Source organism: Myotis nattereri, assembly GCF_964212035.1.
Source record: "Myotis nattereri genome assembly, chromosome: 16".
NCBI lineage: Eukaryota > Metazoa > Chordata > Mammalia > Chiroptera > Vespertilionidae > Myotis > Myotis nattereri.
The window spans coordinates 9,996,329-10,140,507 of NC_138091.1; the positions used below are offsets into that span (position 1 = coordinate 9,996,329).

General features: G+C 44.8%; 2 protein-coding genes across 4 annotated transcripts; both read left to right on the forward strand.

The window, feature by feature from the left end:
• Positions 1-3,617: 3,617 nt before the first annotated feature.
• FBXW10B (F-box and WD repeat domain containing 10B) lies at positions 3,618-48,594 on the forward strand (the record flags this gene model as incomplete). Its single annotated transcript, XM_081110149.1, has 13 exons — positions 3,618-4,119; positions 5,915-6,091; positions 7,987-8,187; positions 8,276-8,403; positions 9,400-9,522; positions 13,074-13,183; positions 15,585-15,785; positions 19,573-19,694; positions 24,344-24,492; positions 25,394-25,536; positions 40,787-40,945; positions 42,599-42,864; positions 47,378-48,594. 13 exons carry the CDS (start codon positions 3,618-3,620, stop codon positions 48,211-48,213), a joined length of 3,117 nt encoding a protein of 1,038 aa, XP_080966275.1. The 3' UTR covers positions 48,214-48,594.
• Positions 48,595-50,877: 2,283 nt separating this feature from the next.
• On the forward strand, positions 50,878-78,009 carry LOC308532278 (Golgi apparatus membrane protein TVP23 homolog B). Of its 3 annotated transcripts, XM_081109637.1 has the most exons (8): positions 50,878-51,152; positions 54,098-54,180; positions 54,967-55,001; positions 56,393-56,427; positions 59,332-59,421; positions 60,833-60,964; positions 70,142-70,270; positions 71,552-78,009. In XM_081109637.1, exons 4-8 carry the CDS (start codon positions 56,404-56,406, stop codon positions 71,576-71,578), a joined length of 402 nt encoding a protein of 133 aa, XP_080965763.1. In that variant the 5' UTR covers positions 50,878-51,152; positions 54,098-54,180; positions 54,967-55,001; positions 56,393-56,403; the 3' UTR covers positions 71,579-78,009. The 3 variants fall into 3 exon arrangements, with proteins under 3 accessions (XP_080965763.1, XP_080965762.1, XP_080965761.1); XM_081109636.1 differs by lacking the exon at positions 56,393-56,427 and having other exon boundaries at positions 50,994-51,152; XM_081109635.1 differs by lacking the exons at positions 54,967-55,001; positions 56,393-56,427 and adding an exon at positions 55,145-55,289 and having other exon boundaries at positions 50,994-51,152.
• Positions 78,010-144,179: the final 66,170 nt, after the last annotated feature.

The following is a 144,179-nucleotide window of genomic DNA, read 5'->3' on the forward strand; positions in this document are numbered from 1 at the left end:
GAGAGAAACATTAATTGGTTGCCTCCTGCATGCGCCACAATCAGGGCTGGGGATCCAGCCGGCAACCCAGTTAGGTGCCCTTGAACTGAATCGAACCCCAGACCCTTCAGCCCTCAGGCCGACCCTCTAACCACTGAGCCAAATCAGCCAGGGCCATGGTGCTGCTTTTTAAAGTTACCTGGAGTCAGCTATTGTCCAAAAATATTAAATGGAAAATTTCAGAAATGAATAATTCATAATTTATATACTTGGCATCAATTTGAAGAGCGTGATGAAATCTCACACTGTCCTGCCCCTTCCTGCCTGGGATGGAATCGCCCTTTTGTCCCGCGTCTCCACGCTGGATACACCACCTGCCTGTTAGTGACCTAGCAGCCACCTTGGTGATCTGAATTTTGGAGAGAGAGACCACAGACACATACATTTTTTACAGTGTATTATTATAATTGGTCTCTTTTATCATTAGCTGTTGTTAATCTCTCACTGTGTCTAATTTATAAATTAAACTTTATCATAGCTATGTACCTATAAGAAAATACATAGTGGATACATGGTTCAGTACTACCCAAGGTTTTAGGCATCCACTGGGGGTCTTGGAACAAATCTTCCAGAGATGGGGGTGGGGGCGAACTACTAGTATTTTTCTTGTATTGTTCATCTCACGTTATAAAGTGCCTTTTATATATGTCCATTCATTTGACCCTGACACCAGGCTGTGAGCTAGGTTGAACTATAATTTCCATTTTAGAAAAGGGAAGCAGGCAGAGGGCAGAAAGTGAGTTATCCAGGGGTATGTAGTTGCTCAGAAGCACAGCATGGCTTCATTCCACACTCCCCTACTCTGGGGCCTGAGCCCTTTCCTGACTTCCGCTGGCTGACCTGAGGCAGGCAGCTTTGATGAGAACCAGAAGAGACTCAGGTGCAGTGTTAGGCAGGCACAGAGCCAGGCAGGAGGCAGCAGCTGGACCTGCTGGATTCTCTAAACCACGGGCAGGATGGGAGAGAAAGTGTAGATTTGGGGCGGGATGGCAGGAGGGCTTAGTCAGAATCATAAACAATGAATATACCAGTAGAGGGCAGAGAGGAAAGCTAGGGGACTGGTCTTCAGGGTGCTGGTAGCCTGGATATCTGAGAAATACCGATTTCTCAGCCCAAAGCCTTCCTTGGAGAAATGTTTCCTGACCTGGGTTTCACTCTGGCTGAGACCTGTTTGCCTGCTCACCTCTTTGGGTATCACTGAGCCACTTCTCCACCATGAGAAATCATTGAGTTTCCAGGTTGCCTATTAGCCCTTTGGCTTATCCCATCTGGTCATCTTGTCCTGCCCTGCACCAAGGCCACTTTTTAAACCCTACCAGCAGATCCCAAATGACTCCTGAGCCAGGTGAGAAGCTGTGTGTGCGTACCCAGGTGTGCACATGTGTGTGTAGGGTAGTGAGTGGAATGGAGAGGCAGCAGAAGTAGCATGATGGCCTACTTTGATGAATGCAATCCTCACATTACATCCTGCAGGGTAGGGAGGATCGTGTGTCATTCACAGGAAGGAAACTGGCTTCAGTGAGGCTGGAGGTACTTGTTTAAGGCCGCACCTCTGGGATTCCACCTAGTCTCTCTGACTTCCCTCAAAGGGGGCCACCGTGGGCCTCTGAGCATGGAGTAAGGCTGTTGGCTTAGTAAAACTGCTTCCTTCATGTATATCAGCCTCACAGATTAAAATCTTAATTTGGATTTTCAAAAACAAGCTACTTTTAATTTTAGTTTGTAGTCCTTCTGGGAACAATATATACCCAATCCTCTCCTTCGGGGCTCCCGCCTCCTACACCCTCCTTTGTCTGGCCTTTCTGATAGATTAGATACTAATCTGCTCTTGCCTTTCAAATATCTCTTCAGATAGAAGAGGCTGAGCTACTAGCACTGTCCTTCCCAGCTTGATCCTTGTCCCACACCCGACCCTTGTATGGGACTGCCATTGCAAACCTCCGCTGGCAATGATGTCCAATGCCTATCTTTAACTGCCTGGTCTCTACACTGGAAGTGCTTATGTCATTGCAAATCTTCTCTTTAATCTGGAGTAATAACCATGAAAACAACAACAGTAGCAGTGACACTGGTCTCACACATTTGCTTTAATCCCAGAAGGTAGCTATAATTTTTATTACCTGCCTTCCTCTCTGCCATCTTCATCCAGGTAGCTTATTCAAAACCATGTAGTTCCGAAGTCCCAGAACCAGTGTTTGAACCTCGTCTTGTCTGAAGCAGAATGGTCTCAGTGTGGTTTCAAGTCTCTTCTCTGGGCTGCCAACATTTACAAGGGCATTTTGGCTGCAGGGACAAGCTGGGTAGCTATGTTAGGCAATAGTCTAGTACAGTAATTTTTCCCAACTTAGCAGCAATATGTCTTTATTAATTATTTTGAAAAATTTCTAACGGCCATGTGCACCCTTATGTTGTCATTCCTGAATGGATCATAAGCCAGAGTTAAAAATAAAGATCTCATGAAATAAGTAAGTTATTTTCATGTCATTTTTTATTTTAAAAACTACACACACACTCGCATTATTTCTTTACATGTATTTCAATGTATGAACATACACACATATGAACATCCTAATGAACATTGATTGCCCGGCTGCCAGAAGAGTGATCCCAATGATAATAATGATGATGGTGACAACGGTACAACAATTAGCATTTATTGGGGGCTAATTATGTACTAGACAATCTCCTAAGTGCTTTGTGTATGGTAGCTCATTTAATCCTCACAAGGACTTTACTAGTATGAAGTAGGAACTGTTGTCTCAATTTCCTAGTTGAGGAAACTGAAGTGGAGAGGATGAAGCAATGTACCTGTGTTCACAGAACTAGTAAGCAGATGAGCTGGGATCCAAACCCAAGAGTCTGGCCCAGACCCCACACTTTTCCCTCCTAAGCTGCCTCCTAGACACATGGGTGGGTATGTGATTGAGATTGGAAGTCCCCAAGTACACTCTTTGTCCCAGTGAAAATTTTTCCGCTAAGGAGTGCTTCCCTAAAGAGGTTTCTGATTAGCGTTCTCAAGCAGCTAAATAACTTAAATTTATATTAAATGCTTGTAATTTTACTTCGATGATGAGTTAAGAAAATGAGTGTAAATATATTCACGATCATTTGATTATAGCCACCTTATAATCGAACAGCTATAACCATAAGAAGTTACATCTAATTTTATATTCACAAATATTTAAAAGTCACTAAATAACAATACCAATTGAAGCTCAACACCAGGCTACACAATATTTTCTCCCTTTAAAAATGGTCCATATATTATTTAAATTTGACTAACACTATTCTCGTTCTAGAAATGAGATGACCAGCTCTTTCAGAATATACAGCAACTGCCTCCACAAAAGCAGCGCCAGGTTTAGGAGATTTACGGTAAAACCACCTTTCCTAGGACTTCTACTGGCAGTTTCTGGGAGAGCTAAGCTTCCCATCCATCTCAGAGGTTTGCTTTTCCTCTGGGAGATGTTTATAATAGAAAAGCATCATTTGGGATATTTATCAGCTTCTCCTGTCCCTCTGCTGTTTGGTGGGGCTGACCACGGGCAAGGATAAAATGAGCTGGTCATCTCAGGATCATGGACAACATGGAATCAAGGCTCAAGACTGTCCCCTATTTTCGCTGTGAGAAGGGAAATGAATCTGTGCCCGTGTGCCAGAGGTGTGAAACGTGCATCCTGGCTAGGAAGGTCTTCTCCACCAAAGAGTGGTTCCTAAGGGTCAGTGAGATCGCTCAGAGGAGGTTTCTAGTGAGCATTCTGGGACAGCTGGATAGCTTATATTTGTTATACTATTTTCAAAACATCCTTCAGACCACACAGGGGAAGGATTTCATCTATACCAGGTCCCGAATCGACCTCAGCAAGCAGGAGGGGGACATCATGAAATTCATGAACCAGATGCTGGATAGGACAATAGAGCAGAAGATGAGGGAGATATTGTGCTGGTTTGGGAGCAGCACCCACCGGACTAAGGCAAATTACACACTCTTGCTGCTGCAGATGTGCGACCGGAAGTTACTACTCACTGCTGCCAACGTCATCAAAGTCCTGTTTCAGAGGGAGCAGGATACCATTTTAGGTAAATGAGGCTACAGGTAGAGACCAGAGGGCCTAGAGACCAGGGAGCCAGGCTCCTGGAGTTGGTAAAGGAACTACAGTTGTGGACCAACTTAGGTAGATTGGAGTTTTTCTGAAGGCAGAATAGAGTCCTTTGCCCTCACACCCGATCCTTTTTCCCAAAGGAGAACTTGCTGAATGTAACTTCCTTCTAGAAAATCGTCAAATGACAAATGTAGGAGGGTGTACCGAACTTTTAACTGTGAAGCCTTTAAAATGGATTTCTTTTCCCTTTGGCCCAGAAATGGCTAGTCTGTGTGTCTATCACTGAAGGCTGGTGTGATTCCTTCATCAGTGAGCGAGAGATTGGACTGGCCTTGGGAGGCATGTGAGGGGGAAGCTATAGAATTGTTTTGCCCTTTACCCTTCACTGTGCAGAAACCAGGCCAACAGGTCAAAACCTAGAGCTTTATTTTTTCACTCGTTCCACTATGTTCCTTGCTTGCACATAAAATCTGGCCTTGAAGTGGAGTTTATCCAAGGCTGGAGACAGCGAAAGGGCTAAGTAAGGCTAGCACAGTTCTTAAATTTAGCTGTATCAGCATCCCCAGTAGGGCTTATAAAATCACAGATGGCTGGGTTCCTTCAAACCTCCTGACTCAGCAGGTCTGACAAGTTGCACTTCCAACAAGTTCCTAGCTGATGCTGATGTTGCTGGCTGGGACTTCACTTTGAGAGCCATTGACCTAGTGTGTTGGTGAGAAGATCTTGGAAATGTTTGGCCAGCTCAATCAGGGAAGCAAAAAGAACCAAAAAGAAGGCAAGAGGTAGATTTCTCAGGGGTCCAGGAGTGAAAGGTCCAGTGTGGGGAAAGCACAGGTTTAGTGAAGATAAGAGCAGGCTGGGGGCGAGCTATCAGGTGAAGGAGTTTCAGAGTTTGAGGTCTTGAAGGATGAGAATTCCTAATGTCCATGAGACCTTACTTGTGGTTATAATTGTAGACTAATGGAATCCAAAAGGATTTTTAAGCTAGGTGAACTATGGGCAATTAGGTCCCGAGATATGCCACTTGGCTTCTTTGTGCGTTAGGGAAGTGAAAGAATGATAATCTAAAAGGAAGAAGTGATGAAAAAAAAATTAGTCCAGCTCCTGGATTTCATAGATAAGGAAGCCATATTTCAGGGAATCTGAGTGACTTGAACTGGGTCACCCAGCCAAGGGGGTTGAAAACCAGGACTCCCTTCCTGAGCATCTCCCACTGTGCAGTGCTACCCCTCACCACAAGGGAGGGCAAACTACCGCAGGCCTGGCCTTTACATCCACATGCACTGCTCTGTGGTTTACTCTCAAAGGTTTTCATCACCCTCCACAGCAATTAGCTACATATATTAGGGTCGAGCCCAGTTACAGGATGTGCAACCTTCTCCTTGTCCTAGAGGAGCTTCTTTCGTAAAAAGTTAATTTTTTTTTTATTTTGACAAGGATACTTATTCATTCATACCATTGAAGAAAATTAAGCTGGAGCTTCAGAAAAGCAGTCCCTCTTTCAGCTCTTTCCCACAGCCCTCTCATGCTCTCTCCTTGTAAAAGAGCTCTGATAAATTTTGCATTGTAGGTAGGCTGGAAAAATCTAAGTAGGGGCCTTCTGTGACTTTTGCATAGAAACTCAGAGGCCCCAAATGAAAATAGACATAACTGGCTTGGCCCATTTTATGTAGATTTAAAGGAAACAAGTAGAAATTAAATAATTTACTGCCATTATTTTTCCCCACACACCTGCTTAATGAACAACCTTGTCTTGATCTTTTGTTTTTCAGAACTTGGTCAAGACCCCAATCTTATGCTTTTATTTCCTGAGAAATACTACAACCCCCAGCTTGATACTTCAAATGACTACTGGACAGCCAGAACCAAGAGCACATCCTTCCCTTTGTCCAAAGATTCAGGGGGAAAAAGCTTTCTTAAAAATGTTGGGTGGGAAGCATCTAATACTGGTAAGTTGGCTTGTAGTGAGAAAGCCAATAGATATGAGATTGGGCAGCTCCAATGGAGTTGGAGGGGCTGAGAGGGCAATAGCATCTGGGGATGACAGATTTGGGGAATTAACCTTCATTTTTCACTTATGCTGTGTTGGAATCTCTGGGAAGGGGAGAAGCAAGGATAAAATCAAGGATAATATGACCAAAAGTCTCTAGCAAGGTGCCTCTGAGAGATACCTGAGACTAGAGATCAGAAAGGAAACTCCCAAGGGCTTCTTTGGAAGCCTCTCTCTGTCCCAGGCTAAGTCCCTTGTTTAGCCCCTGGCCTGTGGCATGGTTGGCACCCCTAGAATTCAACCCACTCTTTTTTTTTTCTTGTTTAAAGTATTACAAATAGTAGTACATATGTCTCCTCCCCCCCCCCACCCCCCATTAACCTTCCCTTGGTCTCCCCTACCCCACAGCACTCTTTCTGAAAAATGCAATGGCTGTTTTTGCAGCACTGGATTCCTTGAACAGGAAATAGAAGCAGTGGGGGATGTGAACCCTGACCTCAAGGCCTTTCTAAGTTGGACAGCAAAGCAAGACATATATATGAAACAATGACAGGAAATATAACACATAGATTCTAAACCATTTTTATATAGAAAATTTGAAAAGTAGATAGAATCTATACATATATATAAAAAGCCAGTGACCGGAACACCATAACTACCTAAACAACCAGTTGCTATGATGCCCACTGTGGCCAGCGAACCAGCCCAATTGGGGGTAGGGCTGGTGGCCAACCTCCCACAGCCCCTCCCCCTGGCTGCCTTGCCCCTGATCGGCCTCTCCCACCCCGATTGAGGGTGGGTCAGTCAGGCAACCCTCCACGGCCCTTCCCCCACTGCCAGCCCTGTCCCTGATGGGCCCACCCTACCCCAATTGGCCCACATTCTTCCCCCTGTCTGGCCCTGCCCCTGATTGGCCCCCCCACTTCAATAGGGGGCAGGGCTGGCCAGCCAAACTCCTGAAGCCCCTCCTCCTGCCCAGCCCCACACCAGATCGGCCCCTCCACCCCGGTCAGGGGCAGGGCCAGCCGGCCAACCACCCATGGCCCTTCCCTCAAGCCGCTGGCCCCCAATGGGCCCCCTCACCCCATTCATGGGTGGGGCTGGCCGGCCCACTGCCCACACCCCCTCCCCATGGCCAGACCCACCCCAGATTAGCCACCACCACCCCAATTGGCCCAAGGCCCCTCCCCCCAGCCAGCTCTGCCCCCGATTGCCCCCCACACACACACACCAGTCGAGGGTGAGGCTGGACTGCCAACCTCCCATGGCCCCTTCCCCAGCCACTGACCCTTGATCAGCCTCCCCCACCCCATTTGGGGGTGGGGCCCACCAGCCAATCGACTGCGGACCCTCCCCCCAGCCAGCCCAGCCCTGATTGGGCCCTGATCTGGGCTGGCTGGCTGGCCAACTTCCCACCATCTCCTCCTCCCAACAGGCCTGGCCCCAATCCACCAATTGGGACCGAGCTGGCTGGACCCCACCCGTGCATGAATTCATGCACTTAGGCTTCTAGTAGTATAATAACTATTCACATAACTATCACCAAACTTCAACAATGATCAACGTCTTACCAATTTATTTCATCCATTTCCCTCTTTTAAAATTGTTTAAAACACTTCCTTAATTTGAAGGAAATTCCAGATGCCATTCCTGAGCAGGGCAGGCTTTGAAACTACAGACATCTCCTTTAGCTGCGAAGGCTGGAACGTACTTGCATGTTTGGTTAGGGAGCTTCTAATTTCATTTTCACCGAAGAAATGAAAAAACTCCAGTAGCCTAAGGGCAGACTCTGATGAGTTCTGGCCTGGAATTACACAGAGACAAACCATGTTCCTTTCTCTGGCTTGGTTCTAGAGGGACAATGGAGGAGTTCGCTTCAGTGCATTTCCGAGATGAATAGGCTATATTCCGGAAAAGCTCACATGCTCAAGGCAGGGTACACCTCCTCCAATCTGTTGGTTGACATGGATGTTGTCAGAGACTTGTCTTCTGGAGCCAGCAAATACCGGGACTTCATCCGTCAACTGCCCATCCATATCTCCAAGTATATTCTAAGTATGCTGGGATGTATTGGGGATTTCTCAAGAGTCTTCCCTTTGCAATCCAGTTTTATAGGGTCCCAGGTTTATCTATTTCCCCCCAGGTATGCTTGATAAAAGCACCCTGAACAGATGTGCCGCTGTGAGCCAGCACTGGGCTGCACTGGCAAAGAAAGTCAGGAAGGACTTCTCGATGCATTCGTTCATTCACAACCAGATCACCTTACTGCAGGTACTCCTGTCGGGAGGGGTGGTCTGCAGACTGGCCTCACTTCCTCGTGGAAACTGGCTGACAGGAGCCTTTCAGTCCACTCAGTAGACCCTTTGAATGGCCTCCTGTTCCATTTTGCTGCTTCACAGGCTTCAACAGTCACTTCCTTTTTGTGTGAACTCCCCATTAATCTATACCATTGTGAGTGCATTGAGCAGGGAGAACATGTAGAAACCTACCAGGAAGAGAAAGGCAGAGCCTTGGGAAATTATGTGAAGCAGGGAATCACCTCCCCACCCCTGCCCCAACGTGTGACCCCCGGCCCAGAGAGCTGCATTGTGGCTTAGGCCAGTGGTCGGCAAACTCATTAGTCAACAGAGCCAAATATCAACAGTACTTCTTCAAAATAGACTTGCCCAGGCCGAAAACCGACTTCTGCGCATGGGCCATGAAGTTTCAATCGCACTGTACGTGCACCCGCACGTGGTATTTTGTGGAAGAGCCACACTCAAGGGGCCAAAGAGCCGCATGTGGCTCACGAGCTGCAGTTTGCCGACCACGGGCTTAGGCAATCAGGAAGTCATGTGTATGTTTCTAGGTCAGCCTGACACAGTACACAGATGTCCACAAGGCCACAAAGTCTATTTGTGAGTTAAAATGCAATTTTCTCTGGCATTTTTACTTTTTTTCCCCCCCTGAAGCCTAATTCAAATCAAGGATTCTTGGGAGCTACGATTTTTTCCTAGCAGAGACAGATGAGAGAAGAGGAGAAGAAGCAAGCATGGCGAGGCAGATCATCCTCTGGAAAGCTGGGAATGGCTGACCATCTCCTTCTGGCCTCATTCCAGAGTATCATTATCCTCCTTAAGCCAGTCTACACACCCTATTGCCTTACTGGCCAGGCCCAGGCCTCCCTGAGTCAGAGCTTACTCCTCTTTCAGATCTTGCCAAGCACTAGTTTAACCTTCCTCTCGGAGAGAGGAACCAAGAGTAGCCATTTTCTGTTTTTTCCCCCAGGGGTCCTACACAAAGGGAATAGATCCCACCTATGCCTGCAAGCTTTTCGTCCCAGTTCCTAAAATGACAGATGACATAAAGCGCATACGTGCGAAAAATCAGAAATGGAAACTGAGAACGAAGGTGGGTTCTGAGGGCATCGCGGGCAAGTAACTGTGAGAGTCATCTCTTACTGGCCAATGAAGGCTGAAGTCCAGGCTCAGTCCTTAGATATGGTATAGGAAATGGGAAGATATGGAATATAGCATATGGATATAAGATATTGGAAGTGATATTCCCGAAGGAAGACCAGAATTCCGTGCTATGTGTCCTTCAGCTTAAGTTACTTCCTTTCTTTAAGCCTTAAATGCCTCATGTATTAAACAAATGGACTGATTTGGTTGTCCTCTCAGGGTTTGTCCTTACTTCAAATCCCATTGCTATGTCCCCAGAACCAAGCCATCTGGTGCAGAGCTCAGAGCCAGGAGCAATGTCAGTGATAGTTGGGATTTTTTTCCACACCCATCAGTCCATGCATCTAGAGCAGTGATGGCGAACCTTTTGAGCTCGGCGTGTCAGCATTTTGAAAAACCCTAACCTAACTCTGGTGCCATGTCACATATAGAAATTTTTTGAGATTTGCAACCATAGTAAAACAAAGACTTATATTTTTGATATTTATTTTATATATTTAAATGCCATTTAACAAAGAAAAATCAACCAAAAAAATGAGTTTGCGTGTCACCTCTGACACGCGTGTCATAGGTTCGCCATCACTGATCTAGAGGTTACAGGAGTCTGTGGCTCTGGAATGAGAACAGGAGGGCCAGTCCAGAATGTCCAGGGTCCAGAATGAATTAAACTTTCTCACCTTTCACGTCCAGGTTCATTCTGATTCTAGGATGGAAGGGGAGAGTTACTTAACCATACATCTCCCTATCAAATCTTAGGCAATAATGAAGAGCAGATGGAAGACCCTGAACTCTATGTTCTACCTATCCAGGCATGGTTCATTCCTAGAACCATTAGATTACTACTTCCTCCTCTTTGCTCGAAGGCCTTCTATTTTGAAACTATTCAATGGGTCCTAAAAGAATATTTAATGAGGGGTGGTCAGACTGTAACTTCCCATAAGAAAACTGCATTATCAATTATAAATTGAGAAAGAGAAGTGTCCAGAGAGACCATCTAGTTCATATGTCTGTAGAGGCCAGACAGGGCCCATGAATGAGGGAGGTGGTGGTGTAAGTAGTAAAGGACGGTAGAACAGTGATGGGTTAAGCAGCGGTTCTCAACCTGTGGGTCGCGACCCCTGCATATCAGATATTTACATTATGATTCATAACAGTAGCAACATTACAGTTATGAAGTAGCAACGAAAATAATTTTATGGTTGGGTCACAACATGAGGAACTGTATTTAAAGGGCCAGAAGGTTGAGAATCGCTGGGTTAGAGGGTTCACTTCCCATCTAAAGGGGCCAGTTGCTACTCAGCTAGAGCTAATTATTGCCATGGGAGACTGTGAAGCTCAACCTAGGCCACCTGAACTTTTGAGAGAAGTTAGAAGCCTGAATTATCATGTGACATTCTTTGCTTTTTTAAATTCTGGCAACTAATTAAAATCATTTTTTTTTAAATATGGGCCAAGGCAAATACATTTGTTTACCTCATTTGACTTGCAATTTTTTAAAGCTTTGAGTTGGTCCATTCACCCATTCTATAGATAAAGAAACTGAGGCACAGAGAGTTTCAGGATCCTAACCGGCAGAATAACAGGCAAATAGAAGTGAAATGCTGATCTGCTCTTCCCCAGCGTGTTGCTCTGTTGGGCATAATGAAACTAACATGCTTCTTCCTTAGGTGAAAGAGCTATAATTGCCTGACAAAAAAGAACCACCCAGACAGTGTTATATATTTTAGAAATGTATAATTTAGGAAAAGAGAGACGATGTGGAGGCCAGATGAGGACCTGTGAAGCAGTGAGACAAAACAGTTAAGGGGTCTGCTAGGGAAAGGTGGAGGTTGAGTGCTGCTGAGGGGTGCTGATTGCAATGGGTACTGAGCTCAAACAGTGTGCCAGGAATGGTGCCTAGGGCTTTGTACACATTATGTACTTGATATTCACCATAGGCCAGGTATATAGCTTCAGTTTATGGATGTGGAAATGCAGGCCACGTTGCTGGAAAACTTGCCCAAGTTCCCATAGCTGGTCAGTGGCAGAGCTGGAATTTAAACTCAGGTCTCGTTCCTCCCAATGACTCTACCATGTAGATTCTATCTAGGTTCTCAAAACTTAATTGATGAGGAAGAGCCAAGGAATTCCAACCCTACAGTGAGAAGCCAGGGAAGCCTCATTTAATTCAAGGCTGCTTGGACTCTGAAGAAAAGGCAGTTGGACAGATTCTTCAGAGGCTTGTAGGTGAATATCACTAGTTGGTTAAGATTAAAAAGGAGAGTAAGCTGAGGAAAGCAGCCATCCTGAGGAAGAGTCTACAGGCATGACGACACCTAAGGTTTGGAAGGAGACTTAGGAAGAGGTGTCCCTAGGTCTGCCAGATGCAAACATGACAGTTTGGTCTTCTTTGCTTTCGTGACAAACTCACCCTGTGTTTTGGTTGCCTGGTCGTGTATTATTTTCTGCTTTTGGATGGGGGAGAGTATGCCTGAGAAGAAGCATGGAACTTTCATCTGTGCCAGAATTCAGCATGCCTGGCAGGCAATAGCTGCTCAGGAAGTATGTGATTAAGGGAGGGAGAGAAAAAAAAATAGGGAAGAAAGGAGAAGGAGGGAAGAAAAAAAGGAAGGGAGGAAGGGAGAGAGGGAGGGAGGGAGGGAGGGAGGGAGGGAAAGGGAAAGCAAGCACCTCTGCTGAGGTTGGGTATATTGATTTCTCCTCTCTGAGACTCAGATACCTCATCTGTAAAATGCTGAGAACACATGGTAGGGTGAATGATGTACTTTGTGAGGCAGCTGTAAGGAGAAATTAAGGTTGCAGATGGATGAAAACTTTGAAGGGCAAATGAAAATAGAGTGTGTAACAGTAATTTCACACATTGCAGTTTCCATGAATATACTTTGTACTGTTAAGTATATGTAATGTAAATGTGAAACCCTACTTCCATGAAATGGTTGGTCAAAAGGGACCTATGCCTTTATCTGTGAGTATACCCTCTGTGAGCTCATTTTTTTTAAAAGTTGGGCATCAGCAATATTGAAAGTTCATGGAATCAAAATGCATATGAAACACAAAGAAATGGGAGAAGAGTTAGGACCTTGGATTCAATATTTTCTAACGTACAGATTACCTTGCTGCCTGCTCCTTGGCCCTTCCCCATGACCACGTAGCAACAGCCACAGCCTGAAGAGGAAGAATCCATGGGCACTTGTGTCCATGCCAGGGGAGACTCGCAGTGGTTCTCAACCTTCTTAATGCCGCGACCCTTTAATACAATTCCTCATGTTGTGGTGACCCCCAATTTCATTGTTACAAATTGAACATAATTAAAGCATAGTAATTAATCACAAAAACAATATGTAATTATATATATATGTTTTCTGATGGTCTTAGGCGACCCCTGTGAAAGGGTCGTTCGACCCCCAAAGGGGTCGCGACCCACAGGTTGAGAATCGCTGCTCTAGGGGCTACAGGGGTAAAGTTGCCACTGTACTTTGACTCCAAGTGTTCCTTTGTTAGAATGACAACAACTTGTGGACAGCATACCAGAATCAGGAAACCCAGCAGATCCAGATGGAGGAGAGAAATGTCTTCTGTGGGACTTACAACATCCATATTCTCTCTGACACGTAGGTACTAGGGTCTGAATCTAGGTCTTCAGAGATCCTTAAATACTGTCATCTTAGGATTCCCATGACCCTTGTTCACTTGGAAAGGCAATCCTTCCTCATCTCAAGCTCTAAATTAACGTGAGAATAGGTGCCTGATGCTTGCGCCATTATCAGCAGTGAGTGGGGGATATTTTCCCCTTACACATTTTGGGTATACTGACCAACAAATTTATGCACAATTTATGTGCATAAAATCTTTATTTTTTGAAATATTTTTATTGTTTTATTCTAATTTCAGAAGTAATATATGCTTAGTGTGTGGAGGGGGGGGAGGGGAGTCCACCAAATGCCAGAAAATGTATAGATAAAAGCAAAGATCTCCTATAATCTTGTCTTCTAGAGAAAATCACCATTAATACTGGTGTCTATTCTAGAATTTTTTTACAAAGCTGGGGGCTTGGCCAGCCTGCAAACCTCCCCCAAAAGGCCCTTGGCGCCTCGACCAGGCCAGCCACACCCCCCAATGGGGATCCTCACCCCGATGGGGGCATGGCCAGCCTGAAAACAGCCCTCAGCCCCTCACCCAAGCTGGCCATCAGCTCCTTGCCCAGGCTGGCCATGCCCCCCAATGGGGACCCCCACCCCAAAGGGTGTGTGGCCAGCCTGCAAACCACTCCAGCACCTCACCCAGGCCACACCGCCCCTAGTGGGGAACCCCAACCCAATGAGGATGTGGCTGGCCTCCAAACCACCCCAGGCCCCTCGCCCAGGCCTGCCCTGCCCCCCAGGGACCCCTACCCTGATCCAGGACCCCCTTCAGGATAGACCAGCCAGCCCTCACCTGTGCACCAGGTGTCTATCTATACTATCTATACTAATAAAAGGGTAATATGTTAATTAGATTGGAAGGCCTTCCAGACAAAGCCAAAATGGTGAGGCAGAGGCGGTTAGGGGTGCCCAGGCCAGGAGGGGAGGGCAGTTTGGAGTGATCAGGCTGGTGGGGGGGGGGGCATTTGGGAGCAATCAGACCGGCAGGGGCAGGGAGTTAGGGATGAGCAGGCCAGCAGGGGGAGCAGGGGGCAGTTAGGGATGAGAAGGCCAGCCGGGGGGCAGTTGGGGCAAGCAGGCTGGCATGCAGAGTGGTTAGGGGTGATCAGGCAGGCAGACAGGTGAGCAGTTAGGAGCCAGGGGTCCCAGATTGTGAGAGGGATGTCACTATGGAATCGGGCCTAAACCTGCAGTCAGACATCCCCCGAGGGGTCCCAGATTGGAGAGGGTGCAGGCCAGGCTGAGGGACACCCCCCATGCACAAATTTCGTGCACCGGGCCACTAGTGCTATACATATTTCTGTAACACACTCCAGCAAAATACTGTGGCTATCTTTCCATGTTAAATATGAAAATAGTATTTATGATAACTACATAGTGTGACATCATTTGGATTTCTGTAAGAAGACCCTTTAATAATCAACTTTCTGCCATACTTTAGGCCTAGGATTTCACTCTTCATTCATAAGGTTTTGTGAAGGCCATCTCTATTTTATTTTTGGCTGTGAGTCACACTAACAAATTGCATATTGACCAGTCCTTAAGGGAAAGGCAGAGCAGATAGGAGACAGGCAAAGTTGACTTTTTATGAGTGGTATGGCGATAAATACTCTTTAGAAAAGATGGTGCCTGGTTGAGCTCAAGATATGACAAATGCAATGAGAACAAAATTGCTTCTCATATTTCGAGTGACCATACATCCCTTTTTACTGAAACAATCCCACTTTACTCTGATCCTGGGGTAATTGATAATAGTGTCCCCTTTCAAGGTGAAAACTATTTGGATAATAAATTATTTGGTCATCCTGATCATATTTTATCTACTTACTAATAATATTATGACTGGAAAATTAATTCAACTCACCTTTTTTTTTTTAATCAGACTACAAGCTCTTTGAAGTCAAGGTCCATATCTTACTCGTTTTTGTATCCCCCATGGCTCCTATTAGCTCAGAACTTGGAACTTAATATATGTTCATTTGATATTGGTTAAGAAAAATTAAAAAAAAAAAGAAATAGTGGTATATGCAGTGGGTATAGGGCTTCCCAACTGTGTTCCTCTGAGGTTTTCCATGAAAAAAGGTTTCTGTGGTTAAATAAGTTTGGGGAATACTGCATACTCTATTCTCCTATTCTCTCTCTTGGGGATTTATCATACATTAATTAGCAGATTTTTTTTTTGGTAGTTTTTGCCCTTTGTCTTTAGGTTTTAAATTTACCCCAAATGGATTTTTTGTTATGCTATGAGGTACTGTCCTTGTTGGAAGGCCTTGACTTTTCGTATACTTGCAGGTGAAACCACTGTGCTAGTGAGTTCCAGGCAGGACACTAACTATCTTTTCATGGATCAACCTTTTTCCTGGCAACTCAGGTGGGACAGAAATAGAATCATCCACTATTCTGGGGGAGATGTGGTAGCTGTGTCATCCAATCGGAAGATCCAGCTTCTGGACGTCTTACAAGCAAAGGAGATCCCCGTCCAGTTCCGAGGCCACACTGGGAGTATCCGTGCCCTCTTCGTGTGTGAGGAGGAAAACGTTCTCCTGAGCGGGAGCTATGACCTGAGTATCAGGTGAGTAGGCCAAGGAGCTGTGGTTCCTCACAAACCCCGGTTTGTGGAAGAAAGAAGTGCATATACTTTTTCCTTTTTGTAGTTATTGAAAAGTTTTGTAGTTATTGAAAAGTTATCCTAAATAACTGTGGGACCTCTAGAACAGTCCACAGCATTTTGCTTTTTTTGGCAAGGTAAAAACCAAGAATTTGTATATTGTTTAAACTTTGGATGAGATAGGCTTATAACAATGATCAGATCTACTAGTATTTTCTAGTTGAAGACTGTGAATCAGAAAGTATATTTTTAGCATTCCTAGATGAAGGCCAAATTTATATTTCCTTTTATAAATTCCTTCAGGGAAAGTATTTTTTGTGGATTTGAAATATTGTATAGAAGTAAGATAGTGTTTGAAATATATATATATATATATATATATATATATATATATATATATATAATTTTTTTTAAAGAATATAAGAAGGACCATTGTACTCATTACTCAGGCCAAGAAATAAAACATTGTTAATCTCCAAATCCAATTATGTGCCTTTCCCTTATTGCTTCTTTCTTCTTCCCAAACAGAGGTAATGTTATTCTAAATTTTATACTAATTATTCCCTTATATTTTTATAGGTTTTTTATAGGTTTATTTATAGTTTTTCTACCTAGTTATATATCTCCAAATATATTTATTACTTTGGTCCATTATTGAACTTAACATAAATGGAACTGTTTTAAAAATTCATCCATATTTGATTTCTTTTTTTTTTTAAATATATTTTATTGATTTTTTACAGAGAGGAAGGGAGAGAGATAGAGAGTTGGAAACATCGATGAGAGAGAAACATCGATCAGCCGCCTCCTGCACACTCACCACTGGGGATGTGCCCACAACCAAGGTACATGCCCCTGACCGGAATCGAACCCGGGACCCTTCGGTCCGCAGGCCGACGCTCTATCCACTGAGCCAAACCGGTTTCGGCCATATTTGATTTCTTACATTGAACTATGATTTTGAGATTCATCCATACGATGTAGGCAGCAATAATTAATGTATTTTTACTGAGATATAGTGTTTTATTGGATGAATAGATCTTAACTCATTTATTTATTCTGTTGTTAGTGGATATTTGGATTGTTTCTAGGTTTTCTATTCTTTCAAGGAGAGCTGCCATGGGTGTTCTTGGATTTGTCTCCTGGTGCCTGTATATATGAGTTTTTAGAAAAAAAAATTTATTGGGGGTATAATTGGCATATACCATTTCTGTTTTAGGTATAAACAAAACCCATCACCACGAATAGTTACAGTTTTTTTGTTGTTATGATGAGAACTTTTAAGATCTCTCTTAGTAACTTTCGAATATATGGCACAATATTGTTAACTGTAGTGCATGAATTTCTTATCTTTATTTTTGACAGTATTGCAGGTGTACTCCATTTCCCCTTACTTTGCACCCAGCCATGCCTCCTCAGGTATTCCTCACACTATTGTCTGTGTCTATGGGCTATGCATATATGCATATATGTTCTTTGGTTGATCTCTTCCAATGCTCCTCTGATATCTGTCAGTCTGTTCCATGTAGCCATGCCTTTTGTTTGCCAGTTCATTTTGTTCATTAGGTTCCATATATAAGTGAGATCATGTTTGTCTTTTTCTGACTGACTTATTTCACTTGGCATAATCTCTAGGTCCCTCCATGCTGTCACAAAGAATAAGAGTTCCTTTTTTTATAGCTACATAGTATTCCATTGTGTAAATGTACCTACCACAGCTTTTTTATCCATTCATCTACTGATGGACACTTGGGCTGTTTCCAGATCTTAGCTATTGTTAATGCTGCAATGAACCTAGGGGTACATATATTCTTTCTTATTGGTGTTTTAGTTCTTTTGGGATATATCCCCAGAAGTGGGACCTCTAGACCATACAGCAGTTCCACTTTTAATTTTTTAAAATTATTTCTTTCTTTCTTCCTTTCTTTCTTTCCTTCCTTCTTTCTTTCTTTCTTTCTTTTAATATATTTTATTGATTTTTTTGTAGAGAGGAAGGGAGAGGGATAGAAAGCCAGAAACATCGATGAGAGAGAAACATCAATCAGCTGCCTCCTGCACACCTCCTTCTGGGGATGTGCCCGCAACCAAGGTACATGCCCTTGACTGGAATTGAACCCGGGGCCCTTCAGTCCACAGGCTAACGCTCTATCCACTGAGCCAAATCGGCCAGGGCTTATTCTCCTTTTTGAAGGGAGTACATCTATAGCAAGTATATTTAAGTATCATGCTTGCTGTTACAACTTTGATTTATAAATTTATAAAATCAAAAAATTTTCTTCTATTCCTATTCAACAAGTGTTTATCAAACACATTTTCCGTATGTATTTAGAAAAACAGCCTGGACACATGGTCGGCCATGTTGCTAGAGATGGAAATTCAAAACATGGGTTTTTTTTAGACTACTGGGACATGGTCAAACACACTGTATGTGCATAGCAGGCTCTGACAAACAGGTAAGGCCATAAGACACTTGGGAGTATTAGAAGAAAATCTTCACATTCGAAGAATGTATTATTATTAATAATTATATTTTATCATTAATCATATGTTATGCCAAATCTAATAATAACTGTATGAGCCAAGTGCCATTATTATCCCATTTACATATGAGGAAACTGAGGTACAGAGTTGTTTATTAAATTTTCCAAGATCACACAGCTAGTAAGTGATGGACCTGGGCTTGGACCTCAGGCATCCTGGCTCCAGAGTCTACTAACTAAGCATTTCCCTGTGACCTGCCACAGAAATAACCTGGCTGAAGTGGAAATTTGTTATAATGATAGTTAAGAGACCTCAGGCAAGCCTGTTTATTAAACAGCAGTGTGACACATACATGTTTCCATATATCTATTAGATTCGCTTCAGAAATATACATAAAATATTTTGGATCTGCATGGCTGTGGTAATTCTTCTATTTCTATTCTTCTATTTCAGCAAGTGTTTATCAAATATATTTTCTATATGAATTTAGAAACACAACCTAGATACATGGTTGGCCAAGTTGTTAGAAACAGATATTCAAAACATGCTTTTTTTAGACTCCTAGGACGTCGTTAAACACACCGTAGGTGCGTGTTGGCTCCGACAAACAGGTAAGGCCATAGAACAGTTGGAAGATCAGCTCTACCAGTGAATCAGTGACATGAATTTTAGGCCTGGTGGTCATTCCAGGAACCCTTCCACCTATTACCAAGTAACAGTTATCGAGCATTTTCTACACATAGGTTACTATTCTAATGTCACATGCCTTACCGTGGGGTTTCTCAACTTCAGCGCTATTGACATTTAGGGCTGGAGAATTCTTTCTGTGGAGACACTCCTGTGAATTGTAGGAGGTTTAACAGAATCCTTGAACTCTGTACACTAAATACCAGGAGCACCTCCATCCCCGCTTGTGACAACCAAAACTAACTTCAAGCACTGTTAAGTGTTCCCTGGGGTAGAAATCACCCTGGGATAATAATCACTGCATTTGTGAATTTAATTCTTCACAAAAATCCTATGTGGTAGCTATTAATATTATCACTTCCATTTTATCAATCAGGAAATGAAGCCTACACAGAAATTAAGTGGCTTTCCTAAAGTTACACCTAATAGGTACTATAACTGAGATTAAATTCCAGGCCTCTGAGCCTGATCAGGAAACTTTTCTGCCTCACAACTACTTTTTGATCTATAGGAACACTGTACAGTATGAACCCTTGGGTCCTAAGAAAATCTGAAAAACTTTTTTTTGGCCTAATTCCTGCAGATACTGGGATCTGAAAAGTGGGGCTTGCATACGAATCTTCACTGGCCACCAGGGGACAATCACTTGCATCGATTTATATAAGAAAATGCTCGTGTCTGGAGCAAAAGATTGCCAGGTGAAAGGTGAGAGGAAATGCCCTTAACTTTCTAAGAAGTTTCCCCAAATCCATAGGTTGCCAAAATACATATTTTGGTCATTTCTACAGGCATCCACTTTTTTTCCCCCATCCATCCACCCATCTATATACCTATTGATCCATTTCTTTGACAATTGTTGGTTGAATATGTACAATATGATAGACACTGTGTGAGGTATTAAGGAAATAAAATGAGTATGATATGGCTCTTTCAATACAGCTTTTTATTTCCTCCAGAGGTTCATCATTTCCTAATGAAAATAGATATATAAATACATGATGGGGAATATAATAAAATATGTGACCAATAACAACTGCCCCTTATTGAGTACTGACTTTTTGACTGTGTTAGATGCTTTATTATTTAACCCCCATAAGAACACTATGAGGTGGATACAGATGAACGATCCAAACTCAGAGAGAAAAACAATTTCCCCTAAATTAAAGCTGCTGAGTGGTAGAGTGTCTGACTCTAAATCATACACTCCGAACCAACATGCAGAGTTCTATGGGACTGTGGAAGTAACAGCAGGAGGGAAAGCAGCACGGACAGGATGCTATTTAGTTCCAGAGATAGCGAGAGAGAGTGGAGGACATTCCAAGTAGAAGGAACAGCACAGGCAAATCCATAGAAGGTTGAAGAAAATGGTATATTCAGGGGATTTCCCCTGGCTGGTCTGGCTGGGTGTAGTGTGGAAGATAATTTGTTTGTGGCCAGATTATCAAAGACCTTCTGCATCATGGAAGGAAACTGAGCCTTATCCTATAGGGCATGGAAAGCTACTAGTACAAATGCATCTTAAGCTGAGGAGTGACATGATCAAATGTGCTTTTAAGAAAGATAACTCTAGTGATGGTGTGGAAGAAGGATCTGGAGGGCAGTGACCACGTGGAGATAGGGGACAAAGTGAGACACTACTCAGTCTGCAGACTGTGGTGTTTTTTATAGTATTGGAGAGCAGGCAAGCGTGAAGAAACGCAGAAGGTGCGAGTTTACATTAAATGGCATAGACTCCCTGAAGGGAGATGTCTAGAGGGGGGGTTGGCAGGACTTTACCACCAATTGGATATGAAAAGTGAGAAAGATAGAAGCGCAAATGATGAGGCTAGAATTTAAACTCAGGCCACTGGGGATATAGAAGTGTCATTGATGTAAATAGGATGTAAATAGGATGAATAGGGGAATAGTAGTGATACCATTATAATAATCTGGTTATTAATTAACAGAAACGTAGTAAAGGGGAGACTAAATAATATAGGCATGCTATTTATACAGCTTTGCCAGAAAGCTACAGTTTAGCATTCTTCAAGTCTGTTCCCCACAGATCAATGGGTTGAAGGGACTAGACAATAGGTGCATGCCCAGTAAGGTCTGAATGATTTGGGAAGATGCTTACCTGTCAGTCACAACTGGGAGTGAGTCAGTGGACAGAAGGGTGTGAAATCTGAGACACTTAACTCCAGAACAAAGGGAATTCTCTCTCTTGGCTCTTGTGCTCTGGACCTACTGTGGCTGGGGACTCACTCCCTGGAATTCACCCATGTGGCTCCCAGCCATGTGGGACCCACATGATGGACTAATGGACTAACAATAGTTTAATACTATATCAGACCCAGCTCCACCCTGGAACGAAAATTCTGGACACTGACAGTGTTATGGGTTCTGCTGGAGGCTCAGCTACGTATTTTCCAGGGCTGGATTAAGAGACATGGGACTGTGCAACCCAAGAAATATAATTTCATGCCAGTAAAAACCACCCTTTCTCCCATGTGAGTCTTAGAAAATTCCTCTCTAAAGATATTGTAAGAACCCCACCTCCATTAGTGACAGGGAATTGTAACCTACCAAATCTTCTGGCAACAATAGGGAAGAGTGAGGAATGGAGGAGAAGGTAATGGCTTCAATTTTGAACATGTTGAGTGTGTTAGGCAGAATAATGGCTAACCAAAGATATTCATGTCTTAATTCCCAGAAACTATGACTATGTAACTTTGTATGGCCAAAGGGACTTTGCAGATGTAATTAAGTTAAGGACTTTAAAATTAAGAAATTATCCTTGGTTTTCAATGTTGGGCCATCGGTAATCACATGGATCCTTAAAACTTTATTGTCTGTGATCAAAAGGAGATGCAACTATGGAAGAATGGCCAGAGAGATGTATTGTTGCTGGCTTGAAGATATAAGAAGGAAAACATGAGCCAAGGAATGTAGGTGACCCTAGAAAGTGGAAAAGGCAAGGAAGTGGATCCCCTCCCTCATAAAGGAACACTGCCCTGCTGACACCTTGATCTTAGCCTTTTGAGGTCATGTCAGATTTCTGTAAAATAATAAGTATGTGTTGCTTTTAGCATCTAAGCTTGTGGGAATTTGTTACAGCAGCAATAGAAAGCTAATAAATTGAGTATGGGATTCCCAAAGTTACCCAGGTGAGAATTGCAGTAGGAAGATGCATGTGTGACTACACCAGTCTGGAATTCCAAGTATGTTGATTTGGTGGTTATCAATAATAATGAAAGATGGAAGCCTTAGGTATGGATGAGAAGTTCCCTGCAAATCCAGAGGAAAAAGTGACAAGAAGAAAAGCAAGGGACCCAAAAACCACATCATATTAGGGGTAGGTGGAGGAAAAAGATGTGGAAAAGGGAGAAAGAGTGGTGACACATGCACAAACACCCAGACCTGCTTAAGATACTCCCTACCTTTTTGCCCTCCCCGACCTGAACGTGTCTTGTTGCCATGATTGCTTTAAGGAGTAGAGCAGAAAGGATGAAAGGGTGAGGGTCTGAAGATGCAAGGGCAGACAAGGCCTCAAGCTTGAGAGAATTCTGTAAGACCACAGGCAGGACCATAACTAGGGCAAGGGGAGTTAGGCCCTTAACTCATGTATGAAACTTGAGGGAGCACCAATAAAACCACAATAACCAAATTACACATTTTAATGCAGTATGTAAAAGTCAAAATTAATACACAAGATGAAAAAACTATCAAAAGATCTCTCTTATCCTAACCCTGGCCCTGCCAGGAGCCCCTGGGCTCTTTCCATCTGCCTGGGTTACCAAAACCCAGGAGAAAGAGACAATTGGAGACCTGAATGGTAACCCCCCATGTTTTAAATTCTTTAAATCAGAGCCCCTTCCCAAGAATATTTTAATTAACATTTCAAGTTTCACAGATCCTATATAATAAAGAGCTAATATGCAAATTTTTGTCACATTGTCACACCTTAATGGCTCAGACACTCAACACGGGGGAGAGAGGAATGGGTACCAGCCAGGCTGTGGCCCAGGAGAGGGAAAAGCCGCCCACCCCATGGTTCTGGGAGCCTGTGGCTGTGGCCCGGGTGAAGCTGCCCTCCCATGGTTCCCTGCAGCTGCAGCTGGCCCAAGCAAAGCCGGCCCAGTCCTGGGTGCCTGTGGCCAGCCAGAGGAGGGAATCCTGGGTCCCAGGTGTGGGGAGAGGCAGAGGCAGTTAGGGGAGATCAGGCAGGCAGGCAGGCAAGCGGTTAGGAGCCAGCTGTCCCGGATTACGAGAGGCAGTCGGACATTCCCCGAGGGGTTGCGGATTGGAGAGAGTGCAGGCCAGGAAGAGGGACTCCCCCATGCACAAATTTCGTGCACCTGGCCTCTAGTCTAATTTAATAAAAGAGACAGTATGTATGTAAAATAAGAAAAACATACTTACAGTTAATCTGGTAACCACGGTTAAGAGCATAGGCTCTGGATCCAGACTCCCTGGGTTCTAATCCCAGATCAATCTGCTCACCGCCTGTGTGATTCAGGTTACTGAACCTCCCTGTGCCTCAGTTTCCCCATCTGTATAGTGGGAAATAATAATAGTATTTGTCTTGTGAAGATAAGTTAATACATGTCAAGCATTATTTGAATGATGCCTGGCTCATTGTCGGTGCTATATAAATATTAGCTGTGGTCATTTTGTCTTAGGTTATTCATTCTGTTGCTGGGGAGGTACACTGTAACATGAAGCTGACTGTAACATTTTCATCCCTGAATTCATGGTTCACACTTTCAATTTTTACCCTTAAGCTCTGTTCTCCCATTTATTTTCATATCCACCCATCTTACAGTACCCTGAGCTGTTGCTCTAGCACCATCTATGTAGAAGCAGCACTAAACCTGCCCCCAGCTGTAATAACCTCTCAATTAGTACAATCCAAGTCAGACTCAGAAATACTAAAAAATGTAAATGGAAATAGACAACTTTCTTTTCTTTTGGGGATGGAAGGTGTCAGTCAGGAGCATAGCATCTTGAAAGATGGATGCCATGAAACACGTGCCATGATTTTCCCAACATTTCCATGGCAAGCATTTTTCAGGCTTGAGAAGTATCATTGGAGATGAGCTGTCCAACACTTGGACCCCAAGGCTAAGTTCCTCAGTTAGAACTATGATCTAAGCATTGCTGGATCTCCCAAGGGCCCATGATTATGGAGCTCTGTGTTACAGGCATATGGAGCTGTTGGTGAAACTGTGGGGGTGCTGGGCCCAACTAAGGCCTTTTGGGGTCTGACTTGATTGGCTCCACTAGTCTTGGCTTCTGTGATGGGGTGTGGAACAAACCTGTAACCTGCTTTCATCCCTCTCTCTGACCTCACCTTTCTCTCTCCTCCCTTTCAGAGTGGGATGTAAACACAGGGAAGTGTCTGAAGACATTTAAACACAAAGACCCCATCTTGGCCATCAAGATCAATGACACCTACATCGTGAGCAGCTGTGAGCGAGGAATAGTGAAAGTGTGGCACATTGTCATGGCTCAGGTGGTAAAGGTGGGGGCAGTAGGCTGTGGAGGGAATGGGGCACTGGCGGTGATGAATTGGAGGAGACTGATGGTGGCTCCCTAGACAACCTTGGAGCAATTGAGTTCCAGTCACCAGAAGGGCAGTCCTAAAGAACTAAAGGGGAAGCCCCCCCCCCCAACAAAAAAAAATGGGCCATTGACTGTTGGTGGAGGGTCAGGGCCCAAGTGACCCATGCTGTCACGGGGCTGGTATCAGAAGGCTGCATTCTGATTAGACATTATATATAGACTCAGGATATTTTTACAGCAATAGAGAATATTCTACCCTGATTCTGGCATGGGTAAGGGAAGGAACAAAGTCACAGTGGTGTTTCCCCATACTCTCTGATGAGAATGTTGGCTATATTGAAAGTGACTGAATGTTCGAATACATAAAATGTTCTTGCTGGATTTGAAACCCCCTAGCCCTAGTGGGTGGTGGTGAGATATCATTTATGCCAGGAGTACAGGGTCACAGCTTTTTACCACTAATCTTGTTGTCACTGTGGTCTAACCAGCATTTGCAGGCACAAGGATGCCCCAGGTGCCCACTGGGTCCCAGTAAGGAGCTGGGGATGGAACATCTGGCCCTTCTCCTTCTGGCAGAAGAAGATGATGGTCCAGGCCCTCACTGGTACTCCAGAGAGATGGGCCTGCCTCAGCCACAGACCCACCAGCAATTCGCCCTTCACTGGGGAGGGAGCTCTGGAGAGAGGGAGCCTTATAAGAGCAAAAGTAAAGTTGGCTAGCTAAATACCAAGTGAGTAGTGCTCATGGATTGGTGGAGAGTGGCTTTGGAATTTACCTAAAGAAGCTTCCAGCTTTGGCCCTTGGAGGAGTCACACTTTGAGTTGATGATTGGCTGAACACAGGGGCAAATTTTCTTGCAGATTCTCAGCGGCCATCAGGGAGCTGTGAAGTGCCTGTGCTTTGACCAGTGGCATCTCCTCTCTGGAAGTGTTGATGGCCTAGTCATGGCCTGGAGCATGGTGGGAAAGTATGAGCGATGCCTCATGGCCTACAAGCATCCCAAGTATGTGCCAGGAAAGCCCTGTCTTAGGAATGTAGTGCTCCCTCCTTTTCCTGTCAGAGCTGCAACCTTGAGTTTTGGTAGATCAGTCCCTTCTTCTGTCTACTGACCTTTTGTCCCCTTTGATCCTCCCCATTTCCTTTTCTTCCTCCTTTACCTATTACCTACCACCCCCTCTATTTGGCCAGTCCCTCTACCACCCTCACTTATTTCTCTTAAGAAATAACAATACTAGATGTGAATTTAGAGAAATGTTTGAAATGTTATACTTATGACACACGTGATAGAATGATATCTGTTACCTACTAAATGTCTGAGTATTGGCAGAGCTGTCCCAAGTAATGCCAATTCTAGTAAACTTAATATGCTTGCAATTGGCATTTACCCCAGGAAGTTTGTGTTCACAAAAGCTTGAAGTGTTCCAAGTGAAAAGGTTTAAAAATAATGGAGGGCTTTCTCTGTTTGATATGTTTAACTTATATGTGGAATCTAAAGAGCAAAATGAACAAACAAAACAGAAACCGACTCATAGAAACTGATGGTTGCCAGATGTGTGGGGATAGCAAGCTGAGTGAAAAAGGTAAAGGGAATAATAACTGCAATTGGTAGTTACAAAATAGTCATGGGGGGGGGGGGATATAAGTTACAGTATAGGGGATAGAGTCAATAATACTGTAATACTATGTATGATTCCAGGTGGACACTAGACTTATTGGGGGGTCACTTCTTAAATTATATAAATGCCTAATCACTATGCTGTGCACCTAAAACTCATATAACATTGAATGTTAACTGTTATTGAAAATACTAAATGAGGGCTCAGAGAAGGAGCTTATTCCAGGACAATTCTATTCCAGGACAGACATGGATTTCATTTTACAATTCCATTCCCAGTGTAGTGGTGGTGGCTGCTTAGAGCCATTTGAGAAGTAGTCTGAGGTCACATTGGGGCTTATTTGGAAAGGGTATTGTGGTCAGTTAATGGGTCTGCCATGGCCAAAGGTTTTACAGGCTATTCTGTGCCACTCCGGTACTATGTGAATAATTCTTTTTTCCTCTGAGTGCAATATAAACAATCCCAGGGATTGAAATGCTATTCCAATTGATTAAAAGAGTAAATGGATCTTCCAGGGGGATCTATCAGGGGATAGCTATTTAGTAAAACATGTCCCTAAATTTCCTTATACCCTCCAAAGAACTTCTTGGCAGGCACACTGGCTTCATAGGAGGTAGAAGGGGATTTGGGTATATATGTGTACTAGTGACTCGGTGCATAGATTTGTGCACATTGAGAGGAAATTAATTAGAAGGTGGCTGGTGGGGTGGGACTGGGCGAGATGGGCCAGACCTTTCGTGGAGCCAACTTTCCACCATCCCTCCCTGGCTGGCCACACCTGGGGTGGCACTGTAGCTTGAAAGGCATCTGCGGAGTGAGCGGGGTGTTGGGGGGGTCCCCTCCGGCAGGTGGGGTCCCTCAGCCTGGCCTGCAGGGATCGGTCTGAAACTGGCTCTCCAACATCCCCCGAGGAGTCCTGGACTGCAAGAGGGCACTCTGCAAAGTTACTGTTGTACAGGGTGTGGAATGCAAATGCAAATGTGCAGTAAACCAGATTTGGGGCCAACAGTGACCAGCAACAACATAACACACGGTCGAAGGTGGAATCACATGACCCCATGAGGAATCATGCTCCCTCCTCTCTGCTTCAGGGTACTTCACGGGAGAACCACCCCTGCCAAGTCATTGCAGCTCGACAGCTCCTGCATTGAGTGTCTGCCCCCTGGTGGTCAGTGTGTGTCATAGCAACCTGTCAGATGGAGGGAGGGACACTTAGCATATTAGCCTTTTATATAAATAGGTATCCTCTGTCTGTGATGCGTGACTGCATTCTTGATGAGTAGGTGCTGAGAAGGGCCTGTGTTCGGTGATTTATCCAACCCTTAGGTGACCATCAGCAACTCTCTTAGCATGTCAAACCTGGACCCCCAGGAAGGAGTCAAACCTGATTATGTCATCTGAAATTTGTAACTCTATGTTTTTAAAACCTCCCAACCACAATTCAGTAGGATTTAGTTTAAGTATTGGAAAATAATTTGTTCCCAGAAAACCCAGCAGTTTAGTCACTATTCCACCAATCCATGAGTCTCCCACTCCACCTCAGCTATGAGACATTCTTAAACCATTGTCACTCCCACTGAATGGGGACCCCAACATTCCATTCACATTGGTTCTTGATACCTTACATAGTTACAGTGAATCCATAGACAGCTGGAGGACATGGTCAATACCCTTCTTTATGGGGTGCCTCCTCCTACTCGTCTCTTATGTACATATACTGGTAAGTACTCAATAAATATTTTCAGTTGATTTTTAATAAGGACTAATTTGATAGATTGCCTTTCTGGAGAGTTGTCATGATTGGACTGATACCCATCTTTTGAATATGATAGAGGTGTAAAGACAGATATAGTTGCTATCTGTCTTCTTGACCTAACATTTTTTTCCTCCAAAATTAAGATTGTGCATATAGTGTGGGAGACAATGGATAAGAGAAATAAAATTAGAGGATACAAAGTAGAAAGGATAGAAATGATGATTCCTAGAAAAGTTTTGTACTCTGTAGTATTTATTCTTTAATGTTTTATAATAATACATTTTTTAAATTTTTAAATAAAGATATAATTTGCATAATATTAAAGTCATAGTGTGCAATTCAGTGATTTTTAGTATATTCATAATGTTGTAAAACCATCACTACTATCTAATTAGAGAACATTTACATCAGTCATTGGGAATGTCCTCTGTTTCATTTCTGATTTTAATGATTTCAGTTTTCTCTCTCAGTTTCTTGGTCAGTCTAAATAAATAATTGTCAGTTGTCTAGCCAAAGGTTTGCTCATCTTTTCAAGGAACCAACTTTTGGTTTCACTGATTTTTCCCTATTGTTTTTCAATTCTCTAATTCATTGATTTCTGCTTCAAGCTTTATCTTCCTTCTTCGTGGTCCGTGTTTAGTCTGACCTTCTTTTTCTAGTTTGTTTTTCTTTTTTTTTTTTAAGGTGAAAGGTTATTGACTAGAGAAATGTAGGCATCTACTGCTATGTACTTCCCTATGAGCAAATTTTCCATATTTCCTTCTGTTATTCATTTGTAAGTTAATTTATTGTAGTCAAAGCACTTAATATGATTTCAGCTTTCAAAACCTATTGAGATGTGTTACTTGACCTAACATAAGGCCTATCCTAGAGAAAGTTCCATGTGCTCTTGAGGTTAATGTGTACTCTGCTGGTATTTGTTGAAATGTTTTGTATATGTCTGTTAGGTCTAGTTGGTTCCTAATGTTTTTCAGGTCTTTTGTCTAGTTGATCTAGCCATTATTTAAAGTGTGGTATTGAAGTCTTCATCTATGATTGCTGAGTTGCCTATTTCTCTCTTTAGTTATGTGAGTTTTGCCTCATGTATTTTTGAATACTGTAGTTAAGTAAATATGCACTTATAATTGTTATATCTTCTTGATGAATTCACCCTTTTGTCATTATATAATGTCCTTTTTTTTCATCTCTATTAACAATTTTGCTTGCAAGTCTATTTTGCGTGGTATTAATGTAGCCACTCCAGCTCTTGTTTCATATGGATTATCTTTTTCCATTTAACCTCTCTGTGATTTTTATTCTAATGGGAGTTTCTTGTAGACAGCATACAGTTGAATCATGGTGTTTTTAATATTTTCTTCAAATCTCTGCTTTTTACTTGAAGAGCTTAATCTCTTTACATTTAATATAAAAAAAAACTTATTTTACCATTTTGCTATTTGTTTTCTATAGTCTTATGTATTTTTTGTTCCTCAGTTTTTCTTTTATGGTCTTCTTTAGTCTTAAAAGGGTATTTCCTAGTATGTTATTTTAATTCCCTTGTCTTTTTTTTTTTTTTTCCCTTTCCATCTATTTTGAGTTATTTTCTTAGTATTCATCCTGGGGATTATAATTAACATCTTACTTTATAATAATGTAATTCACATTAATATTAACCTAATTTCAATAGTATGCAAAAACTGTGCTCCTCTCCTCTCCTTTATACTCTTATCAGAAATTGTCTTTATGTCCTGCGTATCCATCAGCAGCTGTCTTTAAATGAGATAGAAAAAAGAGTTATAAACAAAAGATACATTTATATTGTTTTCTTATATTTACTGGTATCTAGTTACCTTTACTGATGCTCTTTATTTCTTCATGTGGATTCGAATTGCTACTTAGTGTCCTTTCATTTCAACCCAAAGGACTCTCTGTAGCATTTTATATAAGGTAGGTCTGCTAGTGACAAACTCTCAGTTTTTGTTTATCGATTTTTTAGGATGGTTTTGATGGGTATGTAAATCTTAGTTTATAGTTATTCATTTTTGTTTCAGCACTTTGAATATATTACTTCGTTCTTCTGGCCTCCATTGTTTCTGATGAGAAATAAACTAATGTAATTGAGGGTCGTTTTCATGTGATGAGCTGCTTGTCTCTTGCTGCTTCCCATGCTCTCTTTGTCTTTTTACAGTTGATTATATGTTTAGATCTCTTTGAGTTTATTTTAATTAAAGCTTGCTGAGCTTCTTAGATGTGCAGATTATTTTTTCACCTTAATTGTAAAGTTTTGAGCCATTATTTCTTCAAATATCCTTTCTACCCCTTCTCTCTTTCTGGGGCTCCTGTTTTGCAAATGCTGAGGTTTGATAATGTCACAAAGGCTTCTGAGTCTCTGTTCATTTTTTTTTCTTTTTCTGTTCTTCAGACTGGATAATCTCAATTGACCTCTCTTCAAGTTCTTTGCTTCTTCTGCCTGCTGGATTCTGCTGTTGAACCCCTCTAGTGAATTTTCATTTCAGTTGTTGTCATTTGCAACTCCAAAATTTCAATTTGGCTCCTTCTATAATTTCTAACACTATTGATATTCTCTATTTAGTGAGACACTATTCTAATAATTTTCTTTAGTTTTGTACATGTTTTCCATTAGCTCTTTGAACACATTTAAAATAGTTGATTTACAGTCTTTGTTTAGGAAGTCAAACCATTGGGTTTCCTGGGGACGATTTCTATAGATTACTTTTTTTGCTATATATGGACTATACTTTCTAGTATTTTTATGTTTATACTAGAGGCCTGATGCATGAAATTTGTGCAACAGTAGGCCTTCCTTCCTCAGCTGCCGGCGCCAGCTTCCCTCTGGCACCTAGAACCCAGGCTTCTCTCCAGCCGCCGGCAGGCACCTGGGACCCAGGCTTCCCTCACAGCCCCAGCTTCGTCTGGAAGGTAGTCCAGAAGGACGTCCGGTCTAATTAGCATATTATGCTTTTATTATTATAGACTAGTGGCCCAGTGCACAAAATTTGTGCACATTAAAAGGGGATTCATTAGAGGAAATATTTTAATATTGCTATTTGCCCAATCTCTATAATAGAAGTTTCAGAGATGAAAGAAAATTAGTAAAATGTATATGAAAATCTTCCTCCTGTCAGAGTCTGGGGCACACACGGGACACAGAGTCAAGTCCCCACCCACCCCCACCCTTGTCTAGCTCTGCCAGGTGGGGTTGCAGCCTGAGGTCCCCTGGCCCGGTGCTGGCTGTGGGGGGGGGGTGCAGCATGAGGTCCCCCAGCCCGGCACCAGGGCAGGGGGCACAGCCTGAGGTAACCTGTCAAACCCCGCCAGGTGAGGGTGGTGGCCTTAAGTCCCCTGTCAAGCCCTGCCGAGTGGGGGAATGTGGCCTCAGGTCCCTCATCAAGCCCTGCTCGGTGGGGGAGTGGACTGAGGTCCCCTGTCAAGCCCAATGGGGGCGGTTGGGTGGGGCATGGACTGAGGTCTCCTGGCCTGGCGCCCGGGGCAGTGGGCACAGCCTGAGGTCCTCTGTCAAGCCTCACGGGGGAGAGGGGTTTTGGGTGGGGCACAGCCTCAGATCCTTGCTGGTTGCTCGTTAAGGCTCATTATGGGAACTCAACCTCCGCTGTGGGTGCAGCCATCTTGTGTTACAGAAACCCTGCCCCCCCACTATGGGTGCTGCCATCTTTGTGGCAGAGTGATGGTCAATTTGCATATTCCCTCTTTATTATAAAGGAGATAATTTTTGTTGAAAACTAGACAATTTGAATATTTTATTTTTTATTATTAAATTTATAGGGCTAATATTGGTTAATAACATTGTATAAATATCAGGTGTGCAAATTTATAATACAACATCTGTATACTCAATTATGAGCTCACCACCCGAAGTCTAGTATCCTTCCATCATCTTGTGTTTGACCCCTTTTATCCTCTTTGTCCTCCCCGCACCTTCTTTCTCTTCTGGTAACCACCATTCTCTTGTCCGTATCTATAATATTTTTTATTTGTTCATCTGTTGCTTTTTGTTTTATATCTTACATATGAGTGAAATCATATGGTTTTTGTCCTTTTCTGTTTGACATACTTTATTTAGCATAATACTCTCAAGACTCATCTATACTGTTGCAAATGGCAATATTTCATCTTTTTTATGGCTGAGTAATATTTTATTATATAGTACTAGAGGCCCGGTGCACAAAAATTTGTGCACTCGGGGGGGGGGGGGGAGGGGAGGTCCCTCAGCCCGGCCTGTGCCCTCTCCCAGTCTGAGACCCCTCAGGACATAACGACCTGCTGGCTTAGACCTGCTCCCAGTGTCAGAGGGCAGGCCCAATACCTAGGTGCAGCCCCTGGTCGGGCTCAGAGCAGGGCCAATTGGGGAGTTGGGGCGCTGTCCCCTGTCATGCACAGAGCAGGCGGATCGGGAGGATGCGATGCCACCCCCTGTCATGCACAGAGCAGGGCCAATCAGGGGGTTGGGGTGCTGCCCCCTGTCACACTCAAGGCAGGGTCGATGGGGAGGTTGCGGTGCCACACCCTGTCATGCACAGAGCAGGGCCCATCAGGGGGGTTGGGGCTCCGTACCCTGTCACGAACAGAGCAGGGTCAATCAGGGGTTTGGGGAGCTCCCCCCGTCATGCACAGAGTAGGGCCGATAGGAGAGTTGGGGCCCCACCCCCTGTCACACACAGAGCAGGGCCGATCAGAGGGTTGGGGCGCTGCCACTGTCACACTCAGGGCAGGGCCGATGGGGAGGTTATGGCTCTACACTGTCACACACAGAGCAGGGCCTGTGGGGTGGGGGGGTTGGGGCGCTGCCCTCTATCACCCACAGAGCAGGGCCGATCAGGGGATTGGGACGCCGCCACTCTCACACTCAGGGCAGGGCCGATGGGGAGGTTATGGCTCTACCCCGTCACACACAGAGCAGGGCCCGTGGGGGGGTTGGGGGGCCACACCCTGTCACACACACAGCCGCAGGGCGATCAGGGGGTTGGGGAGCTCCCCCCTATCAGGCACACAGCAGGGCTGATCAGGGGGTTGGGGCGTCTTCCCCTGTCACGAACAGAACAGGGCGGATAGGGAGGTTGTGGCCCTGCCCCCTGTCACACACAGAGCCGCAGGGCGATCAGGGGGTTTGGGCGCTGCCCCCCCAGTCATGCTGATCCTGGTGCCGGGAGGCCTCGCAGCTCCGCTGATCCGGGTGCTAGGAGGCATATTACCCTTTTACTATATAGGATAGAGGCCTGGTGCATGGGTGGGGCTGGCTGGTTTGCCCTGAAGGGTGTCCTGGATCAGGGTGGGGGTCCCCACTGGGGTTCCTGGCCAGCCTGGGTGAGGGGATGATGGTTGTTTGCAGCTGGTCACACACCCTTCAGGGTGGGGATCCTGACTAGGGTGCCTGGCCAGTCTGGGTGAAGGGCTGAGGGCTCTTTTCAGGCTGGCGGGTGACTGAAGCTCCCAACTGCTCCTTTTTTTCTTTTTTTAAAATTCTGGGCCAGCTTTAGCTCTGGCTCCAGCTCTGAGGCCTTTGCTGTTGAAAGCAGGTATCTTGTTTGTTTGGGTTCTATAATTGAAACACTGTATCAACTCCAGCTCTGAGATCCCGGCTGGCTGAAAGCAGGTTTCTGGGGTTTTGTTTAGCTTCTATATTTGTAACAATGTTTCAAACTGCAAGCTCAGAGGCCGGCAAGGCAGGCGGGGAACAATGGAGTCCTCCGTCACTGAAGCAAGCAAGCCTCATGTTAGCTTCAAGCTGCCTGGCTGCCGGCCGCCATCTTGGCTGGCAGTTAATTTGCATATCACCCTGATTAGCCAATGGGAAGGGTAGCAGACGTATGGCTAATTACCATGTTTCTCTTTTATTAGATAGGATATGTATCATGTCTTCTTCATTCAATCAAACAAAAATTGAGTAGTTTCCATATCTTGGCTATTGTAAATAATGCTGCAATGAGAATAGAGAGAGGTACATCTAGCTTTATGAATAAATGTTTCCAATATGCAGAAGAGGCATTTCTGGGTCACATGGTAGCTCTATTCTCAGTTTTTGAGAAATCTCCACACTATTTTCCATAGTGGCTGCATCAATGTACATCCCACCAGCAGTTTATGAGGGTTCCCTTTTCTCCATATCCTCTCCAATATTCGCAATTTCTTGTCTTATTGATAATAGCCATTCTAATGGATGTGAGGTGACACCTCATTGTGGTATTAATTTGAATTTTCATTATAACTAGTGATATTGAGCTTTTTTCCATGTATCCATTGGCCATTTGTATGTCTTTTTTGGAAAACTATCTATTGCAGTCCTCTGCCTATTTATTAAAAATAGAATTGTTTGTTTTTCTCACTGAGTTGTATGAGTTATTTAAACATTTTGGATATTAGCCCATTATTGGATGTGTCATTTGCAAATATCTTTTCCCATTTAGTTGGTTGCACTTTTGTTTTGTTGATGGTTTCTTCAGTTCTGAAGAACCTTTTTTATTTGATGTACTTCCATTCATTTATTTTTGCTCTTACTTTCCTTAGCTTTGGAGAGAAGTTTACAAAGACCCTTCTGAGACCAAGGTTCATAAGTTTAGTGCCTATGTGTTTTTTCTCTATTTATCTTATTGTTTCAGTTGTTATATTCAAGTTTGTAATCCACTTTGAGTTAATTTTTGTGTATGGTGTCAAATAGCAGTCTAGTTTCATTTCTTTGCATGTGATTTTCCAGTTTTCCCAACACCATTTATTGAAGATACTTCCCTTTCTTCATTGTATGTTTTTGGCTCTTTTGTTGAAAATTAGTTGCCCATATATGTGTGAGTTTATCTCTGGGCTCTCAATTCTGTTCTATTGGCCTATGTGTCTGTTTTTCTGCCAATGCCATGCTGTTTTGATTTCTATAGGTTTGTAGTATAGTTTAAAGTCAGGGAGTGTGATACCTCTGGCATTGTTCTCTCCCCACCCCTCCTTTGGGATTACTTTGGCTATTTTGGGTCTTTTGTGGTTCCATACAAATGTGAGGATTTTGTTTTTGTTCTATTTCTGTGAGAAATGCTGTTGGAATTTTTTTTCTTTTTAATTCTCCCTCAAGAATATATATATATGGAGAGAGAGAGAGAGAGAGAGAGAGAGAGAGAGAGAGTCAAAGAGAGAGGGAGAGACAGAAACACTGATGTGAGAGAGACACATTGACTGGTTGCCTCCCACATGCCCCCGACCAGGATGAAGAGCCTGCAACTGAGGTACCTGCCCTTGACCAGAATTAAACCTGGGACCCTTCAGTCCAAGAGCCAATACTCTATCCACTGAGCCAAACCACTTAGGGCACTGTTGGTATTTTGATAGGGTTTGCATTCAACATATATACTGCTTTAGATAATATGACCATTTTAACAATATTAACTCTTCTAATCCACGATCATGGAATATCTTTCCAATTTCCTTATGTTTCTTTCAACAGTGTCTTGTAGTTTTCAATGTACAAGTCCTTCACCTCTTTTTTTAAGTTTATTCCTAGGTAGCATTCTTTTTATTGGGACTGTAAATGGGATTGTTTTCTTCATTTCTCATATTTCATTGCTTTTACATAAAAATGCAACAGATTTTTGTATATCGATTTTGTACCCTGCAACTTTACTGTATTTGTTGTATTTGTTTATTGTTTTGAATAGTTGTTTTTGTGACGTCTTTAGGGTTTTCTATATAAAGAATAATGTCTTCTGCAGACAGTGACAGTTTTACTTCTCTTTTCCCAGTTTGGATGCCTTTGATTGATTTTTCTTGCCTGATTGCTAGGACTTCCAGAACTATGTTGAATAATAACAGCAAGAGTGGACATACTTGTCTTGTTCTTAACCTTAGAGTAAGTTTTCAGTTTGTCACCATTAAGTATATCAGCTGAGGGTTTGTCATATATGGCCTTTATTGAAGTACTTTCCTTCTATATCCATGTTATTGAGTGTTTTAGCCATAAATGAATGTCATTTCTTGTCAAATGCTCTCTTTGCTTCTGTTGCTATGATCATATGATTTTTATCTTTTATTTTGCTACAGTGGTGTATCATCTTGATTGCTTTGTGGCTAATAAACCTTCACTGTATTCCTATTTGATCATGATGTATTATTCTTTTAATGTATTTTTATATTCAACTAGAGGCCCAGTGCATGAAAATTCAACTGAAAATTCATGCACTGGAGGGGGGTTCCTCAGACCGGCCTGCACCTTCTCACAGTCTGGGAGCCCTCAGGGGCAGAAGGTGACCTGGCGATCAGGGGAAGGCGATGCCCCATCACACCTCCGCTGCTGCCACTGCTGGCAACACAAACCTTGGCTGGCCCTGGTTACCTGCACCTCAGGCCGGCCCTGGGCAGCTGGGAGGATAAGAGGACTGGGGGACTCCAGAGACAGGTGCCCAGCAAAGCCTTGCTGAGGTCCTGCCACTCCAGCGGGGATAAGGGGACTGGGCACCGCCATCTTGTGGCTGTGGGCACAAACATCTTTGAAGGTGGGACAGCCAATTAGCATATACCCTCCTTATTGGCTGTGGGTGCCACCATCTTTTGCGACAGTGTGAGGGTAATTAGCATATTCCCTCTTTATTAGACAGAATTTGGTAGTATTTTGTTTAGGATTTTTACATCTATGTTAACACATTTCGTACTGCTCAGGAGTTTTCTCATGTTTCGCGCGCCACCTGTTAAGGACTGCTCACGATTGTTCTCGTTTTTCACGCCCATGGAAAAAGGAGCGAATCTAGATACTTATGTAAATTTTGTTTGGCCCCTCTTCATACAGGAAAATGTTTTAAGCAGTACCATATGTTAAAAAAGTACTAGGAACTTTAATTGTTTAATTGTTTTATAAATAAAAATGTTATAATTATTGAAAAACAACACCTAAAGTGCATTATGATGATTTAAATAACATGCAGTTTGCCCAAAAACGTACGGTCCCTGGCATATGTCTTAGAGATTTCTATGCGGTACGCAATGTGTTAATCAGAGATATTGGCCTGTAATTTCCTTTTTTGTGTTGTCCTTCCTGGTTTTGGTATTAGGGTAAAGTTGGCCTTGTAAAATGAGTTGGGAAGTATTCCTTCTTTTTCCAATTTGAATATATTAATATGAAAACTCTGGAAGTCAAATCTTTCCCATCTCTGAGGTTTGTTTTTATTGTTGCTTGTTGTATTTTTGCTTATTTGTTTCGTGTATCTGTATTCTTTGTCTTGTTTGGCCACTGAAGTCTCTGCTTTACTGTCTTGGTGGTATCCTAGTGACTGGAAAGAGATTTACTTGAACACCTTAGAATAAAATATCTCCAATTCTTTGCCAAAGTACCCTGTGTGCCTACTGATGGAAGCCTTCAACACTCAGCCAGGCAGGTTAAGACTCTACCTTTGCTCTTACTTCCCATTTGTATAGAACATCATGGTCAGCCAAGAGTGAGAGCTGGGCCTTTTTTAGTTCTTTCCCAAGCCTGAGCACAGCCCCAGGAATATGTGTGAACTTTTTAAAGTCCCCATGGACATTTTATTCCCCAGATTTTTCTCCAAAGCTTTTTGGTTAGTCAATTGTTTGCCCCGACAGACATGTATTGCCCATGGGAAGCAGTGATGAAAACTCTAAAACAAGAGTTTTAGAGTTCTTACCTTCTCCATTTTCATTGATATCACTCTTAGTAGTGTATTTTAACAAAGAAGGAGCAAAGAAGAAGACAAATGACTTATTTATAGGACAGAGATAAAACCTGAAAGGAGTCTAATCTATGGTAGGATCATAAAAATAATTATGTCAGGTACTGAGCTGTTTTATAAATACTTTCATTAATTTATTCCTGATAGCAATTCTCTGAGGCAGGAATCACTATCCCTTCTTCATAGAAGTAAACTGAAGACTGAGAGATTGTTACACAGCCAGTAAAGGGTAGAATCAGGTTTTGATCCCAGGTTTTCTGATCCCAAAGCTGTGCTTTTTTATCAGTAGGCTGTACTGGTGTAGACTGAACTACCAAATGTCACAGAAACCTATGTAAAGTGCAGGCCCAGCTCAGCAAGATCAAAAGAGATATAGAAAGAGCTAAACACTTCTACCACCAGGCATCTTTCTTAGTGCTGGACTCCCTGACAGGTGGACTAAGCGCATCAATAAAGTCACTATATTTCCATGTTGAAAAAACCTAGAACTTTGTTGGATTTTCTTATACTTAATTTATTCTATCTATCTATCTATCTATCTATCTATCTATCTATCTATCTATCCATCTATCCATCTATTTATCATCTATCACATAAGGTGGAATTCAAGCCACATTGGCCTCTTTGCTGCTCTTTGAAGATGCTAACATGCTCCTGCCTTCCAAGTTCTTCATTATTTCTATTTTGCTAGTGGTTGGGGCTTTGAAGTCTTAATCAGGCTCTTGGACCTGACCACGGCTCATGTTAGATGGTTTGATGTCATTTTTTAAACACACTGTAGCAACGATCATACTCAAACATAAGCTGACACCCACTTTTTCAACAAATATTTATTGAGGACCTGCTATGGTCTAGGCCAGCCGTGGGCAAACTACGGCCCGCGGGCCGGATCCGGCCCATTTGAAATGAATAAAACTATTGAAAAAAAAGACCGTACCCTTTTATGTAATGATGTTTACTTTGAATTTATATTAGTTCACACAAGTACTCCATCCATGCTTTTGTTCCGGCCCTCCGGTCCAGTTTAAGAGCCCATTGTGGCCCTCGAGTCAAAAAGTTTGCCCACCCCTGGTCTAGGCCCTATGCAGGGCATGCAAAGATGAACAGACATAGGTTGTATCCAAAAGAATCCATCATATACCTAGGTGTGTGTGTGTGTGTGTGTGTGTGTGTGTACACGCACGCGGGGGTGGAGGGTGAGAATAAGAGATAGTGGACTTAGATGGGTAGAGATGGCAGGGATGGGTGGACTTGCTTTGCATATAAAATCAAATCAGAGGCATCAAATTCAAATATTCAGTATCATTAACAGGAATGTGTTAACTACACCTCTCAGAACTGAATACTACACATATCTGGAGTCCCACTTGGACCGCTATTGTAGGGAGGATTTTGTTGGAAGCATCTATCTAAGTCAGTGGTTCTCAACCTTCCTAATGCCGCGACCCCTTAATACAGTTCCTCATGTTGTGGTGACCCCCAACCATAAAATTATTTTCATTGCTACTTCAAAACTGTAATTTTGCTACTGTTATGAATCGTAATGTAAATATCTGATATGCAGGATGTATTTTTATTGTTGGTGACCCACAGGTTGAGAACCACTGAATTCTAAGTCATCTCCTGTTCCTTTCTCTTTCCTTACTAGTCATCACAAAAAGGAACTGATAAACCTCGTACCTGGGTACAGTTTTCCTTCAGGATGTTTAACTGGAAGAATGAAAGCCACCAAATTAAAACCCAAAAGAAACTGCTCAAATGCCAGATTTTTGCTTCAAATAAAGATGAGCATCTTTGCTTGCTTTTTTTCCTTTCTTTATCTAATAACTAGTGGCCAGGTGCATGATTTAGCTAAATTTTTTCCAGCCCAGTGAATCACCCCAACTTCTCTTTCAGGTAATTGTCAGCAACATAGCAGTAAATATCAACCCGAAGCACATTATTACTGTAGATCACGCAGGGAGAACAAAGGATAAAATATTTAACTGCAGCAGTGTTTGACTACATTCTGCACAGTGAGAAAACCTGAAGTCATTTTCAAGGACCACCATTTTTTACTTCTTTTCAGAAGGGTCAGGTTTCTAAGCTTTCTAAATCTTCATTTTCCGGCTAATGAAAAGAAAACAGGATTCTACCAAGTCTCCTATCTACCTACTTCAGGACTTCTGTGAGGATCAAATGAAATGAGGCATGGGAAAATGCTTCACAGACATTTGGTTAAAGTGTGAAATGTTTGCACTTGGCTATAAAGCAAGTTGTGTTTCTGGACTGAAGAAACTCCAAGGAGGCTAATTGCTGGGAGAGGAAGACAGGCATTGCTATGTAACGTTGCAATGTCATTACTCAGCACCCACAGCCACCCACTGTTTTCTGGCTGGCCTGGGCCGTGGGCCGCATTTTGTGACATGGGGTCCTGGCAGCGTTGGCTGCAATTTGCTGGGGTGTCGCTCCAGGGTAATGGCAGTACCTGTGTTCCGTGTGGGGGAAGCTGTTGGTTTGTTGGCGCCAGGTCCATGATGCCAGCCAGTGAGCGCCTCAGCAGCTCCTGTGTTGAGCGTCTGCCCCCTGGTGGTCAGTGCGCATCATAGCGACCAGTCAGATGGTTGGACACAGCATATTAGATAGATAAATATATATATATTTATATATATATTATTTGAAAAGGAATCAAAACATTAAATAATTCAGTCTGGCCAGGTTGCTCAGTTGGTTGGAATGTCATCCAGTGCACCAAAAGATTGTGGGTTTGATCCCTGGCCAGGGCTGTATGGGAGGCAACCAATCAATGATCCATGTTTCCTCTCTCTCTAGCTCAAAATCAATTGAAACATATCCTGCAATGAGGATTAAAAGAAAAAAATTAAATAATTCTCAGCAGGACTTTTGTAGATGTCAATAGCTAGGAATCAAATTATAAAAGTATGATCATCTATAAAACAGACCCCCCACAAAATTTGACATAGGCCTTTGCATTTTGCTATCTTGTGGCACTGTGACTAAACTGCAGGGAAAATCTTCGCAGAATGGGATGAATGAGTAGAGCCATGTCTTGAGAGTTACATCCAGAATTATGAAATGAGGGCAAACATCACTTCAGGGATAGTTAGAACCACTGACTCCTGACCATACACAAAATACCCGGAACTACAAAAGTCCCAAGCAGCTTACCAAATGACACACCCTGCCTATTGCTCTGTCCCCTTCCAGGGAGGTTCTCCACGTGGCTCTGCTCTTCCTCCGAGTCATCAGTGCCTGTGCAGATGGCAAGATCCGCATTTACAACTTCCTCAATGGGAACTGTCTGAAGGTGATGAAAGCCAATGGCAGAGGTGATCCCGTGCTGTCCTTCTTCATTGGCGGCAACAGGTGGGTGGTCCGAGCTATGAACAATTCTGTTTGGATGATTTTTGTCTCCTCTGGGCCACCAGCCCTGGACTTGCTGGCAGTAAAGCTGGGCTTCGGCTGGAGGAGAGTCATGGTCTCATGGGAGACTAAATGGACTTTGCACCAAACTTAGCAATCAGGATTCACATCACTCCTGACTTGTCCTGGACGTCTGGGCTACTCATGCAGTGAGTGCAGCATGGCTTAGCTGCAGGGACCACAGCTCTGAAATGGGCAGCCCCTGCTTGCTCCCTGAGCCCGCACTCACTGCACCAGAGCTCCACCCACTGTCTCTGCAGCCTCACTTCAGATGCCCAAAAGTGCAGGAGGTGGGGAAGGCAGGGGCAAAGGGCCCCATGTCTCCTGGGACAGTGCTGAGCAAATGAATTTACAGAAGCCAGAACTGGGACTAGACTAATTGTATATAATACTGTGCTTGTTATATGCCATGTTCAGGGTGCTATTATGTGAAATATACCCAAGTAGAATTCACTTTTTAAAAATTCTACCACAGGCTAACTTTAGACATCAAGTTAATCTCCATGAATCATAATGCCTTCTCTTTAATGAAACTTTACTATTTCTCATCTTAAAGAGGGAGCACTGGTAATAAGTCTCAATAAATAAACACTTTTCAGTCACGAGGTAATAAATTTTTTTTTAAATCACCCCTGAATTTTTGTCACCCCTGACATCTGAAGAGAGACTATTTCCTTTTTGGCTTGAGTAAAAATAAATCAGAAAGAGATTTTTAATTGGAATGATTCCCCAAATTTTATTCCAGTGTTTTCAACCAAAACAAGTCACTCTCTTACAGAGTTTACACTAACCATTAGGATCTTAAAATTGCAGCCTTTAGAGTAGAAAGGAACCTACACACAGTGTCTCTGTTTCTTGTTTATGGCGAGAGGAGGTCCAGGTAGAGCAGAGAAAGTGGCTTTCTCTGAGAACAACAGAAGCCATGGGCAGGTGGGAGGCAGTTCTTGCGGGGTGTGGGGAGAGGCGGGGGGCTAGATTTGGAACTCCTTTCCCACCAGGTCATTAAAGTGGGGATTAGGGAAGATGGAAACCATCCTGCTTTAAAACATCCTACATGTTCAGTCTAAAGTAGAGCATGCTCGGAGACCTTGGAGTGATGGAGTGAAGGGGAGTGGACTGGAGGATCATCAAGGCGGGAACCTCTCCCATTAAAGAGTTTTCCACACCCCCATCACAGCAATAGAAACATGGCGTTGGGATGCTGAGCTTAAAACAAGGGTGAATTTCAGGACCTAACATTCATGCAAAGTACCCAAGTCTTCTGCCTCAAGCATCCGAGGTGCTTGGCACTCATTCCAAGAATGGAAATGCTTTTAAAAGTATTTTAATTCCAAAAGCAAAGTAATTAGAGCACATGTGCCCTGCTCACATTTCATTAACAACAACAACAAATAGCTACAGAGCCCATGAGCCCTGCTGCATGGTCTGCTATCCTAGACCCTTCAACAACCTACACCCCCTACCGGCACAGCAATCTCCTGGGGAATTTTCCTTGGCCGAGGATTGGACAGGACAGCAGTTGGCCTGCAGATCTGGAGGCCGGGCATGGTGGCCTGCATGCTCCTTTTCTGGGCAATCTTGTTGTTTTTGTTCCAGGATGGTGATCAACACAGAGAGCAATATCCTCCTATTCCAGTTTGAGAATATCAAGTGGCAGTACTTCCTGGAACGGGCCAAACAAAGAAAGATCAGGGATAAAGAGGACAGGGAGGAAAACCTCCCGGAAGTCATGTCTAAGGCTAGCACTCCGATTCACAACCTGGGGAGCTCCATATCTAATAAATACCTGGTGGGCCAGGAGTCCCTGTTAAGTAAATCTCACAAGTCCCGCGTTCTCCTGTTGCCATCCAGGACAACGACAGGTAAGAGAGCTGACTCCCAGGCCATCAGAGTGGTACCCAACGGAGCAGGTCTCAGGCTGCAGGACTAGTTTCTTCATGGGATATTTTGTCCAGTGGTTTCTTGATGATATAAATCCCACCTTTAAAGGAAGGTGGGAGCAATTTTCTTTGATTCACCAATTTGTTAGCCAGCTCAAGGGAATCTCCCGATTTTTAAGGCCTAAGTTTTCAGATTATTAGAATCTTTGTACAATAGCTAACAACATTAGCCCTTAATACTTGCCATTAAAACAAAAGCAAGCAACCAACATCCTCCCTCCACATCCCCTAGCCAAACATATGGTACATAATTATTTTCTTAGGACAAAATCCTATATAGTAAAAGGCTAATATTCAAATCGACTGAATGGCAGAACAACTGGTTGCCATGACATGCACTGACCACCAGGAGGTAGATGCTCAATGCAGGAGTTGCCCCCTGGTGGTCAGTGTGCCAGAAGCCAGGCTCACGGCTGGCGAGCACAGCAGCAGTGGCAGGAGCTTGCCTAAGCCATTAGTTGGACATCCCCTGAGGGCTCCTGGACTGCAAGAGGGTACAGGCCAGGCTGAGGGGACTCCCCCCCCAGTGCACGAATTTCGTGCACTGAGCCTCTAGTGTTGTTATAAGGCAGAAGAAAAATGTTCTATGCAAATGTATTATCTCTACCCCTGATTGAGAACACGATACCTGGAAAATATTAGTTATGAAGCAGATACCTCTGTATGTGTGTGTTTGTGTGTGTGTGTTTAAGTGTGCAGTGGAGTGGCATGGCTCATGCCATTTATAAGACATACAAAGAATAAATTGTGTGGGGACTAGAGTAGGCAAACTCCTTTAACCTACTAGAGGCCCAGTGCATGAAAATTCATGCACTGGAGGGGGGTCCCTCAGTCCGGCCTGCCCCCTCTCACAGCCCAGGAGCCCTCAGGGGCGGGAGGTGACCTGATGATCAGGGGAAGGTGACACCTCCATCACACCTCTGCTGCTGCCACTGCTGGCAGCACAAGCCTCGGCTGGCCCTGTTTACCTGAGCCTCAGACAGCCCTGGGTGGCTGGGAAGCCACCATCTGAGGCATGCCTGTGCCTCGGGCTGGTCTTGGGCGGCTGGGATCTGAGGGGACTGGGGGACTCAGGAGGCAGGCACCTCAGCGGGGTGAGGGGACTGGGCGCCACCATCTTGTGGCTGTGGGTGCTGCCATCTTTGAGGGCATGATGGTCAATTAGCATATTCCCTCCTTATTGGCTGTGGGTGCCGCCATCTTTGAGGGTGGGACAGTCAATTAGCATATTCACTCTTTATTGGCCGTGGGTGCCACCATCTTTGTGATGGTGTGAGGGTCAATTAGCATATTCCCTCTTTATTAGATAGGATATTTGATGTGTGCAGTTGGACCCATAAATTAATAGATCACCTCCCAGAATATAGAGGACAGAGAGTTTCAGATAATGCTTAGAGCTTAATAATCAGTAGGTGGGGTGATCAATCCTTAGGCTCTAGGTGACTACCTAGTTTCATATGACAAACAATAAGATGATGGTTTGGGTGAAAAACAATCAAATTATCAGCTATGCCCCCATTATTCAGGCTTAATTGAATTATGTACTTACTATGGTTTTTTCATCAATCTTAATTTAGCAGGGTCATTAGAGGTGCCTCAAAGTCAAATAAAGGTAAAATCACCCCGAAGAGATGGAGATAGCAAAATGAGAGTGAGTGCTGTTTCTAAGGAAGTCATTAGCTCAGATAGTGAGCAGGAGAGTCAGCAAGCAAAATCCCTTTCAGGAGGTAAGATGGATAGTGATACTTTAGTCTCAGTGGCATACTCCAACTCTCTCTCTCTCTCTCTCTCTCTCTCTCTCTCTCTCTCTTCAGTCTAGTTTTTTAGCAGATCATTAAAGTTGCTTATCTTTGAGAATTCAGAATGGATAAAATACCTGGCTTTTCCTAAGAGTGATTGGTTTTACTTAATTGTTTTCTTAAGAGCTTGAGGCCACAAAACGAGAAACTTTGTAAGAGCTAAATTTCCAGTTTTGGGCTCAAAGCCTGAGTTCCTTCCCTACCATTTAGTCTCCTCAGTTCCTGAACAGTTATGTCATCAGTCTGAGTAATGGGGAACAGAAGAAAGAAGAGCAAGTTATGTCTGATTTCAGAGGGTGTTTTAGGGGATTTCATGAGGAAGAAGATAAATTTGGGGACAGGCGCTATACATATGAGATAAGGAGATAAGAGAGATGGAGAAGGGGCTTTTAAGAAGAATTACTGGACATCCATAAATAGTATGTCCCTTTGTTTTTGAAGAACTTCGATAAAGATTTACAATGCCTTTCAAGTAGTTTGGTTAATACAACAGTGCTTCTTTGAATCAAACTACCTGCAGAGACTAGTTTTAAGGTGAGGGGAAAACAATTAAGTTTTAGAAGGGCTCTACTAACAGTGGGTATCTTTGTATGTACCTATGTCTGTGTACCTATGTAGATATATACCTATAGTATAAAGTGCTAGGAGAGGCTTTGCTGAGCCAAAGGATAGCTGCATTTAAAAACTAGAAAGATATTGTCATGGTTGTCCTTTAAAGATGGTGTATCAATTTACCATCCCAGCAAGAATGCATGAGGACTCCCACTGTACCCATGCCAACAATCTAGCATTTTCTCTCTCTTTTTTTTGTTTGCTAATTCTCATTTGGGGAGATTTTTCCATTGATTATTAGAGAGAGTAGAAGGGAGGGGGAGAGACAGAGAGAGAAACATCAATATGAGAAAGACACATAGATTGGTTGCCACCCAAACATGCCTTGACTGGGGCCAGGGATTGAGCCTGTAACTGAGGTACATGCCCTTGCCCAGAACAGAACTCAGGACCCTTTCATCTGCAGGCCTATCCTCTGCTCACAGAGCCAAACCAGCTAAGGCTATCTATCATTTTGCACTTGCTTGTATCATACGAATAAATGGTCTTTGCATTTCTTCAAGAATGATCACTAACAAACTAAATGTTCATCAGTGGGCAGTGACTAATAATAACAAATATATATTCTGCAGTATTACACAACAGATACAATTATGTCACAAGGATCTATATATATATTGACTTGTAAAGAGATCCACAATATATCATTATATAAAAAAGACAAGCCAATGAACAAAGAGTTGTCATAATTTTTATAAAAAGAGAAAAAATTGTGTGGTTTGTTATACATGTACACACATAGGTGTGGAATGGTTTGTTCTGGGATTGAGAGTGGGGAAGATTTTGACATCTTAATTTTATTTTGTTTGATGTGTTTTCATAAAATATTAATTCACAAAGTGAAAGGGAGAAATATGAAGTTTTATTCCATCCTAGTATGTCCATACACAAACATCTTGGGATAAGGAAGATTATATGCTTAACACATGGTCGCATTTTATTTACTAGTTATAGATGGCTATAGTTAGTGATACAGACTTTCACTTGCTGGGTCTGACTAAACAAATGACTTCCACTTTTCATTACTCAGTTATTCCTTTCATAAAGTGGGAATGCTACTTTCAGTGTACCTGTGAGGTATTGTAGGGGTCAAAAGGCCCAACTGAGATATAATAGCACCAACGTAGTAGATTTGCTCACCTATGAAGACATTCTTAACTCAGATCTTAGGCACCTTGTTCTTGACCATGATATAGAGCAGTCATGGTGAACCTATGACACGCGTGTCAGAGGTGACACGCGAACTCATTTTTTTGGTTGATTTTTCTTTGTTAAATGGCATTTAAATATATAAAATAAATATCAAAAATATAAGTCTTTGTTTTACTATGGTTGCAAATACCAAAAAATTTATATATGTGACACGGCACCAGAGTTAAGTTAAGGTTTTTCAAAATGCTGACACGCCGAGCTCAAAAGGTTCGCCATCACTGATATAGAGTGACAGGATGAATCTCTGGTTCTTGTCAGCAGCTTTTGATGTTGCTGCTGTTGTGCAAAACATTTTAGGAACTCCTATTCAGGAGCTGCCTTTCGGTCATGCTGTGTTATTTAGCATTTCACAGGGGTGATATATCTTTTGAAGGTAGTTTTGACTTTAGAAAATGTCCAAAGATCATTTAGAGTCAAATTTGATTAATAAGATGGGAATCCAATTTTGTCATTCAATTTTTCTTTAAAAACAGGTATGTTACTATGAATTTCTAAGGCCTATTTTGTGTGAATTATAAATGAGGTATGACATTTCAAAATATGTGTGGCACATTGGGACTACATATGTTCCCTCCATAATATGTATCTAGAGGTGATTGCACACTTACACACAAGTAGTAGTATATGTGTTAATGACTTGTTGCATTGAATATGTCATAATTTCTGGTATCATGGAGGATTTTTGCCCACATGATGGATGGCATGTCCATTGGGCAACAGATATGTCAGTTTGCATCCCAATTAGAACAGATTTAATTTCATGCTTAAGTACTTAATGCTTTTCATGGAACACTGATTTTTCTTTTCTTTTCTTTTGGAAAAACTAGATGATATGGAGAGAGTACCCAAAAAAGGACAACTGGAAACTTTTGGACACAGGCCCAAACACTCAAGGAGGAAGTCCTGGAAAATCTCTATGTCGCCTGACCGGTTCCTACTGACAGTTAATGCCCTGCAGCAAGCCCATCATTCAGAGAAGTATGCCTATCCCCATAGGACAAAGTCCCAAGTCATTGATGTTTGGGAACCTTCAATTTCACACCCAAGGAAGGTCCTTAGTTTCAAAGGAAAATCATTACAACATGCAGTTGACATGTTGAGAGTCAGCCACCCTCCCATAGATGTGAAACAAACCAATATTTCCCTTGAAATCCAGAAACTGCAGCCCAACTTGAAGAACTCTTTGCACGATTCCCGAGTCCAGTCTTCCATACCCCAGCCCATGATTATCCGCTCCAGGATCTCTGGCAGCTTAAAGGTTGAAGATCAAGTCACCAGTTCCATTGACGGGGCAGTACGCAGCATCCGACCCTTAACCAGCCTGCACGTCATTAAGGCAAACCGCATGGTGGCTCCACAGGTAGACATGACAACTCAGCCTGTCAAGAAAGAACGGCCTTGCTACTGCCCGGCCCTGGATCCATTTAGAATGAACAGCGAATTCATGCTATTGACTGTGAGGGAGGAGAAAGAGTACGAGGAAGCCAAGCTGAAAGAATATCAGGCCACAAAGCCCACTGAAGTGGTCAACCCAGAAAGGGCCAGAAAAGCTGCATGGATCAGGAAGATCAAAGGCCTGCCCATTGACAATTTCATGAAGCAAGGGAAAACCGCAGCCCCTGAACTTGGTCCAAATGTTTTTATCTGAACCAGCCTTGTGAAATTACAATGTCTTGCAATAAAAAGGAAACCAAGTAGACACTGGTGTTTGGCTTATTTTATTTTATTTTATTTTATTTTATTTTATTTTATTTTAGTGAAGTTGGAATGACATAGGGAGGGTGCTTGCTGTCAGTCAAACCTGGGAACAGAAATAAGTGGGGAGTCTGTGAAAATTTGGGAATACATAATCCCCAGGAACTCGCTCTCTTGTTCCTGTTTCCTTGCATTTCATGTTTCCTCCATAGCCATGTGGCCCTGCGGAGCCCACACGCAGTGAACTGATAGATGCAGACAGGAACACAAGCTATGCTAGCCTGATGCTGGACTGGACACTGCTCCCATATGGAGCGAAAACTCTGGACACTCGCTCTGATTCCAGCTCTGCTGAAGCCACAGCTACACTGCTTCCTCGGCGGGACAAGGGGACATGGGAGCTTGGGAACTCAGGGGTTTAATTCCACAGAAATAAAGCTTTCTACAACAGCTCATCCTCCCGTGCGAGGCTCAGAAAATTCCTTTTCTCGGGAAATCACAAGAAGTGCACTCCCACTAGCAAGAGATGGAGATGTGGAGATCTCCCTACCGCTAACAGTATCAGGGTCCAGGCAGGTGATTTAGAAGAGTGCAGTCCACCACTGGAGAGTTCAAGCCCCATCCAAAGGGGACTGCTCCTACTCCGTGGCCAGCATGGCCACTGGATGCTGTGAGACAATAAGAAATATCTATTGGCCTCTGCCCCGCGTTCCTGGCACAGGTCCCGAAAGCCCTGTAATTTCCCAAGCAATAAGAACACTAGGAATATCTTTTGTTCTAATATTTGTCTTTGACCCCCTCCCTGGCACAGACATCTTGAAAACCTTTTAATTCCTAAGTGATAACAACACTTAGTGTTCTAATGACATGACTGGGTGGGCTCCTGGATGGGCTCTTATCACCAGAAAAAACAAGCCATGAGGTTTGGAAAGAGAGGCTGGAAATGGAGTTAAGGATTAGACATGCCTGCATGAGGAAGCTCCATAAAAACCCCAACAGCAGGGGGTTTGGAGAGCTTCCAGGCTGGTGAACACATCCACATCCTGGGAGGCGACACACCCCAGCTCCACAGAAGCTCCTGAGCTCCGGACCCTTGCAGACCTTGCCCTATGTATCTCCATCTGGCTCTGCGTTTTTTTTGTTTTTTTTTGTTTTTGTATCCTTTTATAAACTGGTAAATGTGTTTCACTGAGTTCTGTTAGCTGCTCTTGCAAGTTAATTGAATCTGAGGAGAGGGGTCCTTGCAACCTCTGATCTATAGCTGGTTGGTCAGAAGCACAGGTGATAACCTGGGCTTGTGACTGGCATCTGAATACGTGTGTGTGTGTGTGTGTGTGTGTGTGTGTGTGTGTGAGAGAGAGAGAGAGAGAGAGAGAGAGAGAGACTGTAGGACTGAGCCCTTAACCTGTGTGATCTGATGATGTCTCCAGGTAGATAGTGTCAACATTTAATTAATTGTAGGACACCCAGCTGGTGCTGCAGAGAATTGCTTGATGTGGAGAAAAACCTCAAGATATTTGGTGACAAGAAATTAAGTGTTTTATATGAGTAGTAAAGAAGACACACAGGAGAGAAACACAGTAGGGAAGAACTAGTTTTTTTCCTACACAGGATATAATGTGAATTGAGATTTTCCTATACAGATGGTAATGAGTTCAAATAGTATGCAAAACAAAAACAACAAAAACCACAAAAACCCCAACCCCACAACCCCTCACAACCTACATGGCATGGGCTGTCTAGATGCACAGGTAACCTGTTCACTGCCTCCACTTTTCACTTTCAAGCACAGGAATACTATTGTTTGCCAAATTGAAAACAATTTCTTTTATGATTAGGTTTAGAGTAGCACTGTCAAATAGCCATGTAACAATATTTTAATAGAATTCTCTCAGTTAAGGAAATGTGCTAATACACATTATTCCACGAGCCTTCAACCGCAGCTGTACCTGTAGGCCACCCGGTAGGATGCAGTTATGATTAATGTCAAAGATGATTTATGACCCCTGAGTTTCACATCCTTCATATGGGCAAGATCCCACCATATGCAATTTGCAGCTGAACTTAAAACAGTAATGCGAATGCCATCTTCTATTTACGAGGTGCTTACCCCGTACGTTACCATTATCATCCCCACTTTACAAAGAAAGATGTACAGAGGTTAGCTAATCAATAAGAAGAGGAGCGGAGGTGGGGAGCTTTGGGGCAGCTCAAACCCCGCAGCTCACACTCCGGGGACCAGCTCTCGGCCTCTCTATTCCTTACTCTTTCCGGGTGTGTTTTCCTCTCATAATTAAACTCTCCACTACTGACTGGAGTCCTGCTTTGTTCTTCTTACTAACTTTTTACCCCTTCGCAGGAGCACATCAATTGTTTTCCATTGCTTCTAAAATTTAAGGTAGAAATATGATACCCTCGCCTTCGGACATTGATGCTGGTAGGAATACTAGTAATAGCTCTCGGGTGGCACTAGCACCGCTAGCCACCCCGCCACTCGCCCCGCACAGCTTGCCGCGTCCCTGGTCGCCCCGCCCCCGAGCCGCCCCGTCCCTGGTCGCTCCGCCCCCGAGCCGCCCCGTCCCTGGTCGCCCCAGCCCGCCCCATCCCTGGTCGCCCCGCCCCAGCCCGCTTCTCGCGACCCTTCGCCACGCACTCTCGGGCCTCCAGCTCGCCCCGCCCCGGGATCGCCCCGCCCCCCACGCTCGCCCCGGCCCCGGTACTTGCTCCTCCCGCGAGGCGCTGAGAAGCGGAAGTGGGGACGGGCTGGGGACTGCACTTCGGCTCCTCTAGGCCTTTGGTGACCCAGTCGCGTCAGTTCCAGCCCCCGCACGGCGGTCGGCGCTGACGTGGCTCCCGGAAGTGAGGCTAACCTGGACCGCCATGTTGCAGCAGGTGAGGGGCTGCGGCGGCGGTGTGGGCGGCTGTGCCCAGCCTGGGCCCGGAGAGGATGGGGCGCGAGCGGAACGTCCCGGGCTTTGGCGTCCGCCCGCCGGTGGCTGCCCGAGCCCGAGGAGGAGCGGCGGGGGCGGGCGCGGGCCGCGGCGGCTTCGGGGGCGCCGCTGCTGTGGACGCGCGCACTGGACGGGCGCGGGCGCTGCGTGCCGGGGCGGCTGCAGGAACGGGGCGGAGCGGGGGAGGCGTAGCCTGACCGCGAGGGGCGCGCTGCCCACTGCCCCTGCATCGGTGGTGGCTGGAGGATTTACTCACAGCCCCCACGTTTCCGGTCAGATGAGTCTGGATAACTCAGAGTCCTTTCTTTAAAGAAGAGTTCTGCAAAGTGCGCTTTCACTTCGCTCCTAGGTGTGTTTTCCCTTGTTGGAGGGGTCACTGCGGCCCAGCGCCGCCCAGGCCCTGCCCTCCGGAAAGGCCGGCGGCGGGCCACTGAGGACCCGCGGGTAACGCAGTGGCCGCTTTCCCTCCGATCTCTCCTTTCATGGTCGCATCACCTTCCCTGGCTCGGACCCTCCTGGGTTCCCCCTACAGGGACCATTGTGATGGCATCACTGGGGCCACCTGGGTGATCTCCCATCTCAGGACCATTCATTCAATCCCTTCTGCCAAATATTCTTCCCAAGTAAATGTACAGATTCACCCTGTGCGGGGATTAGAACCTGGACTTCCCTGGCGGAGTCAGGAGGCATTACTGTCCCACCACGGTTCATGGAGGGGATGGCCTGAGAGGGCTTAGAGGGGAGCGGGGCCCGGTTGTGCTGTGTCAGGAGGAGCCTGTTTTTCAGCCATGTGCTGTGCGTTGTCAGTAGAGGAAGGATATGACCTAACGTGAAAAGGCCACCCTGGCTGCTGGCTGCAGACTGGACTGTTTGGATCAAGAGCTGAAGGCGTCAGGGGTATTTGATTTTCCTATTAGGACGGTAATTCCGTAGCGTCATACTCTTGGCTGCAGTGTTACCATCTAGAGCAGCGGTTCTCGACCGCGACCCCTAAGACCGTCGGAAAACACATATATAATTACATATTGTGTTTGTGATTAATCACTATGCTTTCATTATGTTCAATTTGTAACAATGAAATTGGGGGTCACCACAACATGAGGAACTGTATGAAAGGGTCGCGGCATTAGGAAGGTTGAGAACCGCTGCTCTAGAGCGCTTTCAAAAATCCAGGTGCCCAAACCACACCCCCGGCCCCTGGCCCCTGAACCTCAGGGTGGACCCAGGTGGTTCCAGCCTGTAACCAAGGCTGAGGACCAACTGGTCTCTGACCTGAGTCCGTTTTACCTTTCTAGCCTTGGTTCCCCCTCCACATCTTCCCCTTTCTCTTACTCTGTGGGCTCTGGCCGTTCTCTGTACATACTCTGTGTATTCTCACTCTGTACCTTTGAACATATTCCTAGGTAAGGGACTGGAATGAGCAGGAGCCTACTTGTTCTGTCGCGGCCCCGCTGGTAAACTCTCCTCCCGGAAGCTTCTCCTCATCCTCTGCCCTGTGCTCCCACTTGCGCTTGTCTTTTTCCTGGCACTGATCAGTCCGCCACGCTTTATGGGTGATCGCCTCCTCTGTGGTGCGTTGTATTGCCTGGCCGCCTGCTCTCCTAGACACTAGGACGTACAGCGTAGGGTCAGACCTTGCCCTCCAGTAGCTTACCGCTTGGAGGGAAGGAGAAGTACATAAGAATAATTCTTATTCTTGCTTAAGAATATCTCGAGATAATTGTTCAAATGGAGATTTGTTCAAGTGCTGTGGGAACAGGGGAAATGGTATGTCTGGGGATTCCAGGGAGAGTTCCTCTGTTAAATCAGTATTTGAGCTGAAATTTGAAAGATGATTTGGTTTTGCCTAATGGTGAGCTACGTAGGAGATGGGAAAGGGAAGAGCTTTCTGGGTAAACGGGAAAGGCAGAAGGAGGGGAGAGACCCTGGTGTTTTCAGAACATGTAGTAGCTGTCGTGTCCAGTGGGAGGGAGTGTCAGAAGGTAGGGAGAGGATCAGATCATGAGATCCAAGCTGCGTGGGAGGGAGTTAAGTTTTATTCCCTACGTGTAGGGGTACCATAAACAGTTTGGGCCGGGAGTGACGGTATGATTTTCGTGTTGGGAGGATTACGCAGTAGATAAATGAGAGGCTGGAGCGGAGCTGAGCCTGCCACTATAACTAGAAGCAGGGAGGCCGATGAGTGGCTGGCACTAGGAAAGGTATAAAGAGCAGATTTACTGTGGTTGAGGCTGAAGGTGAACTGCAGTGAGTTGAAATGTGAACCACTCTTAGAAGTCTAAAGTTGTGAAAGGAAGGAACCCTTTGGAAAGTGGGAGATAGAAGGAGAGATTCAGGTCAGGGTTTTTAAATAATATTCTCACTCTATAAAGGACACCTGAAGAAGTTTCTGTGCTGATTGGAAAGAGCTAATAGAAAGCTTTGAAGATACAAGAAAGTAAATAAAGGGAAAATTAATGGAACAAGCCCCCGAGGAGGCAGGAAGAGAAGCGATTCAGAGCACAAATGGTTTTGCTTTGGGTAAAAAGAGAGTTATGAGAAGGGGTCAGGGAAATAATGCGAGTCAGATGGTTCTGTGAAGGAGCCAGAAATATTGAGTTTCTCCCAATGCAGGACCATCGGCTGCACCCTGGTGGTTTTCACAGGCTTATCAGCTTGGGCACGGATGGAGACAGCAGATACTTGGATTACCACGTGGGGTTTTGCCAGTTGGTTGGACGGGGGTGAAGGGGCTGCACATGCCCTTTTCCTAAGTTCTGGCTCCAGATGGCTTTGACCATGCCTTAACCTTGTTTTCCATTTTGACTAGCATGCTTGCCCTGTATGTAGTCAGCATGTACATACTGAATTCGTTTTGCTTCATGGCTATTTTAATTTTCTTATTAGGACAGTAATGATGACAGTGAAGATGTTGCACTATTTGATGCAGAAGAGGAAACAACTAATCGACCCCAAAAATCCAAAATCAGGTATGAGGATAACTTTTACGAGTTGTGTTAGTGTCCAGTACTTTCTGCCTGTGACAGCTGATGGGATTCAAGCAGAGAGGTTGTGATGTCCTTGTGAATATTGTTTCTCACTAGTGTGATCTTTAGTCTTAGACAAAAACGGGGACATTTCAGATTCTCATTGTGCATAACTGACATGGAATTTTACTCAACACTGTTTTCAAATCTGCAAATTCAATTACATGAACACTATTATGTTTTCCTTTAAATACTAGTAGTTTCTGTAGATGCATTATGACATTTTGATTTATTGTGCAAATTTCAGAATTGCATCTTTTATATAAACTAACATGAAAATATTATGCCAAACATTTCTATTCCGAATTTAGTTCTCTCTAAAGAAATTCACTTAATGGAATCAGATTCTACCTGAACTTTGAAAACAAAGTGAGAGATACCAGTCACAAAAGACCACAATTTCATTTATATGAAATGTCCAGAATAGGCAAATCTATACAAAGTTACATTAATGGTTGCCTAAGGCTGGAGAAGGGATGGGGTTGGTATAAATGGGGGTGAGTGCCCATGGGTAAAGGTTTCCTTTGGGGTAATTATGGTGATGGCTGTACAATCTATGAATATATTTAAAAAAATTATGTACTTTCAATAGGTGAATTGTAAGGTATATGGACTATATCTCAATAAAGCTGTTAAACTCTTCCTGATGGTTACTTTGTCTAAATGCCTGAAGTATTCAATGAGCTGTTAAAGTCCTGTTTACATAATGTATTTGCTGTTTTACAACAGGGCTTAGTCAAATAATGGGACTTAAGAAAAAAGAGGTTGGTGATTTGCTTCTTCCTCAAATCATCTTTTATTTTGACCAAACTGCATGGTTATGCTATGGCTGAAGCATTTTTCATCTACATCTGCAGTAACTGTCTAAAATGTAATCACATTTCTTTTGTTATGTTTTGGTTTTCAGACATCCAGTGGCATCATTTTTCCATTTATTCTTTCGAGTCAGTGCAATTGTAGTCTATCTTCTCTGTGAATTGTTCAGCAGCAGCTTTATTGCCTGTATGGTGACGATTATCTTGTTATTGTCATGTGACTTTTGGGCAGTCAAGGTAGGTTTGATTGTTTTTATTTTGAAACCATTTAATACGATGAGATTGAATGGTGTATAAACAGTACAAAAAATGAAACATAGCATTTTTATTAATTTATCTTTTTGTTACCTTTGGCCTCATCTGTGTTAAAGTGCCAGGTGTATCAAATCATGTGTAGATTATTACACTATTTGTCAGCCTACATCAGCTTTAAAATCTAATGTGACTACATACTGCTTCTAATCCATTTCACCTGTTTTGCTTTGGGATCACTTCTGGCTGTCTAGATAAGACCTCAGGATAGTTTGTTCACAAATACTTGAGTACCCACCATCTGTGAAGGCTCTAGCGAAGTAGTTCTCAACCAGGACCTGTTTTTCCCCCCAGGGCACATATGTCTCAATGTCTGATGGCATTTTTGGTTATCACAACAGGTGGGGGAAGAGTGCTCTTTGCATCTAGTGGGTAGGGGCCAGCGATGCTGCTAAACATTTTAAATGCACAGATTGGATAGTTCCCCAAAACAAAGCATTATCTAGCCCAAATTGTCAATAATGCTGAAGTTGTAGGGGATAGAAAGGAATGTAAGAAATGGTTTCAAACTCAAAGGCAGTGATGAGTAGAGAGATGGATGGATAGATAACATAGGTACACATGTGATAAAGTAACTTTTAAAGTATAAACTGTAGACTCTAGGTGGTAGGTATATAGGTGTTAACTGTGAAACTACTCTTCTGTGTGCTTGAAATTTTCATGGTAAAATGGTTTGGGGAGGAGGGGGAAAAAAGCAAAAACTAATTTTGGAATTTCAGAGACATATATTGATTCAAAGACCAGTAAGATGTGACAAGTCTGTTCACCACCACTAACACAGCAGTTTTTAGACCTTTTGATTCTTACAAATACCAGAAGTGTTTGGTTTGGTGATGGCTAGTTTCCATAGGCCACAAAATGCCAAGAATGAGGAGTACAGAAGTCTGTTTTATTTAAGCTTTTCTTTTGTACAGTCTTCTTTGGCTTGCTTTTCTTTGAATTTCTTCTGTTGCTTTATGCTCTAAAGTGTTTGCTGTATCTTGGTCACAATTTTGTTCCCTTTTGTTGTTCATGTAATTTCTGTTTAGCTGGATGGAACATGGCCTTCAGTCACTTCTTCCTGGTAATTTCCCATCTCTTACAATTAAATCCTTCTGGGCTTAGAGGTTTAAAAAATATGCCCCCAAAGTATATTTTTTGATAACTTGGGGTGTTTTTTTTTTGTTTGTTTGTTTTTAATGAGGGATTTAAAAATGTTACCCTTTATCTGGCAAAATTACTTACAGATACCCAAACAATTGCTATAAGAAGCGTAATTAAAAAGTCAAGATGGGGAAATTATTGAATGAACTTGGGAAAGGGGTAGGCAGGGTTCAAAACCTAGTTAAAACAGATGTATCATACTAGTAATTATTATAAATCTCAGTATAGTTGTCAAAAGAAGAGATATAATCATTAAAACAAAAAATTATTTAAAATTTTTAAAAAATTTAAATGTTACAGTCTATATGGGTACTTTTGCTTTATTCCATACTCTGATGGACTAAAAAAGTTTAATGGTTTTAAAATTCTAGTGTTAACTATTAGTAAAATTTAAAGTAAGTGTGTATCTTTCATAGCATTGGAGAAGATAGGAGCAACTTAAACATAGTTTATAAAGCAAGGGAAAGAAAGCACATGCCAAGGAAGCTTAAATGTCATAAGGCATAGTACAAGGTGATGCAGGTAGTAGCAAATTAGTACTAACAGTAAATGTAATTTGATTAAACTCTCTTTTTAAAGATGAGAATTCTAAGATTGTGCCAAAAATCAAAAGTCCAACCAAAAAGTTCTAACTGAAATCATGACATTAGAAAAAAGTATAAAATGCAAAGATAACATCAGACCAATTCAAAAAAAGAAACTTGGTATTATTATTATTATTAGATAAAATAGAAATGGGAGTAAGACAGCATTCAATGGAAGAAACTCATTTTATGAATCACAGTAAGGCTCATTCAGAGAATAACAGTACATCAGACTATGTCTAGTGAAAAACTTAGGAACTCTAGGAGAAAATAGAAGGAACATTATTGTGATAATAGTTGTCTTTGACCAATTAAAGCAACAAAAGCTGAATATAAATAAGGTCGAAAGGATCTGAATGAAATAACGAGATCAGTTTAATAGTGGTATTTGTAACTTTTTACATGCAAAGATAATTTAATAACAAGAATTTAGTTCCTATGCAATATTTATACAATTAATCAAATATCACTATGAAGGAAATCCAAATAAATTGCTCAGGGTAGCTACGTTTTCTAGCCCAGTGCAACAAAACTAGAAATTAATAAAGAATAGTTGTCGAAACTGGAACTTTTAAAAGAGCCAATCTAAAAAATATCTTGGCTTGGAAAGAAAACAGAACTGTCTGCTTTTCTACCTAGAATGTTCTTCTCATCTGCATATTACCTTAACATAGGGATTCCTAATTGTTTTTGTTCCGTGGGTTCCTTTTCCAGTCCCATGAAGCTATGAATAGTGCTTTTAAATACTATTCTGTGGTTTTTATTGTGACAAACCACCAGTACTGTGGATAATTGTCTATATTCATTATTTAAAGGTAAACTAAATTTAGCCAGAAGATAGTGAAAATAAAAGATATAATTTTCCCCCTCTAAGTTCACAGAACCTCTGAATCTATTAGTGGATGCCATTAATTAAAAATCTTCTGTATTATTGATTTATACTTACTCTTTAAATTTCATTCCAAATGTTGATTTCTCAGAGAGTTATTTTCTGATTCCTGACGAGATAATATTTCCCTGTTAGAATCTTAAGGCACCCCACACCTCTCCCTCACAGTACGTAACACATTTGGTAAGGGAACTTACGCCCTTTGGTTGGCTGCCTCTCTTCCCCACAAACACGTGAAGCTCCAGGAGGACAAAAAATGCATCTGTTATCCCCCTTTTATGACATGCTTAATAAATATTTGTTGAATAATAAGCATCAGGAAAGCTATCAAAATAATTAGTTATGCCGAGACCGGTTTGGCTCAGTGGATAGAGCGTCGGCCTGCGGACTGAGGGGTCCCGGGTTCGATTCCGGTCAAGGGCATGTACCTGGGTTGCGGGCATATCCCCAGTGGGGGATGTGCAGGAGGCAGCTGGTCGATGTTTCTCTCTCATCGATGTTTCTAACTCTCTATCTCTCTCCCTTCCTCTCTGTAAAAAATCAATAAAATATATTTAAAATAAATAAATAAATAATTAGTTATGTTCATAAGAGGAAAAGAACTTGGTATATTTGAAGTACTGAGAGAAGTCCAGTACTTGCAACCATTGTCTTAGTTTGAGCAGATATAAAAGAATGCCATATAAGCTATAGGGATTTATTTCCCAAGGTCTGGAGGCTGGAAATCTAAAATCAGGGTGCCAGTATCATTGACTTCGCCTGAGGACCCTCTTCAGGGTTCCAGACTGCTGACCTCTTCTTGTAACCTCACATGGTAGAGGGCAGAGAAGAGGTCAGAAGATCTCTTTTGATTCTTGTAAGAGCACTAATCCCATCTATGAGGGCTGTACCCTAATGACCTAATCTAATCCTAATCACCTTCTAAAATCCATGGTGTGTGTAGAGTGTCAGCATATAAATTTTGGGGGGACATAAACATTCAGTCCATAATAACCAATTTAAGAGATATGTAGTTATAAAATATAAAATATATGTAGCTGCAGTCAGAATATATAGGAAAAATAAGTCACAGTAGCTAAAGAGCAAGGCGTTTTGAAACAAATTACTGAACCGGAGAAAGGACAAGAATTCATGAGGGAAAAGGAGGTGTTTATGTATGCTTACCCTGTCACCTCCACCCTTGCTGGTCCTGCCATTGCCATTTTGTTTAATCTTTTATCCAGGCCTGGTATGTAATGGTCTTTAACTGAATATTATGGAGGTAAAGTTGATGCTATTTTGTTTGTGAAATAATATGGTAGATCTTTAAATAATGCTTTTAAAACATGTTGCATATATTAATCTTTACCAGAATGTCACAGGTAGACTAATGGTTGGCCTGCGTTGGTGGAATCATATTGATGAAGATGGAAAAAGCCATTGGGTGTTTGAGTCCAGGAAGGTAAACTCCTCCCTCCCCCAGTTTTTAGTATCATTCAATGAATTATGTGTAGTTTACATTTGAGTGTCTATGGATGAAGTGTTCAAGATTAAAAGTACTATCCAAATCATTTGTCATGTCAATGCTAAACCAGATGGCCTTCTAAAACTAATTATATTTTTCTTACTAGTTCATACCAGCAACTGTACAGGAAGGAATCCTCAGGGGGTGGACTTTGGGTTAGAGTTTATATAGTGTGCTAAGTTGCCTGTTAGGAGCTGATGACAAAGGGTCTCTCCTTAAGTTGCCTGGCCTGGAATTACTGCTTCTAATAGCTTGTTCTGTCCTTGTTCCAATGGTTCTTTCCCATTTGTGGGCAGTAGAAAGAAGGATTGCAACTGGATAGAAAATCTGAATTGATCAGCGCAGTGCCATCTTTAAGTTGGACCTTCCGGAGTCTTAGGGGACCCTGGTCTGTTTTGGGTTGGCCTGCTTGTCTATAATGAACGTTGTTTGGGAGGCAGAGGACAAAACTTTTGGAGACAGTACCAATGAAATTTCTTGCCTTCTGCTTGGAAGGGCCTTCACAAGTGTTTCTCAGAAAGCAGCATAAGCTTAGTGAGCCCATATTCCTTTGCATTATAAAATCTACCTTATAAACAACTCACCACTCTTATCAATTCCTGGGTTCTGCTGAGATATTGGGGTCATTATCCAGAATCCCTCAATTCCATTTTTTTTCCTCTGGACCCTGACTCGACTTTTTAGGATGACTATTATCTTGATATCCTTGATCCTCACCTAAGACGGTATCATTTAAAGCTTCCTTATATGCATAAACATTATAAATACAAGAAGAATTGAAGTCTATCAGAGATCATTCTTAAACTCTCTACTCTGTCCTGAAAATTCTTGATTTAAAACAAGTACAGTGGGGCCTTGACTTACGAGTGTCCCGACTAACAAGTTTTTCGAGATACGAGCTGTCTCTCGGCCAATTTTTTGCTTTGAGTTGTGAGCTAAAATTCAGGTTACGAGCCAGCTTCAGATACCCCACCGCTAGTTGGTGCAGCAAACGTCACAGTGAACGCCACAACATCAGCCCAGCATCACGTGTCTCACTTGTTCACTTTTTGATTTGACATACAAGTAATTTGAGTTACGAGCTCCATCACGGAACGAATTAAACTTGTAAGTCAAGGCCCCACTGTATATTTAAACCAGTTCCTAAAGTTACAATAATGGTAGACCTAGTAGCTGGGTTTTTTGTTTGTTTGTTTGGGTTTGGTTTTTTTTGGTCGGGGGAGGAGAGTGATGGTTCTAACTTAGGACTTTGGTTGTCTGTATTTATTTGAATTTGAGGATAAAGTGTTTTTCATAAAAAATGTTAAACAGTCTTACTGATGGTTATTAAATTCATGTTCTTGTGTAGGCATCTCCTCAAGAGAATAAAACTATTTCCGAGGCTGAATCAAGAATCTTTTGGTTAGGACTTATTGCCTGTCCAGTGCTTTGGGTGATATTTGCCTTCAGCGCTCTCTTCTCCTTCAGACTGAAGTGGTTGGTGAGTATCAGTGTATAGCTATTGAATAATCCATTAAAATGTCTGATGGATAATCATAGTAAACATCCATCTATGTTAACATTAGGGTCCCATCTTGAGTGGGCAGCTTGATCCTAAATTTCCCATTTGATTTCCCAACTCTCCTTTTTAAGCATTGATGAGCAGAGTCATAGTAAAGACCCAATTTCACCAGTTGTCCGGATGTCTGGCAGAATTTTAATTTAACCCACCTGGTACAGAGATTACTTTATTTATCACATTGTTAACTTGTGGGATGAGGATATTCAGTAAACTCCAGACAAACATGTTTATCTTAGTTTGGAACTAACAGACTAGTCTTTTTTAAAATATTGGTTGCTAACCTGTTCTGGCTATTGCTTATACAGTAAATCTTCCCAAAATTTAGTGGCTTAAAACATCAACAGACATTTCATGATCCCTCTGTTTCTCTGGTTTATGAGCTTGGGAAGTGCTTGTCTGGAAGTTCTGGCTTCTGTAGTTGCAGTCAGTCAGTTGCTGGAGTGGCTGGGAGCTGGAGTGGCATCTCCTCTTCATGAGGCCTACAGCCTCCCACATGGTCTGAACAAGTGGCTTGGGCTTCCTCATTGCCTGGTGTTCCCATGGCAATTAGATTGCTTACTTGGAGGGCCAAGCTCCAATTAAGAGTGTTTGAGCTCACAATCTGAATTACCTTTTACAACTGTACGAGTTTGCTCAGGCTACTGTAACAAAAGACCACAGACTGGGTGGCTTAAATGACAAACATCTATTTCCTTACAACTCTAGAGCCTGGAAGCCTCAGGTCAGTGTGTTGGTTGGGTTGGTTTCTTTTGAGGCCTCATTCCTTGGCTTGTAGATGTTCACCTTCTCCCTGTGTCTTCATATGGACTTCTCTGTACATTCCTGTGTCCTGTTTTCCTCTACTTATAAAGACATCAGTCATTTTGGATTAGGGCCCACCTAGTGACCTCATTTTATTTTAATTACCTCTTTAAAGACCCTGTCTCTAAATATAATCACACTAGAGGCCCGGTGCACAAATTTGTGCATGGGTGGGGTCCCTTGGCTTGGCTGGCAATCCCTCCTGGGGGAGGAACCATGGGAGGTTGGCCTGCCCTGGGAGGTTGGCTGTAGGAGTGCACTGACCAGCAAGGGGCAGCTCCTGCATTGAGTGTCTGCCCCCTGGTGGTCAGTGTGTGTCATAGCCCCAGTCAACCGATCATTCGGCCATTCAGTTGCTTAGGCTTTTCTATATATACTAGAGGCCCGGTGCACAAAAATTTGTGCACTCGGGGGGGGGGGGGTCCCTCAGACTGGCCTGTGCCCTATTGCAGTCTGGGACCCCTTGGGGGATGACCACCTGCTGGTTTAGGCCCGCTCCCTGAGGAATTGGGCCTAAGCTGGCAGTCAGACATTCCTCTGGCAGCCCGGCAGCCCTCGGGGGATGTCCACTTGCCAGCGAGGAGCAGGCCTAAGCTGCAGTCAGACATCCTTAGCACTGCTGAGGAGGCGGGAGAGGCTCCTACAACCACCGCTGTACTGGCAGCCATCAGACTGGCTTGTGGCTGAGCAGAGCTCCCCCCTGTGAGAGCGCACTGACCACCAGAGGGCAGCTCCTGCATTGAGCATCTGCCCTCTGGTGGTCAGTGTGTGTCATAGTGACCAGTCATTCCCAGTCTTTCTGCTGTTAGGGTCAGTTTGCATATTACCCTTTTATTATATAGGATAGAGGCCTGGTGCATGGGTATGGGCCAGCTGGTTTGCCCTGAAGGGTGTCCTGGACCTGGCCAGCCTGGGTGAGGGGCTGGTGGGTGTTTGCAGCTGGCCACACCCCCTTCAGGGTGGGGGTCCCCACTGGGGTTCCTGGCCAGCCTGGGTGAGGGGCTGATGCCTGTTTTCAGCTGGCCACACCCCCTTTAGGTTTGGGGGTTTCCACTGGGGTGCCTGGCCAGTCTGGGTGAGGAGCTGAGGGCCATTTTCAGGCTGGCCAAGCCCCCCGGCGACGGAAGCTCCCAGCCTCTCCTTTTTTTCTTTTCTCTCTTTTTTTTTAATATATTTTATTGGTTTTTTACAGAGAGGAAGGGAGAGAGATAGAGAGTTAGAAACATCAATGAGAGAGAAACATCGATCAGCTGCCTCCTGCACATCTCCTACTGGGGATATGCCCGCAACCCAGGTACATGCCCCTGACCGGAATCGAACCTGGGACCCCTCAGTCCGCAGGCGGACGCTCTATCCACTGAGCCAAACCGGTTTCGGCTCTTTTTTTTTTTTTAATTCTGAGATTTATTTACCTTCTATAATTGAAACTTTGTTGCCTTCAGTGGAGCTCAGAGCCAGCTCCTGCTCACTCCAGCTCCGTGGTGACAGCCAACTGAAAGCAAGTATCTGGGGTTTATTTATCTTCTATAATTGAAACTTTGTTGCCTTCAGTGGAGCTCAGAGCTGGCTGGGAAGCTTGGCTTCCTCCATCACTGGAGCAACCAAGCCTCCTGCTCGCTTCAGCTTCGTGGCTGCTGGCCGCCACCTTGGTTGGGTTAATTTGCATATAGTTGCTCTGATTGGCTGGTGGGCATAGCCGTAAGGCATATCGAAGGTACTGTCAATTGCATGTTTGTCTTTTATTAGATTAGACCAGAGGCCTGGTGCATGAAAATTCATTCACTGGATGGGGGGATTCCCTCAGCCCAGCCTGCCCCCTCGGGGCAAGAGGCGACCCGGCAATCAGGGTAAGGCCATGCCCCATCACACCTCTGCTGCTGCTACTCCCAGCAGCACAAGCCTCGGCCGGCCCTGGTTACCTGAGCCTCGGGCAGCCCTCGGCGGCTGGACAGCTGCCATCCAAGGCTTGCCTGTGCCTCCGGCTGGCCCTAGGGGGCTGAGGGGCTGAGGGGACTGGGTGTCTCTGGAGGTAGGCACATGTAGCAGCCAGGCCCAGTTGGGGGCAGGCCTGGCTTTGCCGTGCGCCTGCCACCCTGGCGGGGCTGAGGTGATTGGGTGCCGCTATCTTTGGGAGCGTGGCCGTCAATTAGCACATTCCCTCCTTATTGGCTGTGGGTGTCGCCACTTTTGAGGGCGGAGCAGTCAATTAGCATATTCCCTCTTTATTAGATAGAACTAGAAGCCCAGTGCATGAAATTTGTGCACGGGGAGGGGGGTTCCCTCAGCCCAGCCTGCACCCTCTTCAATCCGGCACCCCTCGGGGGATGTCCAACTGCCTCTCGCAATCCGGGACCCCCGGCTTCTAACCGCTCGCCTGCCTGCCTGATCGCCTCTAACCATTTCTGCCTGCCTGCCTCCTTGATTGCCCCTAACTGCTCCGCTGCTGGCCTGATCACCCCGAACCGCCTCTGCCTCACCCTCACCCCACACCTGGGACCCTGGATTCCCTCTTCTGAAAGGTCACAGGCACCCGGGACCTGGGCTTCTCCTCCTCTGGCCAGCAGCAGGCACACAGGACCCGGCTGTCTTCGCCTGCACTGGCCGCAGCAAAAGAGGACAGTGGGTGGGCAGCTTCGCCCGGGTCACAGGCGCCCAGGACTGTGGGGCAGGTGGCTTGTCCCTCTCCTGGGCTGCAGGTGCAGACGCAGCTACTGGCGCCTGGGACTGCAGGGACCGTGGGGCGTGTGGATTTTCCCTCTCCTGGCCACAGGCACAGGAGCAGCTGCTGGCACCTCAGACTGCAGGGTGGACACCTTGTCCCTCTCCCGGGCTTCAGTTGTAGACGCTGGTGCCCAGGATCTCAGGGTATGTGGCTTGTCCCTCTCCTGGACTGGGCCGCAGGCGTAGCCACTGACATCCGGGACGTGGGGCGGGCATCTTGTCCCTCTCCTGGGCCACAGACCCAGCCACTGGCTCCCGGGACCGCAGAGCCTGCGATTTGTCCCTCTCCCGGGCCGCAGGCTAAGGCATAGCCGCTGGTGCCCGGGACCCTGGGATGTGCAGCTTGTCCCTCTCTTGGGCCACAGGCCGGCGCAGGCAAAGCTGCTGGTGCCCGGGACCATCGAGCAGGCAGCTTGTCCCTCTCCCAGCCGCAGCCTGGCTGGTCCCCATTCCTCTCTCGTGAGCTCATTTGTGCCTAGCTGGTCCCCAATCCTCTCTCCCCAGTGTTGAGTGTCTGATCCGTTATGGTGTGACAGCATGAGGGCGTGACAACCATTTGTATATTAGCTCTTTACTAGAGGCCAGGTGCACAATATTCGTGCACTGGGGGTTGTCCCTCAGCCCAGCCTGTACCCTCTCCAATCTGGGACCCTCAGGGGATGTCCAATTGCCAGTTTAGGCCAGCCTTATCACCCCCTAACAGCCCCCCTGCCAGCCTGATTGATGCCTAACTGCTCCCCTGCCGGCCCAATCGCCCCAACTGCCCTCCCCTGCAGGCCTGGTCCCCCCCAACTGCCTTCCCCTGCTGGCCTATTCGCCCCCAACTGTCCCCCCAACCCCCCGTTGGCCTGATTGCCCACAACTGCCTTCCCCTGCCAGCCATCTTGTGGTGGCCATCTTGTGATGATATATGGGATGGCCATCCTGTGACGACTTGTGGGGCAGCCATCTTGTGACTACATGGGGGTGGCCATCTTGTGACGGCATGAGGGCATGAGGACCACCTAGGCTTTTATTAGTATAGATTATATAGGACTAGAGGCCTGATGCACGAAATTCGTGCATGGGTAGGGTCCCTAGGCCTGGGTGGCAATCAGGGCCAATCTGTGGGGTGACCGGCAGGGTGATTGGGGAGTCCCTGCTAGCACCCGCCTTTGCTGGCCTGGCTCCGCCCACTTTCCAGCCAGCCAACCCCATCCCCCACTGCAGCCGCTGGTCGCCTCCCTCTGCAGAGCAACTGGCGGGATGATTGGGCTTTTATTATATAGGACTAGAGGCCTGTTGTACGAAATTTGTGCACGGAGGGCATGTCCCTCAGCCCAGCCCACACCCCTTTTAATCCCGTACCCCTCGGGGGTTGTCCGACAGCTGTTTAGGCCTGATACCTGCGGGATCAGCCCTAAACCAGCAGTCAGACATCCCTCTTACAATCTGGGACCACTGGCTCCTAACTGCTCACCTGCCTGCCTGCCTGATTTTGTGTAACCACTCTCCCCTGCTGGCCTGATTGCCCCTAACTGCTCTCCCTGACAACCTGATTGCCCCTAACTTCTCTCCCCTGCCGGTCTGATCGCCCCTAACCGCCTTTGCCTTGGCCCCCGCCACCATGCCTTTGTTTGGAAGGACGTCCGGAAGGATGTCTGGAAGACGTCCGGTCTAATTAGCATATTACCCTTCTATTAATATAGATAGATTCAGGAATACTGGGATTAGGACTTCAGCATATGAACTTTTGGGGGACATGATTCAGCCCGTAATAACAACCTACCCTCAGAAGTCACAGCATCACTTTGCTACCTATCCCTGTTCAAGGGAGTGGGAATTAGGCTTCACACCTTTATGGAGGGGAGGACTCATGTTAAAGGAGGTTCTAGAAGAGCATGTGGAACAGGAGATACTGTTGGCTGCTATCTTTGGAAAATGTAATCTGTTGTTTGACCCAAACTACGAGTCTTGCTCTTTTAATGGTTAAGTTTGTCTCACTTGACTATTGGTATCAGATATATTTGCTTTTTAATTGTTTTTCCCTATTTTTTTATATTTTCTTGTCTTTGTTTTGCTATGTAGGTTCTCGTTTTCTTTGCATGTATACATAAATGCTTTCCCTTTTTCAAGTTGGAAGATTTATTGTCTACTTTTAGTTTTTCTAGTACTTATCTTTATTACATGTTTGTATCATACCTTCTTTCATTAATTAGGAAATGCATTTAATATCTGATTTCCTGCTATGGAGATGGAAGAGTTAACACACATGGTTTCTCCTACTTTTCCTCCCTGCTTCCACCTCTGAATTTTTGTTGAATATACAGTTGACCCATGAATGCAGTAGAAAATATGTGTGTAATGTTGGTCTTCCCAAAAACTTTACTAAACAATCTTTATTTTAAGTAATACACTTAAACCTGTTTATTGACTTTGTTTACAAAAGAAATGGAATACTCCTAAAGTTCCTCCTTTGTTTGTTCCCTTTTCTATCGCCTGTTTTGTTTGTTCCACTATTATTTTTATTGTCAAGGTTCATAATAATTACCTTTTGAATGACATTTCTGACCAGTTGTTCTGTCTTTGATCTACAGTATTTTAAAATACATTGATTCAGTCTTTTTATTGCAGTTTTGCCTCTGATGTCCTGGATGGTTGGCTAAATTTCATTGTTGGGTGATTTAAAAAGCAAGTTTTAGGTGTTGTTTTCCTTTGGCTCTGTCATGTTTAAGGATATGAGCCTACTAACTTTATTCTTGAACTAGAGGTCCGGTACATACAATTCGTGCACTGGGGTGGCGGGTGTCCCTCAGTCCGGCCTGCACCCTCTCCAATCTAGGACCCCTCTGGGGATGTCTGACTGCCAGATCGGGCCTAAACTGGCAGTCGGACATCCCTCTCACAATCTGGGACTGCTGACTCCCTACAGCTCGCCTACCTGCCTAATCACCGCCTAACAGCTCCCATGCCAGCCTGATCAATGCCTAACTGCTCCCCTGCCAGCCCAGTTGCCCCCAACTGCCCTCTTCTGCCAGCCCAGTCACCCCCAACTGCCCTTCCCTGCAGGCCTGGTTGCCCACAACTGCCCTCTCCTGCGGGCCTGGTCCCCCCAACTGCCCTTCCCTGCTGTCCTGGTCACCCACAACTGCCCTCCTCTGCCCCCCATCTTGTGGCCTCATGGGGTGGCCATCTTGTGCAAGGGTGTGATGGTCAATTTGCATATTACCGCTTTATTATATAGGACTAGAGGCCTGGTGCACAAAAATTTGTGCACTTGGAGGGGGGAGGTCCCTCAGCCCGGCCTGTGCACTCTCACAGTCTGGGACCCCTCAGGGGATGACCATCTGCTGGCTGAGGCCTGCTCCCCGGGGATTGGGCCTAAGATGGCAATCAGACATCCCTCTGGCAGCCTGGGAACCCTCGGGGGATGTCCACTTGCCAGTGGGGAGCAGACCTAAGCTGCAGTCAGACATCCTTAGCGCTGCTGAGGGGGCAGGAGAGGCTCCCACCACCACCGCTGTACTGATAGCCATCAGCCTAGCTTGTGGCTGAGCAGAACTCCCCCCTGTGAGAGCGCACTGACCACCAGAGGGCAGCTCCTGCATTGAGCGTCTGCCCCCTGGTGGTCAGTGTGTGTCATAGTGACCAGTCATTCCCAGCCTTTCTGCTGTTAGGGTCAGTTTGCATATTACCCTTTTATTATATAGGATAGAGGCCTGGTGCACGGATGGGGGCTGGCTGGTTTGCCCTGAAGGGTGTCCCGGATCAGGGTGGGGGTCCCGCTTGGGTGCCTGTCCAGCCTGGATGACGGGCTGATGGATGTTTGCAGCTGGTCATACCCCCTTCAGGGTGGGGGTCCCCACTGGGGTTCCTGGCCAACCTGGGTGAGGGGCTGAGGGCCATTTTCAGGCTGGCGGGTGACTGAAGCTCCCAGCCTCTTTTTTTTTTTTTTTTTTTTTTTTTATTCTGGGATGTATTTACCTTCTATAGCAGTCACTGGAGCTGAGAGCCAGCTCCAGCTCTGAGGCCATGGCTGGCTGAAAGCAGGTATCTGGGTTTGTTTAGCTTCTATAATTGAAACTCTGTTGCCATCACTGGCGCTCTAAGCTCTGAGGGCCCAGCTGGCTGAAAGCAGGTACCTGGGGTTTGTTTAGCTTCTATGATTACAACATTGTTGCATCTGGAGCTCAGAGCTGAGCCGGGGCAGGCGGGGAACCTTGGCTTCCTCCACCACTGGAGCAAGCAAGCCTCCTGTTCACTTCAGCTGTGTGGCTGCCGGCCGCCATCTTGGTTGGCAGTTAATTTGCATATCCTGCTGATTAGCCAATGGGAAGCATAGCAGAGGTATGGTTAATTACCATGTTTGTCTATTATTAGATAGGAGGATGCCTATTTGGCTAGGATAATGACCTCAGGTCACAGTTTCTTGCACCATTTAGAAGACATTTCTTACTTATATTGAATTTTGCCGTGGAATCTGAGGCTTACATAATCTCCATGGAAGTGAGTGAATCATTTTTCTCCCTGGACAAAATTAAATTATTTTTGAAGTTTTAAAATATTATAACTGGAATGTCTTTGTGTTTATCTTTTTGTATTGATTTTTCTGGAAACTGTACCCCTCGTATATGTAGGCGTAGGTTTTCCTTCGAATCAGGAAAATTGTCTTCTGTTAAGTCTTTAAATTTATGTTAAGTCTTTAAATTTATGTTCTATTTTTTGATTTCTCTGATTCTGAGGTATTTGTTATCTCTGTTGTATTGTTTTTATCTGTTCTCATCTAGCATCTTTAATTGCTTTGATCTCTCAGTTCTCTTCTGTTTATTCATGTAGCAAATATTTTAAGAGCCTGCTTTATGCCAGACCTGTTCGGGCACTGCGGGTATTGTTAGGGCCAGATAAACAAGGTATCGCTCTGATAGAGCTTATGTTCTGGTGGAGTGTGCTGTGGACCTGTGGACCAGCAGCGCGTCAGAGAGTCAGAGAGCAGGCCGTATTAGAAAGGCAGTGACACCAGTCAGAGTGGAGAGTGCAAGAGAAAGAAGTGGGTTACTTCGGATTGAGCGTCCGCAGAGGCTTCTCTGTATTCCTTAGCTCTGCCAGCTTCATTTTCACCTCCTTCTATTGTGTTGTCTTACCTTCATTCACTTTGAATTTATATATTTAGGTTCTTCTGTTGGGTAAAGCATACCCTGATGACCTTCTGTACCTGGCCCCTCATCCTCGCCCTGCTCATGTCTGTCTAACTGCCTACCACAGTTCCCCACTGGATTCATTCCCAGGGGCGACATGGTGCCCACTGTAGCATGTGTATTTAACACGTTAAGCCCATGTTATTCACCGGTGACTGACACTATACTTTCCATCCAGAAGACAAAACAGGCTGGGCGCTTAACGTGTTTATAAATGTTCGTTAGGCAGGTGATGGGGCGCCTTTTGCAGAGTACATGTTGCATAGATCTATTCTGGTAGGTGAAGGAGTCTTATTGGCACAGCTCCCCTTCATAGAGCTTCCTTTTCCTTCTCCCCAGGACACTGTTGGGTCTCATTCATGGTGTTGGTCAGTAATCATTGCTTATTTTTCTCTCCTAGGCTGTGGTTACCATGGGTGTGGTGCTGCAAGGTGCCAACCTATATGGCTACATCAGGTGCAAAGTGGGTAGCAGAAAGAATTTAACCAGCATGGCTACATCTTATCTTGGAAAGCAGTTTTTAAGACAAGTAAGTTTTTCTGGCTGTGAGGCTAAATTTGATGTGTCAAGTGACTAATGCAGTAATTTCTAACTCTTGTAGAGTTTAATTTTTATGAAATACTTAAAGTTTTTTAAGGCACATATTTATTTAGGTATGAGTTAATGATAGTTATTTTAATTAATTTTTGAAGGCTTTTAAGACATCCCAGAGTATTATCAGTGTCCTAAAATTATTTTAAAACCAGAGAGAGAAACTGTCATTGATAATAGCTTACTAAAAAAAAAAATCAGTTACTTTTCATTAATTCTGGGGGCTCTAACAGTTTTGAAGAATGATATTGTAAGGTTTTAGGTTTTATGTAGAAAGAACGATTAGAAACAAAATAAGACTGTATATTTAAAGATTGTTTTAAAGTACCGAGATTTTTTTTTTTTAGAACATAATGGTTTTACTACAATTCCCCAATATGAATATTTAAATCAGGGTTTTCAATGGGATAAGTAGTAATCGTAGATTGTTAAATTTCTTGGGAAAAATGATTAGGTTTTTGTTTCCAGGCAGTAGGTTATCAAGTAGTATTGTATTAGACAGTGATTCTCAAACTTGAACAAGTATGAGGATCACCTAGAGGGCTGAAACATGGGTGGGGAGTCCCACCTCCAGAGTTCCTTATTCATTTGATCTGGGTGGGGTCTCAATTTGCATGTCTAACAAGTTCCCAGTGGGTCCAACAATTGTATTTAGATAACTGAAGCCCTACTCAAGATTATACAACTTATAAATGGTACAAAACTAGGGTTTATTAAACTCTCCTCTCTGAAATTCATTGTTCTTTTCATTCTGCTGTGGTTTCTCTTGTATAAAGGATGAGAAGTAGAAAAAGTAATATTTTTGGAGAGACATGATTCTCCTCCTGAGGGTTTTTGCAGGGTGCCAAATCATCTTTGCTGTGGTCCACCTATGGTAATGGTCAGGTGTGTGCTTAGGAGGTGTTTTTCCTTAGGATTTTTGGTGTTTCTGAAATGGAGGTGGATGTTGAATACAGTGAAAGTGAGTGTTGGGTAGGATTAGTGGACTTACCTGGCACCTGGCGATACTCTGCTAAAATGACACTGACCTGCTGGACGTTGGGGTGGATCCATTGATTTGCTTCTCCAGCATGTTTGTAATTTTTAACATGATTGGGGCCATTGAATGTAAGTTAATGTAGCTAGCTCTGCTTACAAATACGGAGTATTTCTCTAGTTCTTTGAAGTCTGTATTAAGTAAAATAGCTTTTTTTATTCAGGAGTTCTTACTCTTTTGCAGAACACTGGAGATGATCAGACTTCCTGAAGAGGGAGAGGAGTCCCGTGTGTTCTGTTATATTGGGAACAACTGAAGAGATTCTTCACTCTGAGCCTTTTAGAACTCAGTACATGTAGCAGAGAGGAGTGTTGGGTTTGTTTTTCCATTTGAAAATTTACTTTAAGAAAAAAGGAAAAGTAGTTTTCATTTTCTTGTTAGCATTTGGGGCTGAAAATATGGTGTTGCTAGAAACATTGTCAAAATTTGGATCATGGTGTACATATGTGTGTGCACAGTCATGTAATATCCATGTACTGCAGTTTGACAAAAGTGTTTATGTTCATGTATATATGTAATGAAGACTTTTGCATTTTGATCCATAGAATGTAGAAGGTTGTTCTTAATCTCATTTCAAAATTATGTGTATTTAAATATTTCTGTAGATTATTTTCAGAAGAAAGGTTTGCTTCCATGGGAAGAGTGAGCACTTTGGCTATGTATAAGATAGAAATAATTGTTAATTTTATGGTTTACTATGTACTTCATAATGAAACTCTTATCTTAGGCATTCACAGGCAGATAAAAACCAAATTTGGATCAGTGGCATGAGCTAGTTTCTAAAATTTTGTTTATTTTTATTGTAACAAGTCATGTATTTTCAGTCCGTTAATATAAATGAGTTTTCATGGTGTCTGTGTAAGGGATACTTAGAGATTGCTGTGTTTTATTTATTTTTGGAGAGGACAACCAGCTTTTGCTTTGGAACCTCCTGAAGAGCGTCAGTGGTCCTTGGCCTAACGAAACCTTTTACCATGAAGAGAGCATTCTTCTTATGTCATAATAAGAATAATTATTTAAATACTTGGCATAATAAATGCCTAAAAGACATTTTATTTGATGAATCTTTTTTTTTTTTTTTTTTTTTTGCTTTAGTGGGGATATTAGAAATCATGCATTTGTGTTAATGGTATTTCTTAAAAAGCAATATGTGTCACAGTCTAGGAACTGTTACGGACACATGTAAATTCTCCTATAGGTATACTGTAGGTAACCTTTGTTGGAGTCGTAATCAGCAGACTATTTTGTCAATGTATTTATACATTGTTAAAATTTTTTAAAGATGTTTTGTTTAATTGAATAAGTGTCTATTGGAGTGATAGCTTTGAAAGCGCATAACTTTATATTTGTATAAAACTCTAATGTTTACAAAGCCCTTGACATGTGTAATCTCATTTGATCCTCATGACATACCCGTTTCATGTGATGCCTGGAACGTCAGGTTACCAAGTGACTTGTCCAAGGAAACAGGTTACAGGAAGTCTCTTCAGGATACAGTACTGTGTTTAGAGGAAATACCTGTCTCTAGTGCAGCCGTGGGCAAACTACGGCCCACAGGCCGGATCTGGCCCGTTTGAAATGAATAAAACTATTGAAAAAAAAGACCGTACCCTTTTATGTAATGAAGTTTACTTTGAATTTATATTAGTTCACACAAACACTCCATCCATGCTTTTGTTCCGGCCCTCCGGTCCAGTTTAAGAACCCATTGTGGCCCTCGAATCAAAAAGTTTGCCCACCCCTGCTCTAGTGTCTTTTCCTTTCTTAAGAAACATTAAGTTATTAAGTCATTCATTTATTAAATGCCTGTTTGCCATTTTACTTGTGCTTATCTGGTGAGGAAAGTCAGCGCTGCATACAGACATGTTATTATTTAATTTGAAAGATCTAAATCTTTAAAGTTGAGAGTCTGACAGGGGACACATGGATACAGGTTTTGATATAGCTATGTTGTTACTTGATCCTGCAGTCCCTCAAACCAAATATGAATTGATTTTTGGGATATGCATGTGGCAGAGTTTACCACTTATTCCTAATATCCATTTTCCCTTACATGTTTCTTACTTATTAGCTGGAACATGGCAACAAAGACAGCTTGTTCCAGATTTGCTTGCTGCATCTTATGTGGCCATGTGACTGAGTTCTGGCCACATGCACATTTCCAGGAAGTATTCCTAAAAGAGGGGCATGCCTGTCCCCTCCCCTTTTCTCTTTCCTGCTAGCTGAATTGTGGACCACATAGGTGGAGCTTGTGAATAGCAGGTAAATAAGGTGGGTATTGAGCTCCCTCTAATGGGAATGGCAACCCTGAACTGCCTATTGAATCTTCTATAATAATAAAAGCGTAATATGCTAATTAGACCAGAAGTCCTTCCGAATGAAGATGGGGCTGCGAGGGAAGCCTGGGTCCTGGGTGCCAGAGGGAAGCTGGTGCCGGAAGCCAGGGGAAGGAAGGCCTACTCTTGCACAAATATTGTGCATCAGGCCTCTAGTTTTTAAATAAGAAACAAACTTCTATCTTGTTTGAGTGTTATTGTTTTGGCTTTTCTATTGCTAAAGTCTAACTGAATTCTTCAATAAACTGTAGTTTCAGCATCCCCCCTAATTGTTTGCATTAGCATAGTATTTGGGATAGAATAATTCAGTAGGTACCTGTTCAGCTGTGCCAACTTTTGCCCATAGTGCAGTGATTTTTCATACTAGTACAATTCTTTCTTCCAAGTCTTGTGGCAAAGCTTAATATTTATAATAAATAAAGCAGAGCTGCTCTAGTGGAAACAGAATTGGAGGCTCTGGAGTCACCCTCTCAGCCCTACCTCCCAATTTCCAAGGAGCCCCCTGAGCCGCTGTTTGCAAACCACTACTAGGAAAAGTGAAACCAGTCCGTTCCTGGTTTTGAAGAATATAGTCTCAAATCATATGTTAAATATACTTTTTAATTACAAATAAAATCAGAAGAATACCAAATTCTTACGAAAATCAGAAAACACTCCTTCAAACCTTTATGTTGTTCTAAATAAGAAAGGAAGAAGCCTATCATTTCCTGAAGAAGTTATAATTTAGTGGCAAGGAAAACGTAATCTCACATGTAACTTTTTCCCACTACAACTAATTAAAGAAAGAAAGCACCCATGGTCGGAAAATGAAGTCGTACAGAAGGGCAACAGATAAATGCAAGTCTGAGCCCACTCTCACTTTCGTTCCCCAGGAGCAAACATTGTCAACTGCTTGGTTTTGCTTCGGGATGTTTACCTCTGTAGCTCTAATAATATGCTTAGTGCTCATGTTGTCTCTTGACTTAGTGACTTTATGATTAGCTGTTGACTTCCTTCTGTGAAAAATGGAGATTTAACTCAACCTCTCCTCCCCATGTATAATTTGAGCACTGTCTGTGTCCAGTTGATTGTAATATTATAAGCTTAGCATAAACCTCCATTTTTTAATTTCCTCAATGACCTGTTATAACTATTAATTTCCTCTGTTAGTAATTTGTTCAACTCCAAGTAACAGAAAATCCTACAAATAATGGATTTCAACAAAGGAAGTCTGAAAGTAGGTGATTGCTGGTGTTGTTGTAGTCACTAAACAGTTCCTTAGAAAGCTGGGTTTTGTCTCTGTGCGCGCCGCCTCAGGGTCATGACTGTCACAGCTGAAGAAATCACAGGAGACTTTTGCTGCTACTTACATCTCATTAGCCAGAATGGTGTCACCTAGGAAGGAAGTCTGGGAAAACAGGTTGTGAAGGAAGGCACATTGCTGCCTTGAATAAAAGAAATTTTGTTAGTAGGGAAAAGGGACTTTGGGTAGGCATCTAGCAGTGCCTTTCACATACTTCTCATGTGGGGCTTTCTGTAGGTGACACCAGCCCCTGTGGTGGCCAACGCTCTTGGCATTCTTCCTACAGTAGATATATAGCCTTTGGTCTAGATGGATTTGTAAAGGCAACTTTTTATGCAAAGCCATTAAATCAAGATAGTTCAGTGAGGGTGTAGGCTGGTGTACTCTTAAGTATGTATCCTTACTCTAATATGATTAGGGGATTGGATTTAGAATATTCAGAGCAGTAGTTCTCATGGGAATGGTGCCACCCACAAGGGAGAGTGTTTTGTAGTATGGAGAGAGAAGGGTTGATTAGCACGATGATTGGTTATTTTCGTGGATAGAGCCAAGGATGCCAGGCCAAGAGGAGGACAGGACCAAAAATTGTCATGTATGTCTAATAACTTCCATATCTCATGAATAGTTATGTCCATAAAAACCTGCTTATAAAGGGAAAGAAAAAGCAACCTCTGGAAGCTGACCTGTTCTGACAGCCAGGCTGTGGTGGTCTGTTGAACATAATTGTATACACCATCAACATCTGACAGAGCCATTCTGACCATGAGGGTGCAAGAAAAAATAAGGACTCTGTGATCATGAGGGAGCATAGAAGTGCTGTGCAGACCTCAAAAAAGACCTAACACCCTCTCCCCTGGCTTACATGAGTGCCTGCTGCTCTACTAAAGACAGCTTCAGACCACTGTTCTTCCTACTTTCTAGATGAAAATTATTAGGATACCACTCAGGCTTGCTTTACTTTCTGAAAGCACCCAATCCAACTATGATCCATGGAGCCAGCCCTTCGTGAAGTGACAGAGGCCCACCTATAGGCCCACATCCTGTAATAAGCCCTTCTTAGCACCCTCCATGAGACACCCTTGATGTGGTCTCTCTTGTGCAAAAGGTTTTAATAAGCCCAACTGCTCAACCACAGGTCTGTGCCCCGTGGTCTCTAGCTGGTGAGCACTGACAATTATCTGAGCCTAGACTATCTGTCCCATTGTACATATAAAAACTCCATTTTACAGTTTTAGTTGCAGATTTACAATATTTGACATCAAAAGCAACTGTCAAGTGGAAGAGGTTATACCCTCCCTGTTCAGCACTTTACCAAGAGTTTTCCCTCATTTTTAAAACTCACCAGTGGCAACATTGCTCATGGCATTTGTATTGCAAGTCAGACCTGCTGCAGCTTCCTTGTCCGATTTGTAGGGCCACACTCCTGCTAATGACATGCTCATAAATTAGGCACCTGACTACCTTATTGTGTCTTCAGTAGTTGTGGCCATTTCCTTTCATATTGAACTACATATTTCCATAAGTTGCTTCCTTTTATTTCTCCTTTATATTAGACATTGATTTTAAAAATGCCTGAGATAAGTTATATTGTCTATCCATCTATATGTTTTTTAGAATAATAGAAAGGGTATTTAAAAATATTTGTAATAAAAATTTGCTGTGAGCCCTAACTGGTTTGGCTCAGTGGATAGAGCATCGGCCTGTGGACTGAAGGGTCCCAGGTTCGATTCTGGTCAAGGACATGTACTTTGGTTGCGGGCTCAATACCCAGTAGGGGTATGCAGGAGGCAGCTGATTGATGTTTCTCTCTCATCAATGTTTCTAACTATTCTTCTCCCTTTCTCTCTGTAAAAAAAAAAAAAATCAATAAAATATTTTTTTAAAAAATTTGCTGTGGCTCTGAAGGTGTGAAAAACACTGGTCTTCAGTTACAGCTGGACAGTCTGTCCCTTAGACTTCCTTGCTCAGATGGAGCTGAAAAGCAAATTTGAGCTTGTACTCAGGTGTTCCAATATTCTGAGTTCTTACTGAGGGTGGGTGCCATAGACTTTGGAAACTAGTGCTGACATTCTATGAAATTTGAGAAGTCAGACAATTCTTATTTGGGTGGTATATATCATAGGTGGAATGTCTGGTGTTCTATGTGAATTCAGTATATGCTGCTTGCATTAATTTAAGAGAAATCCATTGTATCCCACTTTCTACTAAGAGAAATTCTGGAGAAACATTTCAAGAATGGTGGAGTAAAGATCTCCAAAGATCTGATCCTCCATGGAAGCAAGGAGAACACTGGCAGAATTTGTCGAAATCAACTTTTTCAAGCTCCAGAAATTAACTAAAGGATTAATTAGGATACATGACAAACATGTATTAAATAAAAATGGTTGAATCTCTATAAAAATATTAAGCTTTGTGGTGTTTTAACTTGTCCTCATCCTACCTCTCCTCAGCTCTGTGGTAGCCTTGAAAACCAGCAACCTTGAACCACCACAGCTGAGAAAACCAACCACTGAAATAGTTTAGAAGTTCCCCAAATAGGTTTGGTGTTGGAGTCTCATCCTCAGAGAATTGTCACTGTTGGATTTGTTTGGCAGCTCCCTAGGAAGTTCCAGTTGTAGGGCTTATCTTTATTTAACAGACTTAATGAGGAAAGCCCTAGCTCCAGGTGGTTTGTTGGAAAAAAAAAAAAAAAAGTAGCAATTGTTTAAATAGCACAACTGCCTGAGTTTCTAATACCTGTTGAGACAAACAAACTGGTAAAAAAAAATTAAAAATTAAAGGGCAATATGGGGAGTGAGATGTTCTTAGGAGGCTTTAACAAGTCCTGACAGCCCTAGCTGATTTGGCTCTGTGGATAGAGTGTTGGCCTGTGGACCAAAGGGTCCTGGGTTTGATTCAGGTCAAGGGAACATACCTTGGTTGCAGGCTCCTCCCCAGCCTGGGCCCTGGTTAGGGCTCGTGCAGGAGGCAACCAATCGATGTGTTTCTCTCACATAGATATTTCTCTCTGTCTTTCCCTCTCTCTTCCACTCTCTAAAAATCAATGGAAAAATATCCTCAGTTAAGGATTCAAAAAACAAAAAAACTACTAGAAAAATAAATAAATATATATATACTAGGGGCCCGGTGCATGAAATTCGTGCACTGGTGTGTGTGTGTGGGGGGGGGGGGGGAGTGTCCCTCAGCCCAGCCTGCTCCCTCTCACATACTGGGAGCCCTCAGGCGTTGACCCCCATCACCCTCCGATCGCTGATCGGCCCCTTGCCCAGGCCTGACGCCTCCGCCAGAGGTGTCAGGCTTGGACAGGGGACCCCCATCTCCCCCCGATCACTGGCTCTGGCCCCCGCCCAGGCCTGAGGCCTCTGGCCCAGGAATCATGCCTGGGCAGGGGACCCCCATCTCCCTCTGATCGCGTGCTCCAACCCCCGCCCAAGCCTGACGCCTCTGACCCAGGCTTCAGGCCTGGGCAAGGGGACCATCATATCCCCCCAATCCCCGGCTCTGCCCCCCACCCAGGCCTGATGCCTCAGCCAGAGGAGTTGACCCTCATCACCCTCCGATCACCAATCACCGGATCGGCCCCTTGACCAGGCCTGAGGCCTCCGGCAGAGGTGTCAGGCCTGGGCAGGGGACCCCCAGCTCCCCACGGTTGCATGCTCCGCCCCTGCCCAGGCCTAACACCTCTGGCCTAGGCGTCCGGCCCAGGCAGCGGGGACCTGCAGTGGCAGCGGGGGGCGCCGCGATCATGGGCTTCGCTTTAGGCCCAGGCAAGGGACCCCTAGCTCCTGGGACTGCCAGCTTCGACCTTGCCCAGCTCCCATCACTGGCTCCACCCCTACTTCCTGCTATCACTGGCCAGGGCGGCAAAGCCACCTGATTCTCCGATCACGGCTGGGGGGCAGGGCAAAGACAGCCCCAGGGCCGCCTTTGCCCTGCCCCCCAGCTCTTAGCTCCCCCCTGGGTTTCAGATCACTGTCAGTGGCAGGGGGCTTCTTCCTGCTTTCCCTTTCGCCTCCCTGCATTGTGCCTACATATGCAAATTAGCCGCCATCTTGTTGGCAGTTAACTGCCAATCTTAGTTGGCAGTTAATTTGCATATAGCCCTGATTAGCCAATGAAAACGGTATCACCGTACGCCAATTACCATTTTTCTCTGTTATTAGTGTAGATTAGATAGATAGATAGATAGATAGATAGATAGATAAGTGAAATAAAAAGCCCTGACATACTCCTGGGCTGGGGTTGGGGGTGGGGGGTGGGGAGAGGGGGATGGGGCGGGGGGCAGAGAGCCACATGCATGTGCAGGGTTTGCATGCCCAGTAAAAGACCTGAACAGGCCCTGTCTCAGCTCTGGATGGTCTTGAGGCTCTGCATAAACGGGAATAAATGCTTAGGCAGAGTTGTAAATGCTGGAGTCTTGAATATGTGCCCCACTATGCTGGAGCCCTTCAGTAAGGGAGACCTACTGTCTTGGGTACTTAAGGAAATCCCTATCTAATTATTAACTGAAGACTAAACTAACTTTAGAAATTTTAGGGACTACACATGACAAAGGATAGCTTTTACACAATTAGTTTAGAAAGTCACTAAAAAAAACCCCACCAAAAAAACAGTAATAACAACAAACCTTAAAAGGAAGGGACCATAAATCTCATTTCCAAAGTTGCTATCTTATATTTTTAAATTGTCCAGTTTTCAACAACAAAAAAATGAGGCATGCCAAGAAATAAAGTATGGTTCATAGAGAGGGAAAATATAAACAAACCATTCCTGATGAAGCCCAGACAATTAAAGCCCAGAGTTTAAATCAACCATTTTAAGGAGCTAAAGGAATCCATGGACAAAGGACTAAAAGAAACTAGGAAAGTGATTTGTTAAAAAAAAAAAAAAAAAATGAGAATCCTATCTAATAAAAGGGTAATATGCAAATTAACCATCACTCTGCTACAAAGATGGTGGCACCCGTAGCCACAAAGATGGCGGTGCCTGCTGGAGCCATGGAGCCAGCGGAGCGGGCAGGAGGCTTGCCTTACAAGCCTCCCATATGCCCAGGCCGGCCACCAAGGGAGACCTTCGGGGAGTGCAGTGGGGAGACATGCGGGGAGTGAGCGAGGTTCCTGGTCTGGGGGTTCCAAATCTGCTGTTGGTTCCTTTCACTGCTGATTTCCCTCCTTGCAGGTATCCTCCATGCAAAAGCCATTCTGTGCAAATATGTCCTAATGGCTGAATCCTAAACCGAATGAGTGTCACACCTGGGCAACCTAACTCCCGTTAGAAAAAGGACCTGGGAGGAGGGATTGAGGAGTCACGAAGCCATCGTGACCTGCTCGGTCTCCGGAACTGCTGTCAAACACAGGCAGTCTGCGACCCTCCCAAACACCACCTGAGCTAAACCTGAAAACCAAGGTATTTTCAAGGCCCAAAGTTGACGGGGGTAAGGGGGGCAAGGGAACAAAGCAAGCAGAACAGCCAACTCAACCAAAGACGCAGGAGCCTAAGATAACGCAGAGGAATGTCCTGGCCAGCAATGGCCTCCTGCAGACGTGGTGCCCAGACCCAGCTGGGGGATGAGGTGTGTACGTGCGGAATTTAAGGCCACCGGCAGGAGGGAAAGTCGAGGCATGCCTAAGGATTTTTTGTACATGTCCCACAGTTGAGAAGCAGAGTCAGAATCAAGAAGCAAAGTCTTACCTCAGCGCTGGGGTGTTTAAAAGTATCTAAAAATAGCAGTTCCATTGCCGAGTCCACCACCATGTTTCCCCCAACGGGAGGCGTGTGGAGGACTTCCTGGGCAGCCCTATAACCTCCAGGCAGTGACAACAGCTCTGGAGAGGGAAAAACTGCAGCACTTCCTGTGTCCGAAGTGCTAGCACCACAAACCTTGGCCTATCTCCAGTGCGGCAGAGAAAGGCTGAGAGAGGAGAGGTGGGTACAGTGGCACCAGTGGTCCAAATCCTCTCGTCGTTTTGTGTTACCTAGCCTCAGCGCCCTCCAGGGCAGCCTCAGTGCCAGTGCAGAGGAGGCTTTGGAAAGGGTGGTGGTGAGGAGACTGCTTCCGACTCTGGATACCCAGTGAAACTGCTGTCAAGAGCCTTTCTAGGGCTGGCAGGAAAACATGGCAATGAGTGAAGAATAATGTCTCAAAATGAAGAGGTTGTTTTTTTTTGTTTTTGTTTTTTTCTCATCAGCAAAATGTAAATATTACCTAACCCACAGACTTTGCAAGAATTAATTGAAATACAATTCCAGAAATTGTATAATGGCCGGGCTGAAGTGGATAGTTTGGTTGAGTGTGAGTGTGGTCCTGTGCATGGAAAGGTTGCAGGTTCGATTCTAGGTCAGGGCACATACCTGGCACATACCTGGATTTCAAGTTGGATCCCTGGTCGGGGCTCCTAAGGAAGGCAACTGAAGGGATGTTTCTTACATTGATGTTTCTCTCTACCCCTCTCCTTTCCACTCTCTCTAAAAATCAATGGAAAAATGAACTAATGCCATATCTACAAACGTGAATAATCTAAAAAAAAAAAAAAAGTTTGGGGGCCCTAACCGGTTTGGCTAGAGCATCAGTGGATAGAGCATTAGCCTGCAGACTGAAGGGTCCCAGGTTCAATTCTGGTCAAGGGCATGCACGTTGGTTGCGGGCACATCCCCAGTTGGGGGTGTGCAGAAGGCAGCTGATCGATGTTTCTCTCTCATTGATGTTCCTAATTCTCTATCCCTCTCCCTTCCTCTTCATTAAAAAAATCAGTAAGATATATTTAGAAAACAAAACAAACAAACAAAAAAGGGTAAAAGAGGTTGGATATGTACTGTATAATTTAAAGCATGTAAAATAATATAACTTTTTAGGGGCATATATGTTATCTATACTAATAAAAGGGTAATATGCTAATTAGACCTTAGACCGGACATCTTTTGGACATCCATCCGGATGTCATTCTGGACAAAGCCACGGTGGTGGGGGCCAAGGCAGAGGCCATTATGGGTGATCAGGATGGCAGGGGAGGGCACTTAGTGGTGGCCAGGCCAGCAGGGGAGGGCAGTTAGGGGTGACCAGGCTGGCAGGGGAGCAGTTAGGGGTGATCAGGCTGGAAGGTGGAGGCAGTTAGGAGTGATCAGACAGGAAGCAGAGTAGTTAGGGGTGATCCAGCTGGCAGGGGAGCAGTTAGGGGTGATCAGGCCAGCAGACAGAGGTGCTTAGAGGTGATCAGGCAGGCAGGCAGGCAGAGAGGAAAGGAGCGATCAGGCAGAGGTGGTTAGGGGTGATCAGGCAGGCAGGGAAGCAGTTAGGGGCATCAGGCAGGCATGCAGAGTGGTTAGGGGCAATCAGGCAGGCAGGCAGGTTATTGGTTAGAAGCCAGCAGTCCCTGATTGCCAGAGGGGTCCCAGATTGGAGATGGTGCAGGCTGGGCTGAGGGCCCCCCTCCCATGCATGAATTTCATGCACCGGGCCTCTAGTAAAATTATAAAAAGAAGCCAAATTAAAATTTTGGAACTGAAAAGTACAATAATTAACAAAAAATTTTAGTAAAAGAGTTCAACAGATTTGAGCCAGTCAAATGAAAGAATCAGAAAACTTGGAAATCAGATAATTGTCATTGTCCAGTTTGGGAGCAGAAAGAAAAAAAAAAGAATTAAGAAGAGTGAACACAACCCAAGGGACCTGTGAGACAAGAATACCAATATACATGTTATGGGAGTCCCAGAAGAATAAGGGAGAAAGGGTCAGAAACAATATTTGAAGAATTAATGGCTGAAAACTTCTCAAATTTAATGAAAGATTTGAAAAAGGATAACATTAATATACACATCTTAGAAGCTTAATAAATTCTAAGTAGGATAAACTCAAAGATTGTCACATCTAAACACATCATAATCAAACTGTCCAAATCCAATGACAAAGAATATTGAAAGCAGCAAGAGAAAACAACACATCATGTATAAAGGATGCTCAATATGATTAGAGGCTTGCTTCTTGTCAGAAACTATGAGGTCAGAAACCTGTAAGGTGGTATATTCAATATAGCCTTTCAGACAAAAATATTGTTAAAGGGGACAAAATATGACATCATCCTATATAATTAAAGGCTAATATGCAAATAGACCGAACAGCAGAACAACTGAAACAACTGAACAATTGAACAACTGGTTGCTATGACGTGCGCTGACCACCAGGGGGCGTGTGCGGAACATGGCGGGAGTTGGTGGCAGTGGGATGGTGGAGCAGGTGAGCGGGGGTGACAGACCAAGGTGGGGCGCCCATTGCTGTCATCGAGGCGAGCCTTTGGTGGTTACTGAAAATTCTTTGCTTCTGCAAGCCATGGTCCCTCCTGGCGCTCGCACCTGCTATAGGCTCCAGCCCTGCTTGCACCTGCTGCCAGTGCCTGGTGCCAGCCCCAATCACTCCGTGCCATCAGCAGGTGTGAATTGGGCCAGTGCTGGCAGCTCTTGGGAGTGGCAGTGGTGGGAGTGGGGCTGCTGGCACAGAGGGGACTAGGGGGCCGTGGTGGGTGGGGCTGGGTGGGGGCATGGAGGATGGGCTGAGACCCACCCCTGTGCCCACCGCAGCCTCATGGCCTACAGTTCCTTTCAAGGTACACGAATTCATGCACTGGGCCCCTAGTATATTGATAAAAGGGTCAATCCATCAGGAAGACATAATAATTATAAGCATATGTATTTGACAACAGAGTCCCAAAATGCATGAAGCAAAAGCTGAGAGGATTGAAGGGAGAAATAGACAAGTCCGTTATTATTAATACAAATGATTCACTCTTATTTTTTAGTGATTGAAATAATCTATGTAAAATATTCAGCATAGTTTCAGGCATGTGGTAATCAGAAAGAAAAACTGTTATTTAGAACAAAAAACTTAGTTTCTGTGCTGTTGAAAGGTGGTGAGATCAGGAAATGTAACCATAGTCGCCAGAGACGTCAATATCTCACTTTTAGTAATGGATAGCCACACTGGACAGAGCAACAAGGAGACAGGATCCCACAGTGCTGTCAATCAACAGAGCTCACAGACATCTACGGAGTACTCTACCCAATAACAGCACAGCACACACTTTACTGAAGTTCACATGGAACATTCTCAAAGATGGGCCATATGTTAGGCCATAGAACAGCCCTCAATAAATCTAAAAAGATTAAAACCATACAAACCACAATGGAATTAAATTAGAAATCAACCACAGAAGGAAATTTGGAAAAATAAAAAATATGTGGAAAGTAATCAACACACTGTGAAATAATCAAGGATCAAAAAAGAAAATCACAAAGAAAATTACAAAATACTTTGAAATGTATGAAAATGAAAACAGCATACCAAAACGTATGAGAGGCAGCCATAACAATGGTTAGAGGGAAATTTATGACAAGAAACCCTTTATTAAACTTTTATTCATTGATCATGAGGATGCAAAATGGTACAGATATGCAGGAAGGCAGTTTGGTGGGTTCTTATAGAACTAAAGGTACTTGTGTTATCGCTGTAACTAGGTAGCTAATAATAATAGGAAAGGAGCAAAGGGGAGGCCGGACATAAGCATGGTCATCTGGACAGCTTCACCAGGAAGCAGCAACTTCATGCTCCACAGGGAGCCACTGGTCCATTCCCTGCCAATCACAGGGGTAAGGGGAAGGTGGGTACATGCACAGTATAGTTGGGGTGATGTAGGGAAGGTGCTTGCTTCTCAGTCTTACATGGGAAAACAATTCATTGGCTAGAGGGGGTGGAGCCACTGCAAGCACACAGAGTCCTGAGGTTTAATTGGTTATGCTCTAGTTAAAATCCCCAGGGACAAAGGAAGTCTAGCTCTCTAGTTTCCCTCCTTTCACTCCTGCTCTTTGCACTGGCTTGCTCTGTGACCTGTGCTAGTCTGACATTTGGCCCTAGAAGCCATGCAGACCCCACACACGATGGACTGCAGCTGGGAACACAAGCTAACCTAGCCAGAGACTGGACTGGGCAGGACCTTAATATGGAGCAGAAACTCTGGCTTTGAGTCCAGGCCTGCTGAAGACAAGGTGGGACTTTTTCAATTTGGGGCAGAGGGAGATGGGACCTTGGAAGGGAACCCCCTTAAGGTTACATCATCAATAAAGCTTTCCATGATTCCTCATCCTCCTGGGGGGGCGTCAGGAAATTCTTGTCGCCACAGCACCCAAGAAGCCCCCTTCCACCAGTATCATGTGGGGATACGAGGACACTCCATCATCGATAACATATAACCTAGCAATTGCACTCCTTGGTATTTATTTAAATGGAATAAAACTTATGTCCACACAAAACCTGCACACAGATGTTTACAGCAGCTTTCTTCATAACTGCCCTAAACTGGAAGCAACCAAGATGTCCTTTAGTAGGTGAATGAATAAACTGTAGTATATCCAGAAAATGGTGAAAGGACAGAACAGGACTGATAGCTGTGTCCCTAACCCCTCTTCCAAGAAAAAGCTGCAGAATGTATCAGTTACTCAGCCTGCCCTTATCTCAGCCAGTGGGAAAGCAAGGGAAACTTGCCCAAGGCCAAAAGTATGCTGATCACCCCCCTGTCTTTGTGTAACCAGACCTTAGCTGCACCCTGCCCTTGCGTCACTAGCCCCCGGCCCTCACTCAACCAACCGGAATCGGCCAAATCAGTGGTCCGAGTGTGCCCCCACCCCCCGACCCCAAGCCCTATAAATTCTTTGTTCTCTTGGGACTCGGCTCTCTCTCTCTCTCTCTCTCTCTCTCTCTCTCTCTCTCTCTCTCTCTCTCTCATCCTGCCACTTCTCCGGCAATGGAGGCAGAGGGACCAAGCCCGGGCTTGAATAAAGGCTCTTTGCTTTTGCATCGGACTCGGCTCCCTAGTGGTCTGTCTTTGGGGATCTTGAAATCCGGGCATAACATGGAATATTTCTCAGCATTAAAAGGAAATGAGCTATCAAGCCATGAAAATATATGGAGGAACCTTAAATGCATATTACTAAGTGAAAGAAGCCAATCTGAAAAGGCTACACATACTATATGATTTCATCTGTATGACATTCTGGAAAAGGCAAAACAATGGAGACAGCAAAACTATCGCTGGTTGCTAAGAATTGGGGTGGGGAGAAGGATGAATAGATGGAGACTAGAGGATTTTTATGGCAGTGTAACTATTCTGAATGGTATTATAATGATGGATACATGTAATTATACATTTGCCCAAACTCATAGAATGTACATACAACACCAAAAGGGAACCCCAAGGTAAACTATGGACTTAACATGATTATGACGTGTTGATGAAGGTTCATTGACTGTGACAAATGGGGGATGTTGATGCTGGGGAAGGCTATGTATATGTAGAGAGTGTATGGGAAATTATTGTGTCACACTCTCAATTTTGTTGTGAATCTAAAACTACTTTAAAAAGTAGTCTTAAAAAAATACCAAAAGAGATTTAAAATCAATAGCCTAATCTTTCACTCTAGGAAACTAGAAAAAGGAAGAGCAAAGTAAACACAAAGGAAAGAGAAGGAAGGAACTCCTTAGGGGGAAAAAGAAAAGGCTAAAGTTACTAAAATAAGGAATGAAAGAGGGGACGTCAGTACTGAGAAAAAGCAATTCTTACTGAATACTTTAGTGAATAGTTGTCCCAATAGACTACAAAGCATTTTATACCTATTTGCAGTGTTAACATTCTGTTATAGAAGCATTCAAACATTGTGCTTCCTCCAAAAAGTGCTTGCATGACTGTTCCATCCTCACAACGTTCTTGGCATGCTGGAGATGTATGCAGGAAAATGTATGTGTTTCCCCCATGTCCTGCATGGTTCAGGGTTCGGGATCTGGAAGAGGGGCCACACACAAGTGAAAGAGACGGGACAAGTAATAATTTGGAAATTGGGGGGCCAGGCGAGAGCCCATCCCAAGAGGATGGACTCCGCTTTTGCTTAGGCCTTGCCATCTTTTTATTCGGTTTGGGATCCACCCATAGCCCTTAGGCAGGCAAGTTCCAGTAACAGGCAGACTATCCCATGAGCAAGGATTTACATGATAATAGATGGGGAAGTTGTTTCAGCTACCATTGTCTCAACTAAACAGTGGTACACAGCCCTGACCATTGCCAGGGCTCAAGGATCACCAGCCTTCCGGGTTCCTTGTCCACACCTCTCTGCTAGAGAAGACAATAGGCTGCTTCCCACAAAAATGTAATCATGAAGGACTTGCGTTTGAGTCAGTCTGACCTGGGTTGTGGACCCAGTTCTACTTCCTGGTTCTGAGTTTGAACAGGCTACTTATCCCATTTTTACAGATGAGGCAGTAAGCTGAGGGTCATAAGTAAGCTTACTTACCCTTGTCTTGGGGGAGAGGAAGGGGTTCATAAGGGTTAAATGAGGTAGATAATTATATAAAATATTCAGCATAGTCCCAAGCACAGGGCAAGCGCTTGATAATAATTTATTAAAAAAGCAAAATAGAATTGCTTAGCTAGTTAAAGATAGAGCTATCATGAAATCCAACAGCTAGTTAAGTGTCTTCTCTTTAATTTAGATTCACATCCAATCTATGGCATGGAGAATTTTAAGGGAGCAAAGCAGTCAGCTGAAGGAAAGGATGCAGATTTTTTATTTTTCCTAGAACTAGTTAGAGATCATAAAATTATGAGTTGGTAACTTTCTACAGTGTTCATTTCTAATTTATTTTATATTTAAAACACATCCTGTTATTTATGTTTTTCAGATTGTTTAAATTCAACTATGCTGGTAAACATTTCTTTTAGGATTTACCTTTCCTTGCATCCCTTTTTCTTCTTTTTGCTTGCAGCTTGCACGTCCTCCACTAGGTGGCAATACACCAACATAAAATGTAAATGAAACAGCCATACTGCCTCACCTTAGTTACTAGGTCTAAGGGGAAATAATGGTTTTTCTGGAAAATCAGCCTGCAAGCCGTGAGTTAGGACTAAATCCATGCTTCCTGTTATGCAGTTAATTAAAACCAGTGCTTGTGAATGAACGAATGATGAATGAGTAAGTACAGTAATAGATTTAGTACTGTAAATGGGGACAGATCTCCCTCATCGGGCAATTGGAAGGGGTCAAAGTGGTTCAGTATAATATATGTAGTACCTGCCTCAATGTCCCAGACACAGGGAGACGCAGGCACTGCACCATTCTCATGGACAAATGAGAACTCTGAGGACTAAAGGTCAGTAGTTTTCCCAGGGCCATACAACTAGAGAGGGGGGAAGCCAGGACTCGTCAATCCATGATGGGGGAAGAAGATGACTTTGAATTTAACATATGCTTTAGGGTTGGGCCAGAGGCACGAGTTTGAGAGCAGCCTGGAATGTGTATGGGGCTGTCTATGGCAAAAGTGGCTATAACAGAATGAACAGCCGAAATGCCATTCCCAAGGAGGAAGGTGAGAAGGCAGACAGCTACAGGTGCCTGCACTGGAAAAGACAGCCCTAAGAGTAACCATGACTCTAGACCAGGAGTGGGCAAACTTTTTGACTCGAGGGCCACAATGGGTTCTTAAACTGGACCGGAGGGCCGGAACAAAAGCATGGATGGAGTGTTTGTGTGAACTAATATAAATTCAAAGTAAACATCATTACATAAAAGGGTACGGTCTTTTTTTTTTTTTTTTTTTTTTTTTTTTAGTTTTATTCATTTCAAACGGGCGGGATCCGGCCTGCGGGCCGTAGTTTGCCCACGGCTGCTCTATACTCTCCAGCTGGGTGTTCTTGGGCAAGATACTGAACCACTTTGACCCCTTCCAATTGCCCTATGAGGGAGATCTGTCCCCATTTACAGATGGGGAAACGGTGGCTTCAAGAATGCGGGAATTAGTCCAAGGTCAAGGTGTATCTAGTACATGATGGATCCAAGATTAAAATCTGAGAGTCTGACTTGGGTTCACACTGCTGGGCACACATATGATGCTTCCAGCGATAGCGCTAGGACACAGCCTAGCAATGCCCTCGGTCTCTGGGTCTCCTGTGTCCGTCGGGATTCTTGAGAGAAACAGGACCAATGGGAGAGAAACACATGTCGTTATATCTATCTATCTACAGCTATGTATCAGTCGATATGTCCCTGGAAGTGAATATCTTTGCATATCTATATGTGTACACGCACATACACAAAGATATTTATTTCAAGGAATTGGCTTATACAATTGTGGGAGCTGGCAAACGTGTTCAGCAGGGCACAGCAGCTGGGACTCGGGCAGGAACTTATACTGCAATCTCCAGGCCAAAGTTCTCTTTCCTCAGGGAACTCTGAGATTTGCTCTTAAGGTCTTCTAACTAATTGGATTACCCCACGCCCTGCTCTAGGGCATCACTTTTATGAGGCAGCAGCTGGAGATGTTAACCATGTCCACAAAATGCTTGCAGCAACACCTAGATAACGATTTGATTAAATAACTGGGCACTACAGCCTAACCACGTCCACACATAAAACTAATTGTCACTCCCCTCCCATTGCCTGGGAGCTCTGGGACTTTCTGGTTTGCCTTTACATTCCCTGTGCAGAGCCCATTGCCCGGCACCGAGTGACCCTCAACAAAGAGGGAACGCGAACATATGCATCCTGTTTTCCACTGCAGACCTTTCACATGACAAAGAATCACACATTGCTTTCTTTGGGGCCCCTGGATGAGCTGCAGGAGACAAAGATGAAGCCACTGATGGTCACCGCCCGCTGGGGCCGTGAGCAGGGCTGCCACCACCCAGAGCTCACGGGGGTCACGGGACACGGTGCTGTGCTGTGCGTATGCTGTCTCTGTGTCTGTTTCTGCAGGCACTGGTTTCTAGCTCCTGACGCTATTTGTAATTTTGTCAATGAAGCGCAAAGGTTTTCAAGCAGCTAAACCTGCTGAGGTTAGGTCAGGGTGGAGAACTGTGGGTCCGTGAGTGCCTGTGGTCACCGAAGGACGGGCCCTGCGAGCTCCTTCCGAGGCCCAGCAGCCTACAAAAAGCGAGGCTGCAGATGCACTCCCTTTGGGGGTTTTCTGAAGCATCTGACTTTATATCTTCCCCACTTTAAAGAGAAAGGTGTCACCTCCTATGATAAGAAGTTAAAAACATCTTGGAATGCTTCTTATCCTTTCTCCTCTCTCCTCTCTTTAGGATTACATCATGTGCCTCCTAGAATCCTGCCCCTCACCTCCTTCCTTAGATTTATCTACATACAGAGTTTTGCAACAACCATTCATCTTGATCTCTAATACCCAGGACAGAGACGACTTGTAGGAGAGACTGAAAGCCCTGTTGAATGAAACAGGACTGGGGAAGGTGGAATATTTGCCAGGACCGACTTGTGTACCCACCCCACCCCCCAATTCACAAGTTGACATCCTAACCACCATTGTGACTGTATTTGGAGATAAGGTTTTTAGGAGATAATTAAGGTTAAATGAAGTCATACGGGCGAGGTCCTAATATGAAAGGATCCGTGGCATTACAAAAACAAAAAGAGAGATCTCTCTTTCCCACTGCACACACCAAGAAAGGGCCATGTGAGGACACAGAGAGAAAGTGGCTGCCGGCATGCCAAGAAGAGAGCTCTCATTGGGAAATGAACTGGCTGGCTCTTGGATCTGGGGCTTCCAGGCTCCAGAATTGTGAGAAATAAGCCAGCCAGTCTATGGTAGGTAATACAATACTAATCAAAATGAATTGTAACATCTTAAAGCTTGTCTAATGGGTGATGTAAAATGTGACAGAGAAGCATAAAGGAAAAAAACTAATTTTCATGAAGTCATTTTCAATTCCAGGAAAAAAATTGGGAGATTTTAAGTCAAAGAATTACTTAAAAAATAGTTTTATGGATTTCAGAGAGGAAGGGAGAGGGAGAGAGAGACAAAACATCAATGTTGAGAGAGAATCATTGATTCGCTGCCTCCTATATGCCCCACACTGGGACCAAGCTCACAACCCGGGCATGTGCCCTGACCAGGAATTCAACCGTGACCACCTGGTTCATAGGTCAACACTCAACCACTGAGCCATGATGGCTGGGCAAGGCAAAGAATTACTTATGCAAAGGTGTGGAGAGTAGCATGCAGGTAGGTCACACACAAATACACACACACACACACACACACACACACACACACACACACACACCACTTTGTGGTACAACCGTGGGAGACATCAGGTTCCCCTCCACATGTGCTGGCTTCCTTCAGCAGTGCCTTGTCATGTGTATAAGACATCGGTTAAATATTCTGGATATTTATCCTTGGTCTGTGACACGTGGTGAAAACATCTTCTTCCAATCTATAACTTCAACTTTGTTTAGGGTGTTTTTGGTTTATACAAGTTTTTTTTTTCTTTAAATGTAGTAAAAAAGCAACCAGTGTTTGGGTCCCTGCCACAGACACCACCCCAGACCGCACAGCAAGTCAAAAACCTGTGGGACCCTAAGCACCTGCAGCTGACACCTGTAGGAGCAGATCTGTGGGGGAAGGGAATACAACTCAGAACAGGGGCCATCAAGGCTTGAGACTCAAGGCAGATCCAGCCTCTGGGCTAAGGAAGCCCCAACCACTGGACTACTACTGGCTTCAACCTCTCAGACCTCCACCAGGCTGTCCAGGGCCAGAAAGGAACAGTGACTCACATTCACCTGCTGCTGGAAGTCAATTCCAGCATGTCATAATTGCAAGTTTCATCAAAAGGTTGATAGAACTTGGGGACTCAACAGTGTTGAGTCACACAGTCACCTGTTGGGAATGACTGAGGGCATTTCCCCAAACCTGAAAAGGGATGACTGTTGGCTGCCAGACAGCTCAGGGCATCTTAATCTACATGTTATTGCCTCCTACTGGCCAAACACCTGAACAGTTGTAGGCTAATTCCCCCATTCTGACAATGCTTGTGTATACCCTTTGAAGTGTATATCTCTGCCCCACCTCAGGACAAGTGTTAATAAAAAGCATGGGGTCCTGGGACAAGGAGACCTTAGACCTTAGAACTTAGTTTCCTTTAAGGTAAACTCCTCTGACCCCCAAATGCCTTTCAAAATTATGTTTTGTCTCTGGACTATTATTTAATCTACGCACAGCCTTCTCCAGATTGTTGAACCCTTCTTGATGCTGGAACAAGAACCTTGCAACCTGCATTAGAGAAGCTCCCAGGAGGCCCAGGATGGACACACCAAGGGACCAGATTCAGTACATCAGAGAAAAACCTACTCAGCCCCACAAATAGCAGACCTAAAGCATCTGTATAACACCTGGCATGGCAACATTGGGGTTGAACCTCTCTGGCAGCAAATTGGAGGGGAGATCCCTCTCATGAACAGAATATCAACAATCAAGTCCCAATTGCAACAGGAGAGCCCAAACAATGCACACAAGGGGAGTTCCCAGAGCATCCAGCTCAGGTGAACAAAGAGACTGCACCACTGGACCCCTCAAGAAACTTTCTACATAAAGCCATCCACAAATGGGAGGCATAGCAGTTCTAATACACAGAAGCAAATACAAAGAGATAGCTAAAATGGGGAGACACAGAAAAAAAAAACCAAATGAGAGAAAAGAAGGACTCTCCGGAAAGATAACTAAACGAAATGGAGGCAAGCAACCTATCAGGCATAGATTTCAAAGCAAAGTTATAAAGATGCTGAAGGAATGGGCATATTCCTAGAAAAATACAATCTTCCAAAACTCAATCAGGAAGAATAAAAAACCCTGAATAAGCTGATAACTACTGATGAAACCAGTATTACCCTAATCCCAAAACCAGATAAAGGCACTACAAAGAAAGAGAATTACAGGCCAATATCTCTGATGAACATTGATGCTAAAATCTCCAACAAAATCCTAGAAAATAGGATCCAGCATTACATTAGAAATATCATACACCATGACCAGGAGGGATTTATTCCTGGGAAGCAAGGATGGTACAATATCCAAAAATCAATAAACATTACATCACATAAACAAATTGAAAGAAAAAAACCACATAGTCATATCAATTGATGCAGAAAAAGCATTTGACAAAATTCAACACCCATTTTTGATAAAAACTCTCAGCAAGGTGGGAATTGAAGGATCATACCTCAACATAATAAAAGCCATATATGACAAACCCACAGCCAACATCATACTCAATGGACAAAAACTAACACCATTTCCCCTAAGAACAGGAACAAGACAGGGATGCCCACTCTCACCACTCCTGTTCAACATAGTACTGGAAGTATTAGCCATTGCAATTAGACAAGAAGAAGAAATAAAAGTCATCCAAATTGGAAAAGAAGAAGTAAAACTGTCCTTATTTGCAGATGACATGATATTATACTTAAAAAACCCTAAAGACTCCATCAATAAACTATTAGACTTAATAAAAGAATTCAGCAATGTAGCAGGATACAAAATTAACGTCAAGAAATCTATGGCATTTCTATACACCAATAGTGAATGTGCAGAAAGAGAGACTAAAAAAGCAATCCCATTTACCATTGCACCAAAAAAATTAAGCTACCTAGGAATAAACTTAACTAAAGAAGTAAAAGACCTCTTCTCAGAAAACTACAGGACGTTGAAAAAAGAGATAGAAGAAGACATAAAGAGATGGAAGAACATACCATGTTCTTGGATTGGTAGAATCAACATCATTAAAATGTCCATACTACCCAAAGCAATCTATAAATTCAATGCACTTCCCATTAAAATACCAATGGCATATTTCACAGACCTAGAACGTACTCTCCAAAAATTCATCTGGAATAAAAAACGACCCCGAATAGCTGCAGCGATCCTGAGAAAGAACAAAGTAGGTGGGATCTCAATACCAGATATCAAGATGTATTACAAAGCCACTGTTCTCAAAACTGCCTGGTACTGGCACAAGAACAGGCATATAGATCAATGGAATAGAATAGAGAGCCCAGAAATCAGCCCCAACCAATACGCTCAATTAATATTAGACAAAGGAGGCAAGAACATACAATGGAGTCAAGATAGTCTCTTCAATAAATGGTGTTGGGAAAATTGGACAGATACATGCAAGAAAATGAAACTGGACCACCAACTTACACCATACACAAAAATAAACTCAAAATGGATAAAGGACTTAAATATATGATGGGAAACCATACAAATACTAGAAGAATCCAAAGGCAACAAAATCTCAGACATATACCGAAGCAATGTCTTCACCGATACAGCTCCTAGGGCATTGGAAACTAAAGAGAAAATAAACAAATGGGACTACATCAAAATAAAAAGCTTCTGCACAGCAAAAGAAACCATCAACAAAACAATGAGAAAACCCACTGTGTGGGAAAACATATTTGCCAATGTCATATCTGATAAGGGCCTAATCTCCAAAATTTATAGGGAACTCATACAACTTAACAAAAGGAAGATAAACAATCCAATCAAAAAATGGGCAAAGGATCTAAATAGACACCTTTCAAAAGAGGACATTCAGAAAACCAAGAGACATATGAAAACATGCTCAAAGTCACTAATCATCCGAGAGATGCAAATCAAAACAACAATGAGGTACCATCTCACACCTGTCAGAATGGCTATCATCAACAAATCAACAAATGCCAAGTGCTGGAGAGGATGTGGAGAAAAAGGAACACTTGTGCACTGCTGGTGGGAATGCAGACTGGTGCAGCCACTATGGAAGACAGTATGGAGTTTCCTCAAAAAACTAAAAATGGAACTCCCATTTGACCCTGTGATCCCACTTCTAGGAATATATCCCAGGAAACCAGAAACACCAATCAGAAAGGATATATGCACCCCTATGTTCATAGCAGCACAATTCACCATAGCTAAGATCTGGAAACAGCCTAAGTGCCCATCTGTAGATGAATGGATTAGAAAACTGTGGTACATCTACACGATGGAATACTATGCTGCTATAAAAAAGAAGGAACTCTTACCATTTGCAACAGCATGGATGGAACTGGAGAGCATTATGCTAAGTGAAATAAGTCAGTCAATGAAGGAAAAATACCACATGATCTCACTCATTCATGGATAATAGAGACCATTATAAACTTATGAACAAAAATAGATACAGAGGCAGAGCTGCCTCGAACAGACTGTCAACTACAGCAGGAAGGCCGGGGAGGGTGGGAGGGTAGGAGGGGGGCGGGTAAGAGATCAACCAAAGGACTTGTATGCATGCATATAAGCATAACCAATGGACATAAGACACTGGGGGGTAGGGGAGGCCAGGGGATTGTCAAGGGTTGGGGGGGAAAAAAAGGAGACATATGTAATACTTTTTGTAATACTTTAAGCAATAAAAAAAAAAATTCAAAAAAATTCAAAATAATAATAATAAAGTTATTATTGAAAGGTAAAAAAAAATCAATAATCATGATACATCACATAAACAAATTGATACACAAAAATCACATAATCATATCAATTGATGCAGAAAAGGCATTATACAAAATCCAACACACTTTCTTGATAAAAACTCTCAGCAAAGTGGGAATAGAGAGATCATACCTCAACATAATAAAAGCCATATGTAACAAACCTACAGCCAACATCATACTCAATGGGCTAAAACTAAAACCATTTCCCCTAAAAACAGGAACAAGACAGGGATGTCCACTTTCACCACTCCTGTTCGGCATAGTGCTGGAAGTGTTAGTCATAGCAATCAGTCTAGAAGAAGAAATAAATGGCAACCAAATTGGAAAAGAAGAGGTAAAACTCATTATTCGCAGATGACATGATATTGTACATAGAAAACCATAAAGACTCCATCAAAAAACTACTAGACTTAATAAATGAATTCGGCAATGTAGCAGGATACAAAATTAACATCCAGAAATCTATGGCATTTTTTAATATACCAATTAGGGGCCCAGTGCATGAATTTGTGCACCTTGAAAGGAACTGTGGGCTGCAAGGCTGCAGTAGGCACAGGGGCAGGTCTTGGCCCATCATCCGTGCCCCTGCCTGGTTCCTCCTGCCATGGCCCCCGGTCCCCTGTCTGCCGGCAGCCCCACTTGCTGCCACAGCTCCCACATGCTGTAGGCGCCGGCCCTGCTCACACCCGCAGATAGTTTCATAGCTTTGTCTTTTACATTTCTGTCTTTAAGGTTAACTTTATGGTGTGAGGTAGGGAGCTGCAGTGAATTTTATTATTTGTTCACAAGTTTTCCTTTGTTTTCTGGTCTTGCCATGGTTCATTATGGCCAGAATATACTCCACTGTCTTTGAACATAGCCATGTGACCTGCTTTGGTGAATGGAATGTGAGCAGATGCCCCACCCAACAAGAGACTTTAAAGGTACTATGTTGTATAGCTTACCCTGTTGGTTCTTACTTGCAACATGACAGGTACATGTCCCAGGTAGCCACTGCTCCTTCAGCCTGGTTCAGAGAATGACTAATACATGGAGCAGACCTGAATCTGAACTGATACATGTTGTAGCTGATTGTAGACCTGTGTGAGAAATAAATGTTTTTTGTTGTAAGCCACTGAAATTTGGGGGATGTTTGTTATGCAGCATCAATGCAGCAACATGCCTGACTAACATTTAATTTATTTTTATTTTTGACTAGAGGCCCAGTGCACAGATTCGTACACATTGAAAGTAAATTAATTAGAAGGTGGCTGGTGGTTTGGGATTGGGCGAGACAGGCCAGACATGTCCTGGAGCCAACTTCCCATGGTCCCTCCCTGGCCAGCTGCACCTAGGTTGATGCTGGGGCTCGAAGGGCATCTGCCGAGTAAGTGGGGTCCCTCTGGCAGGTGAGGTCCCTTGGCTTGGCCTGAGGGGATTGGGCCGAAACTGGCAGTCTGACATCCCCCGAGGGGTCCCAAAGTGCGAGAGGGCACTCTGCAAAGTTGCAGTCGCTTGGCAGATCCTACACTGAGCATCTGACCCCTGGTGGTCAGTGCGTGTCATAGCTACCGGCCAGCTGGTTGGACGGTCGGATGGTCACTTAGGCTTTTATATATATAGATATGGATAACCAACTATTGAAATGTCCATCCTTTTCCACAGTGATCTCCAATACAAACTCTGTCGTCAGTTAAGTTTTTGTATGTACGTAGGTCTGTTTCTGGGCTCTTTTTTCAGTCCCCTTTCTTTATTTGAATATCCCTTATACCAATATTACACTAAATTAATACAGATTTAAATATAGTAGTTACTAATCTTATAAGGAACAGTCCCCCAAATTGGTTCTTATTTTTTAGAAGATTATGGTAGTTGTGTTTGTTTTTGCCTTCTTCCCTAAAACGTTTAGAGTCATCTTGTTAAGTAGAAGAGTCCTGTTGAGATTTTAATGAGAACTTTACTGAAGCTACATATCACTTAGGAGAATTCCCACCTTTGCAGTATTGAGTCTTCTCATCCATAAACGTTATGTATCTCTTTATTTCTTCAATTCTTTCAATAAAGATTTTGTAATTTTCTCCATAAATAACTTTTATGTTTGTTAGCTTTATTGTTAGGTACTTTTAATTTTTTATTGCAATCATCAATGTTATATTTTACAATTACACTTTTTATATGTTTGTTTTAAGTTTACATATTATAAGATTTTTGTTTTGATACTTTGTGATTTTTATGTAGACAATTATGCAAACTGTAAATAAAGACAAATTTGTTTCTTCATTTCCAATTTTTGTGTTATTTATTTACTTATGCCTTGATACACTGGCTGGGAACTCCAGTATAATGTTGCAAAGACATGGTGATAGCAAGTACCCTCGCTTGTTCCCAATATGAAAGGCAATGCTTTGAACATTTTACCATTAAATATGATATTTGCTCTATGATTTTTGTAGATACCATTTATCAAGGTAAGGAAGTTCCTGTCTATCCCTAGCCTGCAGAGAGATTTGTCATGAATGGGCGATTAATATTATCAAATGTTTTTTTTTCTGCATTCATGTGAAGGTCGTTTTGTTTTTCTCTTTTAGTGGTGAATTATATCAAATAATTTTCTAATGTCAAACTAACTTTACATTCATGGAATAAATACAATGTGTTCATGATGCCTTACCATTTTTATGAATAGCTGAATTGCTTTTATATTTTAAAGTACTTTTTTTCATCTATGTTTATGAGTGAGATTACCTGAAAATTTTCTTTTTCAGACTGTCCTGTGAGTTTTGATAGCAAGAGGTATGAGTGCCTTGTAAACTGAGTTGGCAGGCATCCACTCTCTCCCTGATGTCATAGACTTCTCTGTGCAACACTGGAAATGGTGTTTATTTAATGATTGGTATTGGAGCAACCTCTTGAGCCTGCTGTTATATTAGCCTCATAAATCAGCTTGGGAGGGTTTCTTCCTTTCTCTTTCCTCAGGAACAAGTTGTGCAAAATGTGAAATATGTGTTCCTTGACTCTTTGGTAGAACAGGCTTGTCAGACTGCAGGCATGGTGATAGCGTGTGTATGTTCTAAATTCCTGATTTAATCAGATTTATTGTTATTAGTCTGTTCAGGCTTTCTATTATATATATATATATATATATATATATATATATATATATATATATATCTCCTTATATAATAAAACCCTAATATGCAAATTGCCCCCTTGGGCAGTCGTTTGACTGTGAGTTTGACCTGGAGACTGGGAGTTCAATCACTCACTATGACATACACTGACCACCAGGGGCGGCACAAAACATGGCAGACATTGGTGACATGGCACTGGCAGCGGGCACAGTGGAGGCACTGCCGGCCCCGATGGGCCCCAACGAGAGCAGAACTGCAGCGGGATGATGGAGCAGGTGAGCAGGCAGCGCCAGGCCAAGGCACCTGCAAGTGGAGGCCTTATCTCCCTGCCGATGGTGACCAGCAGCAGCGGTGGGGGGTGAGGTTGCTGCCTGGCTCCCAGGTGCTGAGGGCGCCGTGCAGGGGGTCTGGCCCCAATCAATTGCCCTGCAGGTGGGATGGTGGAACAGGTGAGGGGGCTGCACCATGCCAAGGCCTGGTGGCAGGCGGGGCTGTGGGGCTGTGAGGCTGAGGTGTGAGCTGGGGCTGTGAGGCTGGGGGTGTGAGCTGGGGCTGATATCTGCAGGCCACCCTGAGGGACCCCATCCATGCACGAATTCATGCACTGGGTCTCTAGTACATATATCTATACTAATAAAAGGGTAATATGCTAATTAGGGCAGATGTCTTCTGGGCATCCATTCAGACGTCCATCTGGACAAAGCCACAGTGGCTGCGAGGCCTGGTGCTCAGGCCTCTCAACCACTGTGGCCGTCAGTGGCCACCACAGCGGGGTGATGGGGGTGGCACCTTCCCCTGATCAGCCTGGTCACCTCCCGCAGAGGGAAGCCAGATGATGGCTTAGGCCTGCTCCCCATGGGGAGCGGGTCTAAGCCGTCAGTAGGACATCCTCTGAGGGCTCCCAGAATTGAGAGGTGGCAAGCCAGGCTGAGGGACCCCCTCCAGTGCATGAATTTTCATGCACTGGGCCTCTAGTATATACATATATATATCCTATATAATAAAAGCCTAATATGCTAAATGTCTGGTCGTCCATTCAATCAATCAAAGCATAATATGCTAATTATATGCTAAGGCCATTCAACTGCTAGCTATGATGTGCACTGACCACCAGGGGGCAGACACTTTGACAGGTAGGTTAGCTTGCTGCTAGGATCTGGCCAATCGGGACTGAGCGAGACAGGCTGGACACACCCTGGAACCCTCCTGCAGTCCCTCCCCAGCCCTGATCGTGCATCGGTGGGGTCCCTCAGCCTGGCATGTGCCCTCTGGCAATCCAAGGACCCCTCAGGGAATGTTGGAGATCAGGCTGGTTTCGGCCTGATCCCACCCAATGCAGGAGCTGCCCCCTGGTGGTCAGTGCGCTGCCCCAGGAGGAGCACTGCTTAGCCAGAAGCCAGGCTCATGGTTGGTGAGCACAGCAGTGGTGGCGGGAACCTCCTCTGCCTCTGTGGCAGAGCTAAGGATGTCTGACTGCTGGCTTAGGCCCGGGGAGCCTAAGCTATCAGTTGGGCATCCCCTGAGGGCTCCTGGATTACAAGGGGGTGCAGGCCAGGCTGAGGGACCCCTGCTAAGTGCACAAATTTCATGCATCGGGCATATATATATATGGAGAGAAAGAGAGAGAGAGACAGAGAAATACAGAGAGAGTGTTTCCCCTTGCTCAGTTTTAAAACATGGGGGTACATGTGACCAGGCTGGAGTCTTAGGTCATTGGTCACAGTCACCAGAAAGTGCACATTTCCCATTTGAACTTTAATGCTATGTGCATGGTTAGGAGGTTGGGGCTCAGAGGGTGTCTTTGCACCTCACCTGGTCCCATCCTGAGTACTTAGGCCTACCTTGTCAGGTGTGAGGCTTGATTGCTGTTGGAGGTCAAGCTGGTTCAGGGTGGTGTGGCCTCACACACTGGTGGCCGCTGGGGCTTGGTCATGTTTAACCTAGCTAATGTCTTTGAGCCTGGTTTCCTCATCTGAAAAAGTGAGGATAATACCTACTGATAGAACTCTGAGGTTTAATGATAATGTGTGTGAGAGTCCCTGGAAGCATCCAGGTACAGTCAGACATACAGTCTCTGGAGACCTTCTGGACCTCCCCTCCAGCGCATCACTGGGGGGACTCTAAGTTGGAAGGTCTCTAAAAGGCTCAGAAATAACTTTCAAAATTACAGATGTGTAGAAAAAAAAAATATATATATATATATATATATGTTTGTTACTTCCACTTCCAGCCATGATGTTTTAACAAAGACTGGACTCAACCACCCACAGGAAAAAAAAACCCAAAAACTAGAAAGCTGGACAAGATACATAAACTAGCTTTTCCTTAGGCAGCAGGTGGTGTACGATTGTGAATAGGGGAATAAATGAAGTGAGCCTTACAACTACCCTGGCTTTCTGCTTGGAGAAATTTCCAACAATTGGACCAGGAAGGAGGGACAGAGCCTAGCAGCCTGAGTTAGGAGATTCAAAGGTAACCCAAAGAAGCCAGTGAGGGTGAGAGGTGACCTGAAACTGGGTCACCTGGAAACCGTTGGAGGCCTAGGGCTGTTTACCTTGGAGGAGGAGAAACTCAAGAGAAACCTGCAAATTTCCTTCGGAGCTTAGAACTGTCCTGGTGAGAAGTGGTTATTCATGTTCTGTGCAGCCCTGAAGACAGAATTAGGAGGGTTGGATGGAAATTAGAGGAAGCGGCATTTGGCAAAGCCCAAGGAAGCACTGTCTAGCCGTCACGGCTGATTGGTTTGCAGGGCTGCCTTACCTGCTGGGCAGCCCCGGGAGACTAAGGGACTGGACAGGGTGTTGGGCTGTTGCTGAAGATGGAGACATCCCTGCAGTGAACAAGGGATGGATCAAATGCCATCCAGGGCCAAGTAGCAGCACTTTTTATAGTTTGGGTTTCATTGCTTGGCCTCTATAAGAGGCAGGTGACACCACCTAACTATTTTCAAAGCATATTGAGAAAACCAAAAGCTCCATTAAAAAATTAGAGTACATAAGGTTTAAAACAGAGCAATTTTCCCTACACATTATTGGTATTTTTATTTGATTTCTCACCTCGGTGCCTTTTCTTGAAGGCAGGACCATGTCTTTCCATGCCTCCCTGTAATAGACCATGTGGATACAAGGTGCTCCCTCAATACCTGGGTGAACAGTATAGCAGTTCGGCTTGGAGGAGGGTTGGCAAACGTGCATATTGTGTGCTGTTCCCCTCCTGTGCCCTTGACAGACATCACTAGTCAACCATGGAACTCTTTTCCACAGACCTCAGTCTCAGCTATGGTTCTACCTAGACAATCTCTTCTAATTAATTACAACTACTTCTGACAGTGTTCAACTATTTGCCATCCTGGGGCTGGAGGAATGCTTAGGATTCTCTAAAGCACAGTAACAACCTGGTCACGGTCTGTGTTTTCGACCAGCTGCTGGGAGCACAGTTGTCATCTGCTTTCCGGACGGAGGAGCTATGTGGACACGGCCTGTGTGCTGATGGTTTGGCTGATCACCATTTGGGGTACTGAGTGCTAGGGGTGCCTTTTGGATGATGTAAATGGAAAACCTCTTGAGTTTGAATGTGCTGTTGATGCAGTTCACAGGGCTGCAATTACATAGGGTAGAAGTTGAGACATGATCACATCTCTGAACCCCTTAGTTTTGGGTAGAGCCTGATGCTGTACTGGTTCCATTTCTGACTCTCCCTGCCTGTGGGGTCCTATGTGAGTAACTGGGCGTGTTCCTCTTGACTGAAGGTTATCTTCAGCCTAACTGTGCTGCAGCAGCAAGAAAACAGGTATGAGACAGCTCGGAGCTTGCTCACCAGCTGAGGGGCACACTGCTAACCCTCCCCAAACCTGGCTTCCTCCTCTTTAAAGAGGGGATGTCAATGCTCACCTCAAATGGTCTGGAGATTTAATGAGACACACTAGGTAATAGGTCAAGTACATAATGGATATTAAAACCACCAGCACTTATGCAATGTTTATTGTGTGCCATGCATTGCTCTAAGCCCTTTACATACATTAATTCGTTTAATGTTCATAACTTGAAGAAGAAGGCACTCTAAGTATCACCTTAATTTGAGAAGATGGGGAAGCAGACACAGAGTGGTTGCTTCTACCCAGGGTCACACAGCGTTGTAGAGTCAGGATTCCTATCTGGGACGTCTGATCACAGCTGATGGTCTTAGCTGTTCTCCTGTACACCAGGTAGAGGCCAGTCCCTGTCTCACCTGCATGACTATCGCACAGCTTTATTGGTCACCTGCTCCATGCAAGGCACCGTCAGATGACGGGGAGGATGCAATTATTAATGAGATACATTTAGGAATGGATGTAAAATCAAGTAGGATACAGTTTCCAGACTACAGAAACTGGAGTTATGGGACAGGGAACAGAAAGCCAATTCGTCAGCAGGAACAGAGTGTCTCATGGGAATGACTGGCACTGATTGTCCTTCCAGAAATCTCCGTGGGCAAGTTATTAAGTAGGCACTCGCATTTACAGGGGGCCTCTTTTTAGTTTGCTGGGCATGATCTGACTCCTGAGCTTGGTCAGCACTGGGTGAATAGACAACCTGAGTTCCTGGACGTGCACACCTGAGCGAGATGTTGGCACCTGGGTGCTTCCCCAGACAGCACGTTCCCTGAGTGCCTGCTGAGTCAGGCTGCAAGCAGGCCCTTCTAGTCTCGGCAACAAGGGCTTCCTGTCTGAATTCTATGCCCGACCTACAGGGAGGCCTGTTGGATATTCATGCGGAGTTGAGAGGTCTGGCCATCACCTCATACTCAGCCTTCCAGGAACCAAACTCATCGTCCAATTGCTAACTGTCAGGGACTAAGTTGTGTCCTTCCAACACTCATGCTGAAGCGCCGGCACCTCAGAATGTGAGTGCACTTGGAGACAGGCCTCTAAACAGGCCGGTGATGTAAAATGGGGTCATTTGGGAGAGGAGATTGGGAGTCAGACATCGCAGTGGGAAGATCCTGTGAGGACAGCGAGAAGGCAGCCCCTACAAGCCAAGGGGAGAGGCTCCGGGAAAAACCATTGTTGCTCACACTGGATCTCAGGCTCTCCAGAACTGTGAGGAGACAAATTCCTGTTGTTTGAGCCACCAGGCTGTGGCTCTTTGCTATGGCAGCCCGAGCAGATACATATGCTAACTGTCTCCATCTCAGCTCTCACACTGGTCACCAAGCCCCTTAGATTTCCCTCCCGCCCATCACCAGGACCCCTTTCCTGTGCAGCTTCTGGGCGGGCCCTGCTATGGGTGCCCTGGCTTGGTGCAGAGCTCACATCCACAGTTCACTCTGCAGACAGTTGTGAGATGCATGATGAGAGCTGGGCTTCAGGATAATTATGGGCCAAACTCCTGGTGAGGTGTTCAGAGACTTGTCTTCTGTTACTGGCCTTTCTGATTCTGGTTCTTCCCCAACAAAACCAAACAAAAAGTACTCCACCCTTGCTGTTCCCTGAATCGGATGACTCTGTGACATCTTAGCATACAAGTTACATCTCCTGTAGCCCAGGTCTCCTTGCCCATGTCTGAGCCCCCCAAAGGGGCACAGGGCTTCGGGGCGTGGGGGTGCTGTCCTGGGCAGCAGGTTCCTGGGGTGCTGGTGCTGCCCCTTCACCTGGGAGCTTGTCACAGTCAGGTTTCCCAGAGAGACATGGGTGATCCTGGGCTCAGAGGAGACACCCAGCAGAGCGGGGGAGGCAGAGCAGGGGACGGTGAGATTTTAGGCTGCAAGGGGAACTGTGGAGTGCAGGCTAAGCCAGGTATGAGTCTGTTCTGTGGGAGCGAAGGTTGCAGGCACTGGGCTTTCCTCTGCTCTTCGCATCAATCACTGGCTAAGGGCCATCCCATTGTGGGCTGGCAATGCCCACCACTTCTAGCTTATCCCAGGAGACTGCAGCCCCGAGGCCCTGGAACAGAGGGGCAGCCCCGGGCTCTGGGAGGAAAGCCACTGCAGCTGGGAGAGGATGCACCTGAACCTGAGAGGAACCTGGGGGGTCTGGGGGGCACAATAGTGTCCACTGCAGCCCCTGAGCACATCTGTAGTCCCATCCACCCGAGCCAGCTCATGACTGGGATCCACTCCTGCCTTTGTCCTGTAATTGCCTGCACTCCCCTCTCCATGATGTCAGCTCATCTCTTTACCTCCAGCTGGACTTTTGAGCCCTGGTTCTATTTTCTCTTCTTTCCTTCATGCGCTCTGTATTACATATAGTTCAACTTTGTGTATACTATCCTTGAAAGTAATGAATGATAGACAGGGCATACAATTCTCTAAGCAAGTAAGGAAAGCCTTAGACCTGTCCTCAGATCTGACAAACATTCAGTGTCTGGGACTAAGCTGAGAAGAGGTGATGTGTTCATGGTACATGTTACAGAATCTCAAGATTGGTTTTTCAAGAATAAGTAAATCATTGTTTAGAAACACATACAGCTATTTTAAAGTGCCTTTCCTTACTTGTCAGTTACCTTGTCAACGTGTATGTCACAGATGCAGGTCTCTTGTGAACAGAGTTCTGTCTGCTGTGAAAGCCACATGCGGCTGCTCCGTGGAGGAGGCGCCTCTGGCCCCCTGGATAGAGCGCTGGTGGCAGGCGCGGGGTTTGGACTAGGGGTGCCTGGGGTGTACTGGCTCTGTCCATCATCTTGGACAAATCATTCAATGGCTCTAAGCCTCAGTTCGATGATTATCAAATGTGGACAGTGATAGTGTGGCCGTCAGGGTGTCCTAAACACCCCCATCAGCCTGCAGAGACTCTCCCAGACTTTCATGCCCTCAGAGCCAACCATGCTGATGGCTGAGGGTCTCCTGACCTCCATGGTCCTCACCATCAATCACCCCAACAGTCATACTGGTACAGTGAGGATTGGCGTGGGTTCATCTAGTGAGCTGGCCAAGAACAGGCAGCCTGGGTTCAAGTTCACCGCTTCCTGGCTATGTGGCCTTGGGCCAGGCTAAGGGGACACTGCAGGGGAGATGGAGATCCAGCACCAGCTAGGGGAGCTCAAGAAGTCCCAGCCCAGCCAGCACAGATTGTATCTGGTCCATCATGACCTCCAGGAGAAACTAGTGTATGGTTTACTGTGGCCAGTGGCAGCTTCAACGTGTGCCTGTGGCATCGCTTGCCCTGGGCAGAGCTTGCACCCTGGCTTCTGCACACTTCCCACTGCACCAGACACAGGGCCCCGGACACCTCTAGATGCTGGGCACCCTGCCGGCTCTGCCATGTCCTGCACACCATGGGGAAGGGGCTGCTGAGAACCCATGCAGCCTCTGGTTGGTGACCTGCCATCTACCATCCGTAACAAATGCTCAGATGTGTTCCCCAGGTCTCACCTGGGGCATGAGGACCATCTTGTTAGTGTACAGAGCTGACAAGTGAACGGTGGGAATTAAGGATTGGGTGTACTCTTGAGCCAGTCATGCAGCCAGACTTGGGACAATCTGTTCTAACATCCTAAAGTTTACAGATAGCTGTTGCCACTTTGTCAAGATTTTGATCACTGTGCTGGTCCAAGAAGAGTGAGATTGCTAACTGAAATACAATTAAATAAAAAAGGATTAAGCAAGTGCATTGATTATTTGATACTAACAGTGAGGATCTGCTAGAGTGCATGTAGCTACCCCAGGTGCAACGGGCAGTGGTTCTCAACCTTCTGGCCCTTTAAATACAGTTCCTCATGTTGTGACCCAACCATAAAATTATTTTCATTGCTACTTCATAACTGTAATGTTGCTACTGTTATGAATCATAATGTAAATATCTGATATGCAGGATGGTCTTAGGCGACCCCTGTGAGAGGGTCGTTCGACCGCCAAAGGGATCGCGACCCACAGGTTGAGAACCACTGAGTTAAAGAGACCAGGGCGATTCCAGGTGTTTCATTTTGAAGGGATGGTTATATACAGAGTTAACTGAGTAAAGCCAGGTGCAGAGTGATGTATGTGCACAGAATAATTTCATTCTTACTACAAAGTTTAAAAAAAAATAGGAAGATACTTCCATATATGTGCCTATCTCTTTACAGGGCACAGAAAAAGCTGAGCAAAGATACATACCAAATTGGCAACCTTAATTGGATTAAAAGGTGGGACTGTAGGCAGAATGGGGAAGATGAATACTTTTCACAAATAAACCTTTATATTATTTTACATGTTATACTGAACACAATTACGTAATTTATAATTTGGAAAAGCAAAAATAAAAGAGAGCAAGAAGGACTCAGCTTAGATGCTGCCTCTTCCAGGAAGCCTCTCAGGTGTTCCAGGCTCTCTCTGCCTCCCCTGCTCTCCCTGCCTCTATTACTGTAACTTCTGCAATGAATTGCAGGAATTTGCCTGCCTTCCGGCTCCTACTGACTGGGAGCTCCTTAAGGTCAGGATCTATGTCTTATTCGTATCTATATCTCTGACACCCAGCACTTGTCTGGCACATAATAGGTGCCCAATAGATGGATGCTGAATGGATGTGCTGTAGATTGAACTGTTTCTCCTCCTGAAATTCATACGTTGAAGCCCTAAACCCTAACACAAAAGTTTGGAGCTAAAAATAAAAGTTTGGAGCTAAGGCTTTTGGGCATTAACTAAGTTTATATGAGAGCATGTGGGTGGGGCCCTCATGAGGGGATTAGTGCCCTTATAAAGAAGAGATGCCAGAGCTTGCTCCCACCTCTCTCTCTCTCTCTCTCTCTCTCCCTCTCTCTCTCTCTCTCTCTCTCTCTCTCTCTCTCTCTCTCCCTGCCATAGGAGAATGCGGCAAGGAGGTGACCATCTGCCAGCCAGGAAGACAGCCCTCATCAGCAACTGACCATACTGGCACCTGATCTTAGACTTCCAGTCTCCAGAACTATGAGAAAATAATCATTTCTATTGTTTAAGCCACCCAGGCTATGATATTCTAGTGTGGCAGCCTTGCTAGGTAAGATAGGACGGGTGGCAAAGGCCTGATCCCACCTGAGCTAAGACTCTTCAGTTTAACGTTAGATCCAACCTCTGCGCCTCGGCCAGCAGCCTCAGCTGAGGGGCTGCACCCACAGAGAGCGACAGGCCGTTTCTCTCGGCTGTGCAGGTGCCTTCTTGATGCTGCGGTTTTCTGGTTGAGGCAGAGCCTGGGTCTCGGGGCCTCCCTCTGGGACTGCCCTGCATGGAGAAATCCGCAGTAGGCAGGCTCTCCTCCACGACTAGCAGGAGGAAAAGGGAAAGCATTTATCTCTTTGCTTTGAAATGTCAATTGTTTGAGAGATTTAAAGTTATTAACCTTGGTCCTCTGGGCAGAATCTCAGGACTGGGTGGCCCTTCGGTTCATGATGTTCAGGCCCTCCTCCGAGTCTGACCCCCTCGGTACTTCTGTTTCCAGTAGTGAAAGTCTAAATAAAGAAAATGCATACTGTTTTAAAGAAGAAATGTCCAATTGTTTCTACATAGAAAGTGTTTTAAAGCCTAGTTGAGAAATCAGTCCACTCTCGAGATATTTTTAGTCTCCTGAGAATGTTTCAAATCGCTGACTTAGTAAGCCCAGGCTCTTAAAAATGCATGTTTTTTAAACTCCACAATGGGACATTGTGTGAGCTCCCTGCCATTTGAGTCTGGCTGTTCAGTCTGAAGTCTGCCTTGGTTTCCGAGGGGCTGTCCTCAGCCTTTCTGGGCATCCAACACCCCCTAACTCAATTCTGATGAGAGGGCACGTTCCTAGCATAGCACAGGGGCAGGGGACAGCAGTGGCCTGGGAGAGGACAGAGAACTACTGTTCATAGTAGTCGGGGCCCAAAGGCTCCCGGGCTCCTGAGTTAGCAGCCTCACATTGCAGAAGAAATGAGAATCCGGGAAGGGGAGGCGTTGGCCCGAGGCTCACACTGCCCACGTGGTTCCCCCTTCTACAGCCACCCATGCAAGAAGTGGACAGCGTGTCTCCCTCTCGATTCGGTGTGGCTTCTAATCCAGGCACCTTCCTTGGTACAACTAGGTTTGTTCATGATATAGGATTGGTCTGCTTAACACACAATGAATACTTTCGGAGTTGGTAAGCAGGGAGTGTCACCAGTATTTACAAATCTGAAGTGCATACATTAATAAAAATACCTCAATTGTGATCTTCTAGGGCTATTTAAATATATATCTTAATATATATTTACAAATATACTATTTAACCAATAATCGATATGCACAGCAGAGGGAATACTCCCAATAGTGTCAGACGGTAGCAGCACAAATCGCTACCCAAGGGGCTGGGTATCACCAGATGGGACAAGGTAATCTCCTTTTCTTGAACCCCTCAGCATTGCAAGGTTGTGTGGGTACCATCAGGGAACATCCCTGTGGGGTCCCAGGGAGATAGACAAAGCCTGGTTTTAAAAGGACATCAGGCATCATGATTCCTAGCTCTCTGGGGGAGACTGTCAGGGAAGTATATAATCTGACGTAAAGAAATTTCGGCAAAAATGTTACGAATGAGACTCATTCCCTGCCCAATATGCCTTCCCCAGTCTTTCCCTGACCTGGCCCCTTCACCATCATAACAACCCACAAACCAAGAGAACAGAGAAGGCTTGGTGGTTGGTCTTCCCTGCCTCTTCCAACAACCATTGTTAGGTCTGTGGCTTTCACAGTAGGATTCCAAGACCAGCAGCACCTGGAAGTTTCCAGAAATGTGGATTCAATATCCACCTCAGTCCCAGTGAATCAACGGCTCTGAGAAGGGGCCCTGTGGTGCCTGTCTTAGCTATGGGGTGCAGGACGTGGCTTGTCTAAGGTCACGTGGCTTGTGGGTGGCTGCCCCTCTCATTATCCTTCTTAACATAAAAAGAGCCAGTAACACTGACATTTTGTTGTTTAAGGAACTGTGTGAGTATGTGCGAAAGAGCTGGCAATATGGCACTCGCAAATGTTTGTTGTTACTAATTTCTTGTCTTCATTCTATCTGGGGAGCCTCAGAGGGAGCAGTAGCTTAGAGGACATTCGGGCCATCAGAGAGCCAGAGAGCAGGAGAGCTGGCCGAGATGCCAGCCCGCAGCTCAGCTGCCCTCTGAACCGCAGGGAGCAGCCACAGCTGGCCTTGAGGGTGTCATAATTTCTGTTCGTCTTCGCTCCCTCCATTCTCACCTTATCTTCCCAGGCCCCTGCCCACCTCCACTTCTCCTTTCCCCTGGGACTTTATTCTAGAACCTCCAACAAAACACACAAAAATACCCACCTAACACTACTCCTCGCAAAACACGGTTCTGGATACGTCTCTTTAACGGAAGACAAGGAAGAAAGGACTCCAAAACTCACATGTGAAACGTTTCTTTCCCTGTCGAAAATGCACGACTGAAATGCCTCACATGGGAGGCCTCACACCAGCCCAGCCTGGGCCCTGGGCTCTGGGCAGGTTGGGGAGGAGAGCACAGGGCTTGGGATGGTCAGGATCCCTGGCCTGGCCTGCTGCGCTGGGCAGGGACCAGGTGCAGATGACGTACACAGCAGCTCGGGCTGCGCTCTGCTCTCAGGAAGATGGGGCTCTTGAGCCTTTTCCCTGAAAGTTATTACCTAGGTTTCTGAGCTGCTCGTCTCGCCCCAGGCTGTGCCTGACTCCCTGGCACTGGGACTTCATTCATGTGCTCCTTCCCCGCCACAGCCCCCCAACCCCTCCCTATCCCCACTTTCAATGGACTTTGAATCCACTCCTTGCACAGCTGCCATAGTTCACCAATTGAAGCAGTTTCCTTCAGTCTGAGTAGAATGTCAGTGGCCTATGCAGGCTGCCCTGAAAGGCTCCGTGGCGGCGTTTCCCCACAATAACAGGCCCATCTACTTCCACTTGCTTCACTCCCTTTAAATTTCCCTCCTCCTCTGCCTAGTACACTCCGCCAAGCACACTTACTAGTTAGGTTGCACAGTCTCCTCTTAGCTAATGTTGTTTAATGCAAGATTGGATGCAAAACTCCCCACTCTGCAGAGGATTTGACGTTAAAAACAACCCAGCTGGGCTCCAGACTGGAATTTCAAATAAATGAAATAGAACGTAACAAAGGAGCAGAATGAGGCAGGATTGTCCAATAGCTCTGTAAATCTCTAGTCCCCTTTGCTGTTCATTTCCAAGGACCGGGGCGTGCTGATTTATGTCATATTTTGCCCCAGGATTTTTCATCGGATAAACCAAATTCTTCCACAGAGGCCTTGTGAATTGACCGCCCCCACCCCCCCCCCCCTCCAGCCCCACCCTGAAATCCTCCTCCTCTCCCCTGAGCTCTGTGCTGCTTCCAACAGGTGGCGCCAGCCTGCCGGCTTTCCTAGGCCTTTCTGGCAAGGGGTGGGGGAGAGGCCCTGGCAGAACTGCTGAGTCTGGGCCAAGATTTCCTCTGGCATCTGGAATTCGTTAACTGCACTCCACAAATTTGAATCTCATCTCCTTAGAGGAGAGAGGGAGAGGAAGAGAGGGAGAGGGGGAGAGCGGGAGAGCAGGAGAGGGGGAGGAAGGGAAAGAGGGAGGGAGGGAGGGAGAGAGGGAGAGAGAGAGAGGGATAGAGAGATTAGGGAGGGGGAGAGGGCAGAGAAAATGCAGCACAGTATGGCCGGGTTCCTGGGAAGGGTGTGCTTCTGCCCCTGCCAGGCCAATCCAGCCCCCTGCACATCCGCTCTGGGTGACAGGCCCAGCCTGGAGGAAGGAAGCAGGGAGCCAGCAGGGTCCAAACAAAGGATGGCAGGATGGATCCCTGAGCTCTGGGCCTGCCCATCTCTTCTCCCTGCATGCGTCCTTCCCAGGGGGACACAGGGGGAGCAGGGAGACTGCCACCTTCATCCTTCCTATGCAACGTTGTCGATGTACCCTTGCTTCGTCGGGTGACTGACGGGTAAGGCTAGAAGGGTCTAATTCCAGAAAATCTGTATTTCTATCCCCCCCTCCCTAATTTGTTTTTGTCTTTTCTTTTCTCTGGGCCTTCATGATGAAGTTTACTGATTTTCCTACCCAGTTCGTCGTGCTGGCAAACACAGCTAAGAGGTCCAGATAGTGCTCTGGGTGGGGAAGGAGGTCGGGGGGGGGGGGCGGGGAAGGACATGGAAGAAGATGGGGGACATGCCAGCTGGGCACCCCCTCTGGGCTACACCTCAGCAGTGGCGGCTCTCCAGTTTGGAGAGTGAGGTCTGGCTCTCCCTCCTTTTCCTGAGGCCAGAGGTACCTTTGTGGCTAAGGTGGAGAGGAGCTGGGCCAGCCTCTGTATAGCTCTGCCCACTGAGGGTTACCCGTGTTCTCAGGTGAGGGGCAGCCCCTAAATCTGATCATTTTATACCTTAATTGTGTTTCCATCTCAAGTCACTGTGCTGGCTGCCCTAGCGTGGACCAGTTCATCAGTCACTGCACCTGGTGGTTGTGTTTCCTGGGACTGTGCTGAAGAAAGGGCTCAGAGCTCCGAGGCAGAGACACCAGGCCAGGTTAGCTGACTTCTGGATCCTTCCTTGCCTTCCCTTCCCCAGGGAACTCCTTGAGGAAAGGTTATTAGTAGCAAGTCATGAGCTCCTGAATGGAGGCATACTGCAGCTAGTCCCATGTTCCCCATTCCCCAGGGACACATTGCATAAAATAGAAACCATATATATAGCTAATATGCTAAGTGTCCCTCCTACCATCTGACCAGTCACTGTGATGCACACTGACCACCAGGGGGCAGACACTCAATGCAGGAGCTTCCAAGATGCAGTGACTTGGCAGCAGTGGTTCTTGGGTAATGCACCCTGAAACCAGAGAGGAGGGAGACGATTCCTTGTGGGGTCGTGCAATTCCACCTTCGGCTGTGGGTCATGTTGTTGCTGGGGCACTGTTGGCCCTGAATCTGGTTTACTGCACACTTGTGTTTGTGTTCCACACCCTGTACGACAGCAACTTTGCAGAGTGCCCTCTCGCACTCCGGGACCCCTCGGGGGATGTCGGAGAGTAGGTTTTGGCCCGATCCCCACATGCCAGACCAAGGGACCCCGCTCACTCTGCAGACACCGGGGAGGACCTTGGGGGGTTGGCTCCAGGTGATGTCCAGCTCATCTCATCCAGTCTCACCCCACCTGCCACCTTCTAATTAATTTCCTTTCAATGTGCATGAATCCATGCATCGGGTCACTAGCTGTTAATAAGCTGCCAAGTCAGCTCAAGATTAGGGAGGTAGACATTGTGACTATGGAATGAAAATAACCTCCAAGTGGTCAGAATGGACTCCAAGAGGAACAGAGGACAGAAGAAAAGGATCCAGTGGTCATAGTGAATCCCAAGTTGAAATGAGGCAGTAGGATGAGGCAGTGCTGGAAAGGCACAGACACTAGGAATCCCTGCCAGAAGTACTTCAGCTGCATTCTGGACCTTCCCTCTGTTAATAGAAGACGCTAGGGCCTTGGTCTAAGAAACTTAGGGGAAATATGTATTACAAGTTATAAGCTCTTTAAGAGCAGAAATCATGTCTTCTACATCTTTTGCATCTCCCACTGGGCTTAAAAATTAATAATTCCACATACCCTTAAGATACAAGGTTTATAAGATTTTCATACATGATAATTTCTCAATAAATTCTTATTGAAACAATGAATGAATAAATTATAGACTGAAAAGCAATTTGCAAGTCTGAAGAAATCAAATAGTTAAGCGTCTGCCATAATATTAGTCTTACAATGTAGGGGCTATTCTAGACTCTAGAGAGTCAAATCTCTGACTGTGTCTCCTCACTTCTTCTCTTTCTTTTCTTTCTAGGAATACACCTGTCCTTGGCTCATGTTACTTTCTCACTGACGAGGCTGAGTGAGGTGACAATGGCTGAGGTTTGGATAAAAGTGACTCCTAAGTTTGAATCCTCAGCCACAGACTGGCTCTGTGAACTTGACCCAGGGACTCACATGCATCATGCCTGCAGTGGGGCTAGGGAGTGGGCTCTCCTGGCACCGCTGTGGGGGCTAAAGGGACTGTGTGGGGGAAGAGCTTGGGAAAGCGATGGGTAGACTGATGGTTCTGAGTGAACTGCAGGACCTAACCCTCCCTGCCCATTCAGAGCACATCCAAGTCCAACTGGTTAAAACCAATAGTGCACTGCTGGGCTGATAGGCGGACAATTAAAACAATCAAATGGAAACAGAAGCCACAGGCCTCCATGTTTCCTGAAGCTGGGGCTGCGGTCCAGGAGGGTCACTGGACAAGGCCGAGGCTCCTGGTGCAGAGGCTTCTGTCAGCAGCAGAGTGATGCCCCCAGAGCAAGAGGGCTGCTGCCAGGCCAGCGGCCTCTGTGACATTCCTGGTCCCCTGGCATTGCCAGAGACGGGCCTCTCTTCCATGCAGATGACCCAGGATGCCTGGGTCCCTCAGTGAACATTAGGACCACATGTCTTCAGAGGAAGAGCCAGCCACTCACTCTGAATAAAGAGTCTGAGGTGAAGAGACACAGAGCTACTGAGGAATTTCCTTGGGGTTTGAGTCATCACATTTTTAGCCCATGTTACTGTAGGGAAAAGAGGCATAGAGCCACGAAGTGATCGGCCCAAGTCCTACAGTCAGAAGCAACACTCGGCCACACACTCCGACCATCGACCATCTGTTTCTCAGCCATGAACAGGCCCCGGTTGCACTCATGAGGAGCGGGGGCCCAGGCTGGTTGGCGTGCTGGCTCAGAGAGCACAGTGATGACATGATGGGGCCCTTGAGCCACCAGGCGGGCTTCCTCCTGGGAAAGCACCTCTTTAGGGTCAGGGTGAGGCCGGGCCAGGTGGACTCTCAGGGGCAGGTGGAGACCCAGAGCTCACCTCATCCCATTGCCCGAGTCTGGAGGAGCACCCTGCACCCTGGGGGACCATCCCCCGGGGCCCTCTTATTCCCAGTTTTCATGCCAAGATCAACCAAGGAGAGGCACCAACATGACAGGGGACCGTCTGGGTGCTCTGCTCTCTGTGGGGCTCCAGCAGCCCACCTCTGCAGGCCCACCTGCTCTTTATCCTGCTCCCAGGCACCCTGTGCCTGGCTACCTCTGCAGCAGCCCCGTGCTTGGCTGCCCCCACTCAGTGCACACCCATGCCACCCCGCCCAGCCCGGCTCCTCTCAGGCCTTCTCTCTACCCGAAGGGACACCTGCAAAGAGCTGGGAGCTCATCTCCCAGTTTCCGTCTGGCTGACAGCACAGCCTTAGGAGCCAGTGTCTGAGGTTCTGTCTCAATCTGCCTCTTTGTGATGTGGGACAGGTTGCTTCATGTCTCTGAGATTTGGTTTCCTCGTATGGAAAATGGGGATAATAAGTAGCATCAACCTCTTCAGGTTGTTTGTTGAACTACAGGAGTTAATACAGGTAAATTGCTTAGTCAGTGGTTCTCAACCTTCCTAATGCCGCAACCTTTTAATACAGTTCCTCATGTTGTGGTGACCCCCAATTTCATTGTTACAAATTGAACATAATTAAAACATAGTGATTAATCATAAAAACAATATGTAATTATATGTGCGTTTTCCGATGGTTTTAGGCCACCCCTGTGAAAGGGTTGTTTGACTCCCAAAGGGGTCGCGACCCACAGGTTGAGAACCGCTGGCTTTGTTAGTGCTGGACATAGGGGAAGTGCTCAGTAATAGTAGCAATTACTGACATCTTCCTATGTTACCCCAACACTGGCTCTCCTCGGGGAGTCCTGTTCTGCAACAGGATGAGTTTTCCAGACCAATGGTTTCCAAAGGGCAGGATCATGTACCTCTCAGGTGGCTCAGTGACTCTCTGGGGACAGTCACTGAGGGAGGGAGACTCTGTCTCAGAGTGTGCTAGGTGATCACCAAACGCATTGCCTTTTCCTCCCAGGCACAAGTTGGACTGCATTTCCCAGCCTCCCTTGCCGTTAGCTGGGGCCACATGACTGCATTTGGACCAGTGGAATCCGAACAGCCAAGATGCTGTGATGCTGCCTTTCCAGGTGTGTTCTTCACTGCCCACCCCCCACCCCTCTTCTGGGCAGTCATCTAGGTCTCCTCTCCTCTGTCTGCTGGTTGAATGAGGAAGACCCCAGGGCCCAGGAGGAGGGAATATCCATAAGATGGAAGGATCCTGAATCCTCCAACGAATGCAGGGAGCAGAGCCCCATCGATAACCCACGCTAGCTTCTGACGTGAGCAAGAAATAAACCAGTGTATCAAGCCACTGAAATTTGGAGGATTTTTTTGATTTGTTATAGTGATTAGCCTATAGTTGACTGACTAAGTCAACTTCTATTAAAATTTGTTTTTAAAAAATATCTTTTAAAATGTTCTATCTTGGGTGCACATGTTTGTATATATAATACATGGATATAATAGAACATAGCTACAATTTAATGCTCAAACATTTTAGCAATAGGTGATCAACACATTTGGAAACCACAACTCAGGACTATTGAGACCAACTCTCTTTCTTATTCAGGGCCGTTGCCCATCTTGGACTTAGGAGACCCTTGCCCCTTCCCATCTCCCAGGCCACACTATTGTGCTCTATTTCCTTGCTGTGTCCTGCTGTCATCCTGGAGCAAGTCAGCCAGAAAAACAAAACAAAACAAACCAATCCCCCACAAAAACAACTCAGCATTTTTTGGTTTTGCTTTTTAAAAATGTTAGCAACAGATAAAAGCAGTCTGTACTAGGCGTTCGAGGGACAGCGTTCTATTCCCAATTTTATTCCCAATATCTGACGTGGTCACAAAGATCGGGCATGTCGTCTCTGGGTCTCTGGGCTTTCATCTGCACAATGGAGTCGCCAGACTGGATAATTTTGGAAGCACTTCTCAGCCCTAATATTTGATGAGCTTTGTATTCTGCTGTTTTATGTGGGTGTGTGGTTAATTTTGGAGCAAGCTTTAAAGGATGCTTTGAAAGTCATTGTGATGGTGTGCTTACACCCTTTCCCACTCGCCAAGAGAGGAGGGACTCTGCCAGGGGTGCCACTTGACAACCTGCTGCCTTCTGGGGATTGGCATCTGTACGGAAATTCCAAGGCAGCACTTTGAAACTGTTCATTTTCTTCTACTGGGAGAATCCACCGGCTCCTTGAAACTCTAACTTGGTGTAACCATCTCCTCTTTCCAGTTCCTGGCTAGCACCCTGGTTTCTGTAAATAAAATCCTATGATGCTCCCAGTGCCCAAGTATCTGCTCCAAGGAAAAGCCCTATGACAGATCATTTTTCTCAGTCTCTGCGGGGCCAGAGAACTCCTGGCACAGTCACCCAGCATGTGATTGTGTGGTCGTTAGGGGGAAAGCCAAGGCAAGAGCAGCTGTCCCAGCTTTGGGTTTCTAATGGTTGACATTGGTCAGCAAGCATTATTCTAACATTTGTTGATAGAAATTTACAGCTTCCGGAGTGCAGTGGGATGTAGATGTTCAGACTTTGTACTCGGCATTGTAAGAAAGGGGGCTCTGTTTATTATAATCATTGTATTAACTCTAGTAGCATCATTGAATTCTCAATCCTGAGTTCAATTCTACCTGAGAGTAAAAAACAACTTTGCTAATTCAGAATATTCAGAGTGCACTTAGCCCCACGGCAGAAATTTTCTCATGTTTTTTTTTTTTTCTTTTCCTTAAATTCAAATCTAGGGTTCTCTCACCTTTCTTGTCTTCCCAGAAAAGTATCTGAGACCAGTCACCCATTATCTAACACGGACAGGGGGCAGTGGAGAGAGGCACTAGTCTGAGGGGTTTTTAGTCTGCACTGGTACCCACTGATGTACCCTATATCTTTGTCCTCATTGGCTTTCAAGTCTTGCAATGCCTACTGCATGTGCTTTGGTATCCTACCTCAGATCTCATGTCTGCTGGCTCTCGGTCTTTTGCCTGCCCACCTCTAAGCATGCAGCCTCCCCCCTGACCCCAGGAGTGGGCAGGATTCTATGAGGAACTCAGCTGCCTGGGCAACCCTTGCAGGAGGCTCTCCTTTTCTTTCCCATTGAGAATGGAAATATTCTCACCTAAAATGAGATTAGAAGGCTGCATGTCTACCGCCCACAAGGTTAACTTCAAAGCATGGAGTGGTGGGGGATAAAAAAGCCCCCAATGGATTTGGAAATCCAACAACAGAGAGCACCGCCGATGCTCACCACCTGGGACTTTGGCAGGCAGCAAGCTCACTTCTGAAGTCTATTCGCTCTGAGTGGGAATGCAGCTTTTGCCTTGAAAATTCATCTTCAACGTATCAGTGAGATGCACTGTCTTTATAAGCTATTTGAGGTCCTGAGAATGGCCTTTCTCTTAACTTAAATATTCCTTTCAAAACCCCAAGAAAGTGCCCCCCTCCCCCCAAGTGCTGCATTCTTCTGGGGGAAAGGAGAATCTTGAACTTGGGCTCATTTCCTCATGAGATGAGCTTATAAGATGAACTTCCAGTGACCACAAATTGACCATATTCACAGTTTTCACAATTTACTTCAACACTGAATCATGATGGAGGGGATTTGTTGGCCTCATCTATGCTAATCAAGCAGGTGTGTGTGGGATGGCTGCAGGTGTCTGATTGTCCCAGCATGAATTTTCAAGAGAAGACAGGCCAAGTCTTCAAGTTCATTTCCCTCTCTCCCCTCTTTCAGTCTATCCATGCAGATGATCCATATTCTGCACGTTAGTGGTTTAGACCAGAGTTTTCAACTTGAGCTCTACTGACATTTTGGGGCCAGATAACTCTTTGTTGTGAGGACTGTCTTTACTTTGTAGGATGTTAGCAGCATCCTGGCTTTTCTACACATAGATGCTAGTAGCAACCCCCGCTTTACCTCCATCCTCAGCTATAACAACCAAAGTATTTCCAGATATTGCCAATGTCGCCAGCAGGTGGACGGGGGTGGAAAATTGACCCTAGTTGAGAGCCTCTGGTTTAGACAAATCACCAATGAAAATATTTGCTGTCACGCTCAGTAGTAATTTCTCTTACACATTGATTTTATTATCATCTGATAAAGGAACTTATTGCTAAATTAAAATAAAAGCATGTGCTTTTATTCTAAGCTGACATTTATTCTCATTTGAAGTCTTTTATTCCTCAGTATCTTAGAAATAGTGTGAACTGCTTTGCTACCGAAGCATAACTTAAAATGATGCCTCTCTGTTTTGGTCTCTTCTTCACCTTTAGTGACAAAATTAGTTTTTTTTCTTGAAAAACATGACTGCACTTGTATAAAAAATTAATGGAGTTACCTGCAAGTGATTTAATAGAGTCCCTTAACTGACAAGCCATTAAATGTAGGAAAGGATCATTCCAATGAAATTCAATTTTAAGATATAAGTTGCCATAATTCCTATTCATGTTTTTATTTTTGACATTATATTAGAAATTAGTGAATTTGCAGATTTACCAGCCACAGCATTTATAAATTATCAGTTGAAATTCCCATTGAGGCTGTGCTTACAGGTAACTATTGTTGTTATTCTAAGATGTACCCTGTTCCCATTATGTTTTTCTGAGTATATGTCATTGATTTCATTACTACTTTATTTCACAGGGAATTGCTTTGGAACCCTTGATTCATTTGTGTTATGGCACTATACCATGAGTCAAATGTAACAATAACAAAAAAGAAACCTAAACATTGTAAGAAATAACCTCCAAATAATGAGAAATATTAATTGAGATAAACCATATTTTATCAAATGAAAGTTAGCTAAGATGAATAACCTAGTGCAGAATGTGTAATTTGTACCCAGACTTAGGTTTAACAATTTAGGTTGTAATAACTACTAGGAACATACTCCTCTTTAGATACCTACTAAGAAGGGTTCCCGATGGCTAACTGGGCTCAAATTTTAAAAACAGAGCCTAGCAGCCATTTCTATACAGGGGTCTCTCACACAAACTGCACTTCAGTGCAGAGCTGTCTGCCTCTGCACGGAGTTGTCTACCTGAACTGTATTCCTATCATCTGAGACAGCCCTTATAAAGGAGTTCCTGGAATATTATTTCAACCAATAGGACTGAGACTTTCCCTATTCAATCAAAGCTGCATGGCTATATCCCGTCAGCTTCTCCACTGACCAATCAGAATGACTCCATTCTGACCAAGTGTGACAGTGCCTTTTGGACCATTCAAACTGTGAAGATTTGGAGTCCTCATTTGCATGAAGGTAAACCAATCAGAGACCAGGGGCAGGGACTGCTGTCTACATAAGTCAGCTCCCCTCTGGTTCTGGGAGTGCACTCTTCCTTTCCAGGGAAGACTGCAGTTCCCCAGCTGGAAGTGAGACATTCTGCCTGGTGGCTCCAGGAGTATTGAGTTTTCAATGCCTACTTGAAGGAAGGCTGAGCTACTGTCAGTAATGTGTATTTGGATGAGAATGGCAGAGCTCAAGAAAGATAGCACTTCATTTTCATTGGTTCAGATGCTGTGGGTTCTTCTGCAGGCAAGTCAGCTCCCTGTGGGCAGGCGCAGCTGCTTTGATTCCTGTGGATTTGTCACTGTCCCCAGCACAGGGCTCTGGCCCAAATCACACAAAGCTCTTGGCATGAAAGGGTGAGGCTGTGTGTTGTTGCCATTGCTGCTCTGGCTGCCATGTGACTGGAGAATCACCTTCACCAGAGGGTGAAGCCCAGAGTTGAAATGCAGATAGACAGGTCCACAATGCCCAACCCTGTGGGGTTAGAGCTTCCAAATGCATTCTTTTGACAAAGGCTAGTGTTCTCAGGGCCAGGACAACTCAACAGTGGAAGCTGGCTCCAAGCATTGTCCCTGGCAACCACCCAGGGACAGGCTTTGGACCCCATGTCCTGCTCTCTGTGTCCTACCCAATGAGCAGCTCTCCCTCTTCCAGCTTCTAAGTGAGACCCAGACTTGGGTGGGCGTAGTCTACTCCTGTGAAAGGTCTCTGAGAACACACGTGGCTCCGTTTTCCTCAGTCCCTTTTGCTACCTGATCACACCTCCATGCCATTTCTCTTGGAGAGTTTGAGGGTCCATTTGTAGCTGGCTCCACATTGATGTTCCTTTGAATGACCCCTACAGTAAACCCCTTCTCCCACCAGAGAAGGCAGGATCGTGACTGATTGGTTTCCATCTTTACCACCAGTAAGTAGGTCTGGGCAACCAGCGCTGTGAAAAATTAGGTAAGGTTTATTTAAGAACTACTTTATATTACCTCCATTTTTGAAAAATCTTACAGAAGGGTATAGAATGTTTGCTACAAGGATGGTTTAGCTGTGGTTCTGGGGGAAAGACTTGTTGGCAAACCTGGGTATTATTATTAGTAGTATTATTATTCTAACGTTTGTTGCATGCTTACAATTGCCAGGCATAGTAGCATAGTAGGGTATAGTCTCACTTATTCCTCACAATCTTCCTGTCATCCCATTTAACAGTTGAGGAAACTGAGACCCGAGAGGTTGAGTTGTCATGAGTTATGAAGATGAGATACCAGGCACTGCTCCTGGCTTTAGGAACTTGACAAAATGCTGAAGTCATGGTGTCCCTACTTAGAAAATCAAGGGTGGATTATTTGACTTTGAATGACCTTTTTTTTTTGCTCTAAGACTGATTTCCTCTGTCATAATCTCTGAAGGGACCTGGAGGCATTGTGTAATTTACTAGTAGTTTTGCTTCTATTGGAAATCTACTTAGATCTTTCACTTACACTGAGGATAATGCATGTTAACAACTTAAAGTATTTCTTTTCCACCTAATGATGGAATGGCAGGCATCAGCCAGGTGGTAGCAAATCATTTGCAGGAGGCATAAAGGTCCTAATATCACTGCAGTTCTAAAAGTCTGTTTTCCCAAAATTGTTCCCCTTTCCCCTCCCCCGCAATTGTCATATGAGGAAATGAAGGCTCAGAGAGGGGCTTCCACCCTGACTGTCAGTAGTGTGCAGACCTGGGCCAGAATTCAGGTCTCAGGGCCCTCTGCTGGGAAATCACATGGAGGCTGAGTCACACGAAGCCTACCACCCTGGAATGTTCAGATTCCGGCACAGGGTGACACAGGGTGTTGGAACATTCCAAAGGAAACCAATGCAAGATGAGCAGAGAGACTGAGACCTGTTAACAACACACAGTACATGAGTGAGGGTGCCTGGAAACTTCCCAGGAGTGGTGACTGCCCAGGGCAGAGGACGCTGAAAGGAAATTTGGACTCCCAGGGTCCCCTGGCTGGAAGGAAGTGCTGGCATTGCCTCTGGGCTGTGCTGCTTTGAGTTCTCCATGCTTCCAAAAAGAGTTGGCCCAAGGTGACTCAGATTTCCTGAGAATCCTCTTATCTCAGCCAGCACAGACAGTTGTGCCTTCTCCTGTCTGAGATGTCATCCATTCAGGGCCATTTCCTCCCTCAGCTAGATCGATGGGCCCTCATGCTCTGCAGGGCGGGTCCCAGGACCAACCCCATGACGAAAGCTCTGATGACTGTCTCTAGGATTTCTGTTTGCTTCCTCTTCCCTATCCTCCTCCCTGTACTCAGAGGAAGAGTTGACTCATTCTCTCCTTGACTTTCTTGCCTGCAAGAGGAACAACGCTGTTGCTATAGTGACCATTTTTCCAAAATTAAATCAGGTCAAGAGGCCTGGATGGAGAGAGAGTGCTTATGAAAAACAAGGACCATGTGCTTTGCATTGGCCTGTGAATGTGGTCTCTGGATATGGCTTGCCCAAAGGAAGGCAGTGTACGGTGGGTGCATGCAACACTCAGCTCTCTCTGACCTGAGTGTCCAATGTTCTACCCAGACAGACGATGACTGCACACCTGTTGGGGTCCATCCCCAGAAGGTCCAGGGGTTCCCAAAGGTGTGGACGGAGTCGACAAAGAAGGAATGACACAGAGGCAGCGTTCAGTCGATCATCATAGCCAGGTTCTCTCTTTATTGTCCTGTTACATCTGTATTTATACCAGTTGATTTTAATCCTATCCATTCCATTCCAAAGGTTAGGGCGTTTCTTATCTCCATTCCAAGGTTACTCTATTGTTCTATTAAGCTACAAAGAAGTAACTGAAGGAGATTATCCTAAGTAAAGATTTTGTAGCTTAAGCGTGATTGTTCGTAGTTAAAGTGATTAACTACCTGCCTGGCACTTAGTTAAGGGGTTTTACTGATTTATTCCCTTCCTTAGTCCTGTTAATCCCTAACTCCAGGGAAAAATCCCCACCTGGGGAAACAACCTTTCTCGGGGAGGTGGTCCTGTTTAAAACACATAGCACTAAGAAGGGGGCAAACATATTAAGAACAGTATGCCATACACGCCAGGTCCCTTGAAACATATGCTGTGCAGATGTTTCTTCCCTGAAGCGACTGTGTCAAGCAGCAAGGATGGACCGGCTTCCGGCACACAGTCGCCCCAAGACCGCCTGGGAAGGGACTGGCAGGTAGATGAGAATCTCAGTTGATGTTTCTTGCTTGTGGCCACGGAGATCATGAAGCTGTACTGCAGCAGGCAGCACAATATGCCATTAGACTGTATTAACAGAAAGTTTTCTCCAAATATAACCCTGAGGGCTAGTCCTCTAAGTTGATCTTTAGTCTTAGAGTTTCAAGGAATCTCTAAGATCTTTCCATTTTAGAATTGAGGAAATAGTCTAAGAAAAGTTAAGTGATTGACCCCAACCCCTTATAATATTAGTGACGTTGCTAGACTCAAATTAGTGAATTGTTCCCAACTCCCAGTCCAGTACTTTCCCCAGCGGATAAGCCCTCCTTCCACAGAGTGGCGGTTTTTATTTTCTAAATAGCTCCCTTTCCAAATAATGAGCTGGAAGAAGATGTCAGGCTCAATCTGACACAGTCAAGTCAGGCCAGGTCAATTCCAGAGCCCTGACCATCTGATTTAAAAGCAGACATTTTCCGCGAATAGTCAACTGGTACACAAGATATGCCCGACATCAAATCATCAGACAAATGCGAATCAGAGCCAGAAGGAGCTATCACCTCGCACCTGTTAGAATGGTTATTATTCAGAAAACAAAGATAACAAGTGTTAGAAACACTGTGGAGAAAAGGGAACCCTGCGCACTGTTGGTGGGAATGTAAATAGATGCAGACATCATGGAAAGCAGCATGGAGGTTCCTCAAAAAATTAAAAATAGGAACTACTATATGATCCAGCAATTCCACTCCAGGTGTTTCTCCAAAGAAAACAAAAACACTAACTTACAGCCCTGCTGGTGTTGCTCAGTGGTTGAGCATTGACCCATGAACCAGAAGGTAATAATTTGATTCCCTCTCAGAGTACATGCCTGGATTACTGGCTCCATCCATGATGGAGGACATGCAAGAGGCAGCTGATCCAGGATTCTCTCTCATCATTGATGTTTCTCTCTCTGTCTCCCTCTCCCTTCCTCTCTGAAATCAATATATTAAAAAAATACTATCCAGGACACTCTCCCTTATTTGCCAGAGACACTGACAAGGGAGCTGGAAGGAGGCATATGTGGACTTTATCACCACTAGCTTCCTGGACCCAGAGTCCAGTGCCCAGGTGCCCAAGTGCCCAAGTGCCCAAGTGCCCAGGGCTTTACCGTCTGGCTTGGAGGCAGGCACTTAAATAGATTAGGACTCAAGCAACGACTATCATGCAAGCTTTAATCCTACATATGGTTCTGCAGCCACACAGGGGAGACATCAATTTAGAGCAGAAGGAGGAAGGCACACAGGCAGGGCGCTGTTCGCTGGGTTCTGGAGCCAGTCGTCTCAGCAGGCGGAGAAGGCTTGAGGGTCCCAGCAGCAGCATCTTGAGAGCCATGAGGTTTCTGGGATGCCAAGGGCTCAGGTGGGACTCTGGTTCTTGGAGACCAGCCACCAAAAAAGGGTGCCTGGGCCAGTGTGTCAGGAGCAGGAGCGTGGCCTGCTGCACGGCCTTGGACAAGTCTGCTCACATAGAAGGATGTGCAGGGCTCTCAGTGACACAAACAAGGCACCCTGTTCAACGTCTTTGAAGCAAAGGAAACCCTCTTTCTGTTTCAGAAAACATCTACTTTCTTTCTGGCCAAGGGGAGAGAGGGACGTGGAGTTTGGCTTTTACAAAAGCCAGAATCTGCTAAGGAGTTTAGGATTTTATCCCACGGGCTGCGGAGAGCAGTGGCAGGATCATTGTTCCTTATATAACATTTATATAACCCTGACTATGAGTCTAATACATGTTCAGTGTAGAAAACTTGCAGGAAAAATTACTTTAGGAAAAGAACTCTGGAGGTGCTCCGAAGGCAGCACAGAGCTGACCACGTATTCACTGCAGACATATGTGTGGTTTGCCTGCCTTCTGGCCGCCAAGCTCTGTCTAAGTCCTGTGGACTCAGCAGTGAACAAAACCAATGCAAATTCCCACCCGCATGGGAGCTTACCTTCCAGATTCGACACAGGCAGTAAACAAAATGGGTAAGTAGATAGCGGGCTGCATGGTGAGGAGGGGGATGGAGGAAAAGGCAGCAAGAACATGGTGAAGGGATGAAGTGCCACTTAGGCAGGTGTGGTCTGCCAGGGAAGCCTTGTTGGCGAGGTGACAAAGTGGCATTCGAATGTAGAACTGTGGGAGGTGAGGTAGTGAAACATGTAGATTCATGGAGGAAGAAGCAGCAGGTGCAGACGGATGTGTCTGAGGTGTGACTATCAGGAACAGCGAGAGGCCGAGGCCAGGGGGCGTAGGAGGAGGCTGAGCAGCATACAGATCAGAGGTCAGACAGACAGCATGAGCTGGATGGGGGCCTTGAGCAACCAAGCTTGCGTGAGATGGGGATCCACAGCAGGGTTTATACATAGGCACATGGACAGAGATTTTATGGTCCATACAATTCACCCATTTAAGTTGGACCACTCAGTGGTTTTTAGTATATTCAGTGTCACCACCTTGCAATGTTTGCATGCCCTTAACTGTTAGCTATCACTCCTCATTCCTCCCTCCCTCGAGCCCTTGGAAACCATCAACTAGGTTCTGTCTCTATGGATTTGTCTGTTCTGACCATATCATATCAATGTAACATACAATACGGGAATTTTTGAGATTGGCTTTCTTTTACTTAGTGTATTTTGAACGCCATCTATGTTGAAGCACATATCCACACTTCAGCCATTTTTATTGCTGAATAATATTCCGTTCTGTGAATGCACCATGTTTTGCATATCTGTTTGTCTGTTGATGGACACCAGCTCTTTTCCACAGCGGGAATGAACAGAGGAGTGTCAGGACCGAATTTTAATGGGACCTCTCAGGCCTATGTGTGAACGGCTGAAGGTGCACAGGATGGCACCTGGAGCTGGTGGGGCTGCTGAGGTGCAGTTGGTGACGGGCTTGGGTTGGGGGCAGTGGGGGAAGTGGTAAGGAGTGGGGGTGAGAGAACCCAGGTCCCTTCTGTGTTCCCTTCTCCATCTCCACTCACTAGGTGACCTTGCTCAGAGTCATGGTTTACATATCTTCTGTGCCCTAAGACTCCCAACTTCAAATCTCCAGCCAGAATCCTGCTAGCTGCCCACTTGACATCTCTTCACATTAGCTCTTGAGGCCTCTCACACTCGGTTCTCTGAACTTCAAAACCAACCTCTGCCCCAAACCTGCTCTCCCTGCATCCTTTTCTACTTCAATTGATTGTACATTTATCCATCTTTCCAGTTACTCAGGTCGAAAACCTTGAAGTCACCTTTGCTGCCTATCTTTTGCTCCCCCCATAGCCACTCCGTCAGGAAAACCTGTGGAGTCTGCCTTCTGGAGGTATCTAAAATGAGGTCACTATCATCTCTTGCTTGAACTACTGCCATCATTAACATATCTTCTTGCTTCCCTTCTTCTCAACAGACTAGAACAGTGATGGCGAACCTATGAAATGCTTGTCTGAGGTGACAGGAGAACTCATTTTTTTGGTTGATTTTTCTTTGTTAAATGGCATTTAAATATATAAAATAAATATCAAAAATATAAGTCTTTGCTTTACTATGGTTGCAAATATCAAAAAATTTCTATATGTGACATGGCACCAGAGTTAAGTTAGGGTTTTTCAAAATGCTGACAGGCCGAGCTCAAAAGGTTCGCCATCACTGGACTAGAGGGATCCTTTTAAAATACAAGCCAGATTCCGTCACCCCTCCACTTAACACAGGCAACAGTTCCCCACTTCAGTGAAGAAAAGGTCCAAGTCCACACACTGGCCTAGAGGGTCTTATGGGATCTGGCCTCAGGTCCTCTGGCCCTGGCGCTGGGGAGGGGGGTGTGGCCTCAGGAGGGATCCTGTTATCTCTTACCCCTTTCTCTGCTCCAGCCACCTCCTTGCTGTTTCTTGAACTTTATAGGAACTGCCCTACCTGAGGGCCTTTGCACCAGCTGTTTCCTACCCATGCAATGCTTTCCCCTGTTCTCCGTATGGCTATTTCCTCCCCTCCTTAAAACCTTTGTTTAAATGTCCCTTACCATGAAGCGTGCTATGGCCTTCCATTTAACACCTGGGCACTCCCTAACCTTGCTCTACATTTTTCTTTCTCCTGGAACTTGACAATCCCTTTAATGCCCAATATAATTTACTTGTTATGTTTGTATTTTACTTACTATTTCCTCCCAATAGAATATAAGCCCCGGGGGACAGTAGTCTTAGTCTGTTTTGTTCACGCAAATAGAACAGTGCCTGGCACATAATAGTAACTCATGAAATAGATTTTGAATGAATCAATAAATTTATCATGTGGATGTTTATATAAATGCCACCATGCAATATATTAGTTATTTAATTCATTTAATCAACAGATATTGATTAAACACACTTTCAATCCCAGGCACTGGATTAAACCCTGAAATGCCATTTGCTTCAGGCTTGTGACAAGGGATCTGGCTGCGATATTAACTCTATCAGAATTGAAAGGCTTGGCTTCAAAAATGACTGACTCACCAGAATTTCAGGAGTCAACTCTTCAATCAGATAGAGAGCAAACCCCTCACCCAAACTTAAGGTCCCTGAATAGACTGACTAAGTCCTGTTCTCTCTGCTCCTGCCACACTCTCTCATTCGGGTCCCTGGGACTCCCTCCTGCCATCTGCTTGGCATTTCCCTCTTGATTCCACAAAGGTTGCTCATGGGAAAGAAGTTCAAAATCAAACTCACCATCCTTCTCTGCAAGAGACTCTGTTAAAAGAATGAAAAGACAAATCATAAACTGGGTGAGAACATTTGCAAAAGACCTATCGGATAACTGAGTTCTCTCCAAAATACACAAAGAACTCCTAAAATGAACAAGGAGAAAACAAACAAGCCAATAAAAACTGTCCAAAATATCTGAACAGACACTTCACCAAAGACAATATAAAGATGTTCAACATCATATATCACCAGGGAATAGGAAGTTAAATCAACAAGGAGATACCATTACACACCTATTTTAAAGGTTAAACCTAAAACAGGAACAATGGCAAATGCTGGTGGGGACATGAAGAAATAGGAACACCCATTCATTGCTGGTGGAAGGCAAAATGGTGCAGCCACTTTGGAAGGCAGCTTGATGGTTTCTTACACTACAAATCACTCTCTTACCATATGATTTGTGCTCCTTGGTATTTATCCAAATGAGGTTGAAACTTATGTCACACAAAATCCTTCATATTAAATGTTCACAGAAGGTTTATTCATAACTAGAGGCCTGATGCACGAAATTCGTGCAAGGGGCTTGGCCCCCACCACCACAACGGCTGCCTCTTCCTCAGCCCTAGTGGCACTGTGGCTTGGTCCAGAATGTCGCCCGGAAGGTCGTCTGGTCTAATTAGCATATTACGCTTTTATTATTATAGATTGCTAAAACTTGGAAGCAGCCAGTATATCCTTCAGTAGGTGGATGGGGTATATCTAAGCAATGGAATATTATTCATTTAATAAAAACAAGTAAGCTATCAAGCCAAAAAAAGACATGGAGGAATGTTAAGTGCATATTGCTCAGTGGAAAGGCTACAGATTATATGCTTCCAGCTCTATGACATTCTGCAAAAGCGAAAACTAGGGAAGCAGCAATCAGATCAGTGGTTTCCAGGAGTTTTGGTGGAGAGAGGGGATGAATAGATGAAGCACAGGGGGCTTAGGACAGCAAAGCTATCCATTTGGTTCTGCAATGATGGATCCATGACATTAGTCATTTGTCAAAACCCATAGAACTATACAACACAAAGAGTGAATTCCAATGTAAACTATGGACCTCAGTTAATAATAATGTTTTAATACTGATTCCTCAGTTGTGACAAAAGCACCACACTAGTGCAAGGTGTTAACAACAGGAAGCTGAGGGAGAGGGCATGTGGAGACACTGTACTTTCTTCCCAGTTTTCCTATAAACTAAAACTGCTGCAAAAATAGTATATTAATTAAAACAACAACAAAAACTCACCAACTCACTTAAAGCCAGCTCACCTTTCAGTTTGCCCCATCAATGGTTCCAGCCAGCATCCAATTATACAAGCCAGAAATCCAGAAGTTGACCTTGATACCTTCTCACTCTCAATTCTGCATCTAATGAATGAGAATGATCGCCACTTTGACCTCCTGAAAAACTCTGAATTCAATCTCTATTCTTCCTCCTCCTCCACCACCCAGTTCATCAGCCCTCACAAGCACTACCAGGATAGCCTCCTCAGTGCTCCACACCTCCCATCGTGACCCTTTCATTCTTTCCCATGTTGTGTCTACCACGAATTAAAATACAAATGTGAGTAGGTCACTCCCTGCTTAAAACCGTAGGCTCCCAGGATGAAGAGAGCATTTCTTCATGTGGCTTCTCCTCACTGTGTGTCCTTGCCAGCTTTCCTGGGCTCATCCCTGCACACGCCCATGTGTATCTGAGGGACATTCTTTGTTACTACTAACCTTTGTACATTCTGTTCCTTGCCCTGGAATGGTTCCTTCTCCTGTCTCTTCACTGGATGCCTTCTACTCAATCCTTTAAATTTCAGTTGAATTATCACTTCTCTGCAATTATCACATATCTGAAGTCTTCTCTGACCCCCAACAGCCCCCCCCCCCCCCCGCCATTAGGTCCAATCTCCAACTCATGCTCCATGCTACCTGAACTGTATGTTTATTTGGGATTGATTGATACCACTCTGTAGGCTGTACAAACTCTAAGTGAAGATAGGTCATAGCTCCATGAGGGTGGAATTCAGTATGTTTTGCTGAACATTGCTTCTCACGCTTGGACACAATGCTCAAAAAAATACTTGTTGATGAGCGAATAAATAAACAAGCAAAAACATCACTGATGACTTTGAAGGTGGTGAATATCAATCATAAAAGCCTTCACCAGTGGCCAGCATCTTTGCCCTTGGTTTAAAGCAAATGGAAAGAGGTAGTTGCATGAGTGGAAGTTTTTTTTTTCTTTTCTGTAAGCTCACCAACTCAGCCGCAAGTCCTCACTCCATTTGTGATCTCATCTAGGGAGGGAGCATTGGATTTAAGTGCATTTGGCTGTTGAAGAATTCTGATTGCAAAATAGGGTGACTTCATGCTCTTCTTTTCCCCCCCTTAGAATAATCACAGTTCTTTTCACACTAGGGTATCCTGGTGAGGAGTTCCCTGAAGGGACAGAAAAACAGTATTTAAGAGACATCCAGTTTTAGAACCATAAAAGGACCATTGTAATAGGGGTTTTGCATGCCCATTTTTTTTTTATCAGTTTTCTTTGTGTCTGTCACAGAATGTCACATCACCAGGCATTAGGGTCTACAGTATGAGTGAAGTTATTTATTATCACCTTCTGGGGTTCAGAGATTCACCCACCTCTTTCTCTTCTGAAATCTCATTTTACATAGCATTTTGGAATCCTACAATCTTATCTCCATGAGCTTTCAGATGTAGTTGGAACTCAGCTGGCAAATCTACTTGCTCTCATTTCCATTTATTTATTCATCCAACAAGTAGCCAGAGCCCGTAAGATATCAGACAATGAATTTGCCACAGTGATTTCTTTGGCTTTCAGTGACTTACTCTTCCCACCTGGAGTGTTAGCTCCAGGAAGGTATGAATCTCTGCCCATTTTTCTCACTGATGTATCTCAAGTGCTTAGAATCATGCTTTGCACTCAATAAATACTTGTTGACTGAATGCTAAAATGCAGTCTAGACACCTTCCGATGTTTTGCCTGCCTACCATTCAGCATCCATTTCCCCATTTGGGGGGATTAGGACCCTGTTCTTCCATGGAGAAAAAAATCCTTATCTCACTCTCAGACTCCATGGGCTGGGTGGAGGCTAACCCTACCCCAAGATCCAAGCCACTAAGACTTGAATCCAGGTATTTTTTGGAATTCCTGGGAAAGACTCTCTCCCCCAGGAGCCTTGAAACTGAAAGTTTGTAAGTCTGCCACTTCTGGGGTCACCATGAGGGAAAGCCTGGGAGTGGGACCCAGACAGAGGAAAGCAGAGCTTGGAGGAACTGAGAAAAATTGAGTTCTGATGGCATTGCTTTTCCGCTCAGCCGTGTGCACCTGTGTCAGTTTTCTAGAGCTGTTGTAGCCAAGTACACACACTGGGTGGTTTAAAATCCAGTGATTTTGGATTAGGGACCACTCTAGTGACCTAATTTTAACTTGGTCACCTCTGTAAATCAGGTCACATACACAGGTACTGGGGGTTCAGACTTCAACATCATTTTAGGAGACCCAATTCAGCCCATACCCATACCTCTTGTGGCTGAGACCTTACATGCTTAATGTTTCCATTTCATAAAGCAAATCCTATATTTTGTAGAAAGCTTTCCAAATAAAGAGTAGGAATTTTCATTTTTTTCATACAATTTTTCCATGTGATTGGGTGAAAGGAGCCCAGAAATGAAATAAACTACAAACTGGATTCGAAAAGAAGGTAGCACCGCACATTTCTTGTAATATGTATACACATAGATATAGACACACATGTGTGTACAGCAAGCATGTCAAACTCGTGGCCTGTGAGTTTAAATGAGGCATGCGGCCTGCCGGCCGTGAGTTTGACATGCTTGGTGTACAGTATATATATGAATTCTATGTAATTCTATTTACCGATCCATCTGTCTATCTATCTATCTATCTATCTATCTATCTATCTATCTACCTACCTACCATCTATCATCTATCATCTCCACATGTATGGCACAGATGTTTCACAGTCCTATGTTTTCTTCCTCATGAGTTAGTAATCCGGGGATAAAAACACATTTAAGCTGACTACTATCAGTTCCTTGCAAAGGGATTCCTGCATTTACCTGGTGCTGTTAATGTCTCTCTCTGGGTGGCTGGTCACTCAGCCCAGTAGCAGCTGGAGATCTGAGAAGAGAAGGGCGGAAGCTGGAGTTGGGGCTGTCCCGGCATGAGGAGCTGATGTCACAGGTGGGCAGCTCCTTTGTGGCAGGCCGCCTGGGCCGGAAAAGATGAAAGTTGTCTGTACTTCTCTCTTTGGCCAGTTTCTTAGCGAGTCCACAAAAAAAACCAAAAACCAAAACCATCATCTTTTCTGTGTCAAGCACTGTTCTAGGTGTTGAGGATGCCACAGTGAACAAGAGCAACTTGAGTGTTAGGGGCTTACATTCTTGTGGGTTAGTGAAGTCTCCATTTCCTTCTGGGGAAGCCAGGCCAACATCATAAACCCTTAACCTACATTTTAGTGAGAACCGAGGCAGAGAAAGGTCTGGCCTCCATGTTTCTCTTGGGGTGCTCTCCTATGCTCTGAACCTGGGGTGGGTGATCTCGTCTCCCCATTGGGACACTGGGTGTGGGTGCCAGTCCTTCCACTGGCGCCTTCACCTCCAACCAGTGCACCTCAGACTGGGAGACATCATGGCACCTTCCTAGCTCCTCCTTTGCTTCTTGTCACATTGCTCTTCCTCTAGGGAATGGGAACAGGCCGAGGACTCCCTTAGTCCAGTCCCGCTTGCACCCTGCACAGCCGTGGGTGATGGGCCATCCTTCTGCGCCCAGGGAGGGTTGCCCGGCTTTTGCTTCCTGTGTGGTTTCAGTTGGCTTGTACAAGGGTGGTACATGGGCCCTTGCTCTGGTGCTGCTCTCCCTCATCAGGTGTCCTCCTGATTTTATGTCACCTATCCCCTCTTCTGAAAGGAAGTCTCATTTTTGGTTGTAACCTTGGTTGTGTATGTAGCCTTGATAGTAAACCTATTTCCAGTATCTTCTGTACTTTAAAAAAATATATATATTTTATTGATTTTTTACAGAGAGGAAGGGAGAAGGACAGAGAGCCAGAAACATCAATGAGAGAGAAACATTGATCAGCTGCCTCCTGCACAACCCCCACTGGGGAAGTGCCTGCAACCAAGGCACATGCCCTTGACCAGAATTGAACCTGGGACCCTTCAGTCCGCAGGCCAACACTCTATCCACTGAGCCAAACTGGTTAGGGCTCTTCTGTACTTTAAAACAACACACACCACACCTCTGTTCTTTATGCTCAGCAGCTTTTAGGCTCCATTGTAAAAAAAAAAAAAAAAAAAAAAAAGTTCAATTTTTAAATGTTGGACGGATGTTTTGGAAATGTAACAAACACTTATAACAGTGGGTGTTTTGAATTTTCCTGAAAGTCTACGGAGCTTTCCGGCTGGGCAAGGGTTAAATATTCCTCCTGAGGGAGTTGGGCTCTCAGGAAACCAGACATGATCTCTGTTCAGTTTCCAGAAATGAGAGCTCAGCCTGGCTCCTCACCCAGGATGGAGCCGTGTCAGAGTGGCCTGGGAGCTCAGAGGCTCTCCTGGGAGAGGGAGGGCAGGAAAAGGCAGGGTTTTCTGGGTTTGAATGTGCTCTGGCTGCCTTAAGGCCGTGGTGTCCAGGTCAGTTTTCTCAGCCAGGAACATTGAAGAAAAAACACACCAATTTCATGGGATGTTTGGGAAGACTCTTTAGGGTTTGAGTGGGTACAAGCAGGGGCTTCTGAGAAATGACACTCCAGAGCAGCTCTTTGCTGGGCTTGCTGCCCCTCCCTGTTCCCGGTGGACTTCCGGTGGCAGCAGCTCAGTCTGCAGATGTGCCAAAAGCTTACCCACTGGTAAATGAAAACCGAATCGAAGCCCATTCAGTGGCTCAGTGCTATGCTAGGGAGTTGATCAAACCTATCCGAATGTAGGGACCTGTCATCTGGCTCTGTCACTCTCTAGCTGTGTGTCTGAGAAAATTCCTTCCCCTTTCCGTGCCTCAGCCTCTTCATCTGTAAACTGGAAGAAATACAAATACATACCTTACAAAGTTATGGCTAGTTAGCCAGCACCCACAAAATGTTTAGAGCAGGCCCTGGCACACGATAAATATTCAATAAATGTTAGTTATTATTATAAACCCCACACTTGGAGAGACTTAGTAACCCCAGCAGTGGCTTTCTGCGGGGAGGGTGGGTGGTGGCTCATGTCAGAATCACTCTTTGCAAAGTGAGTCGCGCAGATGTTACTTTGCTGTCTCTTCCATGATAAAGAAATGGTGCTATCTCAGGAAGAAAAGGGCCTCCCTAAGGCTCCCGTGTTTGTATAAATTAGAATACAAACCCTTTCTATTGAGCCACAAGGGGCTTGGAACCAGAACGATTACTGCCTGGGGTTTTCAGATGTTCAGTTTACAGATATTCAGTAGCTCCAGGACAAATGTGTCAGGGAGACATGCTGTTAGGCCAGTGGTTCTCAACCTTCCTGATGCCGCAACCCTTTAATACAGTTCCTCATGTTGTGGTGACCCCAACCATAAAATTATTTTCGTTGCTACTTCATACTGTAATTTTGCTACTGTTATGAATAGTCATGTAAATATCTGATATGCAGGATGTATTTTCATTGTTACAAATTGAACATAATTAAGCATAGTGATTAATCACAAAAACAATAGTTAATTATATATGTGTTTTTCCGATGGTCTTAGGCGACGCCCCTGTGAAAGGGCCGTTCGATCCTAAAAGGGGTCACGACCCACAGGTGGAGAACCACTGTGCTAGGCGGTGTCAGGTGGCAGAGACAGGCCTTATGGGACAAGACAGCACCTTGTAGCCTTGGGCTGCACAGGACATAGAGAAGTATCAAGTTTGCTTTCCAATAGAAAAAAAATCACCATTTTCTGGCATTGGTCCATCTTTATCTTGAAGGAATTTTGCAAAAAAGTGGCAGTTATTTTCTGAACACTCCTATCAAGGACTTTGATGTATGCAGAGGGTCTGTTAGAGGCCAAGAGAGCCACAGGCCACCCCGGGTGCCTAGAATTGTAAAGGAGGACTGAGAAACATGTTTTCAAGCTCGCTGTGATACTTTTGGCACTCACATTGAAAACGTAATGCCTTTTTGCTCCATATCACATATCATCAGGGAAATGCAAATTAAAACAACAAGAAAACACTACACACCTATTAGCATGGCCAGAATTCAGAACACGGATGATACCAAGTGACGGCAAGGATAGGGAGCAACGGAGCTAGTTCATCGCTGGTGGGATGCAAAATGCAGCCATAGGGAGACAGCTTGGTGGTTTCTTACAAAACTAAACATACTCTTTTTAAAAATATATGTATTTTTATTGATTTCAGAGAGGAAGGGAGAGGGAGAGAAAGATAGAAACATCAGTGATGAAAGAGAATCATTGATTGGCTGCCTCCTAAATGCCCCCCACTGGGGATTGAGCCAGCAACAGCATGTGCCCTTGACCGGAATTGAACCTGGGGCCTTTCAGTCCACAGGCCAATGCTCTACCCACTGAGCAAACTTGCTAGGGTGAAAACTAAATATACTCTTGCTGTATGGTCCAAATGAATTGAATCTTATGTCCACACAAAAACCTGCATGTGAATGTTTCTAGCAGTTTTATTCATAATTTCCAAAACTTGGAAGCAACCAAGATATTTTTCAATTGGTGAATGAATAAATAAACCGTGGTACATTAAGACAATGGAATATTATTCAGTGTTAAGAAGAAATGAGCCACCAAGCCACAAAAAGACATGGAGGAACTTTAAATGCATATTACTAAGTGAAAGGAGGCAATCTGAAAAGGCTACATACTGTATGATTCCAACTACATGATATATGGAAAGGGCAAAACTGTGGAGACCAGTGGTTACCAGGGGGTGGGGGAGGGAGATGAATAGATGAAGCACAGGGGGTTTTTAGGGTAGCAAAAATATTCTGTATAATATAATGATGGACATATATCATTATCTATTTGTCCAAACCCATAGAACATACAAAGACAAAGGTGAACCCTAAGGTGAACTATGGATTTGGGATGATTATAATGCATCACTGTAGGTTCATCCTTGATAAAATATGTACCATTATGCTGAGATATTGATTATGGGGGACACTATTGTGTGTGTGGGGGGGGGATGGGAGGTATCTGGGAAATTTCTATATCACCCTCTCAATTTTGTTTAAATTGGAAAATGATCTAAAAATAATGTCTTAAAACCAGGCAATGCTTTTCAATATACTAAAACTACAGTGCAATTTAATTGCACAATTTTAAATTAATTATAGAATTTCTAAAATACGACGATTCAGTAATGTTCAGCAGGAAGTGCGGCAGGCACGTGGCCAGCCCTCTGTGCCTTGGATGCAGTGGTAACTAAAACACAGTTGCTACTTTTAAGAATCCACTGAAATGAACAAACACATGAATAACCAACAATATTACAGTGAGTTAAGTATGAATAGCGTGTTAGGGGAATTTCAAAAAAGGAGTGATTAGCTTTGCCTGGTGGAATCAGAGAAGGCCTCATAGAAGCCTCGCCTCTATGGATGAGCAGAGCTCTGCAGAGTAGGGAGGAGAAGAGGGCATCCAGGTATGTGCGTGTGTGGGGGGAGGAGGGCGGGGGTGAGAACATGCCTGATGTAGCTGGGAATGGTAGTGTTCTAGAGCAGCAATTTTCAACCGGTGAGCCACAAGAATTTTTAAAACATGCAATACCTGACTAATTTCAGGGACACTGACCTCTATTCCCTTACATTGTCAAATTTTAAAAAATGATAACAGCCAACACAACAATAGTCTTCTGGTGTGAATGAATCAGAATTATACCTATTTTTTTTTAGCAGGTTGGCAAAAAATATATATTTTTGGTATGCTACAGAATTTTAGTAATTAGTTTATGTGCCATGCCATGATGAAGGCTGAACATGCATCACACTAATACCACTGGTTTGGTTTATCCTAAAAATGTTCTGTTTAGTTCTTATGGGGCAGGATATAGCTGTCATACCTCTATCCCTCACAAGGCATTCGAGCCTCTCCTCCTTTTTGATTCTGTAGCTGTGGAATGGTAGAAGTCCATAGCTGATGGTTCAGTGAGGGTCCACAGTCGAGGTCAGCTTGACACAAAATCTCTTCCTTTCTGTGTTCCTGGACTGTTGTGTTGTTTCAAAGAACTGGCTCTTTCTCCTGTCTCACCTCTCACACCCTGTACCAGCAACCTGTGTATAGTTACAGAGTTTCTTCTAAGAACATGAGCTCATATTAATAGTTGCCAATGAAAAATGAATTAGATATGTGGATCTCTTACAAAATAAATTACGTAAAGTGTTCCAAAGATTAAAAAATTCCTATGGGTTTGTCTGCTATTTTAGATAACTGTATTGCAGCATTCTTTCTTGAGTTGAAAGTTGAGGGTTGACTGGGTAAAATATGTCTTGTGCTCCAACATGATAACACAGTCTAAAGCTGGGGGTTTTGATGTATACTTAAGAGTTAACAGAGAATCCACACAATGTGGGATATTAGGACTAGGGAGCACTTGTGTGTATATGCCTGGTGTTTAATACTCTTTCTTTGTTGTTTGCCAAGTTCTTGATAACTTAGTAACTATTATGATTTGTTGATAGATCTTTTACTCTCTCAGGTTGCTGGTCTTGGAAGGGAAAACATGATGAAAAAAACAATAAACAGGTAACATGTTTATGATCTATTTTAGATCTCTGTCTACCAAGCTAGCTATCAAATCTACCATTATCTGTTATTTATTAAATGTATATTTTATCTATTCTCATCCTCATCTAATCTTTGGAATATATTTGGAAAGATAATCAACAGGCATTTTTGTTTTTAAACAGTTTTATTAAGATATAATCACATTCCATGTAATTCACCAATTTAAATTGTACAATTCAATGCTATCCTATCTAATAATAGACAAACATGGTAATTGACCATACTTTCACTACACCTCCCATTGGCTAATCAGCACGATATGCAAATTAACCGCCAACAAAGATGGTGACTAATTTGCATACTGCAGGCAGGGCTGGACAGCGCAGCCACCAGTGTGAGCTGCCATCCTGGGCTGCAGGCCGGTCCCAGAAGCCGCCCAGAAGACAGTGATCGGGGGGAGATGGGGGTCCCCTGCCCAGGCCTGACACCTCTGGCAGAGGCTTCAGGCCTGGGCAAGGGGCCAATCTGGTGATTCGCAGGTGATGGAGGTTGACGCCTCAGGCTGAGGTGTCAGGCCTGGGCGGGGGGCAAAGCTGGCAATCGGAGGGGTCTGGGGGTCCCCTGCCCAGGCCTGACGCCTGGGCCAGAGGCATTAGGCCTGGGTAGGGGGTGGAGCCAGCAATCGGAGGGATCTGGGGGTCCCCTGCCCAGGCCTGATGCCTGGGCCAGAGGCATCAGGCCTGGGCGGGGGGCAGGGCCAGTGATCAGGGGAAGATGGGGATCTCCAGCCTAGGCCTGACACCTCTGGCGGAGGCGTCAGGCCTGGGCAAGGGGCCGATCTGGCCATTGAAGAGTGAATGGGGTTGACACCTCTGGTGGAGACGTCAGGCATGGGTGAGGGCAGAGCCGGTGATGGGGGGAGATGGGGGTCACCTGCCCAGGCCTGAAGCCTGGGACAGAGGCATCAGGCCTGGGCTGGGGGCAGAGCCAGCACTCAGAGGGGTTTGGGGGTCCCTTGCCCAGGCCTGACGCCTTGGCGAGAGGCGTGAGGCCTGGGCAGGGGGCCAAGCCGCCGATCAGAGGGAGATGGGGGCCCCCTGCCTAGGCCTGATGCCTGGGCCAGAGGAATCAGGCCTGGGCGGGGGGCAGAGCCAGCACTCAGAGGGGTCTGGGGGTCCCCTTCCCAGGCCTGATGCCTCTGGCTGAGGCGCCAGGCCTGGGTGAGGGGCCGATCTAGCGATGGGAGGGAGATGGGGGTCTTCTGCCCAGGCCTGACACCTCTGGCTGAGGCCTCAGGCCTGGGCAAGGGTCCAATCTGGCAATTGGAGGTTGATGGGGGTCGATGCCTCTGGCCAAGGTGTCAGGCCTGGGTGAGGATGGAGCTGGTGACCGGGGGGAGATGGGGGTCCCCTGCCCAGGCCTGAAGCCTGGGCCAGAGGCGTTAGGCCTTGGCAGGGGGGAGGGGGGCAAGCCAGCGATTGGTGTGAACTACAGAGGAAACACCTTTTCTGACCACTCATTGGCTAAGCTCCCTGTATGCCACTGGTAATATTCTTAGTAACTTGGGTAATAAGAATCCAAAAAGGTGATCTAGGGTTTTTTACCACACTCCTGGTGAAAAAAATGAAGGGTCCACTGCTGGAGGGCTAAGAAATGTCATATCCTGCCCTAGCCGGTTTGGCTCAGTGGATAATGCCTTGGCCTGCTGATGGCAGGGTCTGAGTTCAATTCTGACCAAGGGCATGTACCTAGGTTGCAGGCTCCTCCCTTGCCGGGGCCCAGGTCAGGGCTCATGCAGGAGGCAACCAATCAAAGTGTTCCTCTCACTTTGATGTTTCTCTCTGTCTTTCCCTTTCTCTTCCACATTCTCTAAAAATCAATGGAAACATATCCTCAGGTGAGGATAAAAAAAACAATAAAGAAATTATTATATGAAAGACACATCTTGAAAATACCTAAAGAAAGTTGTCATTTTTTCATGGTGAAGGGACTGGAGTCTGTGTTGATGAAAAAACCTTGCTGGCTGCGGTGACTGGCGGTGGCTGTAGCAGCGGGGTGATGGGGCTGGTGCCTTCCCCTGCTCAGCCCGGTCACCTCCCACAAAGGGAGGCCAGATTGTGGCTTAGACCCTATCCCCAAGGGGAGCAGGGAGCGGGCCTAAGCCATCACTAGGACATCCCCGAGGGCTCCCAGTATTTGAGAGGGGGCAGGCTGGGCTGAGGGACATCCCCCAGTGCATGAATTTCGTGCACCGGGCTCCTAGTCTATAATAATATAAGTGTAATATGCTAATTAGACCGGACAGCTGAACGACCTTCCGGATGTCATCCAGATGAAGCTGCAGCAGCAGGGGCCAAGGCAGAGGTGGTTAGGGGTGATCAGACAGGCAGGCGAGTGGTTAGGGATGATGAGGCAGGCAGGCAGGTGAGTAATTAAGGGCAATGAGGGAGGCAGAGGTGGTTAGGGGCAATGAGGCAGGCAGGCAGAGTGGTTAAGAGAGATCACGCAGGCAGGCAGGGTAGTGATTAGGAGCCAGCAGGCCTGGATTGCTAGAGGGATGTCTGACTGCTGGCTTAGGCTGATTAAACTGGCAGTCAGACATCCCTCGAGGGGTCCTGGATTGCAAGAGAGTGCAGGCCGGGCTGAGGGACACCCCCCCCCCCCATGCATGAATTTTGTGCACCAGGCCTCTAGTTTAGCATATTAACAGAGTTGTGAAGCCATCACCACAGTCAACTTTGGGGACATTTTAATCACCCCAACAAGAAACCACACAACCTTTAGCTATCGCTTTCCTAACTGTCCCATCCTCCTCCAACCCCTGGCAACCACTACTTTCTATCTCTGGGTTTGTCTATTCTAGACGTCTCATATAATGGAATCATAAAATATGGTGTCTTTTTGTGACTGGCTATTGTCAACTCTGAGAAAGAAGATGCCTACTAAGAAGGACTCCTGGTGGCTAATTTAAAACAGAACCTAGCAGCTATTTCTAAACAGGGGCCTCTCATGCAAACCACACTTCAAGGAGAGGCCTGCACTGAGCTTCCTGACTCCCACACTGAACTGCCAGCTGATAGTGTGTTCCTGCCATCTGAGCCAGCCCTTATAAAAGAGGCCCTGGAGTCCTATTTTGGCCAGTAGGACTGAGGCTTTCCAGTCCAATTGGAGCTGTGTAGTTATATCTGCATTAGTATTTTCACTGACCAGTTAGTACAGTGCTTTTTGGAGCAATCAAACTGGGAGGATTTGGAGTCCTCATTTGCATGAGCACTGCCTAATCAGGAACCAGGGGTGGGGACTGCTCTCTATATAAATAAGAGTACATCTTTCCTTTTCACCAAAGACTGAAGATTGCATTTTCCCTGCAGGAGCTGGAACGCCAGAGATGCCTAGCAAGAATAGACCAGAGGAGAGGAGGCCTACCAGTGGTCGTAAAACTGTGGCTCGCGAGCCACATGTGGCTCTTTGGACCCTTGCGTGTGGCTCTTCCACAAAATACCACATGCAGGTGTATATGTACAGTGCGATTGAAACTTCGTGGCCCATGCGCAGAAGTCGGTATTTTGTGGAAGAGCCACACTCAAGGGGTCTAAGAGCCGCATGTGGCTCGCGAGCCGCAGTTTGCCGACCACTGGCAGACCAAAGGCTGCCTTACCCCTGGGTCACCTTGTTTCTGGGCTGCCTTGTAGTCATGCTGTTCCACAGCCATGCTGTTTTCACAGCTGTGCTCTATCACAATTGGGCTGTTTGAATCAAAAAAAGGTTTCTTCTTCACCAAACCCCAAACTGGGGATTCCTATTGGATTTGAGTTGGTGCTAACAACCTTCTGTTGACATTACATGGCACCCAACCTGAGGTTCTGAGGTGACAACCTGACGCCATCCTGAAATGAACACACTTGGTTCCTGCAGGACCTGAGGGTCTTGGTTAAGTCCTTTTAGGTCCAAGATCTTCCACACTTGCGGTTGAGGTCCTGGAGATTTTGCTCAGTTTAGGTAGGGGACCCTCATCCAGTGACCTCTGTTTATGTATTTGGATCTAGAGAGCGCCTCCATACCATTTGAGTTTGGTGCCTAGGAGGGGTATCCCTCATTCACATTTAGAACTAGGGAAGGCATCACCCAGGGAGGGCTTTCCTTCATTGCGTTTGGTACCAAGGGGGTATCCTTCAGGTTGGTATTAGGCTTTATCTATAAGATTTGTGGGGATGCCTACACTAATGGGCAGCAAAAAGGATGCTTTCATATGGAGGGGTGCATGTGAGAACGCTAATGGGCACTCAGGGGAGATGTTGCCCATGAGGAGTGCAAAATGGGTAACCCATACTCTAAAATTCTCCTGCTCATCAGCACCTCCTGGTGGCGGCAGGGGCACTTTGGCTGACTGCATGTACAATACTGCAGTCCAGAAAATTGTGATTGGCTAGGCCTCTGGATAAAATCACAGAAGATGTTCTCAAGCTCTGTTGGCCAAGATGGGGTTTCTTTGAAACCCCAAAGCTTGTCTATTTGCACTTTCAATTAGAACAAAGAAAATGCCGTAACTTCCAGAAACAATGTGAAGCTTTTTTCTTTTAAATTGGTAACTTGAGAGCTTTAAATGAAATGTAGAGGGTACCACCATCTCCCTCAGGAAAAAAAAAAAATTCTAAATTGGGCAAATGCCTTAATAATTAAAAAGGAAACTGGTGCTCACGAAGCTGGAACAAAAGGGGGATCATTAGAAAACGTTTCCTCTGACCCTTGACTCTAAAGTCAAGTTTATTCAACAACCGGGAAGAGTCCACCTTTATGAGCCCCCTTCCTGCCCTTCTCCCCCATGCACCCTTCCTTCCCCTCCCATCTTTGCCCACAGATGCGCAGCAGCCATCTTACCATCAAACTTCACCTCCGAAGCCATTTTCAATCTTCTTCCCAGGAAAATCTGCCCTTTTATTTTATTTTAAATATATTTTTATTGATTTCAGAGAGGAAGGGAGAGGGAGAGAGAAATAAAAACATCAATGATGAGAATCATTGATCAGCTGCCTCCTGCACACTCCCTACTGGGGATCAAATCATGATCCCTGGTTCATAGGTTGAGGCTCAACCACTGAGCCATGCCGGCTGGACAAAATCTGCCCTTTTAAAACTCAGGCCTTAGGGCCACTCTCTTCACTTCCTGAACTTTCCAACTTTATTGTGCATATTTTCTTTTGTTTGTATTTTTTGATAAGCCCACCTTCAGAAGAAACTTTAAAGGAGTCTGAGACAATGGAATGCATTCTTTGATTTTAAAATCAGCTTTAAAGGAATTCTTACAGCATGCAAAAACTTGGGCCCTATGAGCAAAACCTCAGTTTAGTCCATCTGCCAGGAAACATGTTTGAATCCATAATTTTCCTTTTGAGTTTTGTATATTGTGCTGCCTGTGTGCTTATGTGTGTATTTGTATGTATGTTATGGTAAGGTATATTTCCCTGCTAGATAGTATTGCCAGAATTGATTGTAAATTGAAATTGTAAAAGGTCCTTATTCTATTGGCTTAAAACAAATGAGTGCTCATACAAACTGGAGAAGTACCAGAAACTAACACACTTTTCAAGTGCACATAATTTAGAATTAATCTTCAGAAAATAAAAAACCAGTTTAAGGAAGCTGGTTTAATTAAGAAGGACTTGCAGTTGTCCACTGCTCTGCTAGCTTTGGAATTAACCAACCAGATGGGAAACCAGGAGAATAAGTTTGGAGGCTTTAGGGCAGTGGTTCTCAACCTTCCTAATGCCGCGACCCTTTAATACAGTTCCTCGTGTTGTGTTGACCCCCAACCATAACATTATTTTTGTTGCTACTTCATAGCTGTAATGTTGCTACTAGAAGGGCACAAATAGCCTCGGATTAGGATGCAGGTGCTCACCGCAAAGCTGGTCTGGGCGCTATGGCGACGAGAACTGATTCCTGCGGAGAGCAAGGAGAGGAAATGGGGAATGGAAACGTATATACGAATATATATATGTGTGTGTGTGTGTATATATATATATATATATATATATATATATATATATATGAAGGGGGGGAGAGAGAGAGAGAGAGAGAGAGAGAGAGAGAGAGAGAGAGATGGATATGAGAGAGACACATTGATTGGTTGCCTCCCAATGATGCTCCAAACACTGAGCCACACTGGCCAGGGCTTGGAAATACATTTTTATTGAAGAAAAAGAAAGTAATTTTGACCTAAAATAAAGTGATTGTTCTTGAATAAGAAAGAAAAAAGAAGGACAAAAGCTGAAAGTTGTCTATTCTAAACCCACCCTATACATTGGTCACGCTCTTCCCAGGTGGGACCCAACTAGCTCCCACAGTTGAATTAGTCACTAGCCACCCATTATCACATCACTACCTATACCTTAAATGTCTTAAATCCAGTTGTACCTATTTTGACCCTGACCACTGCAGAATTCCCTTTGTGAGTAGACAGAGCCTGCACTGTCAAGGACCTAAAGGTTCACCCCACGATGCCCAAATATACCGGGAAGGACTTCTCAAGGGATGTTCACACCAGACTGACCCTGTTGGGAAATGTTCTGACCTCCCTTCCTATTAATAATTCCATAAGTGAACCAACTCTTGCAGACCCTCTTTGTGCCCCCACAGGTTAGGCTTATGTCTGGGCATTTGATTGATAGCTGGAGGCTGACTGGGCAATACCTTTTGGGTCACTTAACACCGTTATTTGCTATCCTCAACACGACAACAGCCACCCCTTCATATTCTCATCTGAAGAAAAAGAGGGCTTTATCAATCAACAGTAGTCGACTGCCCTGATGTGGGTCCCTCTGTTTAGAAAGATACCTCTTGTGGACTTTCTGTGGGATGTGACTTGCCAGTAGTTTTTTAGGAGATGAGGATAATAGCTTTCTCAGAATTGTATTTTCATGAGTGGGCTTGGTACTGCTTAACTAGACATATGATGTGAAACCTAACTAGAACCATCAACTGAATTGCTAGCTCAACCACTAGAG

Excerpts from the sequence above, each read along its gene's own strand:
- LOC308532278 (XM_081109635.1), top strand. Across the intron at positions 60,965-70,141 it reads CCTTCAGACTGAAGTGGTTG|GCTGTGGTTACCATGGGTGT; the intron begins GTGAGTATCAGT and ends TTTCTCTCCTAG. Across the intron at positions 70,271-71,551 it reads GAAAGCAGTTTTTAAGACAA|AACACTGGAGATGATCAGAC; the intron begins GTAAGTTTTTCT and ends ACTCTTTTGCAG.